Source organism: Pyrgilauda ruficollis, unplaced genomic scaffold (genome assembly GCF_017590135.1).
Source record: "Pyrgilauda ruficollis isolate IOZ18807 unplaced genomic scaffold, ASM1759013v1 scaffold184, whole genome shotgun sequence".
Classification (NCBI taxonomy): Eukaryota; Metazoa; Chordata; class Aves; order Passeriformes; family Passeridae; genus Pyrgilauda; species Pyrgilauda ruficollis.
This window is the reverse complement of record NW_024517429.1, coordinates 1-137,701: the sequence shown is the minus strand read 5'-3', so window position 1 is coordinate 137,701 and position 137,701 is coordinate 1. Positions and strand designations below refer to the sequence as shown.

The following is a 137,701-nucleotide window of genomic DNA, read 5'->3' as shown; positions in this document are numbered from 1 at the left end:
GGGGAATCGGAGGAGAAGGCAGGCAGAACCGAGCCGGGGCACGGGAGTTCTGGGGTGAATTAATAAAAAGTAAGTGCGGAGGCGGTGGGCTCCGCGGCGTGCTGCGCCGCAGCGAGCTGAGGGCGCCTAGCCCCGCGGACGAGCAGCAGGCGGGTAGGGCGATCCGCGGCCCCTCAAGAAGCCTCACCCCGGCAGGGGGTGGTGGGGACCGAGACAGATGGCGGCGGCAAGCGGCGAGCAGTTCTCATTCACCTGGAATTCCGCACGAAGCCCACGGCACGACATACACCGGCCCACCGGCGCGGCGGGCGGGCGGGCGAGAGCAGCGTTTCCTCCGCCCCTTGCGAGCGGCCCCAGCGGCGCTGACGGCCGGAGTGAGCGGGGATGGAAGGAACGAACGGGCGGGAGACGAGGGAGAGGAGCGGGGAGGAGGAGAAGGAGATCTTTCCCCTGGAGGCCCACGAGGGTCCTGGCAATATATTAAAGGCCTCTGGCTGGTAGCGGGAGGAGAAGTACCCGCAGATGTCAAAGCACAAAGTTTGTGTCTTCCTTTCTGGCCCTCCGCTCCCCGCAAATGAAAAAAAAGGGGGGGGGGGGGGGGGGAGGGGAAGTGGGAAGAAGCAAAAGCCCTGAGGAGTTTGCTCGCTGCGCTGACGGAGTTGAGAAGCCTGTTCTGCAGCACAGAGTGTTTTGGAGGAGACTTTGTGGAGTGGTTTACTTGTCCTTCCTGTTCCTGGGCGGTGGATGCACCAAGGACTGAGCAACGGCGAAGGGAAAAAAAAAAAAAAAAAAAAAAAAAAAAAAAAAAAAAAAAAAAAAAAAAAAAAAAAAGAGGCGGGGGGGGAGGGAAAAAAAGAACGGCCAATCCAAGAAATACAGCGGCGTGGAAACCAAGGAGATGAACGTTAAAAAAAAAAAAAATGTTTTATGAGAGGGCGTGGGGAAAAGCAAAATCTCGAAGTGCAAAATCAAGCCTGCAAACTCCTCTGGTGATACTGGTCTTGGCTGGCTTCTCCTGCTCGGGAAACGAATGGAGCGATACGGCGAGGTGCGGAAATCTGATTCAGCCTCCTGGAGCCTCTGTGAGATAAAGCAGGGTCCAATCCCGTGAACATCAACTTCTGCGGAAGGACAAAACAGGTTGAAGGATCAGGGAGGAGGTGAGAGTAAAAGAATCCACCCCTCAGATGACTACATAGGGAGATCGAAAAAAAAAACAACCACCCCAGATCTTCTCGGTCTTGCCCAACAGCTGCTCCCCTTTTCCCTCTGAAGCAGCAGCAAGAGCGGCAAGGAAAAATATACTACGCCAGCAGGCAAATAAATAAACTTGAATGCAGCGGCAGGCAGGGAGGGATCGTAAAGAGCGACGAGGATTGGAGGGGCAAAAGTCGGTTTTGAAAAAAAAAAATGCTTTAAGGGAGGAAAAAAAATCTTTAAACAGTCACACCCCCTTTTGCAATGACCGGTCCCTTCACTGCGTATAAATCCGACATCAGCAACCTGGAAAAGCTAGGAGCCTGGCGTGCTGAGCTGTCTCTGTGCATGCGTATGTGCGACAGGCCGCCTCAGAGATGCATACGCGGTACAGCGAGGTACGCACGCACACACAGACACAGACATGGACACAGACAGACAGACACACACACACACACACACACATACACAGAGCACGCATACATACATGCACACGCCAGGGTGCGATCTGGCTGGCGCCGGTGTGCGTGAGGGATGAAGACGAGGAGGAGGTGCAGGCAGCCAGCTCGAAACACGGGCGCTGCTGCTTGATCATGTGGGATTTTTGCATGCAGTTTACTTTGGAAAGGGGGCGATTTGCCGCCGCAGCCAGTCAGGACGTAGCCTGCCTTTTGCTTTTGCTTATAGTAGAGTAGATTCCCTTTTTTTTTTTTTTTTTTTTTTTTTTTTTTACACCTCGACCTGATTGGCTTGCAACACGAGAAGGGAGGCGTCGTCCTGAGCTTCTCCTCCTCCATGCCAAAAAAATACCCAACCCCACCTTCTGGAAACCTGACTAATTGAATTTCTAAGATCTTGGATTGGTTCCTGTGCAGCCCTACTGCTAAAGGTAACCATTTCATGGCCGGATGCTGCGACACGCATTGCGCTGGACACGCGTGTGGACGAGTTTCCGCCTGCCACGAAAAACAGTGTGCCGAGAAATTCCATCGAAACAGCAAACTCCCCGCGTTCCCCCGCGGCGGGACTCGGCACCTACGCCCCGGGCCGCACAGCGCGGCACAGCGGGACTCGGCGAGGCGCGGGCGGACCTTCCGCAGCCGCGGAGGGGGCTCCGCTCCGCCACCCGCCGCCGCCGACACCCCGACGCCGGCGGCGGGGCATGGTGGGCGCCGGGCCGACGTTTTGCCGCCAAATGCCCACGGGTGCGGGAGGGAGCGGCGCGGCGCGGGCAGGTGAGCGGCCCCCGCGGGCGGGCCGGGACCGGAGCCTCCTCCCGCAGCTCCCACCCGCCGGCGTTGCCAGGGTGACGGCGGCCAGCGCCGGGGCCGTCCCGTCCCATCCCCTCCCGTTCCGTGCCTGCCCCGGCCCGGCGCGCGGGGCCGCTCCCGCCGCAGGCGCGGCTCATTCGGAAGCGCCCCGACTCCCCCCAGTGGCGCGGCGGCGGAGCGAGGGCGGAGCGGCGGCCGCATCCTGCGCGGTGCTCGGCTCTGCCGCTCTACTGCTCGGTGAGCTGCTAAGTTCCCTGTGGTTTTCCTCAGCATGAAGAAGGGCACTGCGGGTTATTCTTCACCGATCGCATCATCCAAACTGCCCGCGACTCCTGCTCTTCGCCCTCCGCTCTGAAGTCACTGAAGCGACGGAGCATGGGCTGAAGTTAAACAATCAAACCCCTTGGGTTGATTTTTAAAAATTTTTGGGTTATATTTTTGGTTTGGGGGATGGGGTTTGTTTGTTCGTTTGTTTGTTTTGTTTTTACCGAGGTATTTTACGGTTTTCAGAGCTTTACTATTAAAAGCTTAAAAACTTGTCGCCCCATGGTCTTTCTCCAGCCTAGTTTATAGTGTGTTGATATCTGTAGATTAGTGTTAGTAGCGTACAAAGTACATCAGCCAAGTAAATGACCCAGATATGACAGGCACCATAAACTCAAACTCTCTACATTCCTTTTCATTATAAGAATCCCAGCAATTCCTAATTTTTGCCATCTTTGAATTAAGTTCTTTTAATCGACATAAGCACATCCAATATTTCCTTAGTCTTTTTTTCTCCAGCACAGATAGACATGTGGAAATCACTGCCCTTGTAGGAAGCAGAAAAAAATAACATTTTCTTTTTCCCCGAAGAATCTCCTCAGCCACATTTGTAAGAAATACTCAATATTTTTTTTTCCTCTTTGTTCTTGTGAGAAGTACCGCAGGGAAAGGTCAAGGGGTCAGTTTGTACAACTTAAAATACATTTTAATAGCAGAGTCAGACCTTAATCTAGTATATAAAATGTCCTTCCAGGACTGCGATGATGAGTTTGTTTTTTATTTTTAAATACATGCAAAGCTGTGAAAAGAAGGCAAACTATTAATAACTGGGGGGAAAAATCCAAAAAATACTAACAATAGCAGGAAAATATCCTTTTTTCCTGCTTTACTTAGCAAGCAAGCTGTAGGTGGCTGTATCTTAGTAGTTTATAAACAATACAAAGACATAAATCCTTTGGACTGAAGATGTAAATTAATTCCACAAGTAAAACTAAATACCAATTTAATAAAGAGAAGGTGAGAATATTTTTTACATAACCACTTCACAGAACTGATCAAATATGCAGTACCCAGGAACTTGCCAGCTTCTAGCCCATTCTCCATTTTCATGCTTACATGATTACACAATTATTGATAGCACAGTTGTAAAATGCTTCTGTGTACCAATGGCCCCTGGAATTAGCGTTCATTAGGCAGAAAGGTGAAGACTGTTAACAAGTGATCCAGCACCAGTGAAACTATTTTGAATACAGGGTTTAGAAAAATTCGTATGGGTGCACAGTGAATGTTTAGAACTGCCTCTGACAAGCTGCCCCTGGACCTTCAGCACAAAGGAACCTTTACCATCCACTGCAGACCTGTACTTCCTTGGTGGCTGCGCAGAATTCCTGAGGGTTGATGTGCTGTGCTGCAGTCACTACCTTAATTGATCACATAGCTCAAAATAATCAAACTAAGCATAGCCTAAGACTTTGAGGGAAAAGTGATGTGTCTGAATATTTTCTTTCTTTGCTGATTGCTATTAACAATGCACATTATTTTTTTTTATCATTGTAACACCATAAATCATTTTTATCTGTTCAAGATGTCAAGAATTTCTGGACAATGTAGGTAGAGTTGTTGAAATATAATTTAAGTACTTGTCTTTGCCATTGAGGGATACTTTGTCACTCATAAAACAGAAAATAGCAAATATATCTCTGCATTGTTCCTATAGCTTGTATGTACGATTTTTATTTTCTATAAATTTGAGCAGTGCTACAGAAGTAAAACTAACTGGTAGGACCCAATCCACCTTTTTTTCTGACATTAAATACAGTGACTTTAAAGATATTCAACAGGCAAATATCATGGGCTCTTACCTTTTGTTAAAACTCACAGAATTAAGGAAAGCCCATTCTGGAAAAATACTGCAAATTATAGCTGTAATATATAGCTGCATCTTAAAACTCTTTTTTTTCCCCCTAAATTTTGTCAAAATGTGCATTTTAAAATCATATGTTAACATTTCAGTACAATTTTATTAAATATAACCAGGCAAAAATACATATATTTTCCTGCGGTTGGTCTGTGTTTAAATCATCTGCAATATTTTGTTAAAAGGCTGAACAAAATTTCAGCATATTTGTTTATCAGTGGTAACCCTGGACCTGTATTTTTCAGGACCTGAAAGCATCATGCTTTCTTATCTTTGTAATCACTCTCTGATTGCATAAACATGTTGACAAAAAATTATTTAGAAGCACTCTCAGCTTCAAGTTTTGCAAATTGATAACTGAACAGAATGGTTAATCATCACAAATTCTCTCATCTTTTTCAGTAATCCCTGATACTGTAAACTGTCAAAGAATAATTCTGAAAAAAATCTTGGACTAATTTCCATATGAGAAGAGTAGGTACCATAGACATAAACAATACTGTTGGAGAGAATTACTGAATTCTTTATAGGGAAGTGTGTTCCTAATTTGATTGCAAATATTCTCAACAGGATAAGAGCTTTATATCTAGGTGATTTCTCTAACTTAAAAATATTTTTCCATCTCAGATACATTTACCTGTGAGAGACTCTGTGTATGTACTACCGATTTCTTTTGTTTCCTCATAGGAAGAAGAAACAATCTTATTAAAAGGATATAAGGAAATGGCTTCAGACAAACCTGAACCAGTATTTACTTGTGCATGTGAGTATTTTCAACTTGCTAGAATGGAGGAATTAAATTAAGATTCTCGATATTCTTTTTATTGTGCTGTCTGGTGACTCCCTTGCTCCCCTAACCTTCATTTTCCAGTCCACTAACCAGGGATAGATTATATGTTTACTCTACTGAGTAATGTATTGAGGTTCAATAACTTCATGGGTTTGGATGCTCAAAGAAGCAGATTCAAGACCCTTGTATAAAAATAAAAGAAAATGCCATAGCACAAAATACAGTAATTGAATTTTAGATAACTTTTAGAGGGGTGTCTTTCTGAGATGTTTTCAGGAATATTATTTTGTCCAGGAATTATGCATGTTCCTTTTTGCATATGGTTCTTAAGAATTTGCTGTTGTTTTTAATGAAAATCTAGTTATCAACTTTGCTTCCATTTCAGTTTGTCAGCTCAAATCCTGTATGTCTGGCTGAGCAGTCAAAAAGATCTTTAGCTCACAAATTGGGCAAGATCTCTTCAGCACATAACTTTGAATGTGAGTCTGAAAATTTACAAAGTTTAATACATTGAGAAAAACTTTGAGAAGGAGCCAAAATATTTCCTACCTTCATATAGCTATTTCATTATATTTTTCATCCCCAAAGCTTGCAAGGGAGAAAATTACAAGTCACAAGATTTTGACAGACATAAATGGAAGCAGGTTATTTATCTATTCCTAGACACAGAAGTACTGAAGTTAAATGCAATGTCCTCTCCATATATGTAGGTAATAACTAAGATATAGTGTGTTGCCATTCAAGTTTGTGTTTGTTTGTCTTCATATTTTTGCTCATGTTTGCTAAATATCTAATTATGAGAAATTTTTTTGTTGACATACTTTAAAGAGCTCAAAATTTATGCCTTTGTGAAGTTAAAATATTTTAATGCTGTCAGTTTGAAAGGCCAAATAAAAGTATTTGTTTCTACCCACTCAAGAGCCTGTGTAGAGTGTCTGTCTTTACAAAATGTAAAGCTCATTGCACTGATTTGTCATTAATATTGATTCAATAAGAATAACTGAAATATCTCATCAATAAAGTTGAAGCAAGATAATTCATGGCTCTAGGATAGAAAGATAGAGCTTTCCTTTTCCCATCCACTTCAATTCCTAAAGACATTAATTTAAAGATCTTTTTTAAGGACTTTTGAAAGCAATTGCTCAATCTCAATTTATTATAGAGCTTGCAAAACCTTCAATTTTGGTATTATCACTGTAGAAGCAAGTATTTAAAGCTTGTAGGAGCAAGAAAGACTAAGTACTGTACTGTAAAAATAAAGTATAATGCAGAAAAAAAAAACAGAGACAGTGGACAGTATTAATGTAGTTATTGCAAAGATTGCCATTTACTCCTGCAAAAAGCTCTGTATTGAGCAGATAGGTTATACAGGTTATACAGATTATGTTACATGATCAGGTTCTCATTTCAGCATCCATGCATCTCCTATGATGACAGGGCAGGACTCAAACCAGCTAAAGTTAATATTAACCCTGTTTGACCTTGTGATACTCTTAAATGATATTTTCTGTTGCTTGCTTTTCAAAGGTGCATGCTGAGACTGCATTTTCCCAAACTCCTTGTGATGAAAGTTAGCCTTTGAGGATTCTTTCTCTGCACTGAGTAATTGCATGTGGTGGTCTAGAACATCAGCATTTGTTTAGAAAGTCTCTTTTCAAGCAGTCTTTTCAAAACAGACAGAAGGAGTTTTAAAAAATAACAACCAAAACAAAACCCTCAGAAGACTAAAAGAGGTTTACATGCATGTAAAACCAAACACTGAATTCACAATAACATGACCAGAAACAGGCGCTTGCAGGTATATGTGGTCTTTGGTTTTGTAGTGATGCATTGACTAATGGAGAAATCATTGATCTTGCTTATGGGCTGTCTTTTGTTTGTTGCTGATTTAAGCCTTGTTGCATGGGTATTTTTTTGTCTGTGTCCAGATAAGTGAAGGAAAACAAGTTAGAAAATAAAGGCACAGGTTATCACCTGGAAACATGATGGAAATCCTGTACTTGATTGCCATAAACCCCTATGCAGTAAACATGATTATTAATTTTTATTATTAATAGCACACTTTACGAGAATAAAAAAATTGACAAGATACCCTTTAATAATTTTCAGAATTTAATCAACTTTCAGGATAATTTTCAATTTAAGTTTGTGCAACTGCAACCATTATTCTTGCTGTTCATTTTACATATGAATCATAAGCTGTAAAATCATAAACAGTTCCTATTGTTGCAAAACCCTATGCTTGCTTGTGCATATGTTTCAGTACATAGCAAAGCCTTAGACTTTGATACTGTTCCTTCATCACACAGCACCACCCATTAACTAACATTACTCACCTTAGTGAAAATGAATCAACTTTAAAAAACCCCCAACAACAGGGCTGCAGAGTAGGTTATGACAGATCATGCCACAGTTCAGGACTCAGTTAGCACTGGAGGCTATCACTGCCCTGCTATGTTGCACAGGTAGGAGTTTTATAGACTAAAGACAGTCTGAGGAGTTTACACGCAGAGGTAGCTGAATGGCATGAGACAGCATCTCCATTCAGGAAATTTCAGAGCTCCTTCGCTAAGTTTGGCTCAGCATGCGTCACAGGCTGGAGAGCTCTGTGCAGAGGAGATGCCTTCCTCATCAGGGGAGCAGACCTGACAGGGCATTGTTGGGTGCAGTGGGTGACACATGGCTTGTGCAGATGGTAGTCTCCAAGACGTCTGTCAGCACGGCATAAACGTTACCCCCATGAGTGTTTGGTGCAGCTTGTCACCCAGTTTTATTTGCTTTGTACAGCAGCAGCTCTGCTGGTACTGCAGCCATGGAACAAAGTCCTTTGTGCTGGGGAGAAAATCTAATCTGGTTAAAAGAACAAACAGAAACAAGACTGATATATATTACTGCAGTTAATTAGCAAGCAAATTCTGATGAAGTCTATGTGCAGCTATGCACTTTGGAAGGTTTAGCTGGAATAAAGAAATCTCAGAGGTTTCAGTGATGAAACACTGAAGAGTTTTTTACTGTAAGTGGGGTGGAAGACCCTTGCAGTGTTTTTAGCTCTTTGGACTTCAACAATGCTTTTAATTAAAAAGCCTATTCTTAGACTCTTGTAACTGAGAGAAAACAAACCCTTCCCTTTAGAAACTGCATTTATGAACAGTTTGCAGAGTAGAGTTTGAATAGTGAGGCCTAAATGTTTTCGAAATAGCAAATGTCACTTTCATGCCTGGATACCTGTTATTTGTAGTCCTGTACTTGTGTGAATTCCAACATGAAATAGAAAGGTAAGGGCTATCAAAGACATTAATGAGCACAACAAACAACTACTTTCAAGACAGAGTCATGAGGGAAAGGATATTTTCTTAGCCTTCTTTATTCCTAAATCAGAGAGGCCCACTAACACAGCACATTTGTTGTAGATTTTGTAGACAACCTTTTCCACTGCATGGTTTACCAAGTTTGGCTGACTCTTGAATTCCAGGAGATTAGACTCAGCCAAACAAGAACACAATAGAATTAGCTGCCTTGTGTGATATATGCCAACAAAACAGACATCAGCTTGACAAATGCCAGTCTGATAATCATCATGGAAAGCTAAATGCAGAAAAGCAACAAGGTTAAAATATTTTAGGACTGTTTAACAAGACCACTTGCAGTCTCACTGTCAGTGAAGGTGCTGTGGATCTAGTGGAGAATGGATTTATGAAAACATTGCAACAGTTTGAATTGCATTGTTTGCTTTGTGCCAGTTCTAAGTTAATATTATTCTCCTTACCATCAGCTGTGCCATAGCCTTCTATAGCATTGTACTGTCACAGGAGAAAATATGAGAATTTTATTTTCTCGGACTATAATATCAAAAACTTAGAGAAAGTAGTCTTTTGGCACTCATGATCCCTCTTCCTTCACTGTGATTTTTTTTAATAAGTTTCATCTCAGATGAGCTTTTGCACAGACGTCTCTGCTTAATGAAAATTATTCATTAAAATCTTACTCTTTTAAATTGAAGTTACAGGAGACTTGTACAGTTAAGAACTTAATTTCACACCTTTTTGGAGATCATTTGCTTTTACTGTCCTTCATTTTGGACCTTGGCCATAGGCACTCTAAAGACATGCATTGTTGTGGTGTGTTTTTTGTTTTATTAGTAGATTTATTGTTTGATTTGTAATTTGGTAGTTTCCTTATGCTGTTTTCCTTTTTGTTTCTGCCCTTTTCCCAGAACTTTCATCACTTTTTCTTAGATGCCAGTTTCTTCTTGAACCTGCCTTCTTTCGAGAAACTTCCCTGTCAGTTTTGTATTTCTCCAAACTTTATTAGTTCACTGGGACTGTTCTCCTCCCTTGGGATTCTTTATTGCTTTATACATTGTATTTCCCACCTTGTTTTTACTCCCAATTCTCCTGATTTGTTAAAGATTTTATCCCCCCTTGGGATCTGCCCCCGTATATAAGCTCCTGTCTGCCCCCTGTTCGGGGTCCCGGGAGCAGAAGAAGACAAGTTTTACCATCGAAAAAAGTTACCCCGGGACCCATGTGCTGCTCTTTGTTTTACGCTGCGCCTTCACTGGTAGCTGGGATTCAACAGGGCTGAAGGGGGAATCTGCCGCCCCCCCGCTCCTGTCATCAGCTAGCCGGGAGGAGCGGCAATGCATCTTACCTTTGACATTGGAAAGCTGTTCTCAAAACTAATTTTTTCAACCTTCCATTTCAAAGGGAAGAAAGCTGAAGATAGTGGAATCCAGCTACAAGATAAATGAAATACAGTTCTGAAATGTAGGACTGTCTTACAACTGTTGAAGGAAAATGCCACAATCAAGAATTGAAGGACTAGAGATTAGTCCTAAAAGGGTAGAAATAAGATCATAAAAAGAATTCATAAGCAGACTTGTTAATTAGGTGGGATTATTAATATCTTACAAAATCCACTGTGTATTCTTAGAACATTTAGCATTTCAGCATAAACAAAAGAAAACAAACAATAATTGTGTTACACTTCTGAAATCTTTTTGTCAACAGGCATATGGTAGAAACAGCATGGAAAATCACATTATCTAAAGGCTGCCAATTAAATCACTTAAAACAGTAAAAAGTTTTTCACTTTGAGTGACAATTGATGTTTTCTGATGTTCAAATGTTTCTGCATCTTCCCTGAGCCAAGAAATAGGAGTAATGGTTAATTTTGTGTAACTATTAACTTTACTTCAGAGGGGAAAGAAAGGGAAAAGGGGAAAAACCCTGGGGCAAATCAAATCGCACTCTGAGGACTGAGGTCAATAGTCGGAGTGGATTTTTTTTATTACTAAGTTACCTAGGATTTGATTGGTTTGATCCTCCTTTGACATGTAATCGAATATCAGAACTTTATCAGAAGGAATTTGCTGCTTGATTTTATTGCCACATATTCCCATTTAACAGAACCTTGAGGTTAAATTCTGAGTTTGTCTACATGACCTAGTTAGCTGCAGAGTGGATGTTCTTTGTTCAGTGTACCACTAAGGTTGCAACTGCTGTATCACAGCACTCAGTAAAACATCCTGCTCCTGCAAGGTACTGAGTGAGACTGTCACACAGAGCATATTAAATTCTTCTTATCTTTGGTGCAGTAAAGGTTGTTTAGAATTTTACAGAAATTAATCCAATAGTATTAGACCTAGAGTGGATAAATCTTCCACGTGTTAAAAGAAAATTGCTGTGTTGCTATGAAACATGTTTATGGCTAGAGTCCATGCAAATTGTCATAAAGAGTGATTTACAAGTCACTTATGAGAAGAGCTGTAGCAAGACATTTAACACAATCTTGCCAAAATCATGCAGATCTGACACAGCATGGTTTCTTTTGCATGACCTGCTCCATGGCATAGGCTTTATAACTTAAGGGATTCTTATATCTGTAGTGTAAATTTACATATGTGATAGACAATAAATGAAGATTAATAAAATATATTATTAATTTTTGCTGGTAATGGAAAAGCTTATGAGAAAAATCAAAGACTATTCAATTTAGTTGAAGTTTTACCTGCAAACTTATCCTTTCCAACAAAAATACTGTAGATCAAGAAAGTATAATACATTGTATTTAGTGTAACTGTCAAAGTAGCAAAGGATATCATTATAGCACAATAAATAGCTCAATAGCATAAAGCCTGATAGGACTATTTATATTGTCAGACCAAATGTAGACCTCTAAAGTTTTTTGCAACAAAGTCCTTATCTATCTGTCTGTCTATCTATCTATCTATCTATCTATCTATCATCTATCTATCATCTCCTTAAAAGAACACTTTTTTTGGTTTTTTTTTTTTTTTTTTTTGGTCCTGAAAACCTTGAAATGTTATAATAATGGTTTAAAATAAGTAACTCTCAATTTTTCTCTTGTGGTCATCAATTCCACTTCTCTAAAGAACCTCATAAACACAATGGGTCCAGTGCCAAAACAAAAATTAAATGCTTACGTGATACTCAAAGGAAGACATACTTTAACTATGAAGTATTCTCACAAAGAGCCTCATAAACCCTACATGAAAGTGAATGATCTGCAGTTTGTAGCATTAATGTTTGTTGCTTTGACAGCACTTTTTATCAAAATAACTGCAATTTTCAAAGAAAGACTACTTAATTTTGACTATATTGCTTTTTTTTTTTTTTTTTTTTTGGAAAGGAGCTAATAATAAGTTCACTAAGTTGCAGGGGTAGTTTGCAGTCAATCTAGTTTGTTTTGCAGCAGTCAGTTAATCCCTTCAAAGTATCATCTATTCGTCAGTTCATGGAATATATTAAAGCTATGTGGAAGCATTTAAAAAGAAAAAAAGTTGGCGGAGAGCAGTCCCCTGCATGTCAACCCTTTAGAGAACTGAAAAAAGAGATACTTTGTTGTATTGTTTCCCCAAAATGCTTCTACTGTCCTTTCCCCTTTTCCTCATCTACTGTATTTACCTTTTTTCTTATACTCATTTAAGAAACTGCATTTAAAAAGCAAGTCAGGTTACATTTGTCAGGTACAGCTGCACTCATATTACTCTGATATTCTCTAGCTGCTCATTGCTTTTGTTACTTTTTGTTGATTTATAAGAGCTGGCTGTAATTTGGTAGCATGCATTTTAAAAGAAGTGGCAGTTTAACATCAAAAGACACAGAAGCAGTAAAGGTCTTAGACTTGCACAAAGTTTCCACGTACACAATATACTATTGTTTGTACTGCATATGCATAACAATTGTTTGAAAGTATTCAGCCTTGCTTGCCAATAACTTCTCAGACATGTGTATGGGCCTAGACCTTTTACATTTCAAGTTTTTTATTTGGTCTGCTTAAGAAGATGGATGTAAAATTCATCATGGACTTCAGTGAGATCTGGATTTCACCCACAGTGAGTAAGAAACATAACAACACCAAACAGAGTATCTGCAATATGCAATTCAGTGGCATGAAATCTCAGAATACTGTGCCAGATCTTCTAGCATAATTTTCTTTTATTTACAGCTAAGAGAAAGAAAAATAAAAGTATTTCAGAGGCTTGCAAGTTTCACTACAAAATATACAAAAAAATTCTTTGATTTGTTGCATTCTGCAGGTATCAAGACATATCTTGCTCAGCCTGCAGAAGAATACAGGGAAAATGTAATTGGTTGTAAACAAGGGAAAAATTTGGGCCATGTTTAGTTAGTCAGCATCTCAGTGTGTTTTAGAAAGAGAGGTAGAGAATAATTTTGTCTTCTTTTTTACTGGGTGGCCTGAGGCATTTGAGTTCAGTACTTCTCTAGAAGCATCTGCTTCACAGCTGTAGCTGAGACTTTTCTGTAAGTCCCTGAAGTTATGGTTGGCTGTGGATTGACGATCACTACTTGCTCAGGTAGTTGTCCACAGATGCAACTCCATGATATTTCAGTTCTGAAAGCTATGGTTCCTTTTTATATGCTTTCCTCAGCCCTTCCTGAATAGTCAACAAGACTTGCCTAACAGCATCATTGTTTCTGTAGGAGCCACCCCATTAAGAAAAATTAATACTGTGGAATAATGCCTTTTCCAGCAGTACCCAAAACACTCTTCCTTAGGAACTGCACCAGGATTAAGACTGAAGTCTGAAAGAATTTTACTACTGCTTACAGTGAAATCAGAATTTTGCCAAGTTTAATGTAACATAATCCAGGCCAGGATTTATGGGCACCCTGTGTGCTGATACCAGGCAGCACAAAGCTGCATTTAATCAGATAGGAAGTGGAAACTCAGAGCATGCTGTCTGTGGCAAGTAGTTTCAATAAACAGTGCCTTTTAACATATTTATAAGCATCTTCCACCATCGTTTTAGACAAAGAAAAAACACTGCACCCCCAACTTTATTAATACCATTAGCTGGTTTTGGTTTTATTAAATAAAATGTATCCTCTCCCTGGTATTTTTTCAATAACCTCCCAGCTTCACTGATCAGCACTAAAATCTCTTACCTCATCTGTTCGGAGCTCTTTCTTTGCAGTTGCAAATACTTAGTTAACACCACCTGACTGCTAAGAAGTTAAAAGATCAACTGTTCTATCCAGAATATAACACAGTTGTATAGTTATGAGTTCTCACAACCTAAATTTTCCAGCAGTCCATATCTGATATTTGCTTGTTCCACAACCTGATTTGACAAATCAGTTAACTTTACAGATTCGCAGTTTACATATCTGAAAAGCAGCTCTAGTAATAATTACCTACTTTTCACAAGTGTTGAGGGGATTAGTCTGTGTTTGTTAAGCACTTAAAATCCCTCGGATGAAAGACTCTAAATTAAAAAAAAAAAAATTCTACTCAGAATTTTAAAGGCTAGAGTTATTGTTATTATAGCTCATCTGATTTTAAATGTTATAGTCCCTGTAAATTCACTTCATTTGTCTCTGTGACTGCTGAAGCATCTCTCTCCTCAAATAATGTCCAGTCTTGAAATTAAAGAAAATCTGGACAATCTGATATCCCTGGACAGCTGTAACCTGGTGATACTGTAAAACTAGTTGTTACACAACTGTATCAAATTTGCCAAGCTACAGCTTTTATCCCTTTTGATTCTAGTAGCCTTTGTCTGCTATGTCTAAGTGCTCTGTTATACTGTATCTTCTCTTTTAGTTGTTGCTTATGTTTCCCTCTGACTGAAGGATCTTTGATAAACTGGAACTGAGTAGTTCTGGGAACTCACAATCTGCTTTTCAGTGTCCCATTAATTTCTATAGTTCTTCACAGAACAATTCCATAATTTTTAGCATTTTTCCATTGAAGATAATAAAACTAGATGCAAAAGGACTCAGCAAGCCACAAGATGCTCTTGCTCCTCACAGATAAGTATTTCTCTACCTACACTTCCAAGCATTTTTAGCTATAGCTATGAATAAATGTGAATCAAATAAATAAAGAGGCTTGTGACACTTGATTATTCACCCTAAAGTGAAAAGCAGTGGCTTTTAATAAAGCATTTAACAAATCGGTGTGCTAAAATGACCAGTGTTTTCTCTATTCCCTTGCTTGTACATTAAATAAAAGTACCATGAATGAATGCTTTGCTATATTTTAGTCCACACAAGCATCTTACATAGGAATATCAGACTCTGTGTTCACAGCAATAGCATGTAAAAATCTATGTGTTCTCCTGTCACAGGGATACATATAAAGTTTTTGGGAGTCTGTAGTTATGAGTCAGTGGCCTTTCTATGTGCCATACATTTGTAGTTTCACATGCTTTAGAATTCCTGTGATCCCCAGGCAATAACAACTTCTTTCAAGAATTTCTTTCACAGGAACTTTTTCTTTGTGTCTCTGTATTCTTTTTCTTTGTTTATTTCTTGCACAGAATCATGCTGAGGTGGAAGGGACCTGTCAGGATCATGAAGTCCAACTCTTGGTCCTGCACAGGACACCCCAAGTCACACCATGTGCCAGAGCATTGTCCAAACACTTCTTGCACTCGGTCACTGGTGCTGTGACCACTGCCCTGGGGAGTCTGTTCCAGTGCCCAGCCACCCTCTGGGGCAAGAACCTTTACCTGATACCCAGCCTAAACCTCCCCTGACACACCTTCAGGCCATTCCCTTGGGTCCTGTCACTGCAATCCCAGAGAAGAGATCAGGGTCTGCCTCTTCTCTCCCCCTAACAGAGATGTTGTAGGCTCCAATGAAGTCTCCCCTCACTCTCATTTTCTCTTTCCAACTGTCTAGGACAATATTTAAAAACACTGTCTCCTTGCTTCCTCCCTCTGGGATCCCAGTCTTTATTTCTTTATTTTCACCTCAACAATGGGTAAACTGCAATTTCTTCTTCTTCTTTTTTTTTTTTTTTTTTTTTTTTTTTTTTTTTTTTTTTTTAATTCTGCATTAGTTAGGGCACTGTAGCCTGACTTTTTTCCCACTTAAAAATTTGTATGTTTCCTACTTAATAAAATAAAGTATATTCTTTACTTTGTCCTGTTTTTAAGATATGATAAAGACATCAGTGACAAGAAAATGAAATATTCTTATACAATTAGAAAGAAGCAATAGCATAAGCATATAGAGCACATATAAATTACATGATGTAGAAAACAGAGATGGACAGACTTTCTGTGGTGCCAGTCTTAGTGAAGTTTCAACTGCCAAGCGATGAACCTTCACTTTATCTTCAGAAGCTATGCCATAATGTTGCAGATCTAAACATGAAGATGTTTATTCTGACATTGAAACTACATTTGCTCATACTTTAATCTTATGACATCCCTCCTAGCTGTATCCATAAACAACAGTTCTTCCTTCTTGGGATTTATAATCTTGCAATGCAGGTGTTTGAAATTAACTTGAAGACATTTCAAATGAATATGATCAAAACTAGTTTTGCTCCTGTTGTACTGTGTAGACTTTAGTGTCCAGTACTCCCAGACCAGGTTCATTCAGAAACTCCATGTGTGGACAGTTTTCATGCTTTAATACCCAGTTTACTTATCTTAAGATATTTGACATTACAAGGGATTCAGCAGAGAAATACAGCAGTATTGTGAAGAAAATGCAACACAAGGATAATAAAGTAATTTTTGTACAGAGCTGAATAATAAAGAAAAATCTGATTCCTAATCCAGGTGTCCCTATGGTTTCCATCACTGCGGTGGTTGGTTGAAGCCAGCTCATACCTGCTGCTCTGAAGTATGTTTTCTTGGTTCCTCAGTTTTTGTATCCCTGTGTTGGGCTGAGTCACTTGTACACTTCTCCCATGAAGCTCTAGCTGTCTTAGGATGACACCCACACCTTTTTGATTAGCTTATGGAAGGACACAACTCATTGATCCACTCAACTTTCAGAGCCATTGGTTAAACCAAAAGCCAGCCTCATGCCACCTTTGTGTTGGGGTAAATTCTGCTTTCTTTACAACAGCTGTAGTAAGGAAAGTGCTCTTCTCTGAGCCTCAGGATCTTTGTCCATCTCCTCTGGGTCTTTCTCCATTGTGGGGATTCATTGATCAGTTACAGTTGATGTGATCTGACCCTTAGTGATTTTGCAGATATTTCTACAGACAGAGGAGAACAATTATGTTAAGATAGATGCACTTTAGCTAATGCACCCGTGAGGTCATCAGGAAGGAAAGCAGCGGGCATGGCACTGGTTGTTATACACATATCATACCATTCTGAAGAAGCAGACAGTTTAATAAAAATTCAGATGAGATCTATACATTAGACTAAGTACTTCTAGCAGTGAAGTCAGAGTGCATTTGCCACCCAGGATGCTTTTTATGCTTTTCCTTTCTTGACACCCTTTTTTTTTCTAAGTGTCTCTGACAACACTGTCATGACAGAATACTGGACATGTCAAACCTTTTGTCCGACCTGGTGCAGCTGTTCTTACATTCTTAATATAATAGGAACATCACCAAAGTCACTAACTAGCATCATCAAACTTGAGAAGTGTTTTAATCCAAAAAACTTCTGAAATAAATACATTCCTTAAAAAGATTATGGCCATTTTCTTAGATTACCTTAGACAGAAGAGATGAACAAACCAAGACTGATATGCTTAAAACACAGCTAAGTTTTATTTTAATTCCTTTCAAGCAAAGATCTCAAAGTAAATACTGATCTAAGACCACAGAATTCCTATGGGAAGTACATTTGACTCTGAATTATTCTAATAGTTTTAAAAATGCATAAATAGGCTAAATGAATTATTCCACTAAACTCTGATAGAATACTGTTATTGCATTTGACTTGGAGACCTGAATAGACCACATAGTGCCTGAGTGAACCAGTGGTATATAAACACAGCTTGGAGCAGTTGCTATCACAGCAAGGGTATAAACTTATTACCATAACGTATGACAATATATGTATTTATGTGGTCTACATATAAGTGAATAAATGCTAAAAATCTGTATTCTTGGACATGGACTTTCTGTAATTTCTGTTGGATATGCAATCTTTTGTCCCCAGGCAAAGTAGGCATTACTGACTTTCTGGGACAAAAAGCAAAGTAGGCATAGAAAGCCTACTAGGCAAAGTAGAAAGCAAAGTAGGCATTACTGACTTTCTGGGACAGATCCCTCATCAGAAAATATATTACAGGAATTGGTAAACATCATTATTACTTTTGCTAATTTTTGTAAGATACCATTATTTTTAATGGTAGCCTAAAAGTTTTGTATGTGTTTTGTTAATTTTAGCTACTTTTGTCAAACCCTCTTCTCTCAGGGATTCTCCTACCAGAAATACAATGAGTTCTACATTGTGAGTAACAGTTCTAGATTAACAGGTCAGCAGTATTGTAAAAAGGTTGTTGACAACTCTGACAGACTGCTTTGAGTTTTAAGAGCTTCCATGTACATCTGGCAGAAGGACTGGATGCTACAAAAGATAAGACTTTCTAATAAATCTTCAGGAGACTAAAAAATCTAGTGGAACAGTTGAGTTAGTGCAATGAAGTGGTATAAGCCCAATTTTTATGGCATGTTGCCACAGTGTTCCCAAATGACTTTAAAATGAAACAAGGAGACAATGTGTGTTTATTGTGGAGTTATATGAGCAGCCAGAGAAAAAGAATTAAAGGCAAAGATGTTTTGAGTTGTAGGGGAAATCAAATCAAAAGGGCCATATCCATATCACATCACCACTGGCTGCTAAGGCTTTATTATATATGACAAATAGGTTTCAAAACAAGAAAATAACTTTTTTTTTTTTTTCCCCTATAAGTCTGTTGCCTCATTGCCTACTGTGGCATCTAGGTAATGGAGATTACTTCATGTCCAAGTGGGAATGAATAGGCTACTGTGTACAAGTCTGTTGGGAAGAAAAATATTTTGGCTATCTTCATCTTAGAGCACAGTATTTTTGCAAAGATTTGAATGCAGAGTCACTAGGTTGCAGGGAACAGGGTGATGGAGTAAATAAGATAACAATACATAGTTTTGGATAACATTAAAAATAGTATTAATCTGAGTTATTTTTTACTCCTTTAGAAATCTCACATTTTACTGTTTCTTTTCCACCTGTGTCCAATCCATGGCAGCCTCTGCTGCTTTGGGGCTACAAAAAAACCCAAAAAACAAAACAAACAAAAAACCCCAAAACACAAAAAACAAAAACAAACAAACAAACAAACAAACAAAAAAAAACAAAAAACCCCCAAAAAAACAAACAAAAAAAAAACCACCAACAAAAAAACCCCCACTGTTTTTCTTGGGGATAGTTGTTGGTGCTGAGATTAAGATCATTTAGTGTTCTTCAGGTGGCAGCATCTCACATTGTGAAGTTCCCACCTCACAAATGACATGACAATGTTCCACCACAGAACAGTGAAAAACAAATCCCTACACTTCTGTTTCAGGACAGGTTAGACAGATATGACACTGTAAGTGTAAAGCACTAATAGGTTCCTTTGTCCCTGAAGCACTGTCACACTAGGTTGGGAACTAAGCCTGGACAGAGAAAAATGGAAGAGCTTGAGAACAGAGGCTAGGCTAAAAGAGTGATGAAAACCAATTTAGCTGTAATCTAGCAGCTGTAAATTTAACTGTGATGGCAGAATATCTATAATTAGGAATAGGATAGAGAGGCAGACAGTATAGAAATAGCAAAAGAGCTACAAGATTTTGGTGTAGTTTTCTGACTATGATGGATTATTCTACAACAGAAAGAAAATTATACCAATGAAGACAGACCAATTATTTTTATAGAGTGTAATCAGGTACCAAAACTAGGTCAAGACAAAAATAACTTAGAGGGTTTTATCTAATTGAAAAAATTTAAATACATTTACTACAACTAGTGGGGCTAGCAAAAGTATTTCCCCAACCAGAAGATGACAGCATTAAGTCAGTATGGTGTAATTTTGGCTTTCAGATGAAACTGCTTGATGATCAAAAAGTGCTCTTGTTGTGTGTGTGAAAGGAAAAAGCTAGCATGAACTCTGCAGAAATGCTCAGCAACAGGTCATTAACAATTCTAAGAATATAAAGTCAACCAGAACAAAAGAATGAAACCTTGGGATTTATCTAAGATTTCCCCCATTAAGAGATGTGGCAGTATACACTTTGCTTATGCCATCTGCACAATTAAGGAACTCAGTCCAGTGCTCCAGGCACTGCTATATTAAATATTGATAGGAATTCACTGTATAGTAGATTTTTCCTTCTAAGGAGCTGCTAAATAGTTAATGAGGTGTTAGGCAGCTGAGTCCATCCTGGATGGATAATTCTTTCAGTAACAACAGTTTGTTTGCCCCTTGAGGGTTCATTTTTTTACTATCTCATACAACAAAATATAATTTGACTTAGGCTTATTATTTTGTAACCTAAAAAAATATATATGAATTGATTACTGTCTTCTAAATGATCTGAACACCTTTGGAAATCTTTCCCTGCTCATAAATAAACAATGAACAAGTAGATAGTAGCTAGTCTGATGAATTACAGTGTTTGAAGCATCACAGTCAATATGATCTAGTCAATAATAGACAGCACCAAGAAAAGATACCAGCCTACCAGACAGAAAAATTAGTCTTTCTGTTACTTTTACTCATTTCTTCCTAGCCACAGTGAATAGATATACCACTGCACATTCTAAACCTATGCTACTACAGTGTCAAGATTCTCAGTACACTGAGCCATTTTTTTTCCAGCTGTGTGTTCATCAGCTGTCAGTTTACTGCCTCTTTGTTAAAAAATTAGAAGGGGAAGGAAAAGAAAGTACTTTCTTTCCGGAGGATTTTGTGTTTAAAGATGGAGGCAACTGGAACTGAGATCTCTTTATCTATCTACAGAGGAATACAAAGGTAGAAAACATTTCCTTCACAGAAAACTACTAATACTCTTCTGTCAGGCAGTGAAAGAAGAAAGTGATTCTGTGAATCCTCAGGAATCTCCATGTTTGGGAAAGTGTATATTGTTTCTTTTCTGAAACTGACCTCAGGTGAGTTTTGGCTTGTGGCTTGCACTAGTATAGAGAGGGAAATGCTCATGGGCAATAGTCACCAGCCCAAATCAAACCCAAGTCTTCAGCTACAGAACATCTGTTCTGTTGCAGACACAGAGATCTTGCTGCAGGTGGACAAGACAAAAGCAAGTGCATGGAGAGCACTGACAATCTGCACAGACTTTCCAAGTCACCCATTACAGGCATGCTCATCTTTTCACCACATCTCTATCTATGTAGAGAAGCTGCTCCTGCTCAGTTCAGTGCATAAACATGGGTCATTGTGTGGTTGATCTAATATTTTTAAAAATCCATTTCATAGACACTCTAAGAGAAAATGCAGTAAGGAGTAATAAGATTTTGTAGTTGTATGGAGGGGTGTTAGGATACAAAAATGTAGCAGGTATTATGTAAGTTAAACATTTGCTAGAATGGGTAGGCACAATCAGTTCAGTTCAGAAAACAATAACATAGCTGACTATGCACACAAGGTATGAGGGATTACCTTGTAGCAGATAAACTAAATGTTTTTATATTTGGGCCACTTTCTCTCCACATTACCTTAAACAATCATAAAACATTATCTATTCCACAGAAACTGCTTCGTATTCTGCTATAACAGGACAGTCCTGAACACAGTGCAAAAACCAGGCAGATTTTGCAATATGCCTTAGAGAGACATAAAGAGAAGGACTGTCAGAACATAAACATTTTATAAAGTAATATCGGTGTTACAGTAAGTAAGAAAATCTGAGCATTGACAGACACCTCTCAAGTTAGTGAGGTAAGAAACTGTTGGGCTTGCATTTTTACTTTTTACAAGTTGTACTGTTTTCCCAACAAAATATGTCTGAATATTAAGGAAAATAATTTATCTGAATACAATATTACTATACCTCAAATATTGCCCTCTGATCAGTTTGTCCCAAAGCATTACTTCCACAAAATAAGAAGGGATGCTGACTATTTAAACACTGGTGCAAAAAAAATAGAAGAATGCATATTTCAAGCCTATCAGACCTTCTCTCCCAGGGCTACTGAGCTGAATGGAGAAAGTTTGTGGGTTTTGCTAGCAGTCCACAGGAATCTGGGTTGTCTGTGTTGTTACTATATCTACTGATCATGCTGACAGCATCCTTTTACCAAAAGATGCTGCATTTTAGTCTTTTCCCCTGTCCCATCCATATCTATGGATAGAAGAGCAATGTTTGCCCTTTTCTGTCACTGCAGACACTCTTCTGCTCTGCAGTTTTTCTCCTACTGTGGCCTTTGTCATATTTAACAGAGAAAAGAGTAAATTTGGCTTCTCATTCACATGTTTTTCGCCCTCATAAAGTCATAATTCTGCAGAGAGCAACCTGATTACCTAGGAAACAGCACAACACAGTAGGTTTCAAGCAGCTGCTACAGTAAGACAGAGTGCCTACAGCAGACAGGACCCTTGCATTACCCTTTTAAGTTCTACTTTGATGGAAAGAACATAGGATGAAATTAACCCTACTGGATCAGACCAAACCATCTAGGACAGTGTCTTGTCTGTGCCAGGGAGAAAAAGCAGGCAATAGGAGAAATTAACTATAAACAGAGTGTAAATTTGTAAAGCACTTTTCCCATGTTGATGCACTGTGATGCACCATGGAAAGCTGAAGCTTTCTTCTCAACCTAATGCAGAGGAATTTGTGCCCGAGGGAGGTGAGGTTTATGTAGTTTTTTCCAGAGTTTCCAAAAAAAATAATTAAGTAATGCTGATGAAAATAAGGTGAGGAAGCTTCTGTGTTTACAGCTTCATGCAGTTCAGAGAGGAATATCAATTGCCTGTCAATAGTAGCTAAACCAGTCTGCAAGTTACAGCAGTGATGGCAACAGTTCTTAAAGAAAATGCTTCAAGGATTTGTTTGCTTGAATAAACGTACATTTTTCTACTAAGTCTTCACCAATGGCTGCTCACCCTGGAATATATGCCAACAACAGTTTAGTGAGGCAAACTTTCTTGAAGACCACCAGACCCTGAAAGCAGTGACATTTGGCTAAAAAGCAGATATTCTGAACAATTTGTCTGAGAAGGACAAATGCTTGTAGAGGTTGTTCTTTACAGTGTGCTCTGTTTACTGGGCTGAAGTGAATAAGCTAATAATTATTAAATAGCTGTTAGAGAGTCTGTCTGAGACAGTGCAGGCTGGAGCAAGGCTCACCCATCCAAGATGTGAATAAACTGGAGGGCAACACAGAGAAACTATTATAAATAATCCTGTTGTTACAGTGGCATGCTGGAATGAACCACTGTCAGCAGGACAGATAGCGAAAAGGGTTAAGGAGAGAAAAGAGGGATTCTGATACTCTTAGGAGAGTAATGTCTTTGGAAAGCAAGTATGCAAATACGAGTGATGGAGCTGTAACTACTGTGAATCCCATGGAGTATGTCCTGTAGTTCAAGCACAGCAAATTACATGGCTCAGATAAAACACATCCAAGGGTACAAAAAAAAAAATCAGTCTTTGGAAATAATAGAAAAGCAATGAGGAAGCTAAATATAACGAATATGACACAGAGCAAAAGAGGGAGCCATTGTTTTGCACTCAGTGTATTTGCAGAATTCATTGTCAGAGTGGGGTCACAGAAAGATACCCAGAGACAAAGTAGGGCTGGTTCATGCAGTGACTTGATAACTCTGTGGTTATCCAAGTGGTAGGTGGTCTGCTCTGAAGTTTTGGTAAAAAGAGACTTAAGAGGGTGAGAAAGTAGGTTAGAAAAAGTGTCCCATGCCTCAACCACCTGTACTACTAGTGATGTCTGCATCATAGAATTTGCCTTCTCTGTGGGATCAAGAGCCAATGACTACTTCTGAAAGATCAACATTGTCTGCTCAAAACTGTTTCTCTTTAGTGCATTTCTCTACTAAGTTTCTGACCTATGATCATCTTCTTGATTAATTTTCTCACAGCTAGTGTATTTCTGTGACAGAATCTGCTAACCAGTGAATCAAGTCTGTGCTCAGAGGCAAATGCATTCTGAGACCAGCCTGTGGTGCTTCTACATTGGTGTGTGTAGCAACAGCCAGGAAGAGCAAAGAGTCAGGAGGGATTACAAGGTCATGTCTGGTTTCAGGGCTACTGTGTGAGCACAGTCACAGAGACTGAGTGGCACAGCATGTGCATCATGCACAGGCTTCTTTAGGGAGACAAGAAAAGAAGGGAGGATTGCATTCTGTATAAAGAAGATTCTTGAGGGGACAGCAATGGGATGAAATCTTTTGGTGGTCTTTGGATCCAGATTGATGAACCCTGGAGAAATAAAAGTTAAAACTGTTCAGGAAAAAACATATTATATGCCTTCAGCCACCTACAGTGATTGGGTAAAATTCAATATTTTTCTAAAGTGTTTTGGGAAAAGGCCAAAGGTCAGATGGAATTAAATCTGGGCCTAGATTTAGAGATTAATGTAACATTTGTGAGTATGTGTGTAGGAGAAAACATGGGCTTGTTGTTGAATGACAAAGACAACCTAATTAGTAATAAAAAGCAGCTTGGTGTCTGAATGGTAGCTAGGAAGAAATGGAGGTGAGTCCCATAAATCAGTAATTTAATCAGTAACTTGAATATGAAGAAAGCTATTTTCAAATTATAGTAAATAAGGGGAAGAGATTATTAAGTGGGAAAGTTAAACCACATTCTTAACAGACCTCACAAAATGTGAAGATTGGTGAACAGTTCAAGTGTAAATTTTGTACATGGACATAAAAGACAAATTAATGCACAAAGGTAGGCTGGGACTGAGTAGCAACCCTGGTGTCAATGCCTGGAAGCAGCAGTGAATATCAAGCAGAAAACAAGCCAGCATTGCAGACACATCACAAATAAGGGGAAGTGCACACTGGCCTTGGCCAGCAGGTCAAGGGGAGGGACTATACACACTTTCCTGACCTTTGTGACGCTGGACTTAAAATAATGTAGCTAGGTTTGGGTTCCAAATCAAGTGGGGTAAGGGAAAGAGTATCAACCAGGAGCTATCAAGATAGGTAGGATCCTAGAGCACATGACCTTCAAAGAGAAAGATTGGCTTATTCAGCATAACATAGAGGTCATCTAATAGCAGTCCACGGCTGCTGGAAGGGAATTAATAATTTTTTGAGCTAAACTCTTCCCTTTAGAAGAAAATAACCTCAGAAGGAACAATGAATCCTTTCTGCAGCTGGGACATTCAGATTAAATGTTTGGGATATCTTCCTAGAAAAAATGGTAAGTACAGTACAGAAGTAGTGAGAGATTGTGCAACTTGACTAGGGAAAGAAATGCCTTACCTGATCTACAGCAGTTGATAGATTTGCTTCAGAGCAGAGGCTGAACTAGGTGTCTTCCAGAAGAAAATTCCAACAAACACTCTGAATCAATTACTATCTCATGGTTAAGTATATAATTTTCTTCACACATTGTATATTGTTTGATTTCCACTGCAGCAAAGGGATGAGTTTGTATGAACCTCAAATGCTACTCCCAGAGTGTTCATTTAAATCTGTGCTTGAAGAAAAGACTAGCAAATGAATTATGCTTCTGTACCTTGACAGAAGACCTATAGCTCAGGGTAAAACCAATTTTCATCTTGTTTTGTCCTGTATTCCCTTTGCCTGCTTTGCTTTGCAGTGTCACTTCTTATGAGAGGATAGTCTTGAGTTAGTAGCAGCACTAAAGGTCAGGAGATTAGGAAGAAAATCTAATTGCGTAAACAACCCAAATAGTGCCCATTTTGCACCAGGGCTTTTATCAGCTCTTGTTTTATCAGAAATCAATCCATCCCTTCACAGTTTACTTGTTAATAGGATAAAAAATTAGTGCTTGCAATAGTAAATATGGAAACTATAGCTATAATTCATCAGTTCCTTTATCTCTGATAAGCTTGTATCATTCACAATAGAAACTTCCTGTATCTTTCATTTTACCAGTGAATGTGACATTTATTTGTATAAACCATTTATACAGATAAATCTACAAAACTGAGTCTGCAGACATACCTGGAATATTTTCTCAGAGCAGTTATACTGAAAATACTTTACTGGTCATTTTTAGCTTGCATAGCTTCATCCAGCCTCAGAACCAAACTTTAATTGGCTGGAAGCACTTTTCTTTACGGGTATTATAATGTTACAATATTTGGGTCTCAGCTCTCTTTGTCTGAAAATTTTTATTGTCTTTTGTCTTCAGTGTATGATTTCCTTGAACTTCAACAGGAAACCCAGGCTTAACTAAGATTTTTTCAGATTTTTAACAACAGTCTCCAGGCTTTATTCATAGTCATTTAAGCTTAGAGCTTAGAAGATTATGTATGATTAACACACACACACACACACACAAAACCAAAACTAGAAACCAATACCAAAACCAAAAACATCCCTGACAGTTAAATCATCCTCCACATTCCACATAAGGACTTTTCAGAAGACTGTTGTTTACCCAGCATCCTAGGACATGTGTAGTGCTCCAGAAGTGTGGTGATAAGATCAGACTGATGCTTTAGGACGTATATGGAAAAGGGGAAGGGGAAGAAAAGAAAAGAAAAGAAAAGAAAAGAAAAGAAAAGAAGAAACTGGAACAGAGGAGGACAGAGAAAGGAACAACAACCCAAAGACATGTCTCTGGGGTTGAGCTTTGCTTGATGCAGTGGTGAGAGGTAAGGCCTGGCTCTAGAAATGCTGCTTCCCCAGCTGACGGCACTGACCCGTGGATTACCCAGACTTTCATTTCCTGGGTACAGGCTCTCATGGATCTACAGGCAAACCTCAGCTGCTTGCCATGGCAAGCACCTTTTCAGCTATCTTCTCTGCCCCTCTCTCTGGCCACAGTTTGGTGCAAGTCCGGCTGCTTCCAGGCCAGAGGGATGCACCAGTAGCAAGGGAGTGCTGTCTCCAAGTGGCTCGGTTGCTAAGTGTGGAGAGGAGACAGAAAGAGGGAGAGGGGACCTGTCTCTGAAAACCTGATATGCCTGTTACTGTCCAAATTTCCCACACTTGTAGCATGGTCCTGATGATGCATCACAACCACATCTGCTTCATGTTACTATTATTTTCTCACCTATCTCTGTCAATTTCTTTTTACTTCTTTCTCTCTTATTTGATGTCTGCTGTTGGCTCTTTTTGTTTTTTCTTTCTATTTTTCTTTCTGTCTCTATATATATTTTTTTTCTATTTGGAGATTATTAAGATTTAGTCTTTTCTCTCAGAGTATAGCCCTCCTTTCTCTGTCATGAAATGAAATCATGTTGAAAAGAAAGGCTTTACTTGGAGCTCAGACAGGAATTAAATACAGCAGTTTTAACAAGAACATATATAAATATCCCCAGACTTCTTGTACTGCCAATGTGAGCTTCCTTATTCATGTTAAGATATTGGCAATCTATTTTCAAGGTAGGATACATATTGCTTTGCAACTTTCATGTATGAAATGTTTTGCAGCACTGTGAATGCCTCTCAAAGACAGAATCACATCTAGTCCTCTCACAGCCCTTGCTATCTAACCACATATTTCTCCTTGCAGTGAATGTATCTCAATAAATTCCTTAAAATGTATTAAACATGTATTATTTAAGTACAATTACAAGAGACAGAAAAGAAGTCCTAATTTTGCAGTGTATTGCTGCTGATTTAATCAGTGTACATTTGCAAACCTGTAAAGCACACACAATATTTCCCTTTTGCCTCCTGCTTTTTCCTCATGTCTGTTGACCACATGGATAACACTGGAGCTGCTAATTCTCTGCCTGCAGTGATTAATGCTCTTGCCAGAGCACTCATTACTAGAAAGACACTGAGGATCAAACCCATACCGAGAGTAATCCAGCGTAGCACCAGCTGAAGAGACAAGAGTTGTGTCTCCCTGTGCCAGGGCTGCATTTATTCCTAAAACCATCTCAGCACAAAGATGCCTTGCCATGTTTATTCTGTGCCACCACATCTGGTATAATCAGGAGAGAATAAAAGACAAAAGGTTTACACTATTGTTTTTATGTCTGCCAATAACAAGATTGGAGATTCACAGTATCTGCAGCCAGTCGGTTCATCAAAGTGCTGTTCAGTTGCACAAAGCACTCCATCTTAGCTTTGCGTCCTATTGTGCATTTCAGGGGATCTTTCAATATGCTTGTCTAGGCAGTGCTAGCAAACTTAGCAATATGCACTCTTGCCTTACTTGCTGACTGGCTTAATAAAAAGAAAATTAAATGCATTTCTCATATGGCTATAATGTGGAATTTTCCCACACTGTTAAATAAAATGTTACTCTAGTTTATTTTGGCATTTTCTAGGAGAAACCATTTCTTAAGCTAAACTTACTGAGTTGTTTGGGGGCATTTTGCTAGTGCACATCATATTTTTTCCCCAACACATATAATAGTTCTGCTTCTGTGCCAGCAACTCACCTAAGGTAGAAAATCAGCTGCCTCTCCATCTCTCACCAGAATAAACCAAGAGTAATTCTTCTGAAGCCCAAGGAGTTAAAACCAGTGTACAGAAGAGAAAATCATGTTCTGCCTGGTCAGCCATGTAAAAGAAATCAAGATACAATCTTTATTAGAAACAACAAAGTTAGAGAAACTTATTTCTTACTATGGTTTTTCATGTAGCTTAAGTGGTAGAGTACAACACATAATATCAGTAACATTTTATGAGTAACTAAGAAAAAAAAATTGCATGTGATGTGCATTTCTTTGTGCAACAGCAGCCACTAGAAATAAGTTCTTTGAAACAATAATATTTCTTTGTCAATGTATTATGCACACACCTGTGCATTCACATAGGTTAACAGGAGGGCAAAAGGAGCCTTAGTGCAAATGTGATAGCCAGAGTAGAGCAAACACAAAGGAAAGTTATACTGAAAGACAGACAGAAAGGTTTAATGTTGGAGCTACTGGAACTGATACGTTGAACTAGTGTTTCTTACCATTAAGGCTTCCTTCTCTGTCTTCCTTAAAAGCCTATTACATAAGTCTGGTTATTGGGTTAGACTCATTTAAAATCTAGCCTTGTGTCACCTATTAAGCTAACAGATGTAGATCCATAGATGAATGAAATACTACTAGCTTCAAAATGCTTGGCGTGTGTAAGGGGATTGAGGTGCTGTATGATGCTTGGGATTTTTTATTTTCCTCTTGCCTTATCCACATGAGAAATACTTTGCCAGGCACTAACTTGCTTGACCTTTTTGTCTCAGTCAGAAATTTTCTATTAAAAGTAAAAAATGATCCTAACAGAGAGATACCAAACATCCATTGTTTAATCTCTGGGGTCCTTCAACCAATTTGAAAGTCAAAAGTGGGGAAGCAATTTTTTTCTGTTTGTTTCAGCCTGATCTCCTACAGTTGTTTAAATTGGACTAGCACACAGTTTTAAATTAACTGAATAGTAAAATAAACATTTTGTGTACAGTTTTTATAACGCTTGCACAGAGGAATATGATTGTTAAAAAAAAAAAAAACCACAATAGGGACTATAGAATGACATTCCTATCACAAAATAGTAAAGAAAGACATATTATACAAAAAAAAAAAAAAAAAAAAGATGTATCCCTCTCTGATAGACAGGTCAGAGTCTCAATTAGGCTAAAGGTTATTAACCTAGTCTGGGTGAAAGACATACTTTTGGTCCTATGCAACCCTGTTTGAGATATAAATAAATCATGTCCATCCAGTCAGTCCAAGTTACATGTATGCATGTTCAGAAGAACATCTGTACACATACTGAGACCTGCACATTCTAAAATATAGCGTAGTGTTTGACAGGCCATTTGCAAAGGTAGCACAGAATTCTTTGCTCTTAAAATGTCTATTAAATTATAATAATTTGTTTCTAGGGTTATGACACTTATCTCTTTCCAAAACAAAATCTCCAACACAGTCTTTTCTCATTTTTGGGGAAAAAACCCCCAAAAGATCCAACCAAAAAACCCCAGTCTGCTAGTGAAGATTTATTGGTTTAGACTTCAGAATCAAAATTTCTAACAGTTCTTTGGTGGAAGGCAGAACTCTGTACAATTTTATTGATATTTAGAAACACCCAAGTAAAAATCTTTGGTGACCCCAGAGAAAGAAGTCCAGTGAGACGGTGTTACATAATGTATAACATAAAACTCATTTGCGTATTTGTTTGGAGTCTGACAAAGAAATCACCAGATAGTTCACCTTTATATTTTGTTTAGGATGAAACTTACCTAAAATTGTTCAGACAGAGCTCTTATAATTACAAGTTTTATGTTAATTTGCAGCTATTTGTAGCAATGTTGAGAGCTTCAGAGAAACCACATGGCAATATGAGGTTTTGTCATTGCTCTAAAATGTTAAATCCTGTAAAGCTAGCTAAATATTGACTATGAGTTAATACGAAACATAAACATGCTAAAATATTGACATTCACTGCATTAAAGATCACCCCAAGTGAAGAAGAGTGCAACACTGCTGTCTGTGAAGGCAGTGGTATTACAGAATAAAAAGGCATTCTCCCTGATCCAAAGTGCAGTTTTAATTTCTTCCTCTGTGAAGGGCCAGATTTTACCTTCAGATAAACACATCTTGCCAAGCAATTTTCTGAGCAGGTGTACCAAGATTCCCAGGTTCCAGCCTCTGTAGAAACTGTAAAACAGCAACACCAGAAAACAAGCTGAAGGGGGAAGTTCTAACCAGGTCCTGGATTTATTAATCTCAGTAGTTCTTTCCTTGAAACAAGCAAACAAACAGGCACAGCCTTCTGCAAACTTAAACAGGTGCTGCCTAGCATGAATCCTTCTACCTGATGAAATAAAATCCGTTTATAAATTCTGCTCCAAACTGCAGCTTGTGACATAGCAACTTTCCCATTTTTCTCCTTTCTTTTGATTTTCACTTTTAGAAATGAAAATTAAGAGTCAACTGTTGTGCATTAAATATTAATTTCTAGATAGTGCCTGTTTCACTGTTTGCCGCGTTTCACTGTTTGCCATGTTTTAAGAACTGAAAAATTATTCACAGTCTCCATTTCCTTGAGGATTTTGGAGGCTTCCTCAGCAGCAGAGCACCATAAAGAATTCTGTGACAAAACTAAGAGATGCTAAGATACGTCAAGATTTGGCATCATATATTTGTTAATCCAGTGTTCCTAACAAGTCCAGTCCTTTGGGAGTTTTATGCAACTTCACAGAAGAGAGGAAGTTCAATACAGAGAAAATGGCATGTGATCTTGGGATAGTTTGGATTTACTATGCCATCTCCTCCTCATTTCCTTTATTTTCTAAAGACAGAAACTCCTAGTTAATAAAATTGTACTAGACCCAGGGAACTGTTCCAGCTCTGGGTCCCCATACAGCAGGAGAGCTTGGGGATCATCACAAAGTTCTCACTATGGAGAAAGCTTTCAAGCCTGCCAGTGAATTCACTGCCAAGACTTCTGCTAAAACAGCTGATTTTTTGGGAACTCTGACCAAAATCCTTTTAAAATATTATTCCCAGTTTCACTGACAGCACTTCACAGTGAACAAACACTGTCTACAGGGATTTAATTTTTGGGGGGCTTTAGCTTATGTCCATTTTTGACCAATTAAGCTTAGCAATTTCTTTTTAAGATGTTCCCTTCTTTTCTAACAATCCTTCCACCTACTGTACTTGGAAGTTTTCAGAATAGTCAGGGGAAAAAAAATTAATAAAGTCCCCAGTAAAGGAACACAAAGCACATCTATGTCAGAAAACTCTTGTTAGTGATTTCTGAACCACTTTTGTCTCTGAAATTTAAAGCAAGAATAGCAAAACCCTATTATAAAGGAGGACTGAAACATTGTTTCTCTCTTTTACCTCTTTGTATTATCATGTCACTGATTCAACTAAAGCTGCACAGAGGGAGGAAACCACGGTCTCAATCTCTCTGATTTTTGTAGCAGGCCTAATTTTAGAATCTGTTGTGTCAAGTTTTTCTAAACCTGTCAGTTTAATTTGGCAGATGCGGGTTAATGGAGACCCACTGAAAGCAGGGTGAAAGTCTATCCGAGTAGACGAACATAATTCATGACTTTCACAATGCAGCAGTAAGGTAATAGATAAATGTCGCTTCCTTGAAGTTGTAGCAGGAAGCTATAGACAAAGGTACCTTTTTAAGAAAAAAAAAATGCACTAGAAAGGAAAAAACGTTAATGGCCATGGAGAGGGAAAAAAAATGCTGCTATGTTAGCTGGCCCCTTATCTTCAAATTCTGAAGTGGCAGCTGCAAAAAGATCAAGACAGGTAGGGCAGCAGAAGGTAGAGGCTTAGGCACAAAAAAGCTTTAATTGGAAGCAAAGCACTTCAGGCACCATGATAGAAATCAGCAGTGGCGGAAGAAACCTTTCAAGAAAATAATTTAATATTTGTTAAATAATTTGTAAGAACTTTTACAATATTACTTAGCTCTCTTCAGACCCAGACCACCAGTGAGTCAGGAGTCCGGAAAATGCTGTCCTGACTGGACACTGGTCCATTTAGCTAACTTAATAAATACATCTAATGTAGAGAGCTGAGGGATATTCAACTTTGCAATTACATTACATTAATTCTATGGTGATTTTCATTCTGATAAAAAAAAAATTGATGAGTGAAAATTCACAGCAACAGACCTCAGGGCAGCAAACCCTACAAATTTTGTATCCTATCAGGACAGTTCAAATCCCATTTGTCTCTCCACATCTCAAGGGAGAACCTCCCCTCAGGGCTTCATGCAGGTCCTCTGAATTACTCCTTGGAGATCATCAGAGGGTTCTAGTACTTCACATTGCCTCTCACAAGGAGCTAGGCAGAATTTAAAGACTTAGAAGAGACCTGTTTTCAAAGAGCTGCCCTCTTTAAGATAGGGCACAAAAACCAGTACAGCCATTATCTCAAAGGATATTTGTGCAGGCAGATAAAAAAACACAGACATAGTCTTTAACTTGCTTGTGAAAATAGAAGGAAATGAGCTGTGCTTCACTTTTTGATGGTTCACTCTGTAAGCTCACCAGGTAAAGAAAGCATGAAGAACTACAAAAGAGTTTCTTTGTATGCACACAGGACTTGTCAGAAGCAGCCACAGCACACTCCAGAGCAAGCAATCACAGCTATGATGTATATTTGACAACAAGGCAGGAAAGAAGGGAAAAGAATCTCCCTCATACACAAGAGCCATGCCAAATTGCACTATTAAGTACTGTAAAAGTCAGGCCCTTTAGTTTTTGTGAGAGTGAAGGAAAAATCCTTTATACTCAAAAGTGTAAGCTGCAAGCCACCAGGGAAGCAAGGTTGACTAGCACAGCAGCCCTCTGGAGGCTTGGATCATTAGGCCCTAGGTATGTGTTTATCCATGCTGTCTCTTTGCAGCTTTCCTTTGTCACAAAAGGGCATCTCAGTTATAAATGTTGTTTCACATATGCCCCAAATTCAGGACCTTGAGAGCACCGTGACAAAAGACCACAAAGCCCAAAGCCACAGGAGAGGTGAAATACCACTTCTTACCAATCTTAGTCCTTTTGGCAGTAAACTGACCTCCACCCATATTAACTAGCTCTCCATCTGGCTTCCCCATAACCGGGGTAAATCCAGACAAATTCCTGAGGCAAGGTGATTGTATGCACTGTGGTAACAAGTAATATGTGTGAAATAGTTTAATCAGATCTATGGCTGTTGTACCATTATTCATCTGCTTATCATGAAAGACTTTGTTTACACTTCAGAGAATTCCAAACAACTTTAGATTTTCATTGCTCTAGGTATGAAGTGACCCTGCCATGCACAGAATCAGCACCTGCTCAGGATGAGATGCTTATAGCATATCAAGTGACAAAACCAATCAGTGAAAGCAACTTGGCTCACTAATAGAAGTTACATGCTAATGAATAATGTTTAAGCAATATTTTTGCTATGTAAGTCACTTTCATCCTGTATTCAACTCAAAATTCATTGGAATACATCTAGTTGACAGTTTGACTCATAGAATTATAAGGAAAAAGGCTGGAGGGTCCTCAGGAGGTCATCTTTCTACCCCCATGCCCTAAAGCTGAAACCCCAGAGATGCTAAGACTTCAGGAGTGATTATGTCTGATTCTGTGAGAAGTTTGCTTTTCAGATATGCTAAAGGGCAGAGGGCAGCAAGAACAACTCTGATCCATTGTACCATGCTTGAGACATTCACTGTTGTGGGTTAAGGGTCAGGGTCTATCCAGATCATTTTCCATTGTTGCCTAAAAAGGAAAGGCCTCTCTGAATACCGAGAAATCGCTTTAAAGCCTTGATTTAACAGCACAGGATTTGCTATGCTGGATCATGGTACGAGTTCCACAGAGAGTGGTTTTCCTCCTAATTCGACAATCCACACCAGAGCCTTCAGAAGGAGCTGCAATGCATCAGTGTGCAAAGAGGGGAGACACCCCAGAGGGTGTCTTCTAGCTCACAGAGCTTCTATACTATGGTTATTGCTGTTACAGTTTGCAAACCTGTAAATATTGTAAGCTGTCATAAATGTAGAAAGATCTTTCAAATATCCAGAGTAGTTAACCCGCCACATCAGTGAACTTCATAGACTGTCTGTTCCCCAGGAGAATCATGATTTCCATGTTTGTGTTCTGAGTGTACTTGTACCTCCTTGTATTCTAGCATGCTGTGGGGCAAAGGTAAAAAAAAAAGAGTTTCCAGTTTTACTATAACTTCCACAAATACCTGGCAATTATTTGAAAACTTCACATTTTTCATTGGTGTGTTTCCTCATGACAGCTAGACCATTTTTTTCTATGCAGTTTCCTTTCTTGTTTTGCCATCCCTCCAACAGACATTTTTTGTCTGTCTCAGATTTTATGCAGCTCCTGCTATTGCTCTCTTATGTATTAGGTTTTACTAGCATCTGTGGGCCAGATGCAACAGAGCTCTAACCAATTCCATAACCACTGGTGTCAATTCTGGAGTCAGAGCATTTCCTCCAAAATCTTCCAACTTCCAAAGCTGGAGTTAAAGCAAGAAAAAAAAAAAAAAAACAAACCAGTGTGTGATCCTAAGCCATGAAAACTATCAATAGCTACGCTTGCTCTTTAAAAATTAATCGAAACAGCACAACAGCTTGTTTAAATCCCTGAAATTAGTGTAGCTCCTCAGGGTCCTTAAGCAGAGCTAGAATGAACTCCCAGTTCTACTACCTTACAGAAGCTCTAGTTCCAGAAGGTGATTTATCCCTCTGAGAGTGCCTGAAGCAAGATACATCCTCCACAACCGGGCGAAGGTGGAAAAGTGACCTTTCCTGCACATTGATATAGTATTTATAATATATATTATATATATATATATTATATATTCCATCTCTTTCAGTGATGTGAGTGACTCTTAGAGTGTTAGCAATGATACCTCAGACATGGCTGCATAGGAAGCATCTTTCCAATGCAAGGCTCATCACCAGAAATCACAGGTTAGGGTTACCTCAATGAGGTTACATGGCCAGATCCTCAGTGGTACATCCACAGATGAGACAGGGGCGCATATCAACAATCAGTCTTTCAGAACCTGAGCCCAGGCATTTTCTTGGGTTAAATCCTATCTTTCAAGCTTGCATTGAATGCAGGAGAAGAATTAGGCACCCAGGAATTTGATCTAAGCCTCTGAGAAAGGTTTGCTTAAGTGAAAGAGGAGATGATGAGGAAGGTTTCAGGAATCTATTCTTTATCTCCTTAAATAAAACCCAAAGACTATTTCAAAGTCTCCTAGCATGGTCCACATATCCTGATAAAATATGGGCAAAGCTATGTGAGTTTGACACTGAATTTTTGGACTAAATTCTTCTAACTTACTTGTGCCATATTTATTGAAGTGATGAAGTTGTTCCTTGATAAATTTCTGGCACATTAAACAGTGTTCACAATTTTTTAGTAAAAAAAAAATTACTTGCTGAATTAAACATAATTATTTTGTTATTTTCTGGGGTATATGCTAACTAAAATAATGGTTCATTTTATTCCCTAATTAATTTTCTTTAGAAAAAATCATTGCTCAATACATCATATCTCAATTTTTTTTTCTTTAAAACACTTTACCACCATTAACAAATAAATTTTTATTGCCCTTTCATAAATGGCAGAGTGCCATGGAATAAAAAAATCATTCAATTGTTATTTTCTGGGCATTTAGAGCCATAGTATCCAGTACTGATATCTTCAACCTATGTCATCTCTGTGGCCAGTTAATGGAAAGACTCTTCTTAATGGAGGACCTGATCCAACTCCAGTAGAAATCAGTGAACCTCTACTTTTCCACTCTAAGATTGGAAGAATTTGAATTGGAAGAAGTAATTGAGCTGATAAAACCAAACAATAATGAGGACTGCAGAAAAATCTGCTCTTACCTGAACGAGATATGTTGAATCACCAGCATCCTGAAATGTTGTTTGATCTTGGAGTGCTGCCATGGAGAATTCCTGAGTTTATCTACTGAAGAGCAGCCAAAAAATTGTCCCCTTTCCTGAAAGTTGGGCTCAGTAGTGTCACCTCTCCTGAACAGGACCAGAGCTTCAGTCTCATTTGAACTCATCAGTTCAGCAAACTGTCCTGGAGTCATAGATGGTGCAGTAGGATCCACTCCTGGTAAGAGTGACTAGGTTGTTGCAGGGGAGCAGGTCAGTAAAAAGTAATGGCTATGGTATTTTAGTCATCAAAGCAACAAAAACTTTAAATGATTAAAGTATTATGTCTACAAGCTAGACTATTTTTTCTCAAGTCTGCCCAATTTTGTCAGGAATAGCCCCCCAAAACCCACCAAAAAACAACAAATAAGCAAAAAAAAAAACAAACCAAAACCAGAACCTAAACCAAAACCCATCCAGAATGCAGTAAAAGACCTGAAAGACATTAACACTGCAATCAAAATAATTCTCCAGAATTTCAAAAGTTTGGATCAGTAAAAATGTATACACTTACCTTCAGAAAAAGTGTAGAAAGTGCAAGTTAATGTTGCTGATATGCAATTTATGCCGAGAGAGATCTCAGTATTTATATGGCAAGTCAATGGAAATTCTGGTGAAGAAGTCAAGACATAGGAAATGTTGTGGGGAAAATCAATACATTTTGCTGGTTAGTGGCTCTTCTAAAACTGCAGAACTTTATTTAATTATTTTTAATACTGTGTAGGTTCACTGCTTTCTTCCCTCCATGCTAATAATCGATAAAACTCATCCCTTTTTCCCCTGCACTTCTCTGTGTTGTCACCCTACTCAAAACATAAATTGCAGATTTTTTCAGTTTTTGTACTTCACTTTCATTAATTATCTGATCTGTGGAAGGCAAAAGGTACACTTATATTTTAATAACAAGCTTTCAATTTATCAACAGACTCATTTTGTTCTTTCCTCCACCTTCTCTGTACTAAGGATGTTTTCATGATAACAATTAATAGAAGGAAAAATTTTTATGATACTGCCTAAGATCAAGTTTTCAGCTTTTAAAATTCAGACTATATATATACAGATCATATTACCTCTGGGAAAGCTTTTATTAATCTCAACATCAGAGCTGTTTCAACAAATCTACCATAATAATGAAAAGACATCTTATCACATTTTGCTTTCAGTAAATTTACTATTCTTTGATAAGGTTGCAAACAACTGAGAAGTAATTGATCTGTAATTAGTGTGGTGAGAGCACAAGATAGACTGCACTGGGATTTCATCATTTTTCTGTCCAGTGCTGTGCATCCTGCTCTGTAATATTAAATTATTTAGCTTCTCTCTTCAAATACAAATGGTTTCATGCATCCTCCATTATTTTAGGAGGTCTCCAAAGATGAGAATAACATTTAAATTTCTGATTATCTGTCACCAGCAGAATTATTGCCAAAGGGATAATTTTTCACACATGCCTTGCCATCTCCTTACTTAGAAAGACATTGTCTGCCCATGCCTGTGAATGGACGTTACGAAAGCCCATTTGATCTGCACCAATTATCCCTATTTGTCACTTGGCTGCACTAAGCTCCTGATATATGTGATTGCCTAGCTGAATCCTTCAAGAGCTGCAGTAACTAAAGGGTGCAAGCTTAGCACACCATGGCTGTGGCACAGAACCACTACCATCATCTACATCACAGTTTCCAATTACTCAGGCTCTGTCTGCCACCCATTCCAAGAATAGGCTGCAGGTCATCACATAACTCCACAGGGAAAACAGCGGCCTTCTGGCAAGTTTTTTATAGTGGGACTTTTTTGTAGGAACATATGAAGCATGATTTTTTCAGCACTGTGTTTCTTCTTAACTTTGAAGACTGGGGAGAAGAAGGTAACATGGGTGTTCATTGACCAGAAGAAGTGGCCATAGTTTAATTTATGTAACAGAAGACATAATTTCTTCAATAGATTAGGAAGAGAGAAATGGCATTACCCTTTTGTCGCTCAGCTTCATTTTCTTTTCATTAACAGTTACATTCATCAGTTCACAAAGAAGTCGAAAGGAGAGCCTGTCCTTTGAATTCAGAAGTGTCAGGACAGTTACATATTAGTTCATAGCCAGACTCTGAATCTTTATTAATTTCTGCTGTATAACTGACACAGGAAAATGAGCAGAACAGAATACCAAGTGATCGTGCTTCAGTGTCACTGTATATAGTGACATGATGAAGTCTTAAATATTAGTTTCTATTCAATTTTTTAACACATTCTAAGTCAAACTTTTTCTCCGCAGCTGTGTAACCAAAATGAGTTTTTTGATGAGCTAATGAGACTGATACGGTGAGTTACTATTGTAAAACAAAACAATTAGCACAAGTGCTTAAAAAATTCCTCTCAGTATATATTTTCCACCAGCTAATTTCTTTTGTTAATTGCCTTAGCTTTGTCATGCCCTTTAAAGTGTCTCACAGTGCCATCCACAGTAGCAAAAGTACCTTGTAATTGTTGTTTATTCTTGATCACTGATGTATTGACACCACCAGTCCTGCCCCAGCATAGTGGGTTGGTAACAATCCATTTTCATTTTATGTATGCTTTATTTTTCATGTTTCAGCATTTAGTGCTTCAGGTATCACTTTTTGTAGGAACTCTCTTTAAGTCACACCTTTCCATGCTGCAGTTGGAGAGTGTCTAGCCATTGTGGGCAGTGTTTATTCTTGCCTTCCTCTGACAGCATAGGTTTTGATGATTTGCAGGTTTCTCCACAGCCTGTTTTCTAGTAAAAATCACACATGTGATGAGAAATAGACATCTTCCCAAGTGCTTCATGAGATCACTGTCAAGCAGAGCTTTGCAGATGGTGCTTAGCCTGGTGCCAGGTTTTCCATGAATGGAAGCAGCTAAGTAGGCCCTGAGTACAAAATGTCTGCAAACTGCTCCTAATGTCTGCAGTACTGAATTATGTTTTCAGCAGTTGTCATTGGACTCCTGAACTTGTGGCAGGAACTTTGACAAGAAGATATTCCTGACATATGTTAAAGTACGGAAAGTCCTAAACCCTAAATATTTTCATTTACGTATTTTACTTACTCAAATGTTTAACATTTATGGGAGAGAATGCCCATAATACCTTCAAATCTCCCTCCCTCTGATCCTAATCTTCCTTTTTAATCTCTTAGCTAAGCAGGAATTACAGATGGCAAATTCAGGCATTAGTTTGCTCACTTGAACTGCACTATAAAGCAAGAACTCAAGACGTGGGAGCCAGATGTTTTGTACTTAACCAAAGATTTACCATGTTATGAGTTACAGATACTGTGGTACAGCCCAGAGGACAGAATTCACATGACTTTTAACTCATCTGGACTTTCTGTGAAATGGGATGGTGAAATGGAATGGTGAAACTGGAGGATGAGCTTTTAGAGCAGGTCTCCCTTCACAGAGGAATGCTGGCAGCCTCAGAGTTAGTGAGATTTAAGTTGAAATTAACTTGAAATATATTAGTGAGAAAGAAAAAAGGAAATTAAAAGAAGCTCTAATGAACAGATGTGGTAAAGCTCTTTGTAGACCCAAGATGCTTAGAATGTGGACTTAGAGGCAGGAGGAAGAAAAGCACTAAGTAAGTGTAAGCTGTTTTACCCTTTGCTGTTCCTTGTAGGTTTAGTCAAGCTTAGCCACACTTCAGCTCTGGTCGCACAAAGTACCCTGCCCTTATTTGACTTCTCCTGGGCTCTGCTGCTCAGACTCATCAGGGAAATCAAACAGAAGCTGAATCTCATTACGATAGACTAATGGGGAACTGGCAAAGAGCCTCAGAACACTCAGCAAAATGGCAAGGGCAGTGCACTGCGGGCAAGCGCAGGAAGCCTGGTCTGGGGCCAGGGAGGTCTGTGAAGGCACCCCTCAGGTCCACCTGCTGCCCTTTCCCTGTGTGGGCACTGCTGAGGACCTGCTTCCTCTGCCTGGTGCTTGTGGGCTTTTTAGCTGTGAAACCTTCACGATGGAAATCCTCTGTGAATTTGCCACATAGTCTCCAGAGCCTGTACATAAACCAGCAAGTACAGGTTAAAGCTGTCAGGCCTGATCTCAGACCTGTTGCAAGGGGTGGATGTTGGTATCTATTAAAAAAAAAAAAAAAAAAAAAAAAAAAGTCCTTTGTGTATTTTTTCAGAACTATGATAAGAAAAAGCAGGTGTATAAATACACAAAGATTAGCAGTTGGCTCAGGACATTGGTAGTGACAATTGGGTTACTGATTTAAATCCAGTCCGTTCAAATGACCCAAATTAACTACCAAGCAACTGACTGATGGGCTGTGGCACAGGTTTAGTGAACCTGGTCTGGAACAAAAGGGACAAGTGTTCCCAAAATCCCATTGCTGACACTGCAGGGTGGCAGGAAGGAGGCTCCTGGGGAGGCTGTAGATGATTTGCACAGCAGGACAGGCAGGACAAACAGGAGAGGACATGCAGGATCCTGGGGGACTGAGGGGGAAGGAAGCACTGCCAACTCCAAGCAAGAAAAAGGGATACCTTGGGCTACTCCATCACTGAGTAAGAGCAAATTTGATGAAAGACTAAAAGCAAAGTTACACACAAATTGTTTCCACAAAGTGAATGGAAGTGAGCTGAATTCTGATGAATTCACACAGCAGTTCCATAGTGGAATGGAAAACCATAAAAGCCCTACACATGCACGCATACATAGAGCCTGCCAAAACAAAGTGTGATCAAAGCAAAAAGAAGCAAACATATGGACAAATTCTTAGCCAGAGAAAAACGTAGCCAAGTTCACTGACCTTTATTTTAATTTTCTTTAGTTCTCAGCTTTATGAGGAGTGCAGGAAATGGAATGTGCTAATCCCAGCTGATACAATCTTCAAGAAAGGTGCAAAATCTCCCCAAACTAGAGAAAATTGAATGCAGCCAGAAGTCTGTTTAATCTGCTCTCCCCCAGTGTCCTTCCAAATAAAGCTCTCCTGATGTTCTCCCAGGGGCCACCAAATAAGTCAACAAGGAATTTGCAGGGTGTCAGAGAGCTTGTTTTTAAAAATATATTAATACATCTCATGGAAAGATCACTTCAAGGAGATGAGAATTTATTTGAAACACTAGGGGATATTTTTTCAAATGGCAATGAAGAGCTCTAGGGTTTTTTGTTTTAATTTTTTTGTTGTTGTTGTTGTGCTGGTGGGTGATTTTAAAATTTATTTATTTTTACTTACTATTATTTATTTTATTTTGATTTATTAGCTGTTGCTCCATTTCCAGTGTCTCTTTTATTATCATATCATTTGATAGCATCCAGCAGAGCAATAGGAGAATATTGCTAGGGAGTGTATTGGCTGGGGTTTTAAACTGACTTCTGGAGGTCTATATTTGGAGTTCATCTTGTAATGTTTTCAATCTGCTGCTACATAAACATGAACTCTGAGGGTAGAATGAAATTTTCACATAAATTTTACTCTTTCACATTCACAGAGTCATTTTCTTTATGAAGTATAAATTTAAAGCAGTGAAGTCCCTTGTGAAATTGTAAACTTTACACTTATTTTACAAACAAATGGATTATAGTAACAAAATAGATGAAACTCAAGCCAAGGACATATCTCATTGTCATTATCATATAATGACAATATCTCACATCCAGCTTCAGGCAGTACAATAAGAGTATAAGCTTTGGCATTTCATTGGAAGGTGGAAGGTGTCCTTCTTACTCACCTGGTGGGAGTTTCACCACTACCTTTTTTGGGACCAGGATTTCATTCATGGTTCATGAGAAGCAGGGCTGCCAAACTGGCCATTAACTCGGGCTGACAGCAGAGCAATGCCATATCTGTGTCACCTGCATGGATGAGTGTACTCTGCTTGAAACAGTCTCCCAGTGAACACTGACTTATTTAACCTTCATTTTACCAAACACTCCTGAACACAACCTGGTGGCTATTGAGTTGAGTTTTGCTTTGGCCAGACATTCGTCATGCAGAGATTACCAAGTAGAGTTCACAAATTGCAGTGATGAACCCTTTGCAGAACTCAGGGATACACATTAGACTGTCTGAATCTTGAGCTCATGTCTTAAACTGCAGTATAATTTCCTAATTGATAAGTCTGTGATTTAAGTACTGTGTGACTGCCTATAGATTTTTTTTGTGTAAATATATTTTTAAAATAACAAAAAATTCACGAACTTATGATTTGACACTTTATTAGACTATGCAGTAAGTTTTTCTTTGATTTTTGCCTGGAGGTAATACAGTTTATTCTCTTATAATATAGGTTATAAACTATCAATCATCATACCAGTGTATATGAAAGAAGTTGTGGTTTAAACTGACCACTGAGCTTCTGATCAGCAGTGGGACCACAGAAATAGAAGCATGATTGAAAATCTAGGCATTAGTGACTAGAATAAGAGGGTTTAGTAGGAAGGGTCAAGGTTTTACAACTAAATGTTCCCTTCATGCTTGAACTTTATTTTAAAGAGATAGATTTACTTGGGTTTATAAATGCCATAATTGTTTTCACCCTGGAACTTTGGAAAAATTTGGAAACAGAAATATTATTCTTTCAGTATTTAAAAAAAATTAAACATTTATTAAAATAAATGTGTGTTTTTCCCTCTGTTGCTCTGAATAAAATAAAAAATTTAAAAAATAATAAAATAAAACCAAAACTTTAAAATTTTTTTGTTCTCATCTTCCCATTTTTTTCTGCTTATCCAGTTTTCAAATATTCTGCAGTGTTTTCAAGTTGCAGAGCAAAAATTCTGCATCACCTCCATTCTTTTGTCACTGTAACATTTACTAAGCATGAAAATGTATAGAATATGGAAAGGTGGAAGAAAGCAAAAATAGAACTATTAAAAGATAGCCTGCTTAGACATAGGCAAAAAAATGAAAAAGCAGAAAAAGAAGGGAAAAAAAACCCAACAAAAAACAACATCTGAAGCTGTTCTATAAAGAAAAAAAAATTCCAAAACCTGAGTTTCATAGAAAAAGTTTGAATTTAAGCATTAGGTAGAAGAACCCTACCACATACTCCTTTCCTTTTGGAAGCTGCAATTGGCAAGGTGAGCAACCATCTTCAACTTATATAAAGCAGCATGCTGAGAGGGTATGATGGCATTATAATGCTGCACATCGTATCCCTGCCAGATATTCTGGAGCTGCTTTCTTGCTATTTCTGTCACAGCCCTCCCTCTACCCTGCCGTTTGCTCAGTATGTTGGTGCAAAATTTTGTAAGGTAGTATTTAGGAAAAGCCAAATTAGTTCTTGCTGCCTCTGACCCATATTATACAAACGAAAAATTAAAAACAAACCAAAATTATTTTGGAAGTTATTTAATTAAATTTAAAGAATGTGCAATTTTTCAAAGAAGAAAATGGCAAAGAATATTCATTTAGAGCAAAGAACATGCATATTTCAATGCTTTAGTATATAAGTCCATTAGCAAATTCAGAAAAGCTCATAAACCTTACTATATCTCCCTGTAAAAAAATGTAAGAAATAAAACCTGAATATATTGGTAGAAAAGAGCTGTTACAAAGCTGTTCTTTCTTGTGTATTTACAGGTACATCAGGCTGAATTTGTAATGGCTTTCATTTTTCATACATTCCTATTCATCCATAAGCATAGACATCCAGTGGCCACATTTACATGGGCAAATGAGCAACTATACAATTAATGTAGTATGATCAAGGCTCAGAAATACAGAAACTGTGTGTTGAAAAGTTTATGGTCTCTAAAAATATGCCTTTGGAAAATGTGACAATAAACCTTCTGTGTTCTCACGTCCACAGGAAAAAAAACCCTTGTTTTAGTCATTTTGATAAATTTTAATGGTAAGGAAACCTTACCATTAAAGAAATCACAGCCATTTCTCCTGGGTTTGAAGAGAGAGGATGCAACAAAAGCATCATGTAAATTGCATTGTCAGGACTGACACACAATGCTACATGCACTTGCTACAGTTGTTGAAGCTTTAAAAGTAAAGAAAGAAAAGCAAATTTCAATGAATGCCCTAAGGCTTATGTAATAATGTAATAATTTTCCTGGCTAAAACAGAGTTCTAGAAATGGCTCTCAGAACTTGTAAAGCTGTACTCTTAATCTGTATTTGTCTTCCTGAAGATACCCTAAATAGGCTGTTTTCCCCTTAATGCCTTTCCCTTTAGGTGATACAGGAAAACACATCTAGTCAGCTTTAGCCTGAAGACACATAGAAGAGAAACTGAGAGTCCTCCTGTTTTAGCAGTCTCCCATTCCAGTATCTACCACAGTCCCACTCTGGATGTAGTGCTATAAATCTACCAATCCATCTGCTTTTACCTCCTTCCAGCTTTCGATGCAGAAGTCACTATCCCTCTGTTGCACTCTCAGCTTACCAAGCTGCAGAAGAGAACACACCCCAAATGCCTGTGTGTTGCTTACGAACCTTTCAACTTTGAGCAATGCATCATCCCTGCACCTCCTGCTGAAGAGGACCTGTGACTGGTTCTGAAAAGCAGGAGCATCCTGTCCCTTCACAGCTCACCTAGCAGAGCTACTTCACCTCATCTGGGGTGATCTCCCTGCTATCTCCTCAGTTCATCCATGTGTGAATACAGTGAGACCTGACTTGATTTTCTAGCATTTGTACTATCAAATTTACTGGTTTATAGTAGCTCATTAATGAGTTTTACAGCTAAGATGTTTGTTCAACCTCTCCTTACATGCTGTTAAAACTGTGCTGTTTTAATAGCTGGGAGCCCACAAGATCAGATTTCTGCTCAAGAATATTTATGTGTGGTAAGAGTATTCAATTTGCCAACAAATGAGGTTACAGTGCCTTGTAAGTTATTCATTTTGATGTTTATTTCGTCTGGAATTGCTCTCAGGGGTAGATCTTCCTTCTTGTCAAATGGCTCCACATTCATTTCTCACCAGCTGTTCTTCTGTATTCCTGAATATTTCCTGGACTGTGAGAAATGCATATTCCCTGATTTGCTTGATTGCAACATGTAACAAAAAAAAGCAGAGCCCAGTCTATGGCTCTAATCAGATACTATGGAAAGAAAGGGGAGGCATTTTGGGAGAATAATGTTAACAGAGGGTTTTTTCCATTTTTTTCCCCACTCTTTCACCTTCTCCTTTATTTTTTCTGTGGGTGCAGGTCAGGCAGAAAGTCCTAGAGTAATTTTGATCATTTGGTTCAAAGGTCATCACTGTGAAGCACTGTGCTGTGCTGGCTTTCACCTCATCTGCTCTAAGCAGGCCATTACTGTTTACACGAAAACTTAAATAAATGCCTACATAAAAACTGCAGCCCCCACTGACAAGAGAAAATCCCTCCAAGCTTAGCACTGAGGAAAACTCAAGCAACTGAGCAAGTTTTGTGTCACATACAGACTGACTAATATAGCTCTGATTAACATGCTCATATGTTGGAACCAAGTCCTGAGCACTGATCTTTGTAAAAATAAAGAAAAAGACAGTAAATGAGGACAACAGACCTCTTGTAATGCAAGTGTCGTTGCATAAGCTCCAAGTCCCAGTTTCAGTGTCTTTGTCCTGCTCCCTTTTAATTTATTTTCTCTTTCTGTGGGGCTTTTTGCCACTAATGAAAACAGAAGTTGCAAAGCGTGCATGTCTTGATTATCTCAATAGGTTTTCTACTCTGCTGGGATACCTTAGCATCTTGAAAGTTTTAAGCTGATATACAGTGTAACAGTAAAAAATTAATTATTATTAAGGGTTAGCCAAGGACCTGAGCGGTGGAAACCAATCCAGTTGTGTATAATTAAAGAGTAGCTACCTTGTAATATTGAAGCTGTAAATAGCTCCAGTGGGAGCCCTGACAGAAGGCTGAGGTGTTTACAAGGCACAAGAGATGCTTCCTCAATGTACATAACTCCTGTTGCCATAACTATTGCTGATATAATGGATGTATTCATTAAAACCACAGGATTATTTGTTTATCCATCTTTCTCTATTGCAGGCTCTTCCTCAGAGGAGGGAGAGGCAGCTTCTTTTCAACACAAATTTATAGTACCCACTACCTTTTTTTTTTGTCCAGTCAGAGGAATCTTAAAGGATTGCTTTATTGATTGCTACCCAGTGGTCTGCTCCCCACTGAGAAAACTAACTTCTCCAAACTGCTTGCGAACAGCCCTGCAGAATCCAGAAGGGAAGGAAATGTGCATACATCCATGTTTAGGCTCCCGTCAGGCCTTGGGAGTGGCACATATTAAGTCTTTGTCTGCAAGGCATGCTGCTTTCCCCAGCAAGGCCATTACCCATTACGCATTCCTCCTTATGCGCTCAGCTAGGTTGCTGGAAAATTCATCCTGGGCCAGTCTTGCATGAGAAAGAAGGTGTGAAAGTTACCTAAGAAGGAAGAAGAGGAACTGTCACACCTGACCACAACATGCATTACCTGTCCCCTGCTCTGGCTGTAGGGAAGGGGTGAAGGAATCTGGAAACAGGGAGACGTTGAGCCTGAGTGAATGAGTGAGCTGAGAAAGGTGCTTTAGTTTTTGTCTTTACTGCTCACTTTCCAAACTTACTGGAATGGTAAGAAATTAAAGTAATTTTCCTCAGGTGGCACCTGGCTTGTTTCTAAAAGTGACTGGTGACTGATCTCCCTGTCTTTTTCTCCATCCATAACACTTTTCCTTCTTACTAGGTACCAACATCCTCTTGGTGAGGAGGTGTGGGCACTTGGTAGCCAAGTGAAGTTGGTGCATCAGAGCCCCATGGGCACGTGACCTCAGCATGTGGTTCTAGAGCTCCTGCCCTGTCACTACACACACAGGGTTCTCTCTCCATGCACTACTGAAATTCCAACATGTGACCATGTGCAGCAACATGAGGAAAGATACCAGGAATACAACAGCAGCAGTACCAGACAACTAATAATAACCAAGCAGATATAGCATTTCTCCATGGGCTCTTCACGGCTTGCTTCCAAATGGTGAGGCCACGGGTGGCTGGGGAAGGCTGCCAACAAGATGACATCTTCGCAGGCCATGCTAAAAGCTTCTTCACAGCCTTGTGCTTCTAGAAATGAGCAAGGGATGGATTTTCACAGACTGGTATTTCTGTATGGGCTTCAACCTAATTTTTTTCTTCATTAATACTACCTGAGGTGTGGGATCATGACTCAGGTTTAATACATAGTGTGCATTTATCTCCAGAAGATGCTGCTCCAGGTGTCCTCAGGCTGGTGTCATTGCTAACATGCCAGAATGAATCACTTACTAATTTTGGAGCGAATGTGAAGTAACAGCCTGGTTTTCAGAAGGCGGAGATCCAGTTTTGGGCTACTGAGAGCAAGCATGCTGGCAAGCATCCTGCAAGCACAGTGAGGGTGGTAAGTGAGCTCTGCTGTGGTCACTTTGAAATGAACTGTCCTGCTTGGAAAGAGTAACTGCCCTACAGACATCCATGAAACCCCTAACCTAAACTGCATGCTGTCAGAGTTTCCATGCACAACATCATCTGAGGAAAGGTTAATTTATTAAGAGGAGGCAGTTTTAACCATAAGATATAAGAACAATGTTTTTCTCCTAGCAAGCACCATCATCTATAGTCTAAATATTTCTTTTACTACTGCTGTTATCCTTATCTATTGTAGCTCAGTATTTCAGACATCAGTCATTCAGCCTTTGGTGTGTAACTTTATCCCCTTTTACCTTTTCACATATTAATTTTAATCAAATTTTATCATATGCAGAATTTTTGTCACATAAATATCAAAGCTTAGAGTTAGAAAATGTATAACAATTATTTTTTAATTTTTGTTTCTAGTCTGCTTAACCCTTTGTGCAGTGAAAGTTCTGTACCTTAGATTTCTGATCACTGTGAGGGCAGACCAGGATGGAGCAAATGCAGTGGGTTGGCACAAATAGCTTGGTCACCAGCTTGCAGGATAAACAGCAGGTGTGGTGTTGCAGGCTGCCAAAGTCTGGCAATGTAAGAAGAAAGCTTCAATGCAACATGGATCAGCTTGGGATCTCTAAAGGTCAATCTCAGCATCCAAACTCTTTTTGTTGTCATAGGTTTGGGGTCAGGGGGAATATTTTCAGCTGTTTTTAGTAGGTATTTTTTTTCACCTGTTAGGTTTTGCAATTGCAGGTGAGATTTCAGCAGAGGCCCAAAACCTCTGCTGAGGCTTTGTTGTCTCTGCTCTCCATTGTCACCAGTGCCTGGTTACAGAAGATGTCTGGAAGCCAAGAATTGCAAACTTGATCCCAGTTAAATATTTTGCCAAATGTTTCCCCTATCCACACATTCCAAAATCACAATTGGTAGAAATCTCTTTAGATTCTTTTGAGGTTCCTCAGGGGAAAGCAACTCTGTAGAAGTTTGAGCACTAAGGTAATCAGAAAGCATTTCAACAAGCTAATACTTTGTTCTTAAACACTATGGAAATGCTATTGCAAATCAGCTTCTGGCCAAGTGGTGAGCACGTGTGCTTAATTTGAAGTATTGATTTCATGATTAAGCAGTATCCACTGTATTGATAGATATCCCTGAATCAGGGCCTTAAAGTATGCAGTGGCTCTTCTAATTAACTACTTCAGTCATTTCACCATGACCTCTTAATTCTGCATGATTGGAGTTTTACTAGTTTATGAAAGAATATAAAAGCATTCAATAAGAAAGCAGGAAACAGTAAATCAATTCACTCCATTCTCATCAGGGGTTTGATCCTGGGATATGCTGAGCATTGACAGTGCTTAGAGAAGTCAACACAGAGGCTATTGTACAACTTCAGGTAACTTGTCATTAAAGCAAACTGTAAGCTTCTCTGGTTATCCACATTTTCACATGCCAACAGAAATCTTAAAGCAAAAAATATAGCAGTATTGTCATTTAAAGGGGCCTTAAGAGACAGGAACTTTTAGTATTCAGCAATGAATGCAGAGGACAATCACACTCTAAGTACTAGCCAACCCTCTTGTGATATTATTTAAAAGATGGCAGCACTGAGACACCAAGTGTGAAGAAATACATGGCACAGTACATTTGTATTAGGAAGTAAGGAGTTGTAGCAGGCATAGATCATGATAATTTTCAAAGAGGCTGCAGTTCTCATTGATCAGAAAATTGTTAGTTTCAGCACCCCATTCCATCCCAAAAAGCCAGATGAAAAAATTCATTATATCTTTTTTACATTCATACAAACACAGTAACCAGAAAACAATAATCACATAGTTTATAAACTACTGTAACTCCACCCCATAAAATGATACAAATACAATTCAAAGGTTACTGATACAGTATTGCTACCTGTAAATAAATAAATAAATAGTGTGAGATTAGGAAGTATAGTGACCTTCATGTAACACTGTAGGAAAGCAATTAGCTCAAGGTCACTTGCAGATCAGAATGGCTTAGGAGGACAGTTTAGTCCTGAGCTGTTGACCAGGACAATGAGATTCATAGATCCTTGTTTATAGATACTATGATATTTATTTAACACATCTGTCTGGATAATATTTGCACAGAACAAGCAGGGAAGAAAGGATGAAAGAGCCAAATGTCAGCTATTTTATGTTTGTGTGTACAATAAAAGGGAGAGTTTACAAATGTCAGCAACTTGTATTTGTGTTTCACTCCTTCAAAACATCTTGCAAGAAAAAATTGGAAGTGGCAAGAAATTAATCCATATTGTGATCTAATTATTGTTGGAATTATGAGAAAAAATGTAAGATGTCTAAAATATTTAATTGTGAGTAGTGTTTATTAAGCTAACTTTGCAGTGAACTTCTAAGATTTTTAAACACTTGTGCCAGGTTTGAGGTGCCTAAAGAACTAGAAGACTGTGATTTTCTCTTTCAGGGATATACATGGAGTACACACACAAAAAACATTTCTACTTCTTACAATCCAGACCAGAGCCTGGTCTTACTTCTTACTGCCATTGCATAGTCACAGGGAAATGGGCTTTTTTCCAGGTAGGCTGGAGGGGAAAGGTGAGTTGGGGAACCCAAACTTCCATGAGGGCTGGCAGAGCTGGGGCTGCTGTGCTGAGCCACATCCTTCTGCCAGCCTGGATGCAGTGGAAGTGGTACCTCATTCACATGCTGAAGTCTCAGCTTTCGGGAAATGTTTGCACAGAAACTGATAACAGCTGAAAAAATCCTGGCTTTTTATTTTAAACCTCATTTAACTATCTCATGCCACCTCTTTGACAGATGATCATTTTTGGCAGTGTTGTTTGGGCACCTACACCATGATCAAAAGCCTGTAAATACTTGTTTACATGCCCTTCTACTAACACGATACACTGCTGTGTGTTTTCATATTAAGCTGCAGCAAGGCAATAAGGCAGTGCTCACCCAGAAGACTCTCCAGAGAGTTTGCCAGAAAATTAGATAGGCTGTGCCAACCTGTGCAAACCAAACTGAACTGTCATGAACACAACTATTGGCACAACAAAGTCATTCCTTATTCACTATGTCGAGTAACTCAGATAGAATTTGGAAATGAAGGAATTTTGCTCAGCTCCTGTTTGGGGGGTTACCTATCAGCAGTAATGAGGAATACAAAATGGAAGTACAGATATAACAATTAATAAAAATCTGTATTAGATATCCCTTTCCTTTTGTAATGTGTGATAAGCAGTGCAGGGTTTTAAGCTTAACTCATTGAACACACTTCTCTCTGGCAAGTGAATGCCTTGAGGACATCTGGGGCTGTGCACGTTGTTGTCTCCTCCAGTAAAAGCACCCTTGGATCATTACTATCCACAAAAAGTTCAACAAGAAAGGAGAGAAGGCAGAAGGGAGGGCAGAAACACTCAATACCCTCCTCTTTCCCAGCCCCTCACTTTCTCATCATGACCCTGGCTCCTGAGCCTCTGGCCTGGCCTCCCTAACTGTAGCCCCCATGGACTGACCCCAAGGGCATCTTCCCATCCTCCCCCCATGCTCTTTGCAGGTGGTGGTCAGATCTGCACCACCCCTTTCATAGTCTGAGGTGAAGAATCAGCCTGATGTGGCTCCAGCTGAGGTTCCCAGGGGCTTTCCTGGGTTATCCACCCCTTTCCCTGGCCCCTGAGTAAACAGCACAGCTGGATGCACACCTGGCCTATCAGGGACTGTCGTCTCCCATGCCAGCTGTGTAGGGCTGGGCTGGCATCCAGTGCTTCCTCCTAGCTTGGAAGTGTCCCATGGACCACCAGTTCAACAATTCTAATTCCTTTCCTGTCCAGTCATACTAGCAGTAAAAATCGTCACTACAAGGTCTGCTTTGCTGTTTTTTTGGGTTTTTTTTCCCTCCATATTTTTTTACAAGGATTTCAAAATTGTGACAAATATTAAGTGATTAATTGTTTATTACCAAATGATTTGGTAACTTCCACATTGTCTTTGATCACTTAATTAGGCTGAGTATTTCACATTTTGGAGAAAAATTAATGAAACTTATTTGTATTTGTATTAAAAATTGGATGTAGTACAAGACTCCAAAAGAAGGGATGATGAATCTTACCATGTTTTTGGCAAGACAATGTAAGAAAATTCAGAACTGGGTTCATTACTTTGTATCTGTCTTAGATGCTGATGTTTGTGTGAAATTCTTACAAAGAGTATGAGAGTAATTATGGTTTTAATGATTGACTACAGCCATTTTTCACAAGTGGAAAGGACAACCAGAGGTGGAGGCAACAGAAAACATGGGGCTTGGGGTGTCCTATGATTTCATCCTCATACCACTGATCTAAATGGCAATCTCTTTCATCAAGAGGTCATTAGGTCAACCAAGTGGTTAAGTTCCTAGTAGCTTAATTTGTGTCAAGGGGACTGCATGTTTGCACAACCCATCTGAGAATACCACCAGGTCCCACAGGCTTTCAGACAAATTTTGCACTTATTTAACTTGGTGTGGAGTAAGAGTAGATTCTTGTCATTAGTGCAATTAATTCAAATATATATCATTATAATCTTCAGCAGCATTCACCTATTCAGAAGCATGCTCTCTATTTTGTGCACATAACTTCCCTTGACATTAACAGGAGGGGATAATAGACATGGAAATGTAAAGAGAGGTTAATACTCTTCCCTGTGACCTTCCCAGAGACATCATATTTTCTCAAGCTGACCTCTCATTATGCTGAAAACTGCAAAGAAAAAACTCCACTGTTTCTGTTGCTTTTTTTGTTCACTTCAGAGACTACAGACATTTGCCCTAAGTACATTCTGTTAATAATTATTTTGATTGTATTCTAAAAATCCACATCATCCCCAAAGAGGGGAAAAACACAAAAGAAACCCCAGTTGGTGAGGGAGGAAAATGTGCAACATTATAAGCAGTGCCGGAGCTGCCTGCCGGGATTGCCACTCAGAGATAAAAATCATTCCTCACACTTTGAGACAAAAGTAAATGGCAGTTTGCAATGTTAAGGACCCCTGTGGAAAGAAGATGAAATGAGATGAGGCTTCCAGACCTGTGAGAAAAATCAATCTGATGGAAAATTGACAAACTTGTTTAACGTGTCGGCACAAGATCCGAGAGCTGACCCGTAGAGACCTCCACTTAGGCATACCGTGAAGTTACTGTCAGTTCTCTTAATCTGTTCAATTACACAACAGGATCTCAAAGGGGACTTTTTACCAAACATCACTTTAAATTAACTTTTCTCCTTCGTGTTTTAAACTTGCAGTCCTTCCCCACCTCTTTGCAGCAACATGGGTAAATTATTAAAAGCCCACTTGCTTGTCAGTGTAAATGCTACAGAAAGATCAATTTAAAATTTCGATTCGAAATACAGAAGGTTTGTGAGGTTAAAAAAGAAAAATGCTTATCTTGTTACATGTCACCAAAGTAATCTCCATGATAATGTCTCTGAGGCAAAGGTCTATTGTTTTTCTAGTTTAGGGGAATGAAGAAATGGTAGAAAAAGCAGCACACCATAATTTTTATTCTATTAGGAACATGAAACTGTGCCACTTTTCACAGCCACGGGTCACAAAGTGAAACAAAGAAGTATTCAAAATGGAAGATATACAACTGTATTCAACTGACCCTAAATGTAATTCTTTTTCCTTGGGGAAGTGGAGTGGGAAGAGGATAGGAAGGGAAGATGCTAAATAATGCAAAGGATGAAAGAAATTTAACTTTGAAGATAGGTAGAGCAAAATTTAAGAGGGAGAGATGGAACTGCAGATGGCCAAAGAAGAGAATTTTGGATTTTCTGTCTTCATTATTTTATTAAATGCACCACTAAAATAAAAGACTAATATTCCCCCAGATCTGTTATATTTGAAGTCTGAAGTGAAGGATTCTGAAACTGAGCAGAAAGAGCAGTAGAAATGTGGCCTATCAACTAAATTCAAGTGCCAAGACCTATTGAGATTGATGGGTGTTAACAGTCCAAATGCCCAGAAATACTATTTAATAGGTTCATTTTCCCTAAATACATTCTGTTAACTAGCCAACTCATAGAGAATGTCACAGTAGCCACAGTAGTCTGTCTCCTATTGATTTGGAGTAGGCGTGGATTATGTGATGCATCCTACTGCTGATGTGTTTTTGTTGATTTCATTGGAATGCGGATCTGTACCAGGTTCTTTGCTGGTTTTCCATTTCATAGTTTGATTTTTCTATTAAACAGATTGAAGGTGAGAGACCAACATTCATTTTGTGTAGTAAAGAATGAAGAATGAAACACCAAGATGAATGATAGTGCATTTTTGCTTTGGATTTCTGTTTTCATAAAACCAAAGTGTATGTGACCTGCTGCTTCTCTTGATTTTGCTCCTGTCAACACCACAGTTTATGAAGAATCACCAAGGCCATATTTATCTTGATAATCTGTGTGGACATCATTGAGCTCATGAGGAGCCCAGCTGAGAGCCTGAAAAAATTAACTGTTTGTTAATTATTCTTATTAGGGCTATTTTCTCATTTAAAAGGGATTAAAGCTTGTTTTCATAGAATCAAACAATATCTTGGGTTAGACCAGACTTTAAAGACCACTTGGTTCCAATCCCTCTGACACTAGCAGAGACCAAGTTGCTCAGAACTCCATCTTGACCTTGATACCCCCTTGATGGGGCATCCACAGCTGCTCTGGCCAACCTGTTCTAGTGCTTCACCACCCTCACAGTAAAGAATTTCTTCCTTGTATCTAATCTAAACCTACTCTCCTTCAGCTGGAAACTATTTCCCTTGACGTGTCACTACATGATCTTGTAGAAATTCTTCTCCATCTTTTTTGTGGGCTCGCTTCAGCTACTGGAAGGCCAGAGCTACCTCATCCTGAAGCTTTCTATTCTTCTGGTTGAGCCAGTGCAATTCTCTCAGCCTTTCCTCAAAGTAGAGGTGCTCCATCCCTCTCATCATCCTGGTGGCCTCCTCTGGACTTGCTCCAACAGGTCCATGTGTGTCCTTTGCTGGGGAGTGTGAGAGACCAAAATGTTTAACGTTAATGACTCAATCAGCTACTGGCAAAAGCAGCACGTGATTTGCTGGGGGCAGATTTGCACCCTCAAGCATAGCAGGGAGGTGAGCTTTTGGGTGTGTGGTGGCAAAATCTCTGATCTGCCCTAAGAACAGCCAAGGTGCAGAGGGGGTGATCGAGTGGAGGATGACCACCAGTGGAGGATGGCCACAACAAACCAACCTTTGTTTGGCAGCAAGCTGGATTTTGAGCCAGGTAACAGAGAAGGCTGATAAGAAGCAGATCATGTGAGGTGAGATAAACTTTTTACCATGCCCATGTCCTCCCTTGCACAACTGGATCATGTGTAAAACTCCCACCTCAGGTATCAGGACATTCACATGTAAGCCTGAAGATACTCGTCCCATCTGATGGGGCATAACTGGCTCAACTACACAGTTTCAGAATTTTTGAGAGAAATACACTTTGTTCAAAGACAACTAGAATATGCCGAGTACTGCATAGAGCACCTGCTAACAAGGGAAGTATGCCATCTTGGATTTGGCATTTCAGTAAATTTCCCACTAATCTGGGAGCCTGGGCAAAGTGACTTTGAACCTGCATGAGAAACATCACACTAGCCATTCCCGTTGGTGAGACAAATTGCACACGAACACTCCTCTCCACATAGCCCTTAGGCTTAGAGATGGGTGGAATGACCACCAGGTGAACTATCTCAGTTTGCTTTAAGCCTTAATTACACCTGGATTTAAAGAGTGAAAATAAACATTATCTGTCTTTCTCCTACAACCACCTACCCCTTAATTCAGAAAACATTTAAGAGTTTGTCTCAGCCTTTCCTGCAGGCTGAACAAGCCCATCCTAGAAATGTTTCTGATAAGAAAGTGCTGAGCCACAGGTTACCCTATCTTAACAACAGGTTTCCACAAAGAATTTGAAGGAAAAAAGGACATATTTTCCTAGTCAAGTAGGCCTTTTGGACCTAGGGAATCCAGAAGTCACCTGTGAGTTTTTCAGTTCACTCTAAGTTTTGCATATGAAAAAACAGAGATAATTTTTATTTTTACAAGAAGCAGTAGCTTCCACCATAATGATATTTTCCCTGTATGACATGTCAAAGATGAGTGTGCAGTATTATTAATTCTCTAAAACTACTTTGGAAACTATTAATATAAGGATATTAAGGAACTATCTGTGTCAACACTGCAATTAGAAAAACATATTTCCATCCAGAGTTCTTATACCACATAAAACTAAAGTTAATTAGTCATGGTGAGATCTGTAGATCAGTATGTTCATAAAACTGAGAAATGAATAGTCAGTAAAAGGCAAAACTACTGGAAGTGACTTAAATGACTGAAGTGAATAGAGATGACCAGCCAGATCCATAATATTTAAAAATCTGTAGAATTATAATACATTTTAGATGGAAAAAGATCTATGGATGTCATCTAATTAAACTCTGTCAGTCAAAGCAGGGCCAGTTTACTAAGGATCACATCCAGGTGAGTTCTATCTATTCAACAGTGGAGATTTCAGACTCTCTGTTAGTGCAGTCTAAGTACGGTTAGCAGCACAGACAAACAGAAAACATCACATCTTTATTGTTTTATTAAAATTTATTGCAAGATCAAAGGTGTCACAAAAAAATAGAAACTTACAAATTGTGTGAATAGTTTTAATGCACTCATAAAGAGACATTAAAAGAAAATTGACTAAGATTCTGTACTATATCTGCAATATAATTCACTGGCTTTATTCTTAAAATATTGTTGCCATTTAGGAGTAAATAAACAGCATAGCATTACACATGTTCACAAGTATTTACCACTTATTTTAAACAAAATCTTTATGATATATTTTTTTTTCCAGAGAAATTAGTTCATCCCCATTTTGAAAAGTCTAATAAGAAAACATTCAACATCCTCACTGGAAGTAACGTGAGTTGATGTTTCTGTTGTAAAAAATTATGCTATGGAAATCAACAAATAGGTTTACAGGGTTATACAGCCATACTAAACAATCTTCTGTGTTATGCTGCATTAGGCCTTCTGGATTAGCAAAACATTTTGACAATAATGGCAACTTTTCAGCTGAAGCTTAAGCATTTCATAGTTTGGATTAAAATGCTGTAACCTTTTAAAAACAAATATCCAGTGTTACATACCTGACAATATTCTTAACCAAATGGTAATACTCTAAAGGTTAAGGCAACTCCAAATTGAAGCTGCAATGTCTGTATTTTTCACAATTCCCTGCTCAAATTTAACTCCTTAGAATGCAATGTGTGAGAGAGAGTGAGAGAAAGGCTGTGTGATACATGGTTGCTGTTTGGGATTAAACCATAGTAGTCCCACAGAGAAAATTAATAATTTTATGTGCTTAATTTGGACATTTCCTTGCACACACTGTATTAAGATCCTACAAAAGATATCTGATCCTACAAAAGATACCTACAATGAGACTCATGTTTAGATGGCCTTCTCAAGGTAAGCACTTTTTGCATTGGAAGATCCATTCTAAAATAAAACCACACAGGAAATGAGAGGGATCCTGTTATTGACTTATACCCATTCATCAGAATTTTCCAATTCATCAACAGAACAGCATAGTCAGAGGAGACAAGTTCATTTACAACAGACATAAATTTTTTTTAGCCAAATATAATACGCATCACCAACTTATTTCTGATAGTTGGTGTATTCAGCTATCCTTTTTCTTTATGAAATACAGCTGGTTATTATTGTTACGGTAAGCAGTGTTATTCATTATTAAAATGTTATTATTATTAAAATGTCAAGGTGGGAAAGATTTTAATATCACTACAGCTTCCTATATTTAAAGAAAAAAACCTGAAGATGTTGATAAGAAAGTTCACGGTAGATTTTCTTATTACTCTGTATCTTAAAACCACTGGCATAGCTTTAGTAAATAAAAAGCATCAAGTTTAGTTCCCAGTTTCAACATGTGCCTCTGTTGATCAACTGCACTGATGCTAGCACTGAGTTACCATTTACAGATCAAAGAAAACACACATGACCAAGGCAAAGTAAACAGAGGAAAACAAGCTTAACATCTATAACTCAAACTATCCAGAGAACTAGTAGGAATCCACTTCAAGAAATTTGCCAAAGGCAAATTTTATGCAAACAAAACCACAATGCATTTCTAAAGTTTTGCTTCAATATTTGTACTTAGTTGTACAGTACATTAAAGTCAGTGTACAGCTTTTGCCATTTTACTGTAACCTCTGTAAACTCACAACTATATTGCATCATATGAAAGGTTATAAACCCTTCTGCAATCCCCATTAGATCTACCAAATGCAGCAGAGTGGAACAGGTTGGTACAGAAAGTTAGGAGCCAGAAGACATATTGGGTGTCCAGCCCATTTGATAAGCCCGCTCCAGTGTTCTCTTGCAATCCTGCAGCACAGTACTGAAGGTTATATGTGGATATTGCTGCACCAGCTGCTCCACTGTGGCCTCATTCACCTGCAACAAAAGAACAGAACCTGTGATGTGCAGAAAGTGAATGAAAAGGGTAACATTAGGCAAGCTAGAAGAACGAGAAAGCTTTGGACTCCTGGGCAGAGTTGCAGCATGGGGATCTTCATTGTTACTATAGGTTTGGGTGCATTTATCACAAAATAAATATACAGAATGTAATGTCCGCGTAGAGAATGAAAAAACCAAAATCAAACCCCATGCTTTGATTTCATTTCAAAGGAAGAAGTTTTATTATCCTGGTTAAAAAAAATACTGCACAGAGTGATAGATTTCTAACTTGAAATAGAAGCTATTTACTCAAAGTTGCTCAAGCAGACATACATTTAAAAATGTGAGATTTTTCTGGCTTTGGCAAATGAAAATAGATTACATCTATTAATTAATTTATTGTACAGTTATGGAGACATTTAAAAATGCTAAGTAGTAACTCCACAATTAACTTTACTGAAATGAACTTGGACTGTATGGTTGCTATCAACAGGTCTGCAATGAAAAGTAATAGATAACATGACTAAAGATGGGGGAAAAATACTAACTATTCTATGTTGCGGGTAGATCAATTACTCCTTTATGTCTCTTTTTCCAAAAGGTAAAAATCCTGCATGACTTCACATATATCACTGGCAGAAGATTTTATTTTAGCCTTCTTTTCTGAGGGTAACACTGCAGAATTGGGATCAATAATTAAAACATCCAATATCGTTGGGTCTGGGATGTCCCTCTTAAATCTGAGACATTAAAGTTAGCACCTTTATTCTTCATAAGACAAAGTAATCCGACAGACCCAGCTAAACCTAACACCCTTACAACTCCAGTGCTGCAAGGGGATTAATTTGTTCAATTATTTTAAAGATGATTGCAGTTCATATCACAGAGGTAAATGGCTTTCTTCAGCCTTTAGACAAATAAAAGATTAACCTTAAGAACCATGACTTCTCGTTGGCTCCCTCTGAAATCTTTGCTGAATAGTTGGGCATTTTAAAATGCATTGATACTACAGTTACTGAATCACCTACATAAGTAGCATGTACAACTTATGGCATTGTTTGCTTTTCTTCCCTCAGTGTTCCACTTTCAAGGCCAAAAGTAAAAAGGCAGACTGAAACGTTTACTACCATTACAAAGATCTGTCTTGTGAAAAATATTTTAAAGCACGGTAACCACAGTATCTAATAATATTTTTGTCCTTAAAAGATAACAAGGAGAGCTTCCTTCTGAACAGTGATTGCACCCAATGACAAGGATAAATGAAAGGTTTAATATCCAGTTCTTCTATTCTGATAATAGAAATACTCAATCTTCATTGGAAATTTCATCTAGCTGAGACTGACTTGGATAGAAAACTGGTTTACTTCACAGCACAAACTGTACTTCTCTGGCAAATTGCTATGTTACAGTAACATCTTTCAGTGCTGAAAAACAAGAAGTGACTTTGAAAAAGCAAAGTGAAATCAGAGATAGCACAAGTCCCCAAAATATTTGATATTTACAGCTGAATACATACTTGCAAATTGTAAGCTACAATTCACAGAAATATTGCTTGGAAGGAAAGAATCCCCAAAGTAGCAGTAATTTGCTACTTTATGCCTATCCAAAAAATAGTCAAAAGTCTCTTTTCATTAGAGCTATGCTGCAGAGACCCACGGCAGAATCTATCATGCTACCAGAAACTCCTCTTAATGTTTAACTCAGCCACAACAAAGAGGCTTACAACTGACAGTGGCTTATTTTGCTCCTTCTTAATGGGAAGCTTGAATGAGATGCGTTATTTATCTACTAGATAGTTGCAAATTTTACTAGTACATAGAAGTTATTATGATTTAGCACTTACCTGTTGGGCATTATTTGTTAAAACAGCATGGATATCATGGCTTTAGAGCCAGTGTTATATGCATATTCTCTGTTATAAGAAACAAATAAGGTGAATTCATTACAAAGATGATGTTCACACACAGGAAGGTAGTAAATGCTCTCCATGCCCTGATGTATTGGACTCAGGCCATGTACACAAGATACAGCCTAGCTAGGTTTAAGTTGATATATTTATTACCAGGTTAACTTAGGCATGGCCCAGGACATTTAGGAAGGCAGAGGATGTTACAATGGTATATTTTAGTCATAAAAACCTATGAAGAAAACCACCTCTAACTGTTTGTCCTAGTTTTTTTCTGACACAATTATTACTAAATAAATTTTTTTGCTATTTGCTATTAGTACTTTGCTAAACAGAAGCAGGAAGCTTTGGGCATCAAGTGCTAAATACAGTTACAAAATAAACAGGAGTATGAAGAAGGCAGATAAAACCATTGCAGAAGTGCCACTGAAAAAAACACCTGTTCTATGACTAAAGTCTGAAGAGTAGAAGCTTTCTCCATTTTTTACTAGAGGATTAAGCAAATATTTTAAATTATTAGTTTGATCCTAAGCAACAACTTGTGTTATAACTTGTTGTTAAACAGTAAAGCAATGACAAATCCTATGGATGTATTTGGAACCATAACATTTACAGAAAGAAATTACTTTGAGTCTGAAAAACTGAGTTTACTCTCATGATAAAAATATCTTCCCAAGCTTCATGATAAATGATCGAATATATGTAACTTTAAGTTAAATATAAATGTTTTTAATCCTGAGAGTAAAATGCAAGGAGTTAAAAATTATGCCAAACTAAATTCAAAGTAAGATTACACAACAGAAGAAGGAGAAAAAAAACTTGGCAGTGGAACAAGCAACCTGGATCCAGAGATGAGGAAAAAAGTATTCCCTATCTAAAGATTTTGATACCTTTTCTTTACCATGAGAAAAGTCTGGTCAGACACTAAAACAATGAAAAACTTTTAGTATTTAAAACTCTCCATACTACTGGACTAAAACTTCACTACCTGTAAAACAGGAAAAAAGGAAATAAAATTTTATTCTTTGTTAATGAATGTGAAAAGTAATATCTAAGTCAACTTCATTAGTATCCTTGTCATCTTTTCCCTAGTGGTAGGATTAAGATGAAAAGAAGTCTTATGCCCAGCCATTAGAACACAAGCTTCTGTCTCTTTGTTAAGATCAGCCTGGCTGGTGATAAAACAAAAGTTCTGAATGTCATTCCCAAAATAAGTTCATTACACAAACAGAACAATTTTCCCTTCTGAGCTTAAACATTCTTGTTCAATGAATGAAAAGTAAAAATCTCCACATCTTAATATATTGTAAAATGTTATATTTTTCTGGAGATAAACTGCTTAGATTATCTAATACATAATCATTCATCTGAACTTGAATAGCTCTTCAATTATGTTTTAACACATAATGAGAGAATGCAGCCTGTACCATTAAGAACAAAGTAATAGGTTTTGCAAATCCTGGTCATCAAACAAAAAAGCAAAATAACAACAAAGACTGGTTTGAAAATTATTTTTTCTTCCTGAAATAAGAATTTATCCCAGGCTAAGGAATAGATTGAAAAAACAAAACAAAGAAGAAGATGGGTTACAGAAAATGGAAGACTAAGTAGTATCATCTCCCTTTAACTCAATTAGTGCCTAGATTATGACCTAGAAGTCATAGTTTTGAATACTTTTTGCTTAAAGAGACTTGAACACATATGGCCTATTTCCCAGAAGAATGCACTTGACTTTGTGACAAATGTTATCTGGGGTAGGACCTCCTTAACTTCTTCTTTGTCTAATGACAGTGTGGTTGTACAGACAGTATTTAAATATTATCCGTGCTAGAGAACATTTCTAATGTGATAAATAGGAGTTAGTCTTGGAAAGAAGAACAAGAACACCCTTCTAGTCCCTGTGAAATGGTACACTGGCAAAAGGGACTTGTGTGTGCCTCTTTGGAGAACTTTCATCATCACTCTGCTATTACACACAAAATATGGCTGAAATACTGAGAAAAATGGGAAACCAATGCTCAACACTCTTACTCTCCTTTAGGTAAAATAGTCTGCCCATAACAGAAATCCTGAAAACTGCCACCACCTGCAAATATGTTTCCTAGAATAAAGTAACCAACACTTATGAGCTGATTTTTTTCAGGCTCAGAGTAAACTGCAAGCTACTCACAATAAAATATTCATTCATATTTTGATAGCATGTTATACTTACACATCTAGTCCTATTGCCAGTATTTACTGATTTGGAACACTGCTTGTCTGACACAGAACATCTTCAGAAATTTATGTTATGCCACCTTCCACAAGTTTTCATGAAAAATTCAAAATGCAACAAGAATAGTTATGAGGTAATTTTATTTTTTTTCTTTTAAATTTGCTGTGTCATTTGGTTTAGTGATAATTTCAGCATTGTTTTCTTTAATTTCTAGATTCTAAAATTAGGAATTTCTAAAGATATAAAATTATTCCAAAGGGCTAGAATTTTTTTAAGCTAGTTATGTTCATTATGTTCCTACAACAGATCTTATTAAATTCAAAGGATGAATTCAAGTTTTCTTAATCCTGTTAAGGTAAATTAAAGATTACATTTAAAACCATCAGCCAAACCATGCATTTATTTTTAATGAGACTGACATCTTCATTCACTGCTCAGGAACAGGAACAGAGGTGCTTTTCTTATTCAGGACTTTCCTGGTTACTTTTCCTTAGCTTGTCTTTACAACTGAAGACAAGCTAAGGAAAAGTAACCAGGAAAGTCCTGTTTATATAATGTCCTGGATATCTTCTCTGGGATTGGATACTCTTTCATTAAATTGCCAGGAATTTTAAGATTTTGTACTGATCTCCAAAACCCCTCCTATAGGTGCATCAGGATCAGACTCTACAGCTATTAAAATGTGCCAAGAATGTCTGTGTTATCTAGAGCGATACCGAAAAGCAAGAGTAGACTCATCACTTAAATTGCAAGTTTTATGCAGCTCTCCACAGTGTATGAGTATTCAGTGCTAATCTAAAGAGTTTGATCACTCTTTTTCAACAACAAAACCTAAAAATCTTCACATCTTAATGACTTCAGTTTAATGACCAACTCACTTGATAATTAAAATGCTATCTCCATTCCAAGTTCAGAACTGAAACCAATAAGCAGTTATATAAATAAAAAAGCTAAAGCTTCCAAAACTGGATTAGTGCAAGGGTGCATAACTAGGACTTCATACACAAACCTGCCTGCATCCCTCAGACCACCATTCAGGGATGACAGTTAAAATAATTTCTGCATAGCATCTAACCTAGCCGTTGGAAGGGGCACTGGCTGGTTAGGTTAGAAAAATGGAACAAGTATTATCATAACATTTCTACATATAAACATCCACAAAATCAACTTCACACAGAAGAAATGCAAATGAATTTGTCTCCAAAGGGCTTTCTTACAATATTGTTGGCATTTTACTTATGGAGTGTTATTTCAGCATTAGGGCTACTGGAATTTGTGTGCAATTCTGTCTCAATACACATAGAGAAGTATTGCATGAAAGCCAAATTTGTATGCAATGGTCAAAGAAATGACTTTATAGTCATTGTGTGTATCCACAATGATGGATATGGAAAACTCTTTATGTTCCTATTTCTCTAATGTTTTACAAAAAAATCCAATATATACACTCTTTAGAGTTATAAGGAAAATAGTTTCACACAGTCTTTGTCTTCTCTAAGTTGTAGTTTGCTTCCTCAAATGAGTGTCATATAAAAAGTGTACTTTGATTTTTTTTTTCTGCTAATAGTTGAATGAATTCTATTCTCAGGTGGCCCAATTATAACTGTTGCCTGTAGCCATAACAAAATTAAAGATTTCTGGAAACATTTTGTGTGAAGTGCAGTTGATCAGCTAAGGCAGACATATTCCACAGAGTTTCAGTTGCCCTTGTGCCCAGGGGCAGAACCCTTGTTTAGGACTTTGACAAAATAACAGCACTACCAATATTAGCACAATATCCTATAGTCCAAATAAAGTCCCTTACGACTTGAGAAAATAATGTGTTTTGACTTAGAGGATGCTGTTATTGAAAAAAAGGAAGAAAAAAAATCACATATGTACACACACACAAACACTGTATTTGTAGATTCATAAATAATGAAATTGGCAAGTACAGTCTGTACAGTGCTATTATTATCATGACATTTGACAACTAAATTGTGTTAAACCCTAGCAATTAGTTACCCATTTATATTTGTAAAAGTAAAGGAGTAGGTAAACAGAAATATCTGCAATCTTTTCTGCCATGTGAATTGAAATACATGGAATGCACAAGTCTTATAATATTCCATGGTAGCACTTCTGGAAGATTTCAGTGAGAAGGTTGCTGGTGCAGTATAACTGCTTTATAGTTCTTGTTTAAATCTCACCTGAAAAGAATGAAATTCATTGTTGTAGTTGTTTTCTCATGTGAATGCTATTGCCTCAAACTGCCAGTCTACTGCAAATAAGCAACACCCATTTCAGATCTCTGTGAGGATGCAGAGTTTTCTGCAACACACTATTTTTTATTTAAGCTGTGTAAGTAAAAAAGGTTTCACTCTCAATTTTCTTTCCTTATTTTGAGGGTTTATTTTTCTATTAAAGCAGAGAACCATTTTAAAGGAGCCCTTCAGTTTGGCTGGTTAGTTGGTTTGCTAATTCTGCCCATTTCAACAGATGAACTTATAGACTCCACCTATAGAATATTTCCAGGTAAAAATATTATCAGTATTACAAACATTTCAAAATTTTTTTTCTTCTAAAAATTGCAGTTAATAAAGACCCAGATGCAGTGAAATGACAGTGGTAATTTATATAGCGATAAATATTTTTTCAGATTACTTTCTGCCTGTTGAATTAATAACACTGAATATTTTCCTTCCTATTTGACTACATTAGCAATAATTTGAGCACATTACTGTAATACCTGTCAAAATGACAGCATGTAAAACTAACAAGAAGTCTTTCTCAAAAGTTGCCAGCTGGCAAAAATAACTGGAAGTTCCAGGGAATAATGCCTCTAAATAAATTTCTCTGATTTTTGTTTTTAAATTCATAAAAATGCTGACCAGTTCACATCGCATTCTTCCTTAATAGTTTGCCTTATCATTATTTTGAACTGTTGATCATCACCTGAGGGTCCATCTTTCTCTTAAGAGAATAACATGGTTCAGGTGGGTGCTTTTTAGAAACATGGACAATTTCATTAACTCTGGAAAATTCTTCATCCCCGTGCCATGGAACTGCTACAGAGGTATCAGCTTGGAGAATAAAAATCTTTTAGCAAATAAACAGTTAACTAGAAGAGCAAAATCTTTAGCTTGTATAAAACCCCGTTCTTTTTGTGTGTGTTTTAGCAGATGCTTTCGTTTACACATATAATGGATCTGTTATCCTAGTTAACTAGGGGTAAAAAGCCAAAAGTAGTATTGTTCAGACTTTTAAAGCTGTTGTTTTGAAAACCAAAGTGAAATAAATGCTATTCTTCTTTTGTTGTGGGTAGCTGTGGTTTCCTTCTAATGAAATTCACAGATCTCATGAATCTGAAATCTTTATTATTCATAGAGAGATGTATCAATTGCAGGTCCTACATTATATATATAAAATTTAAAAAAATACAGCAATTCCTTTTTAATATGCAGCAATGCACTTGAAAAAATTATAGTAATTTAAGAGAAAAAAAGGGCTACAGAATTTTTCTTAAAGAGAAGGATTGGGTATTTTCATTCCTCTTCAAATCACAAAACCATAATTTCAAATCTCAAAATGAACCTCTTGTAACACAAAAGAAGAAATGGTAGCAATTTGGCAGGTTTTCTGATCAGGCTAATGATAGCATTTTCTGAAAGTGGAAGGCAAATTGCTGTGATAATTACATTAAAACAAGCCATGGCTCTGTATTCTCACTATTCTGCCATTGATTAAGAACAGTTAAGTTCAAAAATATATTGGAAACCGAAAGATGTATCTCTAGAACCTAGGATATGTAAAAGAGCTAATGCTCTTTTTCACTTACCTTCAGTTGCAGACTAGCCGTGTAAATTAAAAGCTGTGAGTGATGGGTAAAAATGTTTCTCTTAAACAACAGGAGCTGCATTCCTAACTCTGCTAATAATTTGTGGTCTTCATTTAATATGCATTTACAAATATTTGTAAAACAGGTTTTGTAGAAGGAAAAAGTGATAAATTATATTTAAAATCCATATATAGTCTAAAAATCTTATTCTTACTTAAGATGCAAATGATGTCTTAACCAACCACTTTTTATTTTTAGGGATCATCTATCTTTCTTCCTCTGGGAACATAAAATAGTTTGTCATTTTGTCAGTTGTACTGACCATCAACTTCTGTGCTCTAATATCTCAGCAAAACTAGAATAGGAAAAATATGCTACAATTTATCTCAGAAAGTCTTCTGGAATAAGCTACAGGCTTTCAGAAGTATTTTCACGAAAAGCAACCATGTCTTTTCTGAGAAATTCATCTCAAAAAATGGAAAGAAAAAAAAAAACAAACAAGGAAAAAAAAAGAGCAAGGAATAAGCCCCAACATGATTTATTAACTAAGTTGTGCATCCTTTCACAGCCAGCTTTGTTGGACTCTCTACATTTAATTTCATTCACACATAGTGGTGAATATTGAATTTTGTGGCCTCTGTTTTTCAGTGTCATTTTTCTGCCTGTTTTCCCATGAAATATCTCCTGCATTTATGTGGGAACACTTGATAACTGCTACAAATTGCACCACAGTTATAGGAAAAGGATCTTGAAATATGAAAATTGTGTGTGAGAAAAGTTGCAGGAAGATTATTGTGACACATTGTTCAACTAGTCAAACTATCACCCAGAAAAAAAAAAACAAAAAAAAAAAAAAAAAAAAAAAAAAAAAAAAAAAAAAACACCCAAAAACCAACAAATTTTTAGTCCCTATTTCCTAGCTGATACCCAGCTATTTCCCCCAAGGGTAAAGATTTCAAAATGCCACCATTTAAAGCTGTTTCACTTCTTGTGAGAGCACAAGAAAGAAGTGCTATAAAGACACCTTTCAAATGATTTCTAGAAATAAATAGTATGGAAAACATCACCCTTTTCCTCCATTTTTTAAAATATCAAATATAAAATATACAAAATCAATTAATTAATTCATTAACTAGAAAAAGTGAATAGTATCTAGGTCAGTGTAATGACAGGAATGTACAGTACACTGTGTTCAGAAAGAAAAGTTTGAAATGTCTATTTAAATCTGTTAGGTTGATGCAGACATCATTTTATGCCCTTAGGATGCAAGAAAAGCTCTTAGGAATTCTGACATCAGTGCTTGTGGGAGAAAAGAAAGTATCCTGTAACTGCCCACACCTTTCTTAAGATACTTAAAGTAATTAAAGGAAAGGTTCAATTATCTTTAAAATATCCTCTTTCCTAAGCTGTGATAAAAAATACAAAGCTACAATTAAAAGTTGGTTGGAAGAACGAACGGTCATGTTCTCAATCCGCTGTGGGGAACTAACCTGAAGTGAATTTAATATAGCCCTTGTTATGCTTTTCTTGGTGCTTCCGAGGTGACAAACCAAGAGATGCTGGGCTCTGAAGCAGCACCAACCTGCCTTGTGCTCCCACACAGCCACATCAAGTCCTAAAACACAACCTTGGGCTGCAGCCCCCAGCAGCACAGCACTCCTCTGTGCAGAGAAATGGGAAGCTTGTGGTTGCACCCTGCTCCAAGACTGTGAAGAGGTGACAAGAAGGAACAAAGCCTGGCTTGCTACCCCTGGAAGCGTGGCACAGTGCAAACACAGGCAGAACACCAGAATGTAAAACAGAAATGCCTTCTCTTTCATGCCTTTTCCAATTCCAAACCTCTAAAACGTCCTGCTTAGGCCTTAAATAACTACTGATTTTATCTGTTACCGCTTTCAAAAGAAATGGAGACTCAGAATGGAAACATTTTCTTTCTATGGAACAACATATGACTTGTACAGTCCTGAGTGATGCCTGGTGCCTGCACAGACGTACACATACCCATGTACACAAACATTTATTTGCACAGTCAATACCCTGTCCTGTGAGAGAGATCAGAAGGGAGAAGGGGCCTAGCTACTTTAAGTACCTGTTCATGTTAGTATGCAGACAAGTGGGGAATTCTGTTGTCCAGAACGTAGGTATTTAAAAACAGTCTACTCTAGATCACTTTCACACTTCAGGAGGTCTGGATGACAGTCTCTCAGATGTATTCCATCTGACACAGAAAAGTTCCAACTGAAATACATGCTCTCATTATGATGACCTCATAGTAAAGTCAGCATTTTTAAATGATATTTCTCAACACAATGTCATCTATTTTAAGGCAAAGACCATATTGCTTCTGTGGTGTGCATGTAAGATGGTAGGAAAAATGATAAAAAGAAAGGTCACGGCAATAGCAGTTTGATGAAAAATGAATAATTTGATTATTTTCATGGTGTGGATCAATAATGCTTTGCATCTACTGAAACACATTGCCTGGAGGCACTTGGATAATCAATGACATAAAACAGAGACTGCCTTTACCCAGGCTCACAGCCTCTCTTGATCTTTCTGGGGCGGACCCTTGATGCCTCTAATTTATGTCAAGTGCATATCAAAGAAATTCCAAAAAGCCTGACTCATAAAGAGTGTTTTAGTGGTACCCATTTGAAGTCTACTTACATATGTTCCTTATGTAACTGTGTTTAAGTACTTCCCTTCCAAATGCCTGGGAATTCTTAGAAAGGCATAAAAGCTACCTGGTATGAGCATAACAGTCAGCACCTCAGAAAAGGAAGCCTGGTTAGATGGGACAAATCTTCAAACTTTCTCTTCATTGCAAGCTGACAACAGTACAAAGACAAGACTTTTGGCCAACCGGGAGTGTAAAGAAACCCTTCTGCACCACCCAAGAATTCTCTTTAATGATGTGCTGGACACTGACATTTTAAATTTAATAGAACAGCCCCTGGAAAAAATTAGTTCTGCATGATACTGGGGAGAGACAGTTGAGAACACAATTTTGTTCAAAATTTCTCTGTTCGTTTGCAGTGGAAAAAGGGAGTTGGCTTCTTCTAGCTGCCAAAAATCCCTTAAGTCAAAGATACTTACTTCATTCTGTCTGTGGAGCTATTCTTCCCATCAAGGCTTTGCAAACAAGAAAATAATTACCAGTGGTAGTCCCACTACTACAATGTTCGCTGTAACAGTGTTTACATATTTCTTAACATCTTTTAGCTGCCATACTTTGGATACTTGCAGATTCACACACACACTTGGAGGCACATAGTCAACAGTGCTTTTATATCTTCCCTGAAGCTTTCTTAAGTAATATTTTTTTTTTCTTTTTAGCAGTTGACTTTTGTAACACAAAAGATGTTGTACAATCCTCTCAAGAATGAGAAAAGTGTTTACCAGCAATTAAAGGAGTACAGACTGTAGTACATGTCTACAAAAATGACATATAGTTTAACTTATGAGGCAGCAAAGCTTGTTTTCAACATCAAGATCATTGATTTTCTATAGCAGTTAAAGACAGGATAAAATTATTGCACTTATTAGATCCTTGTTGATTGTCCAATATTAGCTAAATTCACAAAATAAATACATGTGCAGAAGTGGTTAGATGATTCCAGGTCAGGTCTAATTCCCAAGGTCAAGTACCCTTTTAACATTCTCTAAGTGCATAATCTTAGCACAATCCATCAAAGAGATTCACACACTCTTTTTGTCTGTTGGCTCTTATAAAACACTAATGTTTAGGAGATTAAGTGGACTCAGCTTTGATAGACAGAGCAATTCTTCCAAAGTGCTCAACCTCCTTGCAAACTGGAAACTGCCTAAGGCTGGCTTTGCAAAATGCTATTTCTAATTTTACCACTGACCTGAACATTATTATGCCTTGCCATTTGAAATACTGTGTTTTGTCACTGTCTTCTATAGCGCACTGTGAAGGATGCAAGGTAATGGTTTGGAGCATGAAGTTTCTTAGACTAAAACCTGTTTTTCTATAGAGTGTATCCAATCCACAAGCCTGAGAAATGCTTATGATGGGCATCACAAGACAGACATTTTGTTGATGATGGCTGGAAAAGAAACAATCCCTGGAGGGTTATGTGAAGACTTCAGGTCAGAGACTCTGGACCTCCAATGATTTTTGTTTTAGCTATTTCTGCTGTGTTCCTGGACCTCTTGATCTCTCTTCTAAACAGGAACATGATTTCTGAAGGTTATATACGGGGTGAAGTGGAGATGGACTGCCTTCTCCTTTTTTTTCTAATGATAAAGTGCTAAAACTTATAGACATTCTTACTATTCTCCAAGTATAAAGCTACACAGTAAGAAACTCAGTATTTTTTTCTCTTTTTAGCATTATAGTTTTATTCAAATCTTTCTCCTTTGTTTTCAAAACGATGATATATGATCAAGAGCACAGATACAGAAAACTGCTAAATCACTCTTGAACTTATGCTGAAGATTTTTTTCCTTTCTTTTTAAGAAACAAAGTAGTCTGTCACAGTTACAACATGACATGCCAACCACTTTCAGACAAAAGTATTCAAAACTGTCAGAGGGCAGGTTTACAAAAAACTTGCGAGCACCTCAGGCTGCAAGTGTAACCTACAAATGTATTTTGAAAATCTACATCAGCAAACATTTATACTGCTCCTTCTAGTCCTCTGTGTGCCTTTTGAGCTGCCAATGTGAACACAGCACACCAGAACAGTTGCTACAGTAGTGAATACTGAACATTTTTGTTCAGAAAAACATAAATCCTGCTGCCTCCCTCACACACACAGGAACACTATCATACTCAGAATCAGGCACCAGCTCAGGCAAAGGCTCCTTACCTGATCACATCTCATCAGTCCCAAGTATCGGAGGGATTTGCTGCGCTGAGCAATCTGGGTGGCTCCACGGTCCGTGATCTCTTTGCACCATCCAACATCCACCGTCTCTATTGTCATGCTATACCTCCCAATGGCTATCAGCGCTGGAAAGACATGAAAGGCATGAAATACACAGCTCTGCAGATGGCAGCCTCAGCTCCATGCACACACTGAATAATGCTGAAATTGAGTTTTGACAAGTTCTCATGCACTTTGTAAATGACATTATATTTCATAATTCTCAACAATGAAAAAGCTGTCTCTTCAAAATGGAAGTACATGCATGTGCAAACACACACAAACACACAGGTATAAATATTTTCCCATATATTTTTCTATGAATCAAGATAAATAGACCAATTAGCAGGCATAATCTATAAAAATTCTTTTAATTACTTTTTCCAGAAGAAGCAAGGATCAATGAATAAAATTGAAATAAATGCAAAATAAAAACAATTCTATCTCACTTTTCAGAGAAAATAACTGACTTCATACTACTAACACTTTTTTTCCCAGGAAAATAATACTACAAAGACAGCACTGAGATTAACAGGACATTTTGTGAGTCAATAAGACATAGTTTTAGAAAACCCTGCAGGAAATCTCATGCCATGCATTCTATAATTATATTCTAAAATTCCATTTTTTTCTCACTGTTCATATTGGTGATGTAAGAGCAACACTGTGTGTCACTTTCACTTTTTCTTCACAAACACTTTTCCAGTAAAAAATAAAGAAAGAGTTAAAAAGGTGATAAGGAATTAAAAGAAAAATTTGAATCTTTATTAAAAGAAAGAGGATATGGAAGTTCTGAATGAACTGAAAAAAGGTATGTAGGAGAAACAACAAGGGATCTGAACTGGCTGGGAAGGTTTTGTCATGACATGACAATGACACCAAAGATAAAAATCACTGGTATCCTGGTCACCATGGACTATAGCACTTTTCAGAAATATGGACTCAGGAAGTCAAGCTGGGATTTATTAACAGGAATTTTAGCAGCTAAAGTATCAGTTTAAGAAAAAAGGCCAAGGTTTCTGGTGTAGAAGTCAGCCACCTGCATATCATCAAGGCGTAGGAGGTTCATACAGTTTTTAACTCCAATTATAAGTCAGCTGTTGAAAGGGAAGATGAAGGAGTGACTTATTCCAAGTAATGTGTCTATCTTTAAAGAGTTGATTTTTCAGCAGCTATGGGGCTGTTTTGTACATGCTACATTCCCAAATGTCAGGGGAGAAAAAAAAAAAAAAAGAGAAATTACAAAGAGCTGGTAGGTCTTGATATACAAGATATTGATCTTAGCTAATCAGCATGTAAAGGAGATCTAGAAGAAGAGAAAAAGAGCCCACCTCACCTTCCAGTGGTTCTGCAAAGAACTGTATTGCTGGTGTACAGCAGTGAGGATATTTGGATTATTTTAATTATCTACGTGGACTTGATTAGCAAACAAAATGAGCCAAAAGACACCAGAAACATTCTCAGAAGCTGAGGAAGGGTAAGTAGTGCATAATTTCTTTCTTGCAGCAGTTTTCCAAAATATTAACTGAATTTTGTTACTGACATATTGAATGTATGATAAAAGCACCTGCATAGTTTCTTTATGGTTTCACTGATATTTGTAGGACAATGCCAATTTCCTGGTCTCTTTCCAGCACATCTCTTGAAAAGAAGTCCTCATTTTGCAAAATATAAATATATAGCAGAAAATAAACTTCATACTTTTTTTCAGACACCTTTTAAAATATCACTATAATAAAAAGTATGGATAGTCAGAAACTTTCTGAATACATTTTTCAATAGGAAAAACTATAGTAATTATAGATTTTTGTACCTCCACACAAAATGTTATAGACTTGAAGTAGTGCAAAAAATACTGAAAACCTTCCATTACATTAGAATAATGTAAGTTCATTTGAATATTTTGCCACTGTTTGTAAAGTCACAACCATATTTTGCTATTTCCAGTGCTTCATGTAAAACTGAAAAAGAGAAGAAAATCAACAGAGAATGCTTTCATAGAAGTGCCACTAAAGACCATTAGAAAACACTGGCAAAATCTGTCCCCAGGTTAGCAGACATCTCTCTGAAAAACCAAATATTTTGACAAGAGTGTTATACTGAAGTTATATATTATACTGCAGTCATATACTACCACAGTTCATCTATCAAACATAGAAGGTATGCCATTTGAAAACTCCAATGACCATATTTTCTGGAAACTTCCATGTGTGGAACTGCACCCTTACGAGAACACAGTGGCTTAGAGAAAAGACCCACTATGCAGTTTCTATCAGTACTCAGCAGTGGGAGATAAAGAAAGGCCATGAGAACCAGTGAAAATGTAACAATACTTTTCCAGAACATTTTCCTCACATGAAAAATGTGCCCAAGCATTTTCTAAACTGGGGTTTATGCCTCTGTACACTCATAAGTTCTTATGATCAGTCTTGTAGCCCACAAAACAACATCCATACATCCTGTGGCAAGGAATCCTGCAGTTCAGGATTCTTTCCTCTTTAAAAAATCACCTTCCCATGTGGGAAATGCTTCCTGGAAATCCCAACAGACTGTATTGACCAGGTCTTCTTTATTGCTTCCTGACTTCTCCAAAGTACTGAAGTACAACCTCTCATAACAGCTATGTCAACTCTTCCTGGATATGTTGCATTTATTCACATGTTCACTAACTGCATTCTGTATAATAACTAATTCACCTTATACAGACACCAGATTTATCAGTTAATATTTTTCTGATCTTCCCTGAAACATTTTTTTTTAAATACTTCTGCAGGGCAATCCTGCAGTACTCAGGCAGGTTTAAGTGAAGGATTACACAGTGCAGCTAGGAGCTTGGCTATTTCATCCTCAAGTTTTCTTTTACTGAGTACACACACATCTCTTGCTTGCATGAGCAAAACACTTCAAGCCACAAGTTTCAGCTAAGAAAATGTTTGCATTGCTCAACAGCGTTTCTTCCTCTGTGCATTGCCCACAATAATCAGAATACACTGCTATTCTTCAAAAGCCTGGCAGTAATTTAATGAGGAAACATGCAGCAAAACCCTTACAAAACTAAGTCTGAATTCTGTGACTTGAGAACTTGTAGCACAATCAGCAGTGAATACCTAAAAGTGTGTTTCAACACTAATGACAGCCAGGCTTAAAAACATGGTCAGTGATCAGAGGGAAGAACCTGACACACTGAAATTAAGCTGAGAAGGACGCACAAAAATAGCCCAAGTAGTTTGAAGATGTTGGATTTGACATATGAACATCTCTTTTTTTTTTGAATATTTAACAAGGCATCCAATTTTTTTTTTTCTCCTTTTTATAGTCTCATTTATTTTGGCAAAAGCAACATACCGTATTTCTTTTTCCAGTGCTAGGTTTATGGAATGGAAATCAACTGATGTACAGCTCCTACTCTGCAGAAGATAAAGTGTAATGTCTCCAACTGGAATTGGAAAATCACCCCTACATCCTTGAACTGTATCAAGCAAAACTGTTTTTTTGGTTGTAATGGCACTTGGCTATTGAAGTTGAAAGGACCAGGTTTGTAGGAAAGAGAAACATCTTCTGGATGAGAAAACCAGAAAAACTCATCCGTAGTGCACTACCACTAAGAGCAAATTGTAATTTAATCTCACTTTATTTTAAACTGATTAAATTAAACTGACACATATAAATGCATCTGCTGCTACAGACAGAAATGTCAAAGAGAAGGTCTCTCTTCAGCTATGCATAACCTGTGAACCTAGTGGATGCTATGTGGGTGTTGACTTCAAGTCTAAGGTTGCTACAACAGAAAAATAAAAATATCTTTGCTATAAGCAACTGATATTTGGCCTACTCTTAATTTAATTTGAACTAATTTTTATGTCTGGAAACAAATACCCCAGGTTTTGTATAATATTACCAAATACAAGTGTGTGGAAATCTGGTGTACTGAACACAATTATGTCCAATTAAAAATATTTTTTAATGACATGCACGTATTACACTGTAGAGTGCTTCCTTAATCAATAAGTCCTATTTCAATTTAACTGAAAATAAACCTCTGTAAGGCTTAACTGTGTTTCTGTTTTCTTCCTGTTACTACCTAAAATGCAAATGGACAAGGCACTGCATTTGGTCAGCCTTCAGTGAAGACTGGACAAAAAAGCTTTTAAAAATTAATTATGATTGATATCATCCTTACATGAGGGCATTACAGACAGATATAAATTCATGCAAAAATAATTTTTGCATTTCTTTCTTTCTTTTTTTCATTAATGTCAAAAGCACTTAAATGTCCAAGAATTAGAATTCAAAATTTCCAATCTTTCTAAGGGTTTTAGACAGAGGAGAAATCAATCAGTCAACCAAGGATTATCAAGATGCAGTCCTCTTAGAAAACTTTCCATTATATTTTTATTTTCATATGTTTACATTATGTAATACATATATATATATATATATATATATATATATATATATATAATATTTATCTATTAATACCTGTATAAAACATAAATTATACAAAGGAACATACTGTATTATCTTTTAATTTATTTTATAGCCAAAAGCTATTAAGGTGGCTTTGACAGTTATCTATTAACTCCTGGGGAGCCTAATTTATAAAAAAAATTAGAAGTTTATGAGACTTAAAATCTGCAATAAGCAGATGTAATAAAAATAAAATCAGCAAAGAAACCAATACGTTCAGGTGTTAAAATATGGTGTAACAGATCAGCTTAGTGGATTTTGAAATAATCTTCTGCTGCTGTCGGCATTACAGAGTTACTCTCATTTGCCTGACTTATTTAAAATATGAATGGACAAAGCTCTGGAGAGAGAAGAAAATATTCTACAAGACAGACCAAAAATAGGCAATGTAAAAAGTCTTTCCTGTCTTTTATTTATGTTGCTCTATTGAATTAGAAACAAAAGAGAAAGACTAAAATTATCCAAGTAAAGTATAAATATCTGAATGCACCGAAGTTTTAACAGTCACCGAAATTATTTTGATATTTCATTTAAAGTGATTTGTGGAAAAGAACTTAAACATTAGCATGCAATTAGACACAAATACTTGCAATTTGTAAAATATTGTTGAATACAGACAATACACTGCCATCTGATCTTAATATATTATTACATTTACAAATAGAAACCTTAAGATATATATGTTAATAACACTCCCTACAGTATGGCTTAAATATTGCTTATACATAGGAAAGGCTTTTATTTACAAATGCATGCCTATAAAAACTTAAATCAGGGCAACAGAATTTTATTCTCCAGAGCAAATCTTGATGCCATGAGAAAAAGCTCTGTCATTTTGCCCACGATACTAACTGTGCATGTTTAGTCCCTGCACTGGTGAGGCTGGTGGTTGTCTGCCATGCAAATTACTAAGTCCTGCAGTTTAGCTAATCTGCTATGTGCAGAAAGGCAGTACATGCCTATTTCCATTTCCATGCGTCAAAAGGTGTTTAGCTGCTGCAACCATGCACAGCAGTGGAAGAAATCACTGCTTTGCTACCTTGCTCACCCAGCAGAGGAATCATAGCTCACAATCCATATTGCTTATGCCTCAAATGAAAGACTCACTGAATGATACAGCTTTTTATGCAATTCATTTATTTCTGTTTTGAAATTGTAAGGGTATTTTGATGATTAAATTAATGTTTGTTCATCAAATCCTGACATAAATCACACATCAAGCCCTTTAGTTCATCTTGTAGCAAATAAAGGCTACCATGGATGTATCAGTCCAAAACTCCAGTTTGTGCTGGTTTCCTGGTAAAAACTCTAATTCTGCTCAGGCTTTTGTACATCCAGCTGACAGGCAGTATGACTTAGTTTTTAATTCCTCTATAATCAAGACCTTTCATACCAGCTACATTTCAGTGCCACCAGGAAACAGCAAAGCAAGACAGACAAAATCTGTACAAAAACTGGCCTTCCACCAGGAATCTCAGCCAATTCCATTAACAGTCATGCACTTAAGTACATTCCTGGTTTTCACTGCAGTTCCCTTGAAATTAAAGTAAAAACATAAACAGAGGATGTAGCCCTGAACTTCACTGTTCTCATAATCAAATGTCAATCTTTATTCCCTAACTAAATTCCCATACAGTACATCCATGTAATAGACATATAGGGGAGCAAGCAAATCCTTTCCCTATGGTACAGCAGTGATGCAAAAGGGAGATTGGTCAGTGCTCATTTAAAAAAATATTTTACACTGCTGGTATTTTAATATTTATAGCAAGTGCTCACAAAACACGGTGCCCAGAAAGGTATGTGAACAAGTAAATATTTCAATTTTGTAAATCTTAGATATGTTTAGAAGGGAAGTTGCCCAACCTCAACAGTTTTCCCAGTGGAATGCTGTATCACTTCTCAGCATGGACAACCTGCATTCTAACACACTTGGTGTATTTAGTTTTTGCCCTACTGTCTTCATCTGCCTCAGGCTGCTTGAGGTCTCCTGTGATAATTTTACTGTTGAATGTTTGTGCGTAAGTCGCTTGGGCATTTCTTCAGAATGAAGGATGGGACTGCAACAAAGTGCAGAAAGATGGAGTGGCATGACCACAACAGGAAACCAATCTAACCAGATGCGTCAAGGAAATGAAAAGGAGACAGACTGTACTCCTTGAGCAACTCTTTTTTTCTCTAAGAGTTTAGAAAATCTGGTTAAATCTCTTCTCTCTGAAATAATATTTTGACCTTAATTTGGGAGTATGGTGGAAAACCACTCAAGTAGTGATACTTACTACTGTAAGTTTAAAAAAAATAAGCTGTTTAGAAATGGTAACACATAATTTTATGTATTTCTGGTTTAAGTTTTGAAAATAAAATCTCATTGTTTAATGTATTTGTTACCTAAAGAACTGTAAGGAAAATGCCTGGAGGAAGGAAATCCCAAGGACTGAAAAGACCTCATGTGGGAGGAAAGATGACAGAGACATCTCTCATGCAGATAAAGTAATTTATTTTCTATTTTTTATATAAAATGCATTTAATATAGGTAAATATTTTTTCTTTCAGAGTCACAAAAATAAATGGTATAGAGTTACTTGGCTATGATCTGGTTGTGGTAATTATAGTTACCACTAAGTTGGTACAGTATACATTACTGTACTCAATGCCAACTTAATTAACTCATACAAAGAAAATGGGCAACTGCTAACCAACTTTTATCCTACAGATAAAACTCCATGAAACGCATAGCACTTAGAGGGCTATGACTTCCCAAGTAAAATTTATCTTATTGCTTGATTTAATTCTTCATCTTGGCTATTTGATGCAACTAAAAGTATGTACAAATTGTAAACATTTGTACATTGTACTTGTTGTCCTACAATGTAAGCAAAGCTTTGCTCTAAACTAGAAATTAAATTGAAAATGAAGAAAAGAATGATCTTTCAAAATTATCTTAAATGTTACAAATATTAAGCACCTGTTTCCCCAGAAGGCCATACTAAGAACAAAGCTAACCTATGGATAGTAATAGAAAATGGTTTGTTGTGTTTTATACAGGTGTCTCAAGAAAAAATCCAACACTGACAACAATGAATTAATCATAAATATATCTGCAGTCTAAATTAAATCTATTAATCCCAAACATAAGCTCTGTGACTTTTCAGCCATTTCAGTATCTTTTACTCAATGAATACCAACAGCAAAAACCAAATCAAAACAAAGCATTCCCCCCTCCCAAATCTTCAAAACAAGGATGCAAAAAGACCTTAGTACTACAAACTGAAAGGCATGCAGCATATTTACTTCTGTCCTGACTGCAGACTTCTTATAAAAATATTTAAAAATAACCATTTCAGAAATGGATTTCAAAAGTGGTTGGAGTTGCTGCTTTTAAACCCTAGGTCTTAAGCTAAAATAGCCCCTATGGACCAAGTTGTCATATACCAGCTCAATTTTCATTTTCCTGGGGACATTAAAACATAACTCATTTTCTTTGTACTATTTTACACTGAAGTCATTTCCACCATTGTCATACAAATAGTCTGATTATCAATGGAAGACAGTAAGCCTGGCTTTAATCCCCAAGAAAATCATGGCACCAATTTTCCTGGAAGCCACATCTTAAGCACAGAAAGATGACTGGGAACAGGCAGCACTGTTGTAGCAAGTGCAAACCAAGCCTTGTCAATCTGACTGCCTTTCTGTCATATTTTCCTTTCTGAGAAAACTGACTCTGTGGACAGGGATATGTAAATTTCTTTTTTTTTTTTACATCAGTAGAGTATTGAGAAGATGTGCTACGGACTTTTAAAATTACTTCTTCCAGTCTACAGACAAAAACTTTTTTTTTCTGTCACATTAATAAAGACAGCAAAAATTAACTGAACCCTTTTAATCAAGAACAAGGAAATTTAAATACTGTTTTTTCAAAACACATAATGTGGCTTGCATTTATTTAAAGACACCTAATCTCTGAGAGCTGTAATTCCAACCTGCTGTTGTACACAGAAGCTTAGTAGCACTCAGATACAACAGCCACTATTGAAGAACAGCAAAAAGCCAGATCTGTAAACCTGAATGATCTGATGTACATGCAATGCATTAACCTAGAGAGATAGGAAAGAAACAACCTGTTTTGAAATTCTGAATTGTTTGGATATCTGGTGTAAGAAGTGCTCCTAAACTTCTGTGAATGGTTCCAAAAAGCTATTCCTTAGAGTACTCCAGGAGCTATAGACACAGTCACAGAAGGCAGAACATCAAATATGGAGAGATATAAAGATCACTTAATGTTTTACTGGAACAGTTTAAGATGATAAACTGGCAGAAGCTAGAAAAATCACTTTGCAACACTTAATAAAGTGTTACATAATAAAGTGTTAAATAGTAATATAAATAATAATATTTATATATAACAATGTAACATAATATATAATTTATAATGATATAATATTAATAATAAGTGTTAATAAAGTGTTAAAATAATAATTAATATACAATTTTACGCTATTAGACAATAATATGTACAATGTACATATGTAATATGTACACTTACATAATTCAAAATATTACAATTAACAGACTGTTCTGGTTAATGAGTTAAGTTTTTCAAGTCCAAATTTCACAGAAGAAATAAAAATTCAGGATGTAGAAATGCTGGCTGTAAAAAAAGAAGAATTTTACTTTAGCTCTTAGTCACATGGGATTATAAGAGACGGGGTAGAGACTAAAGATGCTTTCCCAGAGAGGGAATTTAATGGTTTAGCCTGTTCAATTGTGAGATCAGGCAAGATTAGAGTGTGCCTCTTTGGAGAATGACAGAAAGTAATCCTAAATGATGTGGGAACACACCCTTTTGTACATTTAACTTTGTCTTTTTCTCCTAAGGAATCTAGCTACTGTATTCTTCTGATTAATAAACAGTGACTTTGAAAAGCCTGCTCGATGGTCTGCAAATACTTGCTGAGACAAAGGATGACATCTGTGACAGCGGTCTGTACTCATTCTGTCAAAGACAGAAAATGTTGAAAACACAGGTCCTAAGCTCAAGAACAACAGAATTACGCATTTTGCCTTTTTAAAGAGGAGTCATAAATTCATCAATTTGAAAGGGTACACATGAAAAAGATTAAAAGACTGAAGGATGAAGAACATCTAATTAATGCATGACAGCACGTTACTTCTGTCACGCACTAAAGAATTTCACACTGTTTGATGGTAGAACAATAACTACTTAAATCATGACTCAGTGTAACAACTTCTAAGTTTTGATAAGCTTAGCAGCAAGTGGAGTACAATAGATACAATTTTAGTAAATAAAACTGAATCAAATTGAGACAAAAGAGCCAAATAAATACTTCCTGGAAGATAAAAACTGTTTACAAAAATAAAAGTTTATGTACACAACCTAAAAGTGGAAGAAAATGGCTATTGAAAGCTTAGAATTTCATTGTATAACTACTGATGTATAACTGTTTCGTACCCAAGAAGGGGTTAGATATTTGACTGTTCACCAGAACACGCAAAAAGTAAAAGGCAATACTTTCACAAAATGTAACAGGCAATGCACCCAAATAAACCACAGACAGGTTGTTCATGTACTTCAATAATCATGCAGTACTTTTTAACTCCCAGGAAAAACCCAATGCCATTTAAGACATTGATACAGTATTTACTGTTCTCCACTTTAGGAGTACAGGTTATTATTCATAAGAATCACTTATTTATTTCTCTAATCCAGACAGTTCATACTCACTCTCATTACTCAGTCTTCTTGCAATATGGTAAATGAAGACTGGAAAACTGGGGTTCATGCAATAGGGTTAGGGTTGTTGTGTAATCTTCTATAGTGGTATGCCTGGGAACTTAGAGCAAGGGCTAGACAGAACAGCACTGAACAGAATGAAAAAAATCACTGTGCTTTTCAAGACACTATGGATTATGTTTTCAAAAGGCAGCTATGTTTGAAAGGGATAGGCAGAACAGAAACTGAGTGGTCTTATGAAATATGACACATTTTGAATGAAATTAAGAGAATAAAAAATAACAAAAAATTAAACATGAAAGAAAAGATTTGTACATAAATACATGTAGACATATTTGTATAAGCCACATAAATACATGAATATTTGATAAGATAGAATATTAACATCTTATTAAAACTCTTTATAGCTCTGGAATATTATTCTCTGGCACATTATGTTTCCTCCTTAACTGTTTTTCTTTTTTTCCTAAATAAATTATAATAATAAAAAAGTTTTCATCGAACATAATGCTTTCTATGTGCACATCTGTAACATTTTGGCTGTGCAGTGAACTGCTAGAAATGTGAACAAACAAACCAATGCAAACCCTCAATATATCTGATAAAGTATCACACATCCTGATTGTCAAATTTCTTTGTAAAAGACCTGTGTGTTTAATGCCAGTCCCAACAGCTACTTCCCACATTCTCAAGGACCACAGTTTGAAATCTATTATTTCAAAGAGAGGACCATAAAGAGAAGGAAAAAAATATTCAACTTCAGATGGTGGTAGGAAAGTCAAAATTAGTCTATAACATACTGAAGAAATGCTTAGGCTTGTATTAGAAAAGCAATCTGAAAAATAGCAGCAACAGTCAATATTACCTAGTGATGTGACTGATTAATTATTACGGCATTTCCATAGCATTAAAAAAGGAGTCTGAAAAAAGAACATTCAGACAAAATAATCCATGTGCACCATCACTGCTCTTTCAGCTGTTTCTTACTTTTAAGATACTTTAATTTTGTTTAGAATGTCTTCATACACTAGTTTTGCCCTCTTTCATCAACAACTAATTGTTACCTACATGACTAACACTTACTATGACTGCTACATTTAGGAAGCTTCACTGAAGATGTAGAGCTAGTCAGGTATAACCTCAAATTCTGTGCTCAGTTTTGGGCCCCTCACTACAAGAAGGACATTGAGATGCTGGAGGGTGTCCATAGAATGGCACTGGAGGTGGGGAAGGGTCTGGAGCACAAGTCTGATGGGGAGCAGCTGAAGGAGCTGGGGGTGTTTATCCTGGAGAAAAGACAGCTCAGGGGTTGCTTTTATGCTCTCTACAATTCCCTGAGAGGAGGCTGAAGCTGGGTGGGGATCAGCCTCTTCTCCCAAGTAACAGAAACAGGATGAGATGAAACAGCCTCAAGTTGAGACAGGGGAAGTTTAGATTTGATATTGGGAAACTTTCTTCACCAAAAGTGTTGTCAATCACCAGGAAAGGCTGCCCAGGGCAGTGGTGGAGTCACCATCCCTGAAGGTATTTAGAAGACATGCAGATGTACACTCAGGGACTTAAACTTGGATTAGTGCTGGACTTGGCAGTTTATGGTTGGCATAATGGTTAGAGTGAATGATCTTGAAGATTTTTCCCAACCTAAACAATTCTGTGATTCAAAAGCTACAGCATATGGACAGCTAGAGCTATGGAACAACTTAGTTCTTCCAGGAACAGCAATTTCGAAGGCACTTAACAGCCTAGGCAATTAGTTCAATAGTAAGGCACACAGTTAAAGTAAAATGGTAACAATGTTTCTGTCTCCACTGTTGAAGGGAGAAAACCTAGTTGAGCAGGAGGGGATATGAAGCTAGGACACAGCTAGGATGATATGAGCACAGGCAGTGATAGCATTTATTTTACAACCTTAAGCTTGTGCAGACTTCTTAGCTAATTATGCCTGAGTACATTTGTGGATGAGTGTTTAAGGCAGCTCTGGGAATAGCATTTGCTGTTAAAGGCTTTGCAATGATCAGCGGAAGTGCAAACACTGTATTTTGTCAAGGAGAAATGAATCTTCACATGCAGAGAAGGCTGGGCACCCATGGAAGAAGGCACAAAACCAGCTAATGCAAGGTCCATGTTACTCTTCCAGATGTGCAGCTATCCCTAGTATCCCAAATATCACAAAGATATTTGTCAAAGTAGAGTTTAAACTATTGCCAAGATGTTAACTCTATGTGATTTTTAAAGTGAAATAAAGTGAGATCAAAACACATGTTTTTATAAATAATCTATTTGTTAGATACCTATAATATAGGTATTTGTTTTATTTCACTGAAGATGGGAATTGATATAATGTTTTTCTTAAAATTGCTGAGTTAAGGTATATTACTGAAAGTAACTTTAGAGATCTAAAAGGTAGCCAGAAAGGACAATAAGGTTTGATGCAGTGGCTGACAGACTGCTTTGACTGTTTCCTGTTGTAGCAATTGTTGCTTGGATCTCAGATCACAGCATGAAGTTACATACAGCATATTCTGCAACAAACCTATACAATCAGGGAAAGAGAGATTGTCAGCCTCAATTTTGCATTTTCCTGGTTTTGTCAGCATGTATCAATACACAGATCAACATAAATTAACTTTAACACAGGATTCTGTGTCTGTTAATACAACATTTAATACATTCCAATGCAGTTATATTGTTCTGCTTCGGAAAACACAGTCAGAGAAAAGTGATGTAACTTGCCATTAATTTCATTATGACTAATGCAACTGAGCTTGTTCATATAAATCAATACAACTGGATGCTGAGTGAGCACAGCTGACAGGGAGAAATGAAAATAATTTTAAAAGGTTCCATACTGTGAATCATCACAAGTTGGCTTGAAAAATAACAAGGGAACTACTTTCAGAAAACTTGTTTCGAAGATCCTTCTTTTTAATATCTAAATTAAGCTGTGTTTATTCTTCTATGACAGCTAAAGCTGAGTTTTGATGAGAAAAACCATAAATTATCTGTAATTCCTTAAAGAGTAAGGTGTCAATATTTGATACCTACAGTGCATCTCCAAGATGTTTGTAGTTGAATGGTTACACTATCTCTCTAGAACAATAACACTTCCAGCATTAATTAGCTGTCCTGTATAATGAATAGAATGAAACTCCATAAAATGAGCCAAGTGTAATCACCTACGGAACTCTTCAAACAATAATTAGCATGGTGAAATGCAAACAAAAAATGCTAGTTCCTAAGGGCTTGAAAAATACTTGTCTTATTAAGTATTTCTTTAGGCATCTAATCCATTCCCTTAAAAATAAAGGCCACTTTGTGGGAACTCTACAGCAAAGCAGTTTAGTACAGTAGAACCTTTTCTCTCTAAAAAAATCCAACTGGATCAGAAAATACAGCAGTGTTTATGCCAAATAGAGCATGTCCAATTATTAGTACTACACATTAAGAAAATGCCAAATTTAAAATATAAATATGGTTTTGACAGAGGAAAAAATGCACAGCCACGCTAAAGTAACTGCTTATCTAAGTTGCTTAGTGGGCTTTAATTTTCCTTTTGGCTCCGTAACATAAACACCTTAATAAACATGAAGTTTTTTCCCTTTTATATGGTGGTGTAAGAATGCAATAGCTTACCTAATAACTTAATTCAGGACACCTTGAACAAAAGAAAACCAGAAACTGAAATAATGAAGTTATAATGAAGATTTTATGGGCTAGATAAAGAATTGGCATGCATACAGACCACATTGTTTTAGAAGATAAAAAAAAAAAACCTATCTGATTTTGAATCAGGTGTTTACTTTTCCAAAAAGCAGAATGTCTGCTTTTTGATAAGCAATGTTTATGAGTATTCTTGTGAGGAAGAAGAAGACCTCTGCTAAACTGTGGATCTCAATTACCTGTAATTGTACAAACAACACCACATGTGTTAATCTACATACACTTAATGAACTCATGCTTGCAAACTTAAGTGGAAGTCATCTTACTATGGCCAGTGACAGTCACAAACAACCACATTTTAAGACAGACAACCACTGGAAGTTTCAGGTATTAATTTACTCATTAATAAAGCTTAAAACCTGTAGACTAAAACAGTCTGATGAAAAATCTATTTGATCAACACTGGAGTATTTCAGAAAACCCTTAGTTTTATCACAGAAAAAGTCCTTTCCTTTAGCAGTGGTATCACTCAGATAAATGAATACCTTTTTTTTTCTGTAAAAATAAAGCAAAATGGTGTCATATTTTCTGTAAAAACAATCTTTCTGGGAATGCTAACGCAGTCTGTTCTACTATCAGGTAAAAAATTAAGCAAATTTTAGCTTATGGAAAGGATCCAAACAGTCAAACACTATCCAAATGAAGATGGTATCCATGGAATCTTGTTAGAGAGCAGCAAACATTTATCTGTAGCACATATGCAGCAGTTTCGAGTCTTTTCTTGATGTGTAAGCAGTCACACAGGCTGAAGAAACAAATTTGCTCCTTTCTGCCAGAAGAATAATTACTTTCAATATTATTTATACTTTTGAGCAGCATGAATTTTAGAATTTTATGAGGAAGAAAACGTGGTGAATAATTTTCTGTTTCATAATGCAGAAGGCTAAGCAGTTGTGTTAGCACAGTGGTGACCATGAAAGCAAAACTAACTGAACTGCTACTAACTGAAATTTCCAGATACATGAACTCAGCAGATAAATTCACTCCTATTTGCCTTGTCTTCTGACACCTGTTACAGGGGCTGTCCTGCTCTACATTCCATTACAAATGACATGGTGTACATGTGACAGGGTCCCAGTCCTTGTTAAATAATGTGGATCACAACTGTATTCCCACTGCATCCATTAATAAAGCCAATGTGGTAAATAAGTTGGTGAGTTATTTCCAAACTTATAACTAATTTCTATGCTGCTGAAAGTCCACTCTTACTATTTAGCTGAATTGTATGCACACCAGGCATGACCAGGCATGAATGAGACAAAACCAACAGGTCAGTATGATGACATTTGAACTCAACAGTTCCATTTTTCTTCAACAGCAAGAGGAGAAAAAGAAAACAAACTTTTTCCCAGGAAGTATTTTTCTCCCTCTCCCTGCTATCCACAAGATTCCATGAACATTACTCAGAAATATCAACAGTGCTGCTACAGATAAATTTCAACAGTGAACACACCTTTGTGCATGTAGTGTAAAAAATAATTTTGATCCTTGCAATAGATCAATATCTTTGTTTTCTACAGTTATGAGCACTGCTTTTATCCTGGATATCTTTTGTTCTACTATATTGCAGACAATACATCCCCAAAGCTGAAATGGACTTCCACCACATTTTGTTGTTATTGCTTTTTGCCTCAGCATGTCTGTCTTCAATCATATTGACAGTAATTGCTAAAAAAAAAAAAAAAAAAAAAGAAAAAAAAAAAAAAGCAAAAAAAAAAAAAGGCACTTAAATTTCTTTCCATTCCAAACTCTACTTGTGCTGGAACTGTGCTTACAGCTGTAAACCCCTAACCCTTGTACTTAAAGCCTTTTGCTTGCACAAAAAAATATGATTCTGCATAGAACCTACCCTGTAAAATCCATTATCAGCTAGGACATTAGTCAGGACACTGCTAGATAACTGAATCTTCTGTTAAGTCTATATGTGATAACTCCTCTTCCAGCCTTCTGAAGCCTCCCCATTTAAAATATTTTCTGTCAATTCTGTCTGTTACTTTTCTTTTTTCTTTCAGCCCATTTGTTGCTCGGAGTCATGCTCAAGAGCATCATAATTCCTACTCTATTAAGTAATTATGAAAACTAAATGACTCCTCTGTAAACTGAACAGTAAAATTCAACATAGACTCAAACCCAAAAGAAGAATGAGCTTATACTGTTAACTACTGATTTATTTGCAATGCAAATGACACTAAAATTAGGATAATTAGAAATTATTCATACACCTACACTTTAATTTACTTTGGCAAACAAATTATGCCCACAGATTTGTCAAGCTGTAGAATCACCCAGGAAATGAGTAAAATGCTGTTGGGAAGCTAGTATTTCAGGGCCGTGTGAAGTACTTCTAAGAATTCTAACCTGAACAAACGCCATAATCTCCTAACATTTCACTCAATGAAATGGCAATGTGAAAAATTCAGGAAAGTAAAGTAAAGCAAGCTTTATCATGGAGGGGAAAAAGGAAAAAATTATTAACAGACAGAGGAAGTTTCATACATGAACATGAACTACAAGTTTCGCTAGTGGTGGGAGACACTACCTCCTCTATAGCTGACAACCTTCATTTACCCACTAACAGATTTTGCCACCAAAATGCTGCAAGCAGAAGAAAGCTGTGGACTTTTTGCTCCCTTGTTACCAGCTTATCCCTATCCAAGGGATGTTGGATCTATGAAAAGAAAGGCAAGGAAAGAGAAAAGAACAAAGGTGGCTGCAGGTTTGGAGACCTCACCTTTTTTTTCCACAGACCATTCCACAGACTAAATTTATAGCAAAGTCATTCCCAAACCCTCTAAGAAGACTGAAATTCCAAGAAACAAAATCCCAAATGCAAGACCTTTACTTCCAAAATTCAGTGCAAGCTACGAAGAAAACACTTAAATTTCACTTAATAATTTTAATGAAAGAAGCCCAAGCTTATGCATCTTGCTGGGTTTTTTGAATCTGAGCGCTTTTCTGACTGATTATATTGGAGAATGGCATTATCATGTACTACTAATGTATTTCATACTCCTTTAATGAAAACCTTTTATTAAGATCTCAAGTTAGGAATTTAGTCTTAAACTCTAATTACAGATACGTCATTAAGACATGTTTCCTTTTTGTAAAAGATTTAATTTCATTTTCCATGCAAACAAATTTTTTAAAAATAAATAATCACTTTCTGGGATGTCTGTATAAATAAAAGTAACCTTTTCTCCTATTCCCATCCAAAAAAGGTTAAGAAAACCAAAATATTTTTTTCCTTGCCAAAAATTATACTGAAAGTTTTAAGAATGGTAGATTAATTAGAAGGAGACAAGTCATAACTGTCATAAACAGATGGCCTGTGTAAGGGTTGATAAACAGTACAAGAAGCAACAGATTGTTGTTTAATTCATCCAGTCTTGTTCAAATATACATCTTGATGTATACAAAATTAGATCTTGGTTGCAATTTTGGACTTGGTAAATGTGAAACAGAAATCTGAATTATACTAGGCAAAATTTCCCTTTATCTTTCTAACAGCCATAAGTAACATCATACCAGCTACAGAAAACAGTAGAGGCAATATGATTGAGAATTTCAATAGAATTACGCTGTAAATCTGCTAATAATTGCTTATAATGCAAAGTGAGGGCTTTTTTTATTTTGTCTTGTTTTGGTTTTGGTTTTTTTTTTCTTTTCTAAATGCAGCAAAAAAATTATCCAAAGTTCTGTAATACCACTCAATTTATGAGTGCATGACTTGGTTACGAGAGAATGAACATACATAAGCTTTTTGTTATTATAATGCATTAATTTTCAAATAGTTTTTTATGGACTGTAGGAATACACAATACTTCTGAAGGGCTTCATGGAAGACTCAAATATGACATACAGTAATCTACAAATATTTGTAGAACATCCATATTTCATTACAAAATTTGTAGAGATCCACAAATCAAGGAAGGCTGCACACCACTAGTGTGAACTGCTACAGTGATGTATATTTTACACTGAGGTAGATATATTTAAAATAAAAGTGAATATTGTCACATTTAAAGCAGCAAATACACAACATTATACACATAAAAATGCTTAATTTTAAAAAAGCAGGCATTTCTAAATGCACATATGTATAAATGTACAAATGAAATCTGCATGGACATCTTCAAAAGATTATTAATGCATCCAAAGAATCATTTGCTTCATCACTTGGCTGAAAATTTCTAATAATTTAAAAGAAAAACACTCCCTGTCCCTGTGCCTTCCACAGACACCCACTTCTTCTTTTAAAAGATTTAACAGAAAGATAAAAATGTGAACTTTACATTTACAAAGACAGACATTCAATGGTTCATTGGAAGATTAAAGTCCAGGATCCTGAGACACTGAATGAAATCATCAGTCTTTTCTAAAGAGATACTGTAATATCTTTCTCTATTCTGGTTGTTTCAAGTTAGCTGTTGAGCTAAAATTAATTTATAGGCCTGGACATGCTCAGAGAAATTAATCTGCAACAAATTCATACAAGGTGTTACAATAAATCAACATCTCAAAGAAGTTAAAAACGATCTAGAAATTAGGGCATGTTCTGGGGCATATATTGAAAAGTTTTGCAAAGAATCCAGTGGAACAGCCAGCAGTAATTTATCCAGAATTTTATACCAGGTTAAGACATAGCTTCAAGAAGGACACCTTGCCTTAATAAACTCTCAGTTCAACAGATGTCGACACCAGTTAACAGGGTGGAAACCAAAGCTGGGCAAAAAATGGAAACCTCCTCACCAAATGTAATTACTGCTCGTTTACTTTCATTTAATCATTTCAAAGCAGAAAACAACTAAAAAATGTTGAAAGAATGCTTTACCAGCAAGTAACAAATAGCATCTGCTGCAAAAATCAACTGTCTTGGTGCTTCTTCTAAACTACTTGCATTTTCTGAAAATCATCACTTTTATGTAGTCTAACTCAATAGCCATGTAGGTAGCCCTCTTCCATATCTCCATCATACACTTGGATTAGAAACAAATATCCATTTTGATCTCAATGAAAAGTGCAAACTTGACTTTGATTATTTGGATTCCATTATGCACCAAAATGTAAGCATCTCCCTCACCGACTGAAGGCCATCAATAAAAGACCTTGAAGAATGGACTGTATTATCTCCAGAAGAATATTAACTTTATTGTGTTAACCAACATCTGGACATCAGAAAAAACACCTAGATTTAGGTCTGTGACCTCTTGTTTCCTCTAAATGTCTCAAAGATGCCAAACACTAGGAGTGAAGAAACCAGCTATTTAAGGCTTATGTTAATGGGTTTTCTGCTTAATTTTAGGAAGTAGTCACATAGTTAAAAATGTCTTTAAGGAGTACTGTATGATAATATATTAAAATAATAGATACTCTATGTGGCAGTGGGGATTTCAAGATATTTGGTCTCTCCCTGCCAGTAGCAGTGGGGGTTTGAAGAATATGTTTAGTCTGTGTCTAAAGTTGTTGATCCTGTCTCACCATGGCAGTTACGAGAATTCCAGATTTTCCCCTGTCTATACTCAAAAATCCTGCCCCTGTAGAATGTCTGTCATTGTCTGTCACACCGCTTTATCTAGAGAATTCCCTGTCAGTTGTGACTTTTCCTTTCTGCCATTGGTCTGCGGCTTTCCCGCTTTAGGCTATGTTTACAGTTGTCACCCCAGGTCACTCCTATCCAGCCACTGATTTGCTGCTCTTTTGCCACTGTCCCACTTCGAGCTGCACCACTCCTGCATCTCGCCCGCTCCTGCGAGGCTCTGTGTGACCTGAGCTGCTCCCGCGCAGTGCTGTAGCCCCGGCACTGCTCCCATCACGGGAAAGAATAAAGGCAGCTTGGAGAAAACAAGCAAAGAGCCCTTCCTTCTTCCTTTGCCTCCATCCTTAGATGTTGGGTCCACGTTTATCGGCCACTCCTGGCAGTTTGGATCCCAACCAGTGGCTGAACCGTGATTCCTGCCTGCCCACACCTGAGTCGGAATACAGCCACCCCTGGCGCACACACACCGAAAGCGAAAGGAGTTTGGAGCACGCGGATGACTGGCGTCACCACTCCTTCTGCGATTGGGGTGCAACATCAATTCTACATTAGAAGACTTCAAAGATAATTTACAGAAATTATATGCTCAGAATACCTCACTCTGTATCAAGTAAACTGATCACCAGTTCAGACCAGTTACACATACATCCCAGTTATCTGAAACAAGCACCTCTCAGGGCAATTAACCTGTTGCTGAGGCACATTTGGTGTTCATAGTGTATAAATGTGTAACAGACCTCCACAGCATAATCTGTCAGCGCTAGAAAATTTAGCTGCAGCTTTAAAACTGTGGAAATAGTTGCACAGATTCACCAGGAACTGTATGAGTTCCTTGTGTCAGAATGAGAAGGGATGCTTTTTTTTTTTTTTCAGACTGTAGGAATCTGCAATACTTCAGGCTCCCAGTCCACAGGGCCTGAGCACAGGTTTTACATTATTTACCACTTTTCTGTATTTTTAGTAAGTACTTAGATGATGCTCATCTCCCTAGAATATACAGTCACTGCCAATAGATTCAGAAAGCTCAGATGTGAGGCCAATTTCACCTCTGCAATCATTTGCAAACTGGTTCTACAGGGACTATAAACAGTACAGACAAATGCATCCATTTTGATCTCTGAAGTATTTCAGCTAGTGAGCTGAATATTTAATCTGAATATTCACTGAGCTGAATATTTCAGCTATGTGAGCTACACTCACGTAAATTTCACACATAATCATAGCAAAAGTGTGTTACTGACAATGTTAGAACATAAAAATGTACTGGTGAACATAGATAATCATGTTTGTCCTAGTTATCTGGTTTTTTAAACTATATTTTTTCCTGTGCTAGTTAGACCATATACTAGGGAGTAACAAGTCAGTGGAAAAAACAATTTACTATGAGTTTATCACCTTTCACCTCAATAAGATGATGTTTCATGATAAAAACAATAACAAGATTTGTTCCCTTACTTTTTTATTTAATAAATGCAAAATAAACTTTTTTTCCTTTTAAAATAACACTTCTCTGCCATGTGGTAGAAGTATATTAACAGCTCAGATTGAAGCACCAGACATGACACAGAAGTGAGATGCTGGTCACTGGAGTGATGGTGCCACAAGTACAACTCCCACTGCAGCAACTCGTCAGCCAAACAGCATGCAGCCACCCTCAGTATCAAGAGATCAACACTATAATATATATGTCAATACATATATCTTGATAATATATTATCAAGAAATTGTAGTGTTCAATAAGCACATTAAGGACTCTTTCAGACAAGATGATTTCACAAATTGCTATTCCCTTCACGTAACCTTACAGAGATAATAATGACCCCTTCTGTTTAGTTAAAGGCCTGCAGCAGCAAAAGTCATGCACATGGTCAAATGGAACTGCCAGAGTTTAGTTGCAACATTCCACTGGGATTCAAGAACTTCTAGCAAAATCCTCGTGTATAAGTATTTTGCATTTGTATGTAAAGCCATTCTGTTCTGAGCATTATCTTTGGAAGACAAAAATTAGAATTCTCCTAGCATTGATATTTTAAATTAAATTTTGCAAAAGAAGATCTATGCACGTAGACAGACAACGGCTTCAGCTGTCAGCAACAAGTGAAGGTTATTCCCTAGGAAGAATGAATTGTATGCTACAAAATAATCTCTAAGAATAGTTACATTCAGCATTAAAGGCTGGTAGGAACAGTTGTAATTAAAGAGAAGTTTGCTTCAAGTAAAACATGAGAAATTTTTTGCATCTGTTAAACATTTTTGCTCACAGTCACACCTGTAGTCCATTCCCAGATGAACTGAAAACAGTTACTTAGTATGGCAGCAGAAGAACATATAATAGGCATTATCCTTCCTCATTCAGGAAGATCTAACCTGTCCTAATCTGAAGTTTCATTCACTTCAATGGCACTATGTTGAGTCTCATGACCTGGACCATTTTGTGGCTGCATGAAATTACACTCTCTTTCTCTAAAGCACTACCTCAGAAGGAAGGTTTCCCACATTCCCGTGAGAGATTCTAGAATATTGCTCATTACTGATGAGTAGAATAGGCATAGATAAATAAATAAAAAAAAAAAAAAAAATATATATGTATGTATGTATGTATGTATGTATGTATGTATAAACCAAAAACCCAACAACCACTGTCATTAAAAGACTGCTTAATCTGTTTTATGTGTATCTGATCACTACAGAATCCTAAAGCAGGAAAATTTGAAAGCTTGGGTAAGTAACTTGGGGAGGACTGTGACAAATAAATAATGGAACTGAAAAAAAAATTACAGAAAATAAACTCTGAGATAACTTTAGTTTTCAGGACAGTGTAAAGTCAGACACCATAACTCTGAAGAAATACTTTAAAGCTTGGCCATGTGTAAAGGTTTAACACTACTCAGAGCCAGTTTCATTGAAGTGACCTCCAAAAAGGACAGTGGAAATAATTGCAAAAAAGCTTCTTGGACAAGAAAGAATTTACACTTACACCTGGCACTATAACAGATTACATATGGACTCGTCCACTTGGAAATCTGGAAAATTGGGTGAATCAAGAATAGGAAATTGACACACTAATGGAGGATATTTATGAAAAATAATACCTTGTTTAAAATCACTTTGGGATGTGAACTATCACAAGGGCACAATTTACTTATTTTTTCCTGGAATGCACTGCTTTTCAAGACATTCCTCGATACAAAATCTTATATTTTACATTGCATTTTAAAATTAAAAAGCTTTAATATATCTATAACTGAAGAACAAAAAAGGTAAAACATGTAATTTATTGTGAAATATATTAAGAAGTTTTATACTGATTTTTTCTTAGTAGTAATATTTGTCTGACTATAAATGAGACAACTCCACATGCAGTTTTTTCAATGTTTGTTCTTTCAAGGAAGTTTTTTCTGTAATTCAGAACACTGTTGAAATAAGAATTCTCCTTACTAAAGAACTAAAATCTGAACATAAAATACATGTAGATTGAATCAAAGCCAGCTATTTAAACAAAACTGTGAGGGAATGGGTATGTCCTTTACAAAACAGGTTTCATAGATTAGAAAAATCATGATTAATTAAATAATATTTTCTGTTTCTTTTATCCTTTTTTTTGATCTGACTACTCTAGTTGCAAACTTGGAAGATTATTGTCAAATTGTTGCATTAATAATAGATAAATAAGTACAATAATTTACAATCAATTTCAACAGCTTCTTTTGTTAACTTGTCTCTCTGTTAATTATGTTTTTAGCTCTTTCTCCTTCATATTTTACGAACATGTGTAGATAGACAGAAACAAAGTGAAAGGAAAAGATCAAGTGCAATGTTCAATGAAAAAAAAAGACGAAAAATGTAACTTGTGAAATGTCTCTTTAGGCCAGCTGATTGCAGGGTAAGTACCAAAAAGCTGACACACACACTTTTATTTATATCTACTCAAAAGCAAGAAAATGTCAAAGAATCAGGATGAAGCTGATTTCCCTCTTGTGAGTGTGCATAGGTTTTGATTATAGGCTTTTTCCTCAATTGATGAACTATTACGTGGAATTCTGAATATCACTTCACAAAAATAGTGCTGTGTTCAGGGTCAATACCTCTCCAACAGTTAGCTATGAATTTACCACTGATTTTTTTGGAAAAGAGTGGGATCAAGTCCTCTTTATTTTGACTAGAAAGATTTTGGAAGTCTGCTTCCAGGAACAATAGAAAAACCCACACCTAACTAATTTGTCGGAGTCATTGATTTTTTTTTTTTTTTCTGCTAAGGGGACAAATTGAATGTGATTTTACGCAATTTAAAAACCATCTTTCAACTTGGGAAGGACTGTGAACTTAATCTGAATATCTGCTACAATAGTAAATATTGGCTATACCAGCAAATTTAGCTATCATCTGGAAATACTTAAAAAGAGAAATAACAAATGTAATTTTGAAGTAGATTTTCTCCATTATCAAAGCACCAAATCCTCAAGGTTTGGCATAGTTCATTTGTTTTGACACCTCTTCAAAAACCTCATTGTTTTTCAAGGTTAGCTAAGGAGTTTAGAAAAAGGTCTTCCTGTAATATATGCAGTGCAACTGGAATCACATATTTTCCCTAAAGCTAGGAGCCAATGGTGATACTCCTTATCAAAAATACATATCTCTATTTTTAATGATAAAATATAAAAAGTCTGAGAACTTAGCAGACTTGAAGTCTTCATGTACATAACGAATCCCGTGACAAATTTCTACTACTCTCCTGTTTCTAGCGTTTTTTTTCACTCTATCAGCTCCCTCACAGAAGACAGAAACACGTGAACCTATGTCTAAATTTAGTGTTTGCACTAGGGCAACAAACAGGAGCCTGAAGATCATGTGCTGTGTTGCACTGCCAAAGCATTTTACCACCTGGGAACACTTCCTCGTGAGGCACCAACTCGAGGTTTCAGCAATGGCAAGTGTTGTGAAGCACTACTCCAATGCAATAATGTAACTAGAGTAAAATGTTCCTGATTAAAGGTTAGTAACATTAGTATCACAGGTAAAATATTCCATCTAAAAGCCATTTCAAAAAAGGTGGTTTTATTCGTTAGGAAAAAAGAACAAGCCAAATTAAGTGTAATTCCCAAAACTTAATGAAATCTGTGACATGGACAGGAACAAAGCATGGCTCTCCTGATGTTTTTCCCCTAGTTAATTTAGTCTTTTGACATCCTGCTTTCTCCATATGCAATAGAAATGTAAAATTAAGTTGAATTGACATTTATTATAGGACATTATTATAAACTGTTCCTTGCTTTTAATGTTTATCTTCAGTAATTTCTGCATCTTTAGAATCAATGCATAGCCACTCCAAGTTTTGCTGCAGTGCCAGAAAGGGAAGAGGGGAATCATAAAACACCTTTTTTAATTCAAAGCTAAGCTGTTGTTTTGCAACCACAACCATTCTTCCCACACAACAGCATGAATTACACTTTTTCCACCTAGTTTTTTTTTTCCCTGACCTTCTTTGGCATTTAAGTGCAGAAAAGAAAGTATTTCAGGGCTGCATGTGTTACTCTCAGAGATTTGAAGTTCCGCTTGCCTGCAGAGGCCATTTAAAAACATTAGAGTTGTCCTGGGAAAAGCAGCCTTTGGACATACTCTCATCCATAACAAAAGAGATTCTAAATAATCAGTGTGAGAATATATTGTTTCTCTTTGACCACTGGTGTAGGAAACCTGGTTGTATCATAAAGTCTCGTGAAGAGAAGAAGCATGTAAAGGCAAATAATGGGAAAATAGGACACCTATTATGCATGTTCAAACTCTCAGGAATAGCTTTTACCGAGATTAAAAAGGGAAATGAAACCAAATCCTTTGACCAGCTTTTCAGTGAACCTTTAACTAGTTTTGCAGTGTAGTGAGTATACAGAAGTAATCCGTTCCACTCAGGGTTCTAAAAATTTTTGATGTGGTATTTATGTAAAATAGTTTTAGTTTATGATTTGATACGTCAAGCAGGAAGTTGATTTAATTCTCACTAGAGATCTCTTTTCTAAACAATATAAATAAAATTGCATTTTACCTGTAGACACAGGCACTGTCTTTAAATGAAAAGCAATTTTATTCCTCCAGTAAATGTTGATTTTTAAAAATGAACCTAAGTCAAAAGCCTTAAAAAAATCATTGCAGTTTCTTTGGTCACAGGCATTAAAAAAAGTTTACAGCAGCTAGATGGTCAGCCCATGCTTTCAGAACAAGGATCTCTTTTCTTTAACAGACTTACTGTTGATCTAGAATTGCTTCTTACAAAAAGAACAGAGATCAATATTTTCCTAGTTCTGAGTGCTTTTACATTTTTACTTAGTTGCATACTGATTTCTCCAAAAAGGTACTTTATTCAGCAAATATCTACAATTACATACAGCATATCTTTAGATATAATTTAAACCTTGCTTTGTCAAACACTGCCTTTTATGGTTTATGTATCTACAGGTCATTTTAGAGGGAAAAAATACTGTCAATGAGATATTTACCCTCTTTCTCTGTCTCTCTGTCTCTCTGTCTCTCTCTCTCTCTCTCTCTCTCTTTCTTTTCACTCTCTGGTCCCAGAGTTTTGCCACATCAACAGTAAAAAGAAGTCCTACTATAAATTAAACATCGAGCACTCCGAGGACATAAAAGACACATTTTTCAATTTAATGTTTTAGAAAGAAAGTGAAACATTTTATCACTGCTAACTCTTATATGTATCAATTTTGTGTATCTAAAATACTTCAGTCGTGGGCGTTCTCACCAAAACAACATATTACCAGCAGCTTGAACAGTTTGAAGCACATGCATAACTAAATGGTCAGCCTTCAAATTCACTCTAAAAACATAGTAAACACAAAACAAAATGCTGAACTGACTGTCAAGTGCAAGTAGATGTAATAAGACAGGTGCATAGTGAGAGTCCTGAGCTGTATGTGAACATCCACACTGAGTATTTGGTAGAGGCTGATTTAAACAGTTGGGAAAATATCTGTGACAAACATGCCAGAGTGTGCCAAAATCTCAAACTGTTCCTCAAACCTTCACAACAAACTGCAGAAATCTACATTAGAAGTTAAGAATGAGATGCAAACTGCATGTCTGTGATCAAACTGGATGAGCCCAGGATCTTCCACTCTTCATTTTTTTTCTCAATCATGCCGTGAATGTATGTGCAGCTGCAAAATTTCACTGGAACATTTTCAAGGCTATTTCAGCATGGTAGCACCAGAAGAAATCGGAGTGCAGAATTCAGCACAAATGCATTATAAGTACTACAGACTCCTCATCATGAACTTTGATACGAAAACAGAAATCCTAACAAAGTGCGTCTGCTGAACACAAAGAAAGATGGATCATTCATGAAATAGCTCAGATTTCAAGATTTACTGGGCAGAAGCCCAGTACCCAGCATGTACTGCGGAGTATCCAGAGCCCACTAAAAAGAATTACAGACATTTGAGAGAAGGCAGTAATTTGGCATAAGACTTTCAATAAGACAGCATTACAGATCTATTTTGAAATCTATAAAGAAATAAACCTTTATCTCAGGAAAATAGTACATTATTTCTAAGGTGGTCAAGAGATTAGTGTTTATTGTGATAAAAGAAGATTTTAAGTCTTGTTTGTTTTCTGCAGGTTCATGAGATGAGAAAACAAAATGTGAAATTCTAAACCCCTTGCATAAGGTCCCCTGGAAATGATGTCTCCAAAGAGCTGTACTACTCCATAATTACTATTACTTTCCCCTGGGATGCTCTGTCTAACAAAGGATCACAGGCCATCTTTCTTTTTATTTTTTTTAAACAAATTATAATGAATTAAAAGTTTTATTATGCAATCTTTGACAAATTCAGCAAGACAAACCATTTTAAATAAACACAGCATGCATACTCCAAAGTATTTCAAAAGCTGCCACAGAGGACCCATTGCCTTTTTATCTGGTGCCTATGACCAGCTTGGCTCAGGAATACTGACAAGTATATAAGCTGATGATCAGGAACATACATAATCATATTCTGCAAGGCATATCTATTATAAATATTCTTGTTAAAGCCACAGTTTAAATTTAATTTTCTGGCAAGTAAAATGAAAGCAGTCAAGCCTCTGACTTGAAAGATCAAAACTACTTCACTTCCCAGANTATATATATATATCTCAACAACAAACAAGCCAGATGCTTGTTAATTGAGTCTCAGGGGATAGAAAAATAAAAATTAATTTCCCTGCTTACTGTACACTGTTTGACTTTTGGATTACAAAATAAAGCTGAGTATGGTTTCCTATTACCCAAAGTACTTTCCAAAAAAAAAAAAAAAAACAAAAAAACCAAAAAAAAACCACCAAACCCTAAAACCCCAAAAAACTCCACAAACAAACAAACTAAAACCCAAATTTGATTCAGCTTTTCAACCAGATGAGGTTTCAGCTTTTCTTCGTCCATTTCAAAGAGTGTGACCTTAACCCAAGCACAACTAGAAAATTTAAATTGTTGCAAAGTGTACAGCAACATTTAGTTAAGTGTTATACTACAATCAAGTGTTGCTCCTCACAAAGGAACAAAATTCACATATGACAAATTCACACATCAGCTTTTATTCCTCAGACGTCTGCGATTTATTTTTGGACATGGAAGGACATTAGACTTTAGGTTTGGACTCTAGATACAAAGTTCTATCAGAATTCATACTGAACCAAAATGCAGAAACATTGAAAAATTTTCAACAATAATTTCAGCAGTGATTTTCATTGGATCAGCTTTCAGAATTTATATTTAGGTCAAGTATCAAGGATTTCATATTATATGCATTACATTACTGCTATCAGTAAATCCACTGATAACAGTTATAAACCAGTGAGGTTTTATTGAATAACTTGAACAGATTCCCTTGGTGAAATCATTCCAGAAGTATACTTTTGATTCTGAACCAAGTAGTTCAGTGGCCACTTATTTGTTGTTTTGTGCACCTTATCATGGCTGAAACACTGAGAAATTACGTCAGTTGCCAGACATTCCAGATCTGTCAATTTCAAAACTGTGACTAGTTTCTTGTCTCTAAAACAAAACCATACTGAGTAGAACAACCAAGAAATCTTAAACATGATTTAAAGATATCACAAACCTATCACAAGCTCAACTATGTACTCAAATCTTTAACCAATTTACTTAAGAATAAAAATACGCATTTCAGAAAGTTGGACTTTTGCTGCACACAACAGAATTATTTAACTAAGGTCATGCCTATACAAAGAAAAATGCACTGATTCAACTAAACTGATTGATTTTAAATCTAGTTAAACTGGTGCAAACATCTAATGTAAATGCACTTATCCCAGCTAAGACTTCACTTAAATTAATTTAGCTTACTTCAGCAATTTATCAATGTTAGCTAAACCAATTCTAGCAAAGGTTAAACAGGTTTAAGTGCTTCAGTATAAGGAGTTTGAACAGATTTAACTATATTGTCTTAAAAACCATTTTAATTAAAACAGTGTAATGTCTCGTCTGGACAAGGTTTAAATCCCCAAGGCGGAGAAGAAAAGGAGCAAACTGAAATTTGTCCTGGTTGCCACCTGGGTACTCCTCTGCTGATAAACGGTACATATGCTATGTAACCAGCATGTGGGAGGAGGCACAGTAGAATCAAGACTAATTTCAGATGCCAGAAGATTTGTAGGACCAGCAGAAAAAGGAGGAAAAAAGAAAAAAACCCAAAACCCACCAAAATTCCAAATCCATAGTTAAGTATTGAGGAAACTTTGTCTGGTTATAAAATGAAATATAACAGAAGTACCATTCTATTATGGCATTTAAAAAAGTCTCCTCTCAGATTGAAAACTAACATATCTGTTTAAGACTTTAAAAAAATACTGGTGCAGTATTCGAAAAGGGTTTACGTCTTTTATATCAATTCAGCCAGCCTTGGAACTTCATGGTATGTGTGGTAGCCTCATCACATCTATTTTAAAGTGAACTACACAAGGGGGATGATCAGTGGCAAAAGGCATCGAGATCAATTTTCTCCTCCCCATCAAAACATTAATCACTGCACTCTTCTAAGCAAACTTTCATATTGGTTCATCCTTGGTAGTCTTGAGAAGCATGGATCTGCAGAGAGGTGCAGAGCCAGTCCTCCACACCTGCTGGCTGGGCAGCACGTGCAGCCCAGAGGTAAGAGTGTCCCACTTTGTGCTAGCACACACACACCTATTCCCCCTCCTTGGCATGTGAGCAGAATCAGTGATGATCAGAGCAGCTACAGCCACCCAAGGTATCTGCATATATCCACATTCACTTTTGACTTTATGATTCCTAAGTCTATTAGCTCAAGATTTTAAAAGAATTTACAACTACTAGAATACAGAGAGTAGCAGAGAAGTTTTCATTCCCATTAATCTTGATGGAGACACTAATCTAAACTCACTGCAGCTGGCAATGTTGTTCATGACACTTCCACCAGACTGTCTTCTGTCTTTTCTTTCTGAATTTGCAGATACTTTCTCTCATTCCTGAAGTTTACGGGCACTCATGATTCATGATTCTGGCTAAAAAGCTGCTTAAATATGTTTTTCCCTTCCTGACATCAATCCTACTAGACGAATCACCTAAGATGTTCTGTGTGCGATATATGACTAAATCTCTCCCCTGACACCTGAGATCATCACAATTGCTACTTGCTTAGTCTCCATTGGTCTAATTTTTAGCATCCAAAATTATGTTTCTCACTAAAACATACAGCAAATGAACAACTAAGTTACAGAGAGATTGCATAAGCTTAAAACTGACACATTTAGAGACATGTAATAATGTGTTCCCAAATGAACTAGATCTTGTATCAACTCTCAACATTTAGGAGAATAAAAGAAACAATTATAGTTAAAATTTCTCAAAGGAAATTCTGAATTGCTGAACTTCAGTACCTTAAAAAAGATGTCTATGAAAATATGGCAGTGTATGCTGATGATTTCTTATGATACAGAAAAATATATCTGTAATTTCAAAATATTGTTTTAAAGAGGGGCTGGATATTTTAAGTGGTATTTATCAAGCAACTCTGTCATTAGCTAACTGTTCCAGTATTCTTTGCTAACTCTGGTAAATTGTTTTCAAAATTATCAGGCAACTAAGTGCAAGGTTACATTTAATCTCAAATACTACTGATACTACTAAATTTGAAAGAAAGGACTTTGTTATGACGTCACCAGATGTTTTTCACAGTTAAATGTGTGTTATGTGCTATGAACTGTGTGCCAACATAAAGCCACATTCTCTCTTTAAAGACATACTAATAAAATTTAGAATGAAGTTAAGGATGGATTAATCTAATCTAATTTTAGACATGTAAAGTGAGAAACCTCATCTTCACTGCTGGTCTATCTAAGCTCTGTAGTAAGCTCAATGAAGAGATACTTCTGGATATGTCTGAAAAAGATGAATCATCCTTGTGGACCACAGGTCTTGCTCCTCACCAGCTGAAGAGGTACAGATGATTCATGGCTAGCACAAGCTGAGGTGAATCCCACACTATCTGACTAAATATGGAAGGCAATTGAACAATTAGCAAATTGAAAAATTACTTACATATTTTCAAATATTACTGTTATTTGCATATAGTTGTAACATATGGGAATGGTCATAAGATAGCAATGCCATACTTGAAAGTGCAATTTTTATGAGTATAATTAATTTTGTTTATAATTAGCAAAATTCACATGACACTTGCTTGTGATGCATCTGAACCAAGACACAATAAAAAGCTTGCAGGTTTAAACATCTAAGACTGGGTTTCTATAAAAGAAGTGAAGGAGAGGTGTAACTTAAGATTCTTTTATAGAATTATTTTTACACTGTATCTTACATTATTGTCATTTAGAGAGCTTTAACCACTTCAAACTCTGTCTGCTCAGCATATTTTTATCCTTTTTTAGAAACTAGGTTTCTGCTTTATTACAAATATTATTGTATTTCACACTGTCATTCATCTTAGTGTAGACTTTGTATGAACCAACAGAGGGCAAGCATGAAGAGCATGTTTTGCATAACTAGCTCTTTGCTAGCATGCCACAAAAACATAACTGCTTTAATTGCTACATGTAGGTAGTGTCTAGAAGGTTGCTATGATTCATCTATGATGAATACATAACCCATTTACACAGCTTTAAAAAAAGAAAACATGCTACATGCTTTGCACTTAGGTGTTTTGTACTGGGCACAAACTAACAACATCAGACTGAAATATGACACTTTTTATTTGCCTCACCTGCAAGAATACCTTCAAGCACACTTTGGATCCTATGAATGTTGTTTCCCAAAATGGCTTTACTTTAAAATTACTTCCATTACCGAAAACCTTAAAAAGGCTAATAAAAATATCTGATACAGATCTTAGATAAAACTGCTACCAAGTTCTGCCAACAAACTTGATTTTTGCCACTAGCACTGACATCCCTGGTTGCATACAATAAAAGTACACATGAGCATGAATAATCTCTAAATCAGCCCGGCTGCCAACTAATCACTGAGTGAAGTGCTTATGCTGGAGAATATCCATCCTAGGCATGAGTAAGAACATGTTGTACCTGACTATCACGTCTTTCTGAAGCACCTACTGTCTGTGATGGACCAAATATAACATAACAATAACAATATAGATTTAAGCAGTTACAGTTTGATTTTAACTCAAAGATGGAGACCAGGTGCTGCTGGGAAGTGCTCATGCTCCTGGCAGAGTGCAGCGTCAGAGCAGCCTGGATTTTTTCTCCTAATGACCCAAGTCCATATAGAGGAAAATCCTTCCACTTCAGATGTCACCCACAGAAAATAGCAAGAAGACAAGTGCAGTCTGAGTCTGAACTAAGAAGGAAATACAAAAGGTGGAGAAAAACATTCTGTGAGAGGATTATTTATTTACCAGGTATGAAAATGGGGGAGAAGACAAATGCCCTACTGGATCCCTCCCAGTGAAAGGACAGAATATGTGAAAGAACTTCATGAGTGGCTCAAGAAACAGGTTTGGAGAATAACTGGGTCAATGTAGCATGAATCACTTTATTTCAATGAATGTAAACAGATTTGGGTTTTGATGCAGAGTACAGTAAGTACAGTCTATAGAAATGCAGTAAATTTGATTAGATAGAGTTTATGAATTTATTCAAATACTCTATAGCTACGTTTTACAATTTGATAAGCTATGCCTTTACAAATCATCAATCTGTATACTCTACAGCTTAAAAAAAATAAACAAAACAAAAAATTGCATTACCAACACTAATAATCAGCAAGTGACTAGGATATATTTTTCTATCTCCTTAGTAGTGATATATTAGTTTAATCTCTACAGTACTGGAAGTGCAATCCTTTCCATATGGACACCCATATGCTACATTACTAGTAACATATCTTCTAGGAAATAGCCATATGTTTCACTTTTAAACCTGCATAATTTGAAGACTTGCTTGTATTTTTACTGTTCTCACTGTGCATTTGAAATACCTGTGGGCGTTAAGTAGCATGACAATAATTAATGTTATATTGCACTACAATGCTACAATTGGAAATGCTTCCACACTCATTGCTGTTTTCAGCAATGATTAAAAAAAAAAAAAAAGACAAATATTTCTTGACTTCAGTGTTGGCTCTGCACACTTTCCCCCTCTATTCCTAGGAAGAGGGGTGAGTATTTATTAACGTAATACAAAGCAGACAAAAGAACATTCAGTCTTAACTTTGGTTCACTGAAGGCAATTCACTATTTTGCATCTTGGTGCAGCCACAGCATTGCTCCAGAGTACTGGGGGACTTCAAACATCCATCTTGCCTATTGGGCCAGGCTCAAGCCATGAGAAACTGAAAAACTGTATTGTCCAGGACCAGGCTGGATGAGGATTGTCCTCTCCATCCACTCTCCCTCCCTTTCACATCTGTCTGCTTCCAGCACTCAGGAGTGTTTGCCACAAAAGCAGGCTTACATTTTGATCAGGGAATCCATGCAACCCTCACACACAGACTGGCAAAGAGAACACAATGAATACAATACAATTGAACTCAATTGAATGCTACTGAATAAAATTTGCAAGTTATCTCACTCTCTCCTACTTCTGTATAGCTCCATCTCTTCCTAGGGATAGAGACATACTGTGGGTATAGGAAAAGACAGTGTGCAGGCTACTAATGGCAGAGAGCATTAACTTAGAAAATTCCTGAGGAAACAGATGTCATGGAGATGAGCTATTTCTGAGCCCCTAAGAAATCCAATTGCAGAGGAACTTCCATGTGATTGAGGAAAAAGTATGTCCTTGTGGAAAAGTAAAATAAAAGCTTATGCTCTTTTTCATGCCACATTTTACTTGCCATGTCTCAAATTATAACAGGTAACCAAACCCAAACCCAAACCCAACATGTAAAAAAAATGGCAGACTTCTGTTAAAATCTCTTATCCTCCAGTCTCTAGTAACTTTTGCTAGTCTAGGCACTGTAAGTATCACAGATGCTTATTAAAGAAATAATTAGGCTGGTATTGACTTTGTAAGATCGTTCTAAACACTTTGATCCATTGGTTTTGAATTAAAAATAAAAATAAAAAATTGTCCAGTGAAAGAGTCTAATCAGAACTTCTTTACTGCCACTTGTAAAAACATTTTCACAGCATGACTTTTTTAGTGACAAACAATTGTATTTTCTGTGCTGTTTCAGTATTATGTCACTATTTCTTGCTTGAATTGTTCCACAGAGAGCAAAGAAAATCCGTTTATCAGAAGGTGATTTAGTATGCAATTCATAAAATGGTTAATCTCAGTAATCTCAGTTTTTGCAGTTACACACTTACTTAAAAATACACAATCTTTATAAACTAATTATTAGGCATTACTAAAAAATCTCTATCAAAAGGTGGATTAAAAAAAGCCAGCTAGTTATTTTTTCAGTTGATTTACACTGTTGTTTATCACTGTTGTTTATGTTAAGTAAAACACATTAGTTCTCCTGAACTATCAGGTAGTGTATGCTCTTTCCTTTCTAGTGGTCACACAAGGTGAAAATGATAATAAAAGTGCAGGATATTAAGAGACTAGGTAACTTTGCTTTGTAACTGATGTCTCCATCTACACTTTTATCTACTCTACTCAAAATGAAATACAAGTTTCCAATTAAGGTTGTGATTGTAAACACAATTAACACACATGCAGAAGTTCTACATTTGAATAATTACAAAAACTTCAGTTACCTCATATTATTGCATATATATGCATCTTTCTCCACAATGAAAATAATATACCTCAGTGGGACTACTTATAGCAAGAAATCTGCAAAATTAAACTCTAAATATAGAAATTACATTTATATAACCCAATACTATATCAAACATGATTTTATTTCTTTTCTTCTGCCCTTGGTTTATGCCAGCAGCAGATGATGAATTTAATTTGAGTTATAGTTCCCACATTCATGTGTGTTTATATACACTAATTCATCACTACACAGAAAAGCCCTAAAGTATATTAACACAATATGTTATGTTTTCAGGCATCTGCTTTATTTGAGAACCAGAAAATATAAATGATAAACTATTACTACCAATCTCATTTACAATAACTCATTATTTTACTAAAATAAGACTGAAAAAAATTTTCATCTATAAAATACAGCCATAAAGAAAATAGTGTACAAATGTGCTAACCACTGATTTTGAATTTACTTATAGCCTGAGATCCATTTGCACCACATGTCTTCTGATATGTAATTGAAATACTTATTTCAGAAATAAAAATAATTAGCTCAGAAAAACTTGGAATTTACTAGGAGAGAAATTAGGGGGTATCGCAGTTAGTAACAGTCTTTTCTGCCATCGGTTTTATATTCTTACAGTCCAACATACAAAACAAATTGAACATAGTCCTGCACTGTTCCTGAATATTTCAATCCTGAATTTTAAAAAAAAGAGATAAGTTTCAGTGCTTTTAATTCTGATTATTGTTCTTTCTCCTCAAAGCTGTATAACAATGTAAATGCCAAAACGGGATCTTTGAAAACTAGAAGTAAATTGACTTGCAGAGCTGACTGCAGAATTAATTTACTAGAACAAAAGAATAGATTACAGCATATGAAGACTGCCATGACACATTGATTTCCATATTTAATCATGTCACTGCAGGAAATTTTCTGTGGTAACTTCCAGGCTTCATAATTTTGTATATATCACCTACACATATGGTATGTGTATGTGACACATACACATATGATCAACACGATCACTTGGAGCAGCAGGACCAACACCAAACCTGTCACAAACCAGCACTGGATCTTCAACACGGTGCCCTAAGAGAACACAGGGCAAACAAAGCACATTCAGTTCCCACCTGTGTCAGTGTGCACACGTTTCCCTTCTCCTGTCCTCAAAAAACGAACACAACCTGAAAAGCCCAATGCCCCCCTTCAACATGACCTGCTGTTTTATTCCAGTCAAGGGAGGCAGAGGAGTAATCTCAAAGTTGCCAATTTCCTATGAGGTTTTGGAGTACTCTCTTCTGAGGAGCCATCAATGCTCACATGGAGGAAACAATTGCAGCGTGACATCAGGGGCTGAACCTGAGCTCAGCACACAAGCGCAAATCCAGAGTAAATCATGCTTCATCAGCAGTGTTCCTCTGAAATATCCATGTACTGTGACATAGAAATATTAAACAGAACAGAAAAACATGACTAATCTGAAAGTTTCTTTTCAATATCTTTGAAGTGATGCACAAAAGAGTGGTATTCTTTGACGTCTCATAAAATATCAGCTTCCAGAGGATGTATGCCCAGTTTTAAATAACTTGGGTTTTTCACTCCAGAGTAAACAACAGATCTGTAGTAAAGTACACAGAAACAGGTATTTCCTATCTTAAAATGGTTTCAATATTCAAGCTAAGTGATTTTTACCCATCTGATGTTCACATAACAGCAAAATGCAGAAGAATGGCTTAATTCTTCTTTGTCTTTCCTCCTAAATGGTCTCTTGAGCCAGAAGAAAAAGCAGGCATACATAAAGAAACACAGCAGATACCATCAATGTCTAATGCTGTTCTATGGTCCCATCAACTGTGACACAATTTCCTACCACTCACAATAGGGCTGCATCTACACCACAACAAGAGATCCATTTTTCATCTTTTCAAATGGGGTGGTAGGTAACTCTCTTTGGCATGAATTGAAACTTTGGTAAAAAAATTAAAAACCCATAACTTTGGGAGATCAGTATGAACACAAATCCCAATTATCTTCTAGAATATACCATATTTGTACAAAGAAACACACATATATATCTTAACTTAATCTGATATTCTTATATGGTTGAAGCTATTTATTAGTATAAAACTGCATAGGGCTCTAAGACAGTTTAATGAGTGCCATAAAGTTGTACTTCCCTAATTCTGAGATACTGTTAAATATTTCCTCAATAGAAATGATGACCATCAAACATTGTCAAATACAGAACTATTCCTTTGAACTTTACGTATATACATTACTTTTATACACACACACACACACACATCCACAGACACATTTATTTATACATGTATGTATGTCCTTCACATTCATTTCCACCATACTAGAAATAGAATTTATCCAAGATGCTTAGCATTTCCTAGATTTACAAATCCTGTTTGTCAGTTTTGCAGTTAGCTCACTCTCAGTAATTTTCTTGGTGCTGTCCTCAGACACTACATTGGGCCTTTTAAATTTAACAAATATTTTCCTTATATTTGAGATATTTAACATAGAAGGATTGTGCCAAGGATCTTTTATGACTTAAAAATAATATTGTATTGTACACATATAAGTATATACCACACTTGGAAAATTATTATAATTTTAGTAATGAGTAACGGAAAGCCATATTTCATGCAGGGATTCATGAGTCATAATCTGTGATGATCATCACATATACATAAAGGCATGCTGCAATTCCAGATGTTATAAATTCATACAGGCAATGTTTGAATCACAATTAAGAGTTTCAAAACTGCTACCTTTTCTATTTATAGCAAACATATATATTTGTAGAACTGACTGGCTCTGAGGTCACATTTAAGGGCAGAGAAAGCCATCAGGACCTCTGCCTTCTCTCAAGCAGCAGACAGATGATACTGTCTGACCAGACAACCCTGCTTCAAGTCAGAGGTCACTGGCATAAAATAAACTTTACTGCTGGCTCAGGGCAATGTGTTTGAGAATTCTCACTCACTTTTCTCCATCCTGTTTTCCAGGTTCAGCAATGCACTTTTGCTATGGCTGCCACCTCTGTTTTCAATGATGCTGACCAACCACAGTGATGGCACTATATTCATATGTAAGTAAATAAATAAGGATTCTTTCACAAGGCATCTCCACTATTTGTAATTGCTTACGTAATTTTAAAATGAAAAAAATCAATATTAAAATCAAGATTAAAATTGGATGAATTGTGCAAGTGTGCATTTTTCTTATTCTGTGTATTGACAGGATATTCCAGAAAATTACCCAGACATATTTTTTGTCAGTTTATTTTTCTGTCCCAAAAATAATGTATGTCAATTCATGTTTCTGTTTGATTTTGAGATTCACTGATCAATTTTATCTCATTTTGCTTTCAGTCTCACCCACTATCTTCTCTAGAAATGAGACTGAGGGTATCATCTTCGTATCTTTCCACCTTCCCAGGCATTATATTTCTTTCATGTTCTTTGAGAATCAAAAAAAGCCATTATCTTCCTTATACTAATCCTTTTTTTCCAACAATCTTGTAAGAAAGATTTAACATAAGAAGGATTCCTTGTATCCAGTATGTTTCCATACATTCAGGCACAGTCAGATTTAAAAGAGCATCTGAAACATCAATAATTGAAGTTTTATTACAGGGAAGACTTCTGAAGTTGTTTATTTCTCTTCAATATTTCCACAGTCTGGTGTAACCAAGCAGATTTTTTTACCAGAAGCAGATAAAATTTTAAGACAGATTGGAACTGGATGATTTAAATATTTTATAACATAAGGAATAGCATATATTTTTTTTCATTGTTAAGAAAAAAAGAAAAGAAACCAAAAAGAAAAGAAAGCAAAAAGAAAAAGCAGTCTAAACTGAACATGCTGTAAAATCTCATCCACTCAACCAACAACATGAGTGGCAGAAATTTGTAAAGCGGGAGACAGTTTAACCAGCACAAAGGAAACTTTCAGATCTCTGGTAAAAATGCCTCATAATTTATAAAACAATAAGCAAACTAGTAGAACATATTCTGTATCATACACAAAATCCCTCAAGAACAGCTACTTGGGAAAAACCATTTTCAAGTAAGTTTAAATATGCACCAGCCTAATGAAACTGCATGTGACCCATACAATAAAAATGTCAGACTTCTCTTAAAATCTCTTATCCTCAGACTCTAGTAACTTTTTTGAGTTCAAATATGGTAAGTATCACAGACTCCCAAAAACTATTACCAGTGTCATGCCACTGGCATGCTGAGACTGCTGTTTTTCATGCTGACCATGACCAACTCGCTGGTTCTTTGTATTTTCCAGTTTCATTTTATTTACCTCTGACCTCCAGTTTTATACATCGAATGTGATCTCTGAAGGGTAAGGACCCGAGGGACTCTTTTATTCTGTTTTTAAACGATGCCTAGTGCAAGTGGATTCCCCAGTTTGCTGCCAGAGATTTTGCAGTCACTCACAGTGCTGCAATAAACAGTACAGTAACACAGCAGATTAAAGATTGCTCTTGTGCAGCTTAGTGCATGTGGGGACAGTAACATCGTGGCAACAGCATTACCGAAGGTAGTGAAGGCGTATCTTACAGAGAGAGTAACAAATTAAATAAACTGTTTCAAATAAGCAAAAATAAATGCTTTCAGACATTGCAAGTTTGTGTATTCTGTTCTTATATTCCGCCAAACACACTCCTATGCAGCCCTGGAATCCAGTTCTCTACAGAGTATGGGAAAGAGAAACCTTGTCAACAATACAGGTTTTAGACGGAAAAAGACACAAAATGCACTGTCAGACATGGTGAGAGACCAGAGAGTAGTGGTGGTGGGCTCAGACCCAGCCCTCAGTATCCCCACACTGCAGCTGGAATGTGCATGATCTGTTGGCCTTAGGTCAGTGTATGCACACAGAATCATGAGCTCCTGCATGGGCACAATCTGCTACCACAAAAGTTTCATAATACTTACGAATTATTTTAAAATCACATTAATTAAATGGGAAAAGAAAAAAAGAAAATAAAATCAAAGAACCATCTTATGAATTAATGAAGCCTGGTTTCCAAAGGATTTATGTTGTTGCTGATTTTTTAATTGCATTATGGTAAGACTTTAGGAAAAAAACCTCTAATATTCTATGTATGAAAAGAACCAACATAGGAAGGAAAAGCCATTATTGAGTAAGGAACTGAACCAGAAGAGAAATCCTTTCTGAGGATGAGGTACTCTGAAATCCGATACAGCATTCATTTTAACAATTAGAGCATTCATAATAGCTATTTTTACCTGGATCTTTGAACACCTAATAAAAATTGACATACGTTGATGATAGGGGCAACTATTGGTGTTTCTACCTTTCACCCAGAAGATTGTTTTAACAAAATTTACTGGAACTTAAAACATCTGAGACTTATCTCAAATTCATTGAAAACCTAAAAGGTAAGCATGTTTGTAGGAGGGCCAAAGCAGAAGCAAATTTGCAAGCAAACACAATGACATGGAACACTGTAAAAAGGTGAGGCAAAACTAGTACTAGTTAGGTTAGCTGCTTAATTTCATCCTTCATGCCTCCATCTGATGATGACAGAATGGTAATTAAGCATGAGATCCCAACAAACCCCTGTCACACTGAATGTGCAGAATAGATTGCTTTTCACTGAATGAGAATACATTTAAAATTTCTTACTAACTTCAAAATACACTGTTATTTTTGCACACAATATGCTTTCATGCTTACAACCTAGGGATATGGTAACACAGCTACTGTGTCTGTGTTCTTTGCAAAAATTAAGATCTGACGGCATGTCCATAACTATACTGTGAGCTAGACTGAATTGTATTATCATCACAATTTTACACACAGGAACTGAGATGAAGATTAAAACCAGAAATGGTCAGAGGGTTGAAACTATCAAATAATGCTGAAGTGCTTGGCAACAGAAGTTTTCAACATAGCTCATGAGAGCATCCTGATTTCACCTATGCACCCTAAATACAGTAGGTCAGTACACTGGGACACAGAGGGGCCTGTAAAAATCTAGATGCCTTGCCCAGCACCACACAGGAAGCCTCTGGCAGAGGCATGCAGCAATTCAGCTCTCTGGCAGAGCACTTGGCTGCCTTAGTATGACACTATGCTTTTTTCTACAGTCACCAATTCATTCACCACATATTTTCCAACTTCCGCAATAAAAGAAGCAGATGTACTACAGACAACAGCCTCATTGCAGCCCTAATGTGTCCCCAATACACATTTGAATTTGTCCTGTTCAAAGGAGAGAATGGAATGCATTATGCAACAGATATTTAAAACCTATCATGCAATGTACACAAAATAACCATGCAACTAATCATGCAGAACTTTCTTCACCAGCGCATTAATCTTAAGAAGCACTTGGAATCTTAAAGTTAAATAAGCTTTTTTTCTTTCTTGGTTTTTTTTTTTTTTTTTTTTTTGTGATTTGTGGAACTATAAAATTAAAACAATCCACAGCTACCATCAATGGTTCTCATACAAACATGCAACAACCTGTTTCTCCTTCTTGAGACTAAGCTGATAAAAAAATCTCAGGATTCTGGAGGAATATGCTCTAGTGAGCATTCATCCCCACTCCCCATTCATCGCCAGCCCCATGCTCTTTTCTTGATGTTTCTACTTCATGTTTTTCCCCTATTTCATTGACCAACTCCTGGTTCCTATTTCCAAACATTTTCTGCCCTTTTTTTCCTTCAAACATTTCAAAACTGTTGCCTTATCTTTGTAGCTCTAACACCAAGCCTACACTTGGATTTTATTCTCCTCTATTTCCAGCAAAAACTTTCTGCTTTTCTCCCAGCATTTTTCTGCATGGCTTTTCCCTTGACATCCACTTTTAATATGAGTGATCATTCCTCCTCACAGATCCAGAGTGCTGGATGGAGGAGTGCATGGTGCACAGGAAGTATTTTCTTTGCTGGCTTCTCCCACTGGACAAAGGGTTTGTTACTTCATAGTTGCAATAGCAGATGAGAGAGTCCTTAAAGGTCTGTGCCCTTTTTCCAGACAATTTAAATAGAGAACTGTAAAGAGATACATAATACCCCCTACAGACCAAGCAGTGCCAACCTCTGACAGGTATTCTATGAGTATATGCAAACATATACTTACAATTTTGGCACATGTGGATGAATTTGTACAAGGAGAGAAATTACACTAGTATGACCCTGACTTCAAACTTCATGCAATTTCAATGTCATGACAGCTACTCTATGAAATTAATTTATTAATGGTTCAGGTGGACAAAACAATATAACTTAATTACTGAAAACTGCTGAACTATTTGAACAAATATTTTCCAGAAGGTTGAACTGAAAAATGTATCTCCCATGGAAAAATTATTCCCAAAGGTGTGGACAAATTGCAAAGGCATTCAAAACAGGTGTCTAATGAAGAATGCCAAACAGTCACAGCTGTGGAACACACTATCCCCTACAACTAGGAAACTATTTGTAGTATGTTATTGAGAGTATTACCTATTGGATAGAAAAATGGTAGAAATTTACCATATTTTTCTTACCCATCATTAAGAAAACACTTACTGTCAAGTAATTTATTATTCAGTAAGTTACATTTTCATATGATACAATTGAGGAATGCAATAAAAGGAAAGGCATTGTCTTGAAGCATGCCACCAACACTGCTTCACCTCCTCTAAAGAACTTGAAAGCATTACAAAGTGTTGAATCTCCTAAAAGGAGTAACTGCAGCTGAAAGCCATTAGTGTGCAATGCGACAGCAGCCAGCGTAAGAGATGAATGAGACCATCCTATTGATAAGGTCACAATCGATCTGAGGCAGATTTTTTAAATTAGTAAAATGTTGCAGCACTTTAGAAAGTGTCACCAACAGCTCTTCTCCATGAAAAATGCTCCAACTTGTCAGAAAGCTGTAATTTATTATTTTAAACAAAAAAATTGCCTCATAGTGATAGAGGATCATGTGTGACTTTTGTTGAAAGTGAGCTTAATTTTCTGAAGATAATATTCAGATCTGTACTCATAAGTTTCCTCTATAACTATTCTTAGAAAGATGATCTTCCAGAGTCATATGAACTGCTAGGATAGAGGCGAGGTTGGTCAGACCCAGGCACCGGTTGGCCAGAGAAGCCATGGAGGGCTCACCCCTGGCAGTGTTCAAGGCCAGGATGGATGGGGCTCTGAACAACCTGATCAAGTGAAAAGTGTCCCATAGTGAGAGGGTCTTCAAGGGCCCTTCCAATCCTAAACATTCAATGACTCCATGATACATTCAGATTGAAAATATACTAAAGATAATTATTTTTATGTATATATATATATATATATATATATATACACATACATACATACATACACACACACACACACACACACACACACACACATACATGTATGCATATTTACATGTGTGTGTATGTATGCATTAAAAAAGGTGATAGCCAACTTCAATTTCTTCAGAATAAGAAAAACTGCATAAGGAATTCTTAAATGGCCTGGCCGTCCAATCACTTCCAGTACTTCAGCATACAGGATAGACAGCTGAAAACTGAAAGGATCGTGACTTCATGGAAGTTAAAACAAAAAAGCAGATGCTCATCCTCAGGGCCTTTCAAACAAAGGCTGTTCCTATGAGTTGCAAAGCACCCTTATCCTCCATTGTATGTCTCTATGCTCAGACCCTGGCAGAATCTGAAGTGTTGAGAGCAATATGGTAATGATGTTCACACACCCAGTATGGAAAACCATATCATTTGAGAAAGAGAGAAGCACAAAGGAATGGAATACTTCAGTTTTTTAATGCAAATTGACCTAACCTTTTTTCACAGACTTTAGAAAGAATTTTTCCCAAACACTACAGCTCCTGTTAAGCTGGTGCTTTTCAAGTTTCCTTTAAAAATATGTTTTTGAACACCGAAGAAGACTGAAAATGCCAATGACCAAGGTCATACAAGGACACAGTTTCTGACTGAACCCAGGCACTAACAGTGAATAAACTCCAATACATTAGTAGACATAAAAGCTGTGGTGCAAAGCATGTATTCTGGAATAACAAAACACTTACTGTTTCTATATGAAAGAGAGAATAAGCATTAAATACAAAATGTATGTCTACTGTCCCAGTTGTATTTGAAAGTCTCTCTTCCTAATGCTTACACTTTTCAATTCTGCATTTATTTAACAAATAACCTTAACTCACTGAATCACATGTCCTTAATTGTTGCCAGTCTCAACTGAGAAATGGCTTACAGCTGAGTCAATATAAGACCTGCTTATTAAAAGAGGAACAATTCAACAGTAAATAAAAGCAAAGTGGGACAAGTTTTTCTTGAAAGCTTATAGTGTAATTACTGTTTTCATGATACTTGATCTTTGTATAAGTCCTTTAAAAAGGATAAAAATATCCATACAGCATGTGGCATGGGTACAGTTCATACTGGCAGATCCAGATATGCATATATTTGGAGCATACTTCGTCTCAAAGTTAAAAGAATTTTACATTGCATTAGGAAAAAACACAGAATGTACTGCTACAGTTAGAGTAATGAACAGTGTACTAAAACTAAAACTAACACTGTAAATCTAACAGATCTTCCTGTTAATGTAAGGTAACAGCAACTGTAGGTGATAAAATAAAAAAGTAATGAAATGGTAAATTTACTAACAGTATCATTTACACAGCTACAGTGCATACTCTAAATACTTTGTTGAGTACTTTCAAGAGAGTAAGCAGTGACACTATTTAAATTTCACTATAAATACAAAATGTGTCAATAACACAAAATTTAAAATTCTTGTGTAAATAACTGGACTATGTCAAGATTATAGTATAGCATTTACTTCATCATGTCGCAACTTGTTAGAAAATGCTATAGCCTGAACGGTAGCAGGCTGGGGTTAGAATTAACCTTTCTCTACAGATATGTTATTTCCTTTTTATATTCTTGTGAAGCATGTGATCCTAGTTATTCTTAGATGCAAGATTTATTGGCCTATTGGTCTGGTAAGCAAATAACACACTTAAGGACCTGAAATCCTCACATTTAATTAGCATGGTATCTTCTTGTCTGAGAGCAATAAAAATGAACTATAACTAAAGAACACTTCATGTGCAGGTATGTATTCTGCATGCAAGTCCTACATGATTAATTCCAGTGATGTTCTCTGTTGAATGTCTTCTCACAGTCAAGAATCAATGGAGCTAGGTCCTACAAGCTGAAGATAACAATTTCTAAAAGCAATAAATGTTTCTCAAATTCAGACTCAACTCAAAAAATTTAAACTAAATGGTCTCAAGGGAACTGTATGTTCCCTTAAATTCAAGCAAATATTCAAATGACTAATCAAAAGTATTTTCTATTGCAATTCTGTGAAAGAAAAAAGTATCTTGAAATCAGCATGACAGACCTGCTGCTTTAGTTCCTTCTTAAATTGTGGAAGCCTGGTGTGGAAGACCTTAATCAAATAAAATGTCAAGTATACAGCATGAGGACATGTGAAGGATGTTTGTTGCATTGAGTTTTTCAATTTCAAAGAACTATCAGAATAATAGTAAACCCTAAAATTTACCACATAACCAACAGCAATAATAAATATCATAGTTTGAGAGAAAAACTCTGTATCCATATGATAGTATATCAGTGCATATTTTATATAAATTATGTGTTTAAAGTGTTGTAAGTTGCACTGCAAAATGCAGTGAAGGAACTAGGACACTTCTCACCAAACTCAATTATTTTCCTCTTATCCACATGTCACGGAATCATAATGGTTCCTTCTCACTCTTCTGATTCCACAAATTGGATACCTTGCAGAGTGGCCCTGGCATGAATCCCACCACCACAATGGAAAGAGAGGAGATTGGTCACCTGGGTGGAGTCTCCTCTACACAAGTCCTTTTCCTCTATTAAGGAAATTCTCAATACAACTTTCATGTGCAATTTCTTATGGGACTTTGGAGAGCTTGAAGGATGCATGAAGACATTCTTGTAGGGTTTCACTACATGCTTCTCTTCTATCAGGATCAAAACTATCTGCTTCCTCATGATCCCACTACAGCGACTGGATGACAGCAAGTTGTCTAAGCAATTTGAGGGGAAAGATATAAGACTCTTAAAAATGTAGAAAAAATTGTGTTAGGAAAATAGTGCATATGCATTTTGCCTCAAGAGATCATGGTTTATGAGTATTTGACACAGTTCAATTACTGACAAATAATAGCTTTTCCTGAAACTGTATGGGTTTTATCAACTGTCACCATTATCTTGACTTTTTGTGATTTTATAAATGTGTAGGATGTTAATTAAACTCATAAATAAGGGTAGTGAAAAAATCAATGCAGTTATTTCTAGGAATACAAAACCCACAAATTAAATTATTTAAAAAGTTAGGAAAAGACTGCAAAATTTACCTCGAAAACATTAAAAGTTAATTATTCTTTCTAATTAACAGAAATGCAGAGCACAGATAAAGCCTCTGATGACAAGTCTTTCCTCAGGCATCAAAAGCTCTCTTTAAACACAGTGTACTGATGAACTATGTAACAAAAAAGAGGGTTAGCTGTAGCTTTTCTGTTTTCTTGCACTGATATAAAGACGACAGAATATCTAAGTAACTGTTTACCACACAGTGTGGGGTTGCTTTGCTCCTTATTTCTTCATCCCTGCAAGTATTGTAACTTGAAAGACCTCAATTTACATAGAAATAAGGCACTACTGCTTTTACACAGGTACCCCCAGTTGCAACTGTGCAGACAAGAGTTTTAAAACTCATAATCTCTTCTTAGGTAGACTTGGTCAGGGATGACTGGCTAATTGGGAGAAAACACATGAAAGCACCTCAAAATCCAATTAGCACTTTGTTGCAATTAAATAGCTTTGCTATTCTGTAGAGATATGGCTTTGATCTTGCTCTGAAAAGTGTCCTTTCTTAAAGCTGATGTTTTGACTTTTTTCTCAGTAATTAGTGCTAATTGTAAAGCTATTCCTGACATGCTATAAACAGTATTTTGCTGCGTTTGACACAATGACCTTAAATCAGTGTTCTCTTTTGTCTATATTGTACTGGTTTATTATTGGCCTAGCTACTTTACTCATTATTAAATGCACAATATGTAAAACATATTAGTCAGATGAAACAAATTACCTAGGTTTTAGAGCTTTTATGGATACCTTCACTGATAATATTAAAACTTTGATTTTACAATTACACTGATCTGCTCTTTTAAATTTCTTTTTTTTTTTTTTTTTTTTTTGAACTGGACTGGAAAAGATGAGTTTTGATTTATGTCTGTTGTTTTGGTTTTTTTTTTTTCCAGTCTACTCTAAGAAGTACACTGAATAATGAACTGGTCAAATAATTCTTATTCCAGTTTTCTTGACCACTATTCATTCCCTCTAAGCTACACTTCTTACAGCTACAAGTTTACTGGCTGCATTATTGACCTCCAAAAAGAAGAGCTAGTTATAACATACGTTTTGATCTCAAATGCAAACTCATTAACACAAATATATGAACTATTTTATGCACTAGTATTACACTTGACGGGAAAAATGACAGTGATTTTTGTTGGCTTTTTGTATGCATGAAGCTGCCAGAAGGTCAACTGATAGTTTCTATTGTTTGTTCTTCTCCTTGTCTCTCTTAATTCTGCAATTCAAGAAATCACCACAATACAGAAAACATAACTGTGATGTCCATTTGACTCAGGCCAAGAATTCAAAACAGATCTCACAATCTCAGACAGTAACTTGAACACTCCCATACATACAATATTCACTGTATTATCTTTCTCAATTTTCCCTAGTGGGATTCGATTAGTATAAAATGCTTACATACTACGTGTTTAGCTAGCTGTGAAAAACAGTGATTAATCTTTAGAACGGAGTGAGAAATCCAGCTCTGGGATACAAGACAGAAGCTTTTTCTGTCTTTCATACAGAGGAACCAATGTACAACAACAACAGAACAAGTAACAAATTTTGTATTTCTTTTTCTTAAACTTATTCATTAAAAAAATACTATTTTTGTCTTTTCTATGCAAGGAGTTCAAAAAATATCAATTAATTCATTCACAGTCAAAGCATGGGTTGAAAGTTAGGAGAATTGTGAATTTCAACAGCAATTCCATTATTCTCAGTTTACCACAGTCCTTTGACCTATTATTTTTGATGTGCTTGAGACAAATTTCACCTGCTGTGGTTATCAACTTGATATGCTACTGAGATTTCAGTTGTGGCAATCCAACTTGTATCGACAAGGGCTGAGGCCAAAGTAGCTGCTGCTTTGCAATGGCATTAAGTGTCACACTGCCACATGCCACTGAACAGAATCAGAGAAAGATACACTTCCAAGTAGGTCAAGTAATTTAACTGTTGTTCCCACTAAATAGTTCTACACAGGCTACAAAAGTTATTGTTTTAGTAACATAGTTAGACATACAAACCTCAGGCAACAGGATCAATATTTTAATGATCTGTTTTCAGGGTTGAAAAAACAATTATAAGACCCGCTAGATTTTGAGGAAAATATTTATGTTAGCTCAGAAATGTTTTTTCCATCTACAAGCTTTGAATAAGTGACTGAACAGTCAGCTAAATATTTATCCCTAAAAAGAAAAGACAAAGCATTTTATACTGAGGTTACTCACAAGAAAGGCAGATCATATTAAGGCCTAATCCTGCACTTTCTGACGTCAATGGGATTCTTGCCATTGGCCTCAATGGGAAAAAAGAGGGCCATTAAAATATAATTTTACTTTTAGTCAGTCTTAATTATACAATGATGGAATAATTAATTCAATTGTTTGATTCATAACATTTTAGCATTTATAAACACAATTAAAACAGCTTTGAGATACTAATTAAATTTTAGGGGCATCTTTTAAAATAACATTTACCTATTAACTCTAGTAACAAGCATTAGAACAAAACCTAAATGGTATACATTCAGTTTGGAAGCTACAGGTGCGTCACTACTAATGACATATACATTATACCACTGTTCTAAAAAACCAAATGCTTTGAGAAGAGTAATGAGGAGGCTGCCAGCAGTGCACTCCAGCCCATTAGTTTCCACTTCCTGCCATGCTCTCACCTGCTTTTTAGCACCTTGCAGCCAACTTACAAATGGCAAACACTGAGACTGTGTCCAAATTGTAGAATTAGAAATTTTTTTCAAATATGAAAAGAAGGAAGCTCGCTCTTTTCCCAGTGTTATTACCCAGTCCAAGTCTCCACCATTAAGAATGTTTGATGACCAGCAAGCATTTTGCAAAACATCTCTCTGCAAAACTCATCTCAAGATTAGTTAACTCTACTGACATGCTGACTTGCAAGGTTGATAATCAGCCACAAACAACATTTTTGCCTGCTAACAACACCAGGAATTAGTCTTCATTATTTTCCAGTCCTCTCACTGACTATAGTCAAAATGGATTCAAAATAGGTACTGACATGTAACAAAAGAATGTGAAATGTTCTCCAATTAGGCAGACCTCTTATTAGATAGATTGCACATAATCTTCATAATCTTGGTATAAATGACTAAAAACAAAATTACTATAAATTGGTATTATGCAATCTAGTGCTTTAAATTGAATTGGTAACTCGCATTTACTCCAGAGCCTTTACCAAAATCTAACACAATAAAAAAATGTAAGGAAGAGGACTTTTTTCCTAGTTGAGTGGCAGTGCAAGTAGGTCTAAGAAGACTCAAATAGATCTTGATAGCCAAGAGATTCTCAGAGCTGGGCTACACCAGCTCAATGCCACTTTTGTCACAAAGCTGACAGGTACTAACTCATTAGATTAGAAATAACTAACCAAATACTGTGAAATGCTTAATGCTGTGATATCTACATATTGTAGAAAATTCTGTAATACTACTGGGATCTTGAAAAATGGTAGAAAAAGCCACATACTGCCCAGAAAATAAAACTGAGTTGCTAATCAATTAATGAGTAATATGTGAATGCCAAGAACCAAACACAAGTAATGTAGGTTATTAAGACATTAAATAGCCTCTTCCTGTATTGCACCAGGACTTTCCGAAATGTTGTAACACTCAAAGTCAGATTTTTTTAAGCCTTAGAAGTCAGATCTTACTGAATTGCCAAGTGAAATGCACACTGTAGTCTGCCAACTTTTGCATATCCCAAAACTGATGATCAAGCAAGCTACAGCCTCCTAAGAAACCAAGGAAATAGTTTAAAGATGAGGCTTTTAACTATGAAAACAATCTTTAATTCCTTAACTAAAAGTCTGGCTGTAATCAGTCACCTATCCTACCTACATGGACAATGGGTTTAGCACAAAACCTTCTCAGGGTGAGTACTCCCTAAAGACTGAATGGTATTTTTTCAGAAATATTTCAAGGTAAAATACAGAAGGCTGTTTACCATATATTTACTTAAAAAGCATAAGAAAAATGACATAAAAAGGAGATGTATTTAAATATATGCATTTAAATAAGTCTGGAGAGAAAGAAAGAAAGAAAAGTTGCCCAACGAAGTTGGGCAGAGTATATACTTTTGTCAGAAAGAAAAGAGAAGATCCTGTATTTTAAGCATCTATAACTATCTTGTAATGTTCTGGCATGTAAGCACCACAGTTACAGCCCAGACATGTTTCACAAACAGACTTCTACTTCTTACTTAACAACTTGTTCATGAAAAAACTCACTTCATATATAAAAAAGAAATGCACTGTGCCACTCTTGAATAGCTAAGGAATGTCAGGCACTACCTTATTAACATTTATAAAAGGAAAACATGATGGAACACGAGGGAATAAAGAAACTCTCCCCTTTCCTCATATTGCACATTCCTTCCTGTATTTACTCAAAAGCAATGGAAAATATTTTAGAAAGCAAGAGTTTAAGATCTGTTTTGCCATGTGTTAAGTCCTACTATTTGGTATTCATTCATCTTTTAGTACCTGTGGCAATGGGTAGGCAGTGAACTGTGAATGTTGCCCTAGCTAGAGATTAAAGAATTTCAGTGTGTTTGCACTGTTAGTGTGATCCATGTTTTGATAAGCACTTTTATGCATTCCATGCATTCACAGCAGTTTTATTTAACCAACAGCACCAAAAATGAAATGTTGCTTTTGTATATTTAAATTGCATTCCTAGTTTCTAGGCAATTGGTGCATAATACAAATCATAGGTATAAAAACTTAGAAAATATGACACATGTCATAGTCCAACTTAAAAACATAACAAAATAAGCTATGTTTTTGCTAAGTCATATACCTATTTAAATTAATTTCTGGTGATAGAGGATACAACCTTGTTTAATAAAGGGAATGACCAGTTACACAAATAGGCTTGTCCCACATTTTAACTCCCTCACAGTGTTTTTATATACTTATCTGGCTACCAAGCTGTGAACAGCTGAATCTCTACCCAGGAGGAATAAAAACCTTTTCCTCATGAAGGGCTTTGGATGCAAACACATTGATGCTTCTTGGCCACACTTCCTAACTGCAGAATGACATGGTAGTACCTGATCCTCAGCACTCTCATTGCATGTCCCTCTAAAAGTAGGATGGCAACAAATTTATGTTGCTCTATTTCCAGGTCCTAGCTCAGGATAGGGACTTGCTGGAAGTAACAAAAACTGAACCAATATAGTGACATATAGTCTTCTGTATTCAAACTACAGGTTACAAAGTAACATATTATTTGAAGCTTCTCTTTCAGGTTCAAAATTGTGTTAAATAAAACTTCAGGGCATACCAGGCTCATTTATTTTCCTACAACATGTGCCAGAAAGAACATTACAGGACATTTTTCAGCTGCTGAATTTTATTTTAAAACAAAAGAAGCTTAACCAAGCAGTCCATTAAAAAAACTTTGAAGAATGAAAATAAAATACAATTCAAAGCAATATTTTCATCTTTTGATAGCTGGCTGCAGAGCACATACACAATACATATATATTTACCTCCACATTTATTTTATCTATTTGGTTGCCTTTAATACCTGAATTTATGTAAGATAGTTTTGGAAACATTTGTAACACATTTATGGAAACATTTAACACTAACACTTACCATTTAACATTTAACACTAACATTTATGGATTAAGAAAGCAGTGACATGTTAAATGCACAAATTTGTGTGGATTTGCTTTAATGCAAAACAATTGTAGAGTCTTTTCTCAGCTATACTGTGGTCTGACACATGCTCTTCTGCGTGTTTTTCAAGTTACTCTAAAGAAAGCACAATATTATGACAACATTACATTTTATGCCATTTGGTGTCTTCTTGAGAGACAATGGTACAAGGATCTCACCTCCCAGTGGAGGTATCATTAGTTAAACAGCAACCTTTTGCTTTATGTTTTTGTAAATTTATGTTTGATTTTACAGTTCTAAAGCCCCTTGGTCCACATTTAAGCATCAGAAATGTCACTATGAACTTTAGTATGTTCTAATGAAGTGATAAATGTTTTAACAGAAATCCAAAGTTTGTAGAAATATTTGCTGTATGCCATATTTATTTCTACAACCAGAAGGTCTTTTGAAATCACTAGGTTCACCCATCACAGTTTATTTCTAATTGCCAGCCAACTGATGGACCCTGCAGACAACACTTCTGTAAGTGGATCTTAATTACCATGTGTACTAATGATAATGTCACTCAGAAATAGACCACAATCCATCTTCCTATGATATTTAATGGATTTCTACAAAACAGCGTGAACATACAGAACAGGTGATGAATTATACTAATGACCTGCATAGCCTTTCCAGTTAAAGTTCTGTCATATTTCCATTATAAAATGTCTTCACTTTCTACCTGCATCAGGCATAAATTATTAGATGTATAATTTGTGAATGTTAGCTTTTAAATAATAAGCATCTAGAACATCATGAGATAGAGTAACAAGCAGTATTAATGTGAGAAGGATGAATTTTAAAATTCCTCTAAAGAACTAGTAGCTCCTGACCTAATCATTAAACTGTCAGGCAGAAATCCTTACAGGAACATACATTTTTCAAGAAGTACTTCCACCTTGATGCTGACATACTTTAGATTCACTAGACATCTTTCCATCTTCCTTGCATAACAATTTTCCCCCTGTTTTTGATGTAAGGAGATTAATACACACAAATACAGGACTGAAGCTAAGCTGAGGTTCCACACCTAAAGCCAGAATCTGTAGAAATTGAGTACCATCAGACATGCTAAAGAATCCGCAATTTTTAATATTCTGGGATATACACATCCTTTGAAATAGATGGGGCCATACATATTTACCTCAGTTTTAAGCATATTTATGGGAAAGAAAATTAAAATCTACAAAAAATTCTAATAACTTGTAACATTAAATTTTAGTGAGAAAGAATCAAGAGGGAAACAAACTGAAACAATCTAAACAAAAAGCCCACTTGCTATAGTTTACTGTTGCAGACTTAGCCTTAGGGCATTTAAGAATTCATCTTGAATTCTGGCATTTATATATCCTTGGATATATATCAAGTCAGTTGAGGGTTCTCTATTTGAAACTCAAATCTTGGTTAATTAATAAACAATAAGAAGGTCACATTAACACTTCTGGATCAGCTTGCCTAGTTAGCACATGTCCCTTGCAAAACAGGTGATACATGCAACAGTTAGAATCATATGAAAATACTGCATCTTCATTATTGCAGCAGTAATTTTTAAAGAACAAGATGCTGGGAAAAAGTACTAGGGTGCTAACATACTAAAAACCCAAAGTAACATGTCTATTTCAATTTAGGTCCATATCCACTCCAGACTGCACTGTCACAGAAATAGTCCCAACCAAAACAGATATGTGGTAGAAACTGGTAAATTAATCTTAAATATTCAGTGTGATATACTGAAGATTACACAACTGCTGTTAGTTTTTTTGCGAGACAATAAATGACAGTATTTAACACTGAGGGTTTAGACCAGGACATGAAAAGTTGTAAGTTCTCTCTCACTATACCACCCTTCCTTCTTCATCCTAGAAAGATAATCAACCACAGAACTAGAACAAATTAACTTTATTATGGAACCAGAACAAATTAACATGAAGAATACTGTAACTCACTATGTCATTACAGCGGGGGAAAAACCAATTCCTTCTCACGCAGTTTTGCAAATGTCAGGTTTCTTGTTAACCACATGGACAATTTTAAATCAAAAGCGTCAAAAAGGAAATTACTAAAAAATAAACTATTGCACCCCAGTTTCACATGAAACTAGGTCTATCCATGTGAAACAGGTTTACCACAAATTCTTGTGACAGCATAAAAATGACTGATAAACTTCAGTGACCAAACTAATTGAAAAAAAGATGCTTCAGTCTTGTGATCAGATTTCTGTTTTTGAAAGATTGTTATACACCTCTGTAGCTGATATGTAAGGGTGTTCAGGGATGATGAGCCATTTGTTTTTGGCATTAAGCTGTAATGGCACATTGCCAGCTGTTTCAAGAGAAAACTAAAAATTCAGTACATGAGGTACAGATGGGGTAGCTGTTCTTAGGTTAACCTGGAGAACAGTCTGACTCTTCTGAAGTCATGTCATTCCGTGATAAGTTTCTGACTGTCTTAGCAAACATCACAGTTTGGTCTCTGTAGCTTTCTTCCTTTTCACATCACCAATAACACACGGATGTGGTAAACAGCACTATTTAATGTGTTACCTTTCATTGACATACCATCAACTTTTTCAGGTTTATAGACAATCAATTGGTATTATACATCATTTCTTCATTTCAAAAAAGTAGATTGCTAGCAAGTTTAAAGTGAAATGTTATTTGTACAGCTTCTAAGGTATTGAAAAACCTACAGTGCATGTGTACATCACTCCTGTTTCCATAAAAGAAAACCCCAGCAAAATGAACTGTATTGAGGATAAGTATGGACAGCCTGTATAATTAAAACCCATACAACTGACAGCAATAGTATTAGCAGTACATACAAAGTTACTGGTAAACTATACTGGTCAAAAGTATACAACAAAATGCAAATCTACTACACAGAAAACCTACCAGAATCAGAACAGACAGGATGTTCCCTACAGAACCCCTAGATATGCTTTTGCAATAACTTCGGTGCCAAGCAGCTATTTGCGTACAGTTAACTTGTGCATTTTACTTTTTGCTCATAAGCTGCTTATCTAAGTATTCCTCTTGCTTCCTAGTTCTTTTAGCATATTCTTCTGATCTTTCCCTCAGCAAGAAACCAATATAAGTAGTATTCATGAAAATGATTTTGATATTTTCCAATATATCCTACAGGAGAAAATAAAAGCTATGTCCCAAATGGAGGAATACAGCAACTCAAATAGATGATCTGCATGGGACACAATCAAAATAAAAGCAAGTGTTTAGTGGGATGGGTTGGTTGTCTTGGTTAAAGATGATACATATCAACAAAAAGGAGAATTTTAGCCTGCATAAGGATGCATGGATAGAGGTACATATGTATGTATGTGTGTATGAGCACTAGGACAAAATGTTCAAGGACAGCTGTAAAAAAAGATTTTAGGATGCTCCAGAAAGTAAGCCATGGGGTCACTGCATGCAGTTTGCATCCTTGCATGGGTAGGAGTGGAAAGCTTTACCTAGTCCATATATATTTTTATTTTAACAATATTGTTACACAATGTTAACATATTGTTAACATTGTTATTGTTAGGGATGATGCTGACATTTTTGAAAAGCTGTATTCCAGTTATGACTGCCACAAAAAAGTACCTATATATATAAATTATGAACAGAGCACATTTATAGAGAATATTTGGTAAGATCTGCATTGAAAATGCTATCACTTGGTGAAATTATCCTCCACTATAAAAAAGCCCCAACCTGTCACACATCAAAACCAATATTCAAACAATAAAATCTAATAAAAAATAATGTGTCTTCTACTGAGTTCAAGACATCTAAGCACAGGTGCCTATGTTTTTATCTTTGCTTATTAACTCCATTTCCTTGTAACTCAGATTACCTCATTATCTGAAAACATACACATCAAAAACTGCTCTAGTCCACATGCCACATTTCTTTGTTTTCTGACCCAAGAAGTAAATGCTTCTTTACCTGCCCAGTGTTTGGGCTGCATTGTATAATAGAACATTTATAATGTGAAGAAAAGTCATGAGGAGATAAATCATCTAGAGCTTTGAACATAACTTTTTCAGGTAGCCCTTATTTTAGGGCTATTAAAAAACACCACCAATAAATAAAGAAGCACCACACTTAATTAGTAATATTCTTGCATCTAGCAAAAAAAAAATTAATTTCAGATAGTAGATAAATTGCATTTAAACCAATCTCTTTTCACAGCAACTGCTACTTCTCTGTTTTCCTGAACGGGGATGCTCTCCTGAACTCTGTGCAGAGCAAACAAAAGTAGGACTGCTAATGCTGGTTTGTGAATCCAGTGCATGAAGACATTTAGCTTTAATATTTTTTCTTCAACTGCCAGAAAATCCCGAAAACAGCCTGCTTTCTTCAATGCCATATAAATTGCTACCTCAGTATAAATCACTTATTTGTAAGAAAAATGTTTCCTGCAACACTAGGAATTGGTATTTTCCCTTGCTAGTTCAACAAACACTTTTCTACTTCTCTAAATCGTAAGGTAAAAATCTGCTGAAGAATCACTGCATATCTGGAAAACCATTCCATTCATTGAAGTATCTCATCCCAGTTACTAGACTGCTTATTTGATAAAATCGTCATCCAATTTATCTATTTAATACATCTGTATTCCCTGCATATGAGACATTAAAGTGATGAAATTGAAACACTGCTGACTGGTTAAGTCACAATTCCATTTTAAAGCTTTGGTTGGGCTTTACCCTAGCATAAGCTGTGAAAGCTGATTGCAAAAAAAAAAAAGACCATCAATCATAAAATAATGCTTTAAAAAATTCTTTCAGTCAATTGAAATTAAAAAGTTAGGAAAATGCTTCCTTTTGTATCCTTTTGTGTCCTCTCTTCCAGTGTTCATGTAAAACAGAAACATAAACCAGAAGTGTTAACTCTAAAAACTACTAAGATTCCAACCTTCTCCAATGAGAAGACTCATTATGGGCTGCAACTAAGAGATGATATTAAACTATTTCATTACACACAAAGAAGCTCAGACAGTTTTTCTTGCACATGGTTCATGATATAGTGTTGATCCAGAAGGTGCAGGATAGCTCTACAATTCTTCTGGTTTGCTTACCCAGGAAAGCTATAGCAAAATAATTGCGGGTTTGAATTTAGTAATTGTACTTTATACTTCATTCACTCCTTGAGTAGACTATTAACCTGCATCTCCAAACATGCATAACCATTCTTGTCCCACACATAGAGAACATAAAGCATTTAAAGCTCCTTGAATAACTCATGGACAGTACCAGTAACACCAGAGGACATTATGTAAGTTACAAGATACATAAATAACCCCAAAAACCAAGCTTTTATCTTCTTTCTTTTTGCCAGAAAGAAGTAGAATAAAATGAAAAGTGACAGCAGTCAATTTTGGAATCTGCTTTTCCTAGCAGGTAACATGAATGAAAAGACAACTCAAAAGCAGAGAAATAAGGTAGATCATAGAATCACAGAATGCCTTGGGTTGGAAGGGACCCTAAAGATCAAATCATCCACATCCTGCTTCCATGCACGGGAACACCTTCCACTAGACCAGATGTCTCAAAGCCCTGTCCCACCTGGCCTTGAACACTTCCAAGGATGAGGAAGTCATGACTTCTGTGGCCAACCTGTGCCAGGGCCTCACTAATCTTCCAGTAAAGAATTTCTTCCTAATATGTAATTTTAAACCCACTCTTTTTAAATTTAAAATCATTACTCCGTGTTCTATCACTAATGCCCTTCCAGAACCCTCCTGTTGCTCTCCTGTAACCTCCCTTAAGGTAATGAAAGGTTTCTAATAAAGCTGAATAATCCCAGCACTCTCAGGCTGTCTCCATAGGAGTGGTGCTCAGACTGAACATCTAGATGGCTTCTTCTAGACTTGCTCCCCATCCTTCTCAGTTTGGGTCTCCCAGAGCTGGAGGCAGCTCTGCAGGTGGGATCACACTGGAGTGGGACAGAGGGCCAGAATCCCCTTCCTCCTCTGCTGCCCACAGGGTGCCAGATGCAGCCCAATAGGGCTGTGAGCCCAGCTGCCCATTCATGTTGAACTCCTCATCTACCAACATCCCAAGTCCTTCTTCCGAGAGTTGCTCTTGATCCATTCTCTGCCCAGCCTGTGCTTTATGTTGTACTTGGAATTGCCCTGGCCCAGGTGCAGGACCTTGCACTTGGCTCTCTGGAACTTCATGAGATCCACACAGGCCCCTCTCAGGCCTGTCAAAGTGCCTCTGGGTGACGTCCCCTCGCTGCAGTGTGTCCATCACACCACACACCTTGGTGTTGTCAGCAAATTTGCTGAGGGTGCTCTGACAAAGGTGTTCAGGAGGGTCAGTCCAAACACCAACCTCTGACGACCACCAAGTCTCCACCTAGTGCCATTGACCACAACTCCTTAAGCGCAACAATCCAGACAATTCCTTATTCTCCAAATTCCATCAAATACAGATGTTGCAGCACAATTTGATTTTTTCTATCATGTAATATATTCGATACCTCCTCCTCCTCCCTTCCCTCCTCCATCATTCTTAAAATACCTTTTTCTTTTTCAAAACTTTTCTCTCAGTTTCTGCTTTTATTTCTCCACATAACTTGATCACACACTTCTGACCTACTCTGGTATATAAAGCCAAAATCATTCTCAACAGAGACACCACACTGAATTTTATCTTTCATAAACTCCTTTGTTTGTAGACAATAATTGTAGACAATAATTGTAGACAATTATTCTGCATCTCAAAACATACATAATCTGTCCTTCCTACTAGAGGCAATAAGCAATCTAGGAAATGGCATTACCCACATGAAGAAAGGCTGAGGAGGAATCAAACATGTAGCAACAGTGGGCAGAAACAACAACCTAACAAAAAATACTCAGTGCAAGATTAAAAGACTAGAAACAGAAAAATATTCTATTTTACAGAGACAACCATGAAATCATGGCAGGCAGGCTTACATTTTTACTCCAAGGCAGTGGGGAGTTCAAAATTGTACTACCACTGCAGTATAGAAGATAGAATGATCTGAAGATGAATTTTCAGGTTCTTCAAATCCTATCACTTAAAGCAATTTTACCTTTCAAGTGTAAATATCACAAGAACTGATTCCATCACTGACTTTGTAAAAAGTTTGCAGGAAGCCGAAGAGTTGAAAAAAGGAGGTGTCTTGGACTGATAATTAATGCAGAATTTTGCATGAAATACCAGATGTCAGTTTTCAAGACAATAGAGAAACATTTAGGCAGCATGAATGACTGCCTTCATGCTTGTATAGTGAAGCCAATGTCTGCAACTACGAAAATAGTCAAATTTGTACATTTTTCATGTACAAAATACTGTGGTCTTTCTCAGGAAAACTGTCTTCTTCTTTTTATCATATATTCTAATGCTTAGTTATTCTGCTGGCTGAGAGGGATTTGATAAGCTTCAAATTATTCTAGTCATCTATGATATCCAAACCCAAACCTCAGGAAGCCAATTTCTACAAAGCAGAAAAAATAAATCCCTCTCTCTGCTGCACCTATTTTTCAGTCCTTTCCTGGTGACTTCTGTCTGACTAATGAATTTGCAAAGCTTCTTACATTAGGCTGTGTCCATTTTTCTTTCTGAAGTGGTGACTCTGCAGGGTCAGCTTGCCTAATTTGGAATCTAAAGTAGACATGTATTTTGTGCATAATTTTCCCTGTTTATTTGCTACCAGACAGTTTGAGGCTTACCTCTGCCTAGAGGACAGAAAAGATGTTTCCTGGATCTTGATAGCCAAGGAATTATTTCTCAGGGTCCTTTCAATGAAGAGTTTTTCCTATTATTTCACATCTTCCTATAACAAGTTTTCTTTTGTTCATGAATCAAATTAGAAAGAAGCTTTATGTTCTCTATTTTAAGTAATAGAGTAACAGATAAATTTGTGAGCTTTCTGGACCACATAATTTTTGTATCATTTTTTTATTTTTAATCTTTGTTTCTCATTTTACATGTCACTCTTGATTACTTATAAGAACAATCTACACTTTCATAATTATATAAAATAGCTCCAAGTATTATGTACCTCTACAACAAATGCAGTTATTTTTCCCACCTAGTTTTATGTAATTTTAGTCTATGTTTTCTTCAGTAAGAACTGGTGCCAAAGATTCTAGACAGTGCAACAAATATTGTGTCAATCAATATCGGTCTCTTGGTACCCAAATGCTATTTGGATAGAGAGAAGCGTCTTAAAACATCTGTTAGCTAATTCCATTTTAAATTGACAACCATGATACTCAAAAGAAGCTCACAAAAACAGTTCTTAAATACCGTATGACACAACAATATTTCTGAAATCTGCTTAAAAATTGGGTATCCAAGAGTTTGTACAGAACTCATAAGTACTGCATGTAATTTTAATCAGATTACTGATTTTGTAGTCACTAAATTCACATGTAAATAAGACAGAACTCTTCACCTGTTATTCTTTTGCTATTTGCAAACAAAAGCAAACCCCAACTTCAAGATGTATTCTGTCCTCATTACCACAGCTGAAATATTTTGCTTGTTCTTACTCTGAGAAGATAGAAAACAGGTACTTGGAAAAGATAAATATAAGTACCAAATACTGAAAACTAAATTAAACATGTACTTAGAGATGGAAAGAAAAACTTAGTTTTTTAAGTTTCTTCCCCATCATAAAGAAGTCACTTTTTAATAGGGATTTTTTCTTCAGAATAAATTAAAATTGAGAGCACAGGGCATATCTGAAGAAAAAAAGGATTAAATCCACAAAAGCTAAGACATTTCCTGCAAATTTGCAGGTAACAATGGCAAACTACAGACACTGTAATGTGGTCACAACAACCATAGAACTAATGAAGAGAAGCAGACATTCTTACTCTTCTATGTACTTGCTAAGCAAGAATGTGTGGTAAAGCTGATGTTTGTAATGCCACTTTAAATGGAAAATAGAAATGGATGTTTTATTAAAGCTCCCAATCTCAGAATATAAAGACACTAGAAATTCTTCATATCTGGACACACGAAATTACCTATTAATACTACAGAATCATTTAGGTTGGAAAGTCCAGACATTAACCCATTAGTGTTAGGTCCACCACTAACTCATGTCTCTGTGTGCCACTTCTGCATGTCTTTTAAATACTACCACTGACCTGGGCAGCCTGTTCCAGAGCTTGACAACACTTCTGGTGACGAAATTCTTCCTAGTATGAAATCTCAACCTCCTGTGGCTCAACTTGACACTGTTTCCTGTTGTCCTGTCACTTGTTACTAGGGAGAGGAACCTGACCCTCACCTAGTTACAATATTTTGTTTTAGAAAGAGAAAACTCCAACCCCTCCCTGCCCCGCCCCACACCCTTTTTCTCCAGTCTGAACCAGCTCCCTTAGCTGCTTCTCATCAGCCCTGTGCTCCAGACCCTTCTCCAGCCCTGCTACCCTTCTCAGGACACAGTCCAGCCCCTCAGTGTCCTTCTTGTAGTGAGGAGCCCAGAACCCGACACAGGATTCAAGGCATGGCTTCCGCAGTGCCCAGCACAGGAGGATGGTCACTGCCCTGCTCCTGCTGCCCCACTGTTGCTCATCTGAGCCAGGTGTCATTGGCCTTCTCGGCCACCTGGGCACAGGTGGCTCATGTTCCACTGGTGTTGACCAGCACACCCAGGTTTTCCACAGGACAGCTCTTCAGCCACTCTTTCCCAGCCTGTATGAGGTTGCTGTGACCCAAGCGAGGTGCTGACACTTGACCATGTTGAACCTCAGAACACCTGCCTTGGACCATGGATCCAGCCTGTCCAGATCCCTCTGCAGAGCATTTCTGCCCTCCCACAGATCAACAATCTCAGTTAGGGGGCATTTGGTCCCCTTGTCTGATAAAGAAATTGAGCACAATTGGCCACAATACTGAGCAAATCTAAAGGGCAAACTAAAGACAATGTGAATGTAAATGGTCAACTTTACCACAGCTATGAAGAATGAAAAATATCAATGAAAAGTGCCTGACTTTGTGTAAATTTCTGACTCCAGTATCCTACTGCTTCCTGACAATTTGCATCCTGGCAGTATAGTAAGAGGTTCCAGGGCTTCTTAACATAGATCTGACTCTTTGAAACATTTCTCTTAACTGATTAGAAACACTGATCACCTAAAGCATGTAATGAAAAGAAAAGCTATGGAATATATGATGCATTGTCACAAATTGATGCCATTTTCTAGTACTCAGTCTCCATCTGGAAAAGGAAGAATTTAATCGTAATAGAAATAAGATTCATTTAAATATTTAAATTTATGGGCAAGAGGGTGTATTTACAAAAGTACTCTTTCATACAACATTGCTGGTAGGAACAGAGAAGCTGAATGGGTTGGGAATTAACATTCCTCCACTGGGAACAAGCAGGATAAGGGTACATGCCTGTTGTGTGTATTCTTCTCCCCAAGCAAAGGGGTGGCCTGGGCAATGCCTAACCCCTCTGAAGACCCTCTCACAGCTCAGAGCATTATAGTCCTTCCACTCTAAAATCCATACCTGCTATTTCTCCTTTCCTGAGACAAAATTATCTATGCTTTATTATCCATGTGTGCTTTCTATCCCAGGGATCCTGTATTCTGTAATTTTTTCGAGAGTTCCCCATCTACCCCTGTCACAGCCCACACTCCTCTTGCTGAAACTACATCCTAACTCCATATGGGTCAGTCAAACTGTGGGAGTGACCAAACCCCTGGATCCCTCTCCTCCTTTATTCCCAAAGGCCACCACCACCTATTACTAGGTGAGTCTGCTGTCTTGCTTGGACTATCTCAAAGTGGTTTGCCTGTTATCTTTGGATGAGATTGAAAATACCTGCACTGCACTTATGAAAATACTAGCAAAGGGAAAAGAGGCCAGGTGTAGGTAAGAAGGCATCTACAGTAGCATTCCTCATGCAAAGTGACTTATTTCAGCAATACATATCCAAAGTTTGCAACAGCCAGAGTAAACACTTGAATGTTTCTTTTTTTGTCCAATCCAAAACAGATCAAGGTTGCCTCGAGACTATCACGAGAGTTGAAAGGTACTATAAACTCTGTATTCAGCATTGCAGACTCTGAAAATAATCAATTAAAAGTTCAAAGAGAGAAAATATTTTCTTAGTTCCTAAACTGATCAAGGTTCCAGCTGACGGCAAAAAATCCAAGGATTTTTTCCCTAAACCATAGCTGCACATGTTATTGCTTTGACTGATTTGTTTTATTTTGAATTCGTTTGTTTTTATTCCTATACGTCTAAAGCTGCTTTTATTCCCTATGTGATATCAGCAGATCTTCAAGATTTAAAGTCTGTGTCAGGAAAAAAAAAAAAAAACCAACAAAAAAACCAGAAAACGAACAAGGCTTTCCATCTTTCACAATCTGATGTGCACCTACTCTCATTCAACAAAAGACCTATCAGTAGCTCTATTATCAAGTACAGTAATAGGCTTAACTTCTGTGTGCAGTTCTAAGCCACTTCCCATAGGAACTACACAAATGCTTATTTGTTAAACCCTGATTCAAGATTATGGACTTTTTATCTGCAAACTGCAAGGTGCTGCAAAATCTCTAGTACTGGAATCTTTGGTAATCAGATGAGTGGCAATACTCAAAGTTGCAACTGTGATGATTAGAGCATCATAAGCATCTTACATGAAGAACAGAGCAGAGACGTGTGGCTAGGTAATTTCACCCACCTAAAGGAACAGCTTTGTGCACACATGCTAAAAATGTATTACACAGTTTCTGTATTTTATCTGAAACAATCTTTTCATGAGATCCATACAATGAATACATCTCCATGAACTGGGGAACTCTGTTCTTATGGGATAGGTGGTATCTTTAGATCCCACAGCTTTCAGAGTGACCTTTAATTTTTATTTATTTATTACAATAAATAATTGTACATTTTGGGTAGATATCTCAGTGAGGAGATTCAGACACTTTGTAAACTTGAAAAAGGTTTTGTGCATTTCATATACATGAAATATATATATGAAATTGTGTATTGTTGACAATTCAAGCATTGTTACTTTGTTGTTTGGCACTAGCAACAATATTTAAAATTGCATGAACAGAGGTAAATGTAAGAGGGTACACCTAATTTATACAGTCCATTTCCTTTCTATTAGAGACCTCCCTCTTCCTAAAAATCAAATTAAACGGTAATATGCATTAGCAGAAAGTAATCAAATTGCACTTTATTTTACTAGAAAGACTACACTGTTGACCTTTTTATTTTGATTAAAAATAACAGGAATGCATGCAAAATTTACCAGTACTGTATCTGACTTATGAAATGCTCAGCTGCATTAGAAGTCAAATATGAAAAAAAAAAAAAAATTATACTGCTATCTAATCTTTTTCCTTTCCCTTAAAGACACCCTTGTAAGATGCATGCTATGTCTGTACTCTAAAGGCATTTCTTCAATTATGACTACATAAGAAACAAACATAATCCAAGGTGTTTGTGCATGTTTGTACCTGCATGTGCAGGCCTTGATAACCGAATATATGTGCAAACACATGGCTGGTGGCAAACCCCTCTACATAAGATCACAAAAAGGTATTGTGTATATTTATACGAATATATACACAAAGCCAGTGTATCTTCAGCCTATTTTACAAAACCTGTGCAAAACCTAATAAATCATAAATCATAGCTTGTAAGAAAATATAGATTGAAGAGGGAATAGCAGCCTCAATGAATTAGGCTTCTTTCAGTTTGCAGTTTCTATTAAAGTGTACTTGTATATTTATTGATTAAAGGACAAAATAGATTTCTTCCTTCTTTCTTTTTTCTTAGCAGTTACATTTGATCAGAATGATTTCTTAATCATCCTCCTTTAATTATATGACAAGAACACAGCATGGTAGAAAAAAACAAGCTCTGTTTAACAGAATTGTTGAACTATGTCTAGGAAAAATAACTGATATGCCCTTAAACTACAAAAAAGAAATAGATCATCTAGCCAAAAGGTAGCCAAAGTGAAATTAGTGGGTGTTCTGTTTTCTTTCAGTGACATAGACAAACGTCACTTCAGGGATTTACCAGTAAAAAATGGAGACTTTAAGATTTTGATCAAGTAGGTACTGTTTCATAGCTGCTGAAAGTACCCTCTAAAAAAAAAGCAGGTCTTTTTCATTGAAATTCCATATCAACATGTTTTTTCACTTTCTTCGCATATACAGGAACAGTCCCATGTGGGTACAAATAAAAGAAGTCCTTCCCGAGTCATTATAGTACATGGCCTCAAAGAACTATTCTTAGGCTCCAGTGTCACCAAACCCAACACAAAACACACCCACCACCACAATTCTGACTGGTGAATGTGATGTAACTAAAATGCACAAATCAAAGAACAGGCAGTGAAATTTTAAATATGTTACTGAGTTCATTTTTCCTGAAAAACATAGCTTCAAATACCTTTACATTTACAGTGTCATCATTCTGCCTTGCCTATTCAAAATTCTGAAGGATACCATGTTTCCAGTAAGCAGTTTCCTGTTCTTCTGTCTAAAATGTAGATATAGCAGGGCCACTTTAGGACATCATTAGTTATGACTACAATTCCCCAAGGTTTGAAAATAGCTTCCAATCACTTAGAGTACTTCTGTCTCCCTTAAACATCCACAAGAAAAACTGGTACACTAAGTCAGATACAAAGTTTAATGGTGGTGAAAGAAATGAAAAAGAGCCAAGTACAGACTAACCATAAAGGTTACATTCTACTGGTGTTTTCCACTTCACTGGTAAAAAAAGGTACAAACCTATGCTTTTAGGGAAATAGCAGAGATTCAGATGAAAAGTTAGAGGAACATAGGAGATGTACAATACACATAATTCGGGATTTGGTGCACCAGACCAGCAACTGGTTATAGTTAATTATGCTATATTATCATTTTATTAGGCAGCCACAGTTAAATGCTAGTCTCCTTGATTACATAACAGAGATGGTACCAGCAAAACTGGCAGGTTAGGATGTTAGAGCACTTATTGCTGCTCAAATATTAATGAGTTTTCTTCCTTGTGCCTGATTTCAAATCAAAATGAAAGTTAAAGAAATCATGTTTTACCAACATGAAAATGTAGCAATATCCAAATAGCCAGAAAGAGGTTTTACTCTTTATCCCAATATCCCCTCATTGGTTTAAAACAAAGCTGTAGGCAACATAAAACTGTCACTGATTTTTAATGACATTTCAATGTTAACTGAAAAAACAAAACAAATACAATTAATTCACAAGGCATTTTGTTTTTTCTCAAAAGAATATGTTAAAATGTAATGGTGAAACAAGTACTCGTGGCCTAAGGAAAAATTCAATATGATAAATATGCAGCATAAAAAGTGCCTAATATGTGGAGCCATTGGATGACTAACCAAGAAATAGAAAGCTACTCTTAGTTGCTAACACTTGTCAATAATATTTTTTTAAAAAGTTTCAGGTTTCTTTCACATGCAAAAATAATACACTTTTCTTTTCCCCACAAATACAATATTGTGGTAAGATCTGAGTTGTATTGATGGTTATGAAAGGATGGAGTCAAAGCTGACTCACAGCTTACCAAAAGATGTAACAAGGTCAATGACCACAGTGTAGCATGTGAGATTTAGGTTGGGCATCAGAGGGAAAAACCAAAAGTCCTTAGCAGTGTAAGTGAAGCACTGATGAAATATCCAGAGACACATGGTGCAACCTCTGTCCCTGGAGGTCTTTAAGTAATATCCAGGCAGAGCCACAGAGAGTGGACCTGATCAAAGGCTGGTGACATCTCCACCCTGGGTGCCTGTCAGGACTGAGTGACTCAACACAGGTCTCCTTCAATCAAAATTTCTATGATTTATTGATTATATCAAACTAAGAGTGTGGCTAATGCTCTAATGCAAGACCAGTCCTTTAAGAAACCCTTACAAACAATAAACAATGATGATTTCATACTTGACTTTTTTTGTTTACTGGTTGCTCACTTGTCCTGGGTTGACTATATGATG

General features: G+C 36.9%; 1 protein-coding gene across 1 annotated transcript; it reads right to left on the bottom strand.

The window, feature by feature from the left end:
* Positions 1 to 56,174: 56,174 nt before the first annotated feature.
* Positions 56,175 to 119,292, bottom strand: LOC121352123 (F-box/LRR-repeat protein 17-like). Its single transcript, XM_041464794.1, has 3 exons — positions 119,249 to 119,292; positions 70,847 to 70,989; positions 56,175 to 58,070 (listed from the first exon to the last, which is right to left on the bottom strand). Exons 1-3 carry the CDS (start codon positions 119,262 to 119,264, stop codon positions 57,933 to 57,935), a joined length of 297 nt encoding a protein of 98 aa, XP_041320728.1. The 5' UTR covers positions 119,265 to 119,292; the 3' UTR covers positions 56,175 to 57,932.
* Between the last annotated feature and the right edge of the window lie 18,409 nt (positions 119,293 to 137,701).

Coding starts and splice junctions, on each gene's coding strand:
- LOC121352123 (XM_041464794.1), bottom strand. Junction 58,071..70,846: donor GACTGATGAGATGTGATCAG/GTAAGGAGCCTT, acceptor CTTTTGTTGCAG/GTGAATGAGGCCACAGTGGA.